This window comes from Sorex araneus, chromosome 4 (assembly GCF_027595985.1).
Source record: "Sorex araneus isolate mSorAra2 chromosome 4, mSorAra2.pri, whole genome shotgun sequence".
In the NCBI taxonomy this organism is placed as follows: Eukaryota; Metazoa; Chordata; class Mammalia; order Eulipotyphla; family Soricidae; genus Sorex; species Sorex araneus.
In genome coordinates, this window is record NC_073305.1 from 165,407,113 (window position 1) to 165,551,291 (window position 144,179).

At 44.7% G+C, this 144,179-nt stretch overlaps 1 protein-coding gene and 1 pseudogene across 1 annotated transcript; one reads left to right on the plus strand and one right to left on the minus strand.

The window, feature by feature from the left end:
* Positions 1–3,018: 3,018 nt before the first annotated feature.
* LOC101546717 (60S ribosomal protein L6-like) lies at positions 3,019–43,607 on the minus strand (annotated as a pseudogene).
* A 3,669-nt stretch (positions 43,608–47,276) lies between these two features.
* On the plus strand, positions 47,277–108,550 carry HECA (hdc homolog, cell cycle regulator). Its single transcript, XM_055136145.1, has 4 exons — positions 47,277–47,700; positions 93,286–94,323; positions 101,446–101,600; positions 105,065–108,550. The coding sequence occupies exons 1-4, from the start codon at positions 47,394–47,396 to the stop codon at positions 105,227–105,229; spliced, it is 1,665 nt and encodes a 554-aa protein (XP_054992120.1). The 5' UTR covers positions 47,277–47,393; the 3' UTR covers positions 105,230–108,550.
* The last annotated feature ends 35,629 nt before the right edge of the window (positions 108,551–144,179 follow it).

Genomic DNA, 144,179 nt, shown 5'->3' on the forward strand with positions numbered 1-144,179 from the left:
TCCCTTAAAAGAAGATACTCAAAGGCATCAAATTTCTAAGTATTTTTAGATTCTATTGGCTACTTTTAAAAGAATGATGCAACAGTGGTAAAAAGTGCATGAATATTTGATGGTCAGAGAAAATGCCATCCTTTGCAATTATTAATACATGATAGTAAGTACTCCTGGAATAAGGCTTAAAGTATATAGCATAAAGCTTACATAGTTTTAGGTCTTTATGTCAACCAATAAGGGGTTTAGAAAATGGAGCAAAATGTAGTCTGATGATCTTTAGTATATACTGTTGTCCTCCAGACTCTCTGGGGCCAAACTTTGGCTGGCCTTTGCCCAGCTTGTCCAGCACCTCCCCCAACTCCCCACCTACAGAGCAAGGTTACTGCTCAGGTACTACTCTTTGCCTAACAGGGGTTGAGAAAATCTCCTGGGATCCTTTGAGAAGCTCAAAGACTTTCTGAGGTCATGAGGGTTAGAGCTGATAAAGAGGGTATGTAGATAGGGCCAGCGAGATGGTACAGTGGTTAAGGTGGTTGTCTTGCACCCAGCTGATCTGGGTTCGATCCTGGCACCACTGGCTGTGATCCCTTGAGCACAGAGCCAGAGTGTGGACTAAGTATCTGAGCTGGGTGTGACCGCTGCTCCTCCCCCACCCCATTGAGCCCCGAAGAAGAAAAAGTATGTGGACAGAAGAATTCAGGAGCTTCCTGTAAACCACCTGGCCATGGGGTCTGAGTTCTGGAGAAACAAGCTCTGTGGGTGCCACGGAAGAATCAGAGAGCTGGGGGAGGAAGGGATGTATAGAGCCGCATGGAAGAAAGTCAGCAGCTCGGAAATGGAATTCCGAAGGTTCCCCTTGGTACTTGGACACCTGAATAAGCAAAACAATATTGACAGGGCGACTTGGAATGAAGGAAATGTTTTCAGAGAACACTGGAAAGTTCAGGTGCCATTTTCAATCTAATCTCAGTTCCTTGAGATTAGATTGGGCGCCACACACACACACACACACACACACACACACACACACACACACACATATATATTTGTGTAAAATTGGGGCTGGAGTAGCCAATGCAGGAAAACCCATTTACTGTCCACTTAAACTGTACTAGATACTAGGCCTGAGCCAACCAGCCAACATTCCAAGAAGCCAACAAGAACCAGAATAACCTGTTTGAAAGGTCCATGGAGCAAACTTTCCTCTGCTTCCTTTGTCACCTCTCCACCTAACCATCTTTACCTCGTGATTCTTTCACCTGGTTGCTGCTATGACCTCATCCTCCATGACCTTGTCTTTTATTTTTCTCACCTCTCTAAAAACAGTATTTTTAAATTTTCGCTTTGAATTCTCCTCAGAATCTGTTTTAGGTTTCTACCTGAATCTTGGTAACCCTGAATTGTATTCTTCAGTCCCAAATAAGCATGTTTTCCCTTTTTAATGACTTTCTGAGTTTTCATGTTTTAATTTAACTTTAATACTTTGGATTTGGCTAGACCCGGTGGTGCTTAGGAGCTACTCCTTGTCTGGTGCTCAGGGGTCAGTCACTCCTGGTGGTGAACAGAAAAAGCATGTACTCCAGCCTACTGAGCTTCCAGTCCTGTGAGTTTTTATGCTAATAAAATTATTTTTGTAATGATCAAATATTATCTAAAAATTAATCGAATTAAATATGTAATAAAGTGTATTTGATTTATAAGCCATTAAGGGCAATGATTATAATAATGATCTAAAATGATAATACTTATAATTTAAATGCTTAATATAGCTAAGGCACTCTGGAAAATTTATTATTTCACTTAATTTTCAGAAGCTATTGATTGCTTTTTAGCTAACCAAATCTCTTGAACTGATTAAGAACCTGAGAAAAGAAAAGATTTCTTCTTTTTTGGGGGTGAGGGGGAGGAGTACTCAGGACTTACTCCTGACTGTATTCAGGGATCACTCTTGGCAGCCTTAGAGAACACTATGGAGTGCTGGGGATTGAACCCAGGTACAAGGCAAACACTCTATCTGCTGTACTGTTTCTCCGGCCCCCTCTTGTTACAGATTTCATAAGGTATGGAGCAATACTACAAAGTACACTTGAGTGCTACACAGCCTATGGCTGTTACACCACGTAACAGTGACACTAAAAAAAATATATGGGGGCTAGAGCGATAGCACAGCGGGTAGGGCATTTGTTCTGCACTCGGCCGACCTGGGTTCGATTCCCAGCATCCCATATGGTTTCCTGAGCACCGCCAGGAGTAATTTCTGAGTGCAAAGCCAGGAGTAACCCCTGTGCATCGCCGGGTGTGATCTAAAAGCCTATACACACACACACACACACACACACACACACACATATATATATAAACTTATATATGTAAGTTTGATACCAAGTGGTAGGACACTAACACTATTTTTGCCAGGTCAAATAGGTAAAAACAATTAAAAGCACAGATAAATTCTATTGTGAAATAGTAGTGTGAAAATCACAGCAACTATACCAAAATTACTCCAGTACAGGTCAACTCTGTGTCCATCAATATTTTACTCTGCGAAATTTTGTTTTCCTTTTGTAGGAGGAATGTAGATTTGACCGGCTGAAAGTGTTATACTATTTCTATTTTTCATCGGATATAATAGTTGACAACAGTATTGAAATCATTGTTCTGTTGTTCTGTTTCATTTTGTTTTGGGGTCTCACCAGTGGTACTCAGGGCTTATTTTTGACTCTGCTCAGGGATCATACTTGGCTGGACTCAATGGACCATCAGCAGTGTCAGGGATTGGACCAGGATTGGCCACATGCAAGGCAAGTGCCCACTTTCTTTCATCCCTGAAGTCATTACGTTTTAGTTACGGTGCTACTATACCAATACTCCACCCGTGTCCCATGGTCCTCCTCACCCAACCCCCTCAGTTCCAATTCTTAACAATAAAGATAAAGAATAAGAAATAGAGAACATTCATGTAACTTTTATTTATTTATTTATTTGAAAATGGATCCGTGATTCAATGAGGTGCTTATAAGAAAGCTAGGACACCAATCTGTGAGGAGAGACTCCGATGGAGAGTGCAAACACAGAGCGCAGGTAGCCCTGGAGTTGAGGAACAGCTTTGACCTTGGGCAGAATTTGTGAGCCCACTGTCTTCTGATCAGCCTTGCGCTGCTCTGTGAGCTCGTATTTCTCTTTCTGTGTCGAAGGTCTCACCTTCCTGGTGCTGGGCTTCGCAGCTTCTTGTTTTTGAAGTAAGCATCAGTGAGATGTTTTGGAATTTTTTCACACCACTGAGATCAACTTGGGTGGAGGTGGCGATGACGAATGTCTGGTGTGCTCCACGCAGGGGGACGCAATTGAGGCCCAGAGGCCCAGTGACAAGTAGTAAGCCACTGACCAGCTGCTTCAGGAAAACCACCCTCTGGCCTCTGTTGGCGCCCGGTGAGGATGATCAGGACCGTTCCCGGAGTGATGCAGGCGCGCAGTCTCCGCACGTGCTGATTGCAGGGCTTCTTGCCCATGCTCCCCAGCTTCTGGGGCACGTCCTCGGTAAGGTAGTGCCTAGGCATCTTGCACGGCAAGATGTTCTTTATTGTTCTTGTTCTTTATTGTTAAGAACCCTTGCTACAGTGGACTTGGCAGTGGAGTACTTCCTCTTGTACAGGGCCTTCCTGGAGTACATAGCAGTCCGGGAGTATCGGCCAATCCCTCGGACAAGGACCGGGTTGTGGCTGCAGTGGGGGCTTCCCCTTCTTCGTCATCTTAGCCTTGGGGTTACGGTTCTTCTTAACCTTGCCATCTGGACCAACAGTCTTTTTATTTTATTTTATTTTTAAAATTATTTATTTATTTTTGCTTTTTGGGTCACACCCAGCGATGCACAGGGGTTACCTCCTGGCTCATGCACTCAGGAATCACTCCTGGTGGTGCTTGGGGGACCATATGGGATGCTGGGAATTGAACCCAGGTTGGGTTGGCCGCGTGCAAGGCAAACACCCTACCTGCTGTGCTATCACTCCAGATTCAGATCACTAGAGAGGTGACAGGACTGGACTGATAGCACAGTGGGTAGGGCGTTTGCCTTGCACATAGCCGACCTAGGTTCGATTTCTCCGTGCCTCTCAGAGAGCCCAGCAAACTACTGAGAGTATCCCGCCCACGCGGCAGAGCCTGGCAAGCTACCCATGGCATATTTGAAATGCCAAAAACAGTAACAACAAGTCTCACAATGGAGACGTTATTGGTGCCTGCTCTAGCAAATCGATGAGCAACAGGACGACAGTGCTACAGTGCTACCCAGAGGTGCTCAGTACCACTATTCCTGACTCAATTGATCCCTGGAGATGCTTTGGGGACCATATACGATGGCAGAGGTTCAATTTGGGGTCTGTACATGCAAGGCAAATGCCTTTATCCCTGTACTATCTCTCTGGCCCTCAATGAAATTAATTAAGGAAATCCTGGCGCACAGTAAAAAGGCTTTAAACCTATAACTTCGGGGAGAGGGGGTATTTGGGAAATTCCAGAAAGCCCTAATGTTATCAAAGAAAAGTTTTGTGAATGTAGTGTGCAGTGCTAAGTGCTCCCCAAACCGCACCAAGGGCAGACAATACAGACTATAGGTCACAGTTTTCAGGACAATAGTGAACTGGTAGTCTAGGAAAGGGATGAAAGAGACTCCATCAGTTTAGGAACAATGAGGCTTTCTGGCCCTCCTCTGCATTTACTTCTCTCCCAAAAACTGGCTGAGTGGTGAAATGAATGTGCTGGGTTCTGGCTTTGTAGGCTTAATAGCACCATTTCCTTGTAATAAATATAGTACATCTGAAATTAAAATAAACATAGTTGCCATATGGCTGTGATTGGTTGCTCTTACCACTACAGTGACTCACCCCAGGTCGGTCACTAATGCTGCATATAATTCTTTACAGTGAAATCTTTAGTGGTTTGCCTTATACCACTCTGAGAAGGTCAGACACCAAATACTAATTTTTCAAAATATTTTTTATTTTATACATTAGTTCACAATATATGATTACATTTAATATTCAAAAACCAATCTCATCACCATTACACCTTCCCACCACCAAATCCAGGATGTTTCCATCCCAAGCCCCAATCCCTGTCCCAAAACACAACTGAAATAATATATTTTGTATTGTCTGATATGAAGAACTGCGGAACATGCTTACAAAAAAGTTTTCATAGAGGAAACAGTGTGAAGATTGTTCTATTTTGGCAGGAGCCATTAAGACATTCTATAGGATATCATTAACATGTTGTTAAAGTTTGGGTGATGTGAGCTTTGGTATATATCTGAAATTATGTATATATGCATATATATACATATTTCCCTCTATGATTTGTTGCCTGCTATCTGAACCCCAACAAATGTGGTGTGGTAATTATGGAGAATGGGTAGGGAGCATCTTATGGTGTGTTGTGTGGCCGCAAATGCGGCCGCGTGGCCCAGAAGTATGTTTACTCATATGTGAGGCTCAGCCTGAGCATGTGGGGGTTGGTCTTGAGCATGGTGGAAGTTGGGTTCTAGAGGTCTAGAGGTGTTTGGCTCCCAGAGCTGAGTCCCTTGGGGTGGAAAGGGCTCTCACCTGTCCCCCCTAGGGGCGTCTCGTGTGGAACAGCTTGGCGTGGAGTCCAGTGGCATGGCTATGGGACTAATTTTTTTTAAACTAGAAGATGGAAAAACGTAATTCATTTTCCTGGACACCAGACCAGAAACACAGCATTTGGATTTAATTCTTCTTTTTTTGGGGGGGTGTGGTGGGGGGTGGTCACATCCGACAATGCACAGGGGTTACTCCTGGCTTTGCACTCAGGAATTACTTCTGGCGGTGCAAGGGCCATACGGGGTGCAAGGGGAACCATATGGGATGCTGGGAATTGAAACTGGGTCAGCCACATGCAAGGCAAATGCCCTCCCCACTGTACTGTCGCTCCAACCCCTGGATTTAATTCTAACTCATTTGTTGTTTTTTTCTCACGGGCCACATTTTTGTAGTCAAAATTATGAAAGATCTGATAATTAGTACAACGTCTCGAGAAAAATATTTTGTGACCTGGTAAACCTATGAATGTGAGCTGCATTATCACAACAAGAAAAACCCAACACACTGTGTTTATTTGTTTGGGTGCCACTCCTGGTGATCTTCAGAGGTGACTACTGGCGTGGTGCTTGGAGGTTGTCTCTGGTAGTGCTGAAGGAATCTGGGGTTTGAACCAATATTTCTTGTACGCAAGGCAGAACTCTAACCTGTTAAGACATCTTGTGGCCTCTGCCTACCTATTTTTCATTCCTGCAACGTCACAGCCAAAAAATAGCACAGTAGAAAACTGCCACACTTTTCATCTATTAAAGATTGCCTATACCTTTCTATCTGAGTATATTTTTGGTCTGAAGTCCCAGGGCACAAATAAAGGAAGTTATTTCAGGAAAGAATAAAAGACATGACCTTTCTAGAATACATAAAAGAGGGTGAGAATGTATCCCTTCTATTTTCAAATAAATGGAGCGTTCTGAGTCCCTTGCAATCATGGCATTTTATTTGTAGTGAAGTCTCTATATGGAGGGGTCTGATTGGGTCAGAGGTACTGAGAGTGAAAAGAACTTTACACAAGATATATTTTTTCTCTCTCTCCCTCTTTTCTCTCATCAATTTTGAAACTACATCCAATGATGCTCAAGAGTTACTCCTGACTCGGGGGCTGAAGCAATAGCACAGCGGGTAGAGCGTTTGCCTTGTACGCGGCTGACCCGGGTTTGATCCCCAGCGTCCCATATAGTCCCCTGAGCACTTCCAGGAGTAATTCCTGAGCACAGATCCAGGAGTAACTCCTGTGCATTGCCAGGTGTGAGCCAAAAAGGAAAAAATAAATAAGAGTTACTCCTGACTCATTGCTGGAGGTGCTTTGTGGACCATGAAGTGCTAGGGATCAAACTCCGGGCCTCCAATATGCAAAGCAAAACTTTCTAGCCTTTTAAACTACATCTCTCTCTCTCTCTCTCTCTCTCTCTCTCTCTCTCTCTCTCTCTCATCTTTCGCTCATTTGGGGCACTAATGTAACTTTAGAGTTAAGGTCTGATCTTAGGAGACAAACTCCACTGTGACTTAACTCTGGACTCTTATCAAATTATTTGCCCCCTTGAGCTTCAATTCGTACATGGAAATTATCACTATCACACCAGCCTCTTAGAGCTGTTTGTTGAAGGAATGAATGAACCAATGTCTATAATATGCTTAGCCTAGATCATGGTATGTAGTAAATTCTCATTAAATAGAAGCTATTTCTTTAATTCTCATAGAATGATTATATACCACATTGTGAAATTGCTATGAACTAGAATTGTGTTTAAAGGATTCCTTTTGGGAGGAAACAACATTATGGGTAAACATATACTGATATTATTATCAGAGCACTTATGAATATCTCATGTGAAAATCACAAGGAAATGAGTTTCTCTCAGTCCCAAACTTCGTCTATATTTAATGTCAGCTGGGATGCTTACAGAGCCATATCAGTTCTGTTAATACACTGTAATTATATCAAGTATATTAAAAATAAATGAAACAATTTTTAACAGTATGATAAAAAAAGTACAGCCTGTGTTGTGTTGGAGCTTGAAAAAGTAAAAGAACTTTCAAACCTAGAAGAGGAAGGCTGACAGCAGGGGCTGCATATTAACGAGAGACCTTTTTGCCCCTTTTCCTGAAGCTGTAGAAGAAGAGACATCTTTCCAATGGAAGTCCTAGGAGCAACTGCAGAGAACAGAGTCACCTATTCCTAAGAACTGAATTCTTCCCCCCCTATAATACCCAGAGAGGGATTAATCTCTTTATCGTGTAGTGGGGACAGATCCAGAATTCTGGAAGGCACCAGAAGCACCGAGAGCTACAAGGTCATACAAATTATGGTGCCACCCAGAAAATGATGAACATCCACCAAACTGAGGCTCAAGATTAGAAGGGAGGAGAAGGTGGAGAGGACCAGAGAAGAGGGTGACCCTGTTCGCTGAGCCCAGGAGCCTTGCCTAGAGAGATTGCCTTTGGACCTGGGAAGAAGAACAGAAGCGGAGGGTTTTTTTGTTTTGTTTTTTAATTTCTTGGGTAACTTTATTTATTTATTTTTAACGAATCACCTTGAGGTACAGTTACAGACTTACAAACTTTCGTGCTTATGTTTAAGTCATACAATGATCAAGTACCCAACCCTCCACCAGTGCCCATTCTCCACTACCGATGATCCCAGTATCCCTCCCACCCTCCCACCCCCACTCCACCCCGCCTCTGTGGCAGGTGCATTCCCTTTTACTCTCTCTCTCCTTTTGGGTGTTGTGGTTTGCAATAGAGGTATTGAGTGGCCATCATTCGGTTTATAGTTTACTTTCAGCACTACAAAAGCAGAGTTTTAACAAGGCATTAAAAAGAACAAAACATCTCAAATCAAATCTGGAGTCCTGTCTTGAGCCCAAGGCAGACAGGGCTTTGCCCAGAGGGCAGGGTCTATTGGTCAGAGGAGTGGGTTGGTTATACGAGTGGGCCTAACATCAACAGTGCTGGGAGGTGCAGAACCACGGCATTGAAGCGGGCAAAGGATGTGGTTCAAGTGGTGAAGCATATGCCTTGCATGTGTATGGACCTGGGCTTATTTGCTGTAAGGTACTTGGAGTATCTTGTCCTTTCTCCAGGGCTAGAAGAAAATCCGGGTAAGGGAATTCTGGGAACCATTAATCTAGTGAATTCAGCTAGTTTCTGAGTGAGTCCTTCAGAAAACTTTGTAGAAAATTAGTGCCCATTCCCAGGATATTTTGGTATTATAGTTTGGGGGCATGGTTGCCATTTTTTGGGGGGGTCACACCCAGCAGTGTTCAGGCTTTCTGCTCAGAGATTACTCCCAACAGTGCTCAGGGAACCAACTGTGGTTTTGGGGATCCAACGAAGGTTGACCAAATACAAGGCAAGCGCCTTTCCTTTCCCCTTGTACTGTCTAGCCAGCCCAATTATAGTTTTTAATTTTACAGCGTGAGTTGGTAGTTTGGGGTCCCTCATTGCCTCAGGTCCAGAATCTAGGTACCTCTACTTCCCCCTAAATGATGTCTCATGTCCTGCCCCCTGTGGGTTATCCTACAGCAATCTCACTGGTCTGGTTCTATACTGTCCAGTGTTTTGGTGGCCGCTGGTCTGTTGTTGGCATTTTGTGGCCTCGCTTTCCTTGTTCTCACTTTCTGTTGTTTGTCTTGCTGGTTCTCCTTTGTCCTTTGTCCATGCACATGTGTGTGAGAACTGCTGCTTTTCTTATTGTTTGTCCAGGGCACAGGCATGGGAGTAAAGAGGAAGTTATCTGCCCCATGCTTCCTTATATGTCTGATTACTTCCCTACCCAGAGCCTGAATAGATCCCCCCACCCTCTCCTGCCACCTCCACCTTGCATGATTTAAAGTGACAGATTAGATCAACTAGATTACCCGGCATCTATAGCAAGCAATCTGCTAGATGCAGGTTTCTACATGATTACAACATACCTTTCAATAGGGCTTATTGTATCATACCATAGAATCAATCCATACAAGATCTAATTCATCTTACAAGGTATATCATGCAGGATCTGATTCACAGAGCTTCCAAGTCAGAGTCAGTCTATACTTAGTGTCAAAGTGCAAATGACCCAAAGGTCAATTAAGGAGCAAACAGAGCTTCTAAGCTCAGAAGACTGGAGACTTGGGTTGGAGGGGAGAGAGGATCAAACTTCACACTGGAATGGTCCTTGGATGTTAGAGTCCATTGCCTGTGAGCAAGGATACATTGAAGAGGAGAGCAGAGATGCCAATAGTCTGACTCCTCCTGCTGGATTCCAAGTCTGCTGAACTCTTCGTTTTTATCAGGGGTTTCAGAACTGTCATCAGCTGACCCAGATACTTTATTTGAGGTGCCAGAGTCTTCTCTGGATTGGCTGGCTTCCAGTAGTGGCCATGCCTTGTTTTCATTGACTAAACCCCAGTCCAGCTATCCTCCTGACTTTGGTTTGCTGGATGGATGTCCATCAGGCATTGAGTCCCTTCATTTTATCATATATGCTCTCATTAGCATCTTTCCGCTCCCCATAATACCATGACTGCATTCCCTCCAACTCCTGTAGCTGGAAATTTTTACCAGTTCTTAAAGAGAGTCTGGGGGCCGAAGTGATAGTACAGTGGGAAGGGCATTTGCCTTGCACATGGCTGATCTGAGTTTGATCCCTGGCATCCCATATGATTCCCTGAGCACTTCCAGGAGTAATATTTGAGTACAGAGTCAAGAATAACCCCTAAGCATCACCAGATGTGACCCAAAAAGTTAAAAAAAAAGGAGAGAGAGAGAGAGAGAAAGAGAGAGAGGACCTGTGTTTGCCAACAATTATTGTCCTGAGGACCTTCAAATCAGAATTTGTTGTAGTTTTGGGGACCACACCTGGTGGTGTTGAGGATTTACTCCTATTAACTTGTGGCTGTTTTCAGGGGACCATATATGATGCCAGAAGTTGAATCAGAATCTGTCACATGCAACACAAGTGTCTTGTGTCCAGTATGAGCCCTCCAACCCCTCCAACCAGGACTTTGATGTGTTTTCTAACTTCTGGGACTGGGGTGATAGCACAGTGGATAGGGCACTTTCTTTGTATGCAGCCAATCTGGGTTCAATTCCCAGCACCCCACATGGTCCCCAGAGTCCTGCCAGGAGTGATTCCTGAGCCCAAAGCAGGAAATACACCCTGAACACTGCCACATGTTGTCCAAAAACCAAGAAAAAAAAAAAAGAAAAAATACTGCATGATCTCCCCTACTTGAAGAATCTAACAAACAAACAAACAAAAAAAATAGAAACATCCAAATTATGGAGAACAGATGGTGATTGCTTAGGCTGGGAAATGAGGAAGTGGGGAAAATAGTTGAAGGGAGTTCATGGATACAAATGTACAAGTTATAAAATAAATTGGTCATGGGGATACAATGGTCTTGGTAATGTTAATCAAATCATGCTAGATACTTGAAAAAATTTTCTCTAGTTCTTGCTGTTCTTTGTAAACATTTAAAATCATTTACTAGAATATATTTTATATATACATCCATTTTATTGAAACTTTCTTCATAATTGGATATCTTAGCTATTTCCAATTTTGTTATGCTTATAAATGAAATTTCAATTTGTGGTGGACACCCAAGCAATGTAGAGACCCCCCCTTGGTGATTTTTTAGTAGCCAGGCCAGCCATTCAAAGCAAAAATCCAAGGATATAGCTCTGGGGATTCCTGAGGCTACCCCAGTGGGGAGCGGGGTCCTCCAGAACTACACCATAGAGGTAGCTGGACTGGGGGACTACTTGGTTCCAGAGGCTCAGTCACACACAAGGCAGGAACCCTAACTCCTGTATCATTTTTGCCCTTCAATCAATTTTTTATGCATATGTATATTTTCATTTCAAATTATTTCTTAGTGGAGTTGGCATGATATACAGCAGGTTGGATGCTTGCCTCCCATGCAGTTGACCTGGGTTTGGTCCCCAGGACCACATATGAGCCCCCAGACCCCACCAGGAGTGACCTTGAGAGCAAAGCTAGAAGTTAGCCCTGAGCACTATGGGGTGTAGCCCCCAAACAAGCAAGCACATAGATAAAGTAAACAAAGAGGAGGTACAAAAAAAGAGGATATAGCCAATATATAGTAGATATTTAAAAAATTATAAAAGGGTCTTAAGAAAGTATATGCTGGTATTACTAAAAACAGATGAATGGTCAGTTACATTGAATAAAAAAAAAATCTTCAAAATCCTGTAACTGAGTCCCTATAATAGGCCCCTATGCCTATTATTATGACCTGGGGCACCTTCCTGGCAGGGGTGACGTCTTCAGGCTTAATCCTGGTGCTGTTGCATCTGTTCCCTTGCTCCTGACAGCCCTGCTCTTTGAGTCTGGCAGTTCTGCATCTGTGATAACCTGGCTACAAGCCATCTCTGACCATTAAGAGTGTGGATTATGTGCGAGCACCAGAAGCTGATGTGCAACCCCCAGTGAGCATGTCAAGGAAGTGTGTGAGTGTCACAGCCAGGCACACATGCACCACAGTCAGAGCAACAGTGAAGGAAAGACAAGGGGGTAAATCTGCCTACAGGCAAAACTCAACACCACAAGACCCAAATGATTTCATAGATTCCGCTAAAAAAGAACAAGATAGATCATTTCCGTCTTACCCATATTATTCCAGAGACCTATTTGGTAAGGACAGAATCCTCCAACATGAAAAGAATATGACTTTGGGGCTGGAGCAATAGCACAACGGGTAGGGCGTTTGCCTTGCACACAGCTGACCAGGGTTCGATTCCCAGCATCCCATATGGTACCCCGTGCACCGGCAGGAGTAATTCCTGAGTTCATGAGCCAGGAGTAACCCCTGAGCATCTTTGGGCGTTATCCAAAAAAAAGGCAGAGAGAGAGAGAGAGAGAGAGAGAGAGAGAGAGAGAGAGAGAGAGAGAGAGAGAGAGAGAGAGAGAGAGAGAGAGAGAGAGAGAGAAGAATATGACTTTAATTCTAAGAACTGAGCAAGAAAGGACGCGTTGGCTGGTAATACTTTAGAGACACCAGGAGGAATGAGCAGTTTAAGTGCCTTATTGACTCGTCCAGCAGGGGGAGCCCACTGACAGTATCCGTGCAAGTTGAACAGCTTGGCCTGCAGGGTCAGTAGGAGCTGAGAATCTTACTGGTAACTTCTGGCCTCCCGGTTGGCAGAACCAGGTCGTTTACTGTAACATGTTCAATTGTGTACACACACTGCAGCCATCTCCTCACATGTGTTGACATCCTGAATGGCATAATTTGTGAATATTATATTATTTGGAAGAAAGACTATTTGCAGAAGATCAAGTTTAGATGAGGTGTTTTAGGGCATGGCTTTTGCAGATAGGACAGAGATTCTTATTAACCAGGAAATTTCTGGATATGGGCATAGTAACATGGGGAAATGCCGAATGAGAAGAGAGTCGGGACATTGTATTTATTGGATACATTTCAGACATCTAGAAAGAAGGAAGAGGTGTGGACAGATTCTCCACCCCCCCACCCCCCCACCCTAAGCCTCCCAATAAATACTTCAAAAGAAGCAACTCTAAGAATACATTGATTTTGGACTTTTAGATGTCCCACACTTAGAACTGTGAGATATTTCTGTTTTCAGTCACTTAATTTGTTGCAGTAGCCCTCGGTCACAGTACAGTAATTAAACAATTTTAGTTCCAAGGCAAGTAGTATTTATCCCAAGGATACAAGGATGGTTCAGTACATACAAGTCAACTGATGTGGTCCAATGCATCAATACAAGAAAAAAAGTATCTTATGATCATATCAATAGATGCAGAGAAAGTATTTGATAGATTGAATATCCGCTTATGACAAAAACTCTCAATAAAACTGGGATAATAGGAGTTTTCCTTTTTAAAAAATTTTATTGAATCACTATGAGACAGTTACAAGCTTTCATGTTTGGGTTACAATCACACAATGATCAAACACCGATCCCCCCACCAGTGGACATTCTCACCCACCAATATCCCCGGTATACCCCCCCTTTCCCACCCTCCCCCTGCCTCCATGGCAGATAATGTTCCCCATACTCTCTCTCTCTCTACTTTTGGGCATTATGGCTTGCAACACAAACAACTGAGAGGTCATCATGCTTAGTCCATTATCTACTTTCGGCACACGTGTCCCATCCCGACTGATTCCTCCAGCCATCATTTTCTTAGTGATCCCTTCTCTATTCCATCGGCCTTCATAGGAGCTTTCCTTAATATAGTAAAGACCTCATAGAACCAACACACAACTAACATTTTACCCCACAGTGAAAAACCAAAAACTTTTCCTTTAAGATCAGAAATAAGACAGGGATGTCAATTCTCATCACAACAGTATTATTCAATGTAGTATTGGGTACTTGCCCTAACAGACACACAAGAAAGAGAGATTAGAGGAATTCAAAGTGGTAAAGAAGTCTAACTATCACTAGTCACAGATGACAGAACGTGACATGAAAAACACTGAAAAGGCCACAAAACATTACTAGAAACAGTAAACCTATAGAGTAAGGTGCAGGCTACAAGGTAAATACGCAGAAATCCTGTGCATTTCTTTTTTTTTGGTGTGTGTGGGGCCAACAGCTGGTGGTGCTCAGGGTCTGTTGCTGGCTCTGTGCTCAGGAGTGACCCCTGGCGGATTGGGGGAACTGAATGTGGGATGTGAACTGGGGTCGTCAAAGCAAAGCAAGCACCTTAACCCTGTGTTATCTCCCTGTGCACCCATCACATTTCTATACGCAAATGATGAGGTAGAAGAGAAAGAAAATGATTTTTAATCTTATTTACAACCTCACTTCCCACAGTCAAATACCTAGGGATCAACTTAATCAAAGAGGTGAAAGATGTATACAAAGAAAACAATAAATCGCTGTTAAAAGAAAAATTTGGAGCGGGGGATTTGGGGCATATCTGGAGGTATCAGGACTTACTCCCTGCTTGTGCTCTCAGTGCTCAAAGAGCCATATGTGAGGCTGGGAATTTAATCATGGTCAGCTGCATGCAAAGCAAGTGCCCTATCAACTGTTCTATCTCTCTAGCCCCCCAAATAAATAGAAGAATAAATGGGAATTTGGTTTTTTTTTCATGAATTGAAAAAAATTGACATTGTTTAAATGACCTTTCCTATACAGATTCAATGCAGTCCCCATAAAAATTATCATGACTGTTTTTAGGGATATAAAACAAATACTCTTTTTTTTTTTTAACAAATCACTTATGTCCACATTTAATTGATCGAAGTAAATCATTTGACAATGCCTATATGCAAATGAAGGAATAGGTGCATTGCTATTATCTGTTCAGAGCCAGAGAATGTAATTTTGGCTACAACTATAATAACATTATAGGTTTAGAGAATATTGACTTGTTAAGACAAATACTCTTAATTTTATATGCAGCAATAAAACTCTCCAAATATCCCAAACAATTTTGAATTAATAAAAAAGCATGAGAAACATTTCTTCCCCTGCCCTTAAATTAGACTGTAAATTAATAGTAATTAAAGACTGGAGAGGGAGTGCAGTGGGTAGGTTGCTTACCTTGTATGTAGCCAACCCAGGTTTGGAGCGTGGTACCCCAGAAGAGCCCCCGGGTCATGCCAGATATGATCCTTGAGTGCAGAGCAGGAAGAAAGCCCTTAGAACATCCGGATGTGGCAGAAACGATTATAATACTTAGGGGCCAGAGTGATAGTACAGCAGGTAGGGTGTTTGCCTTGTATGTGACTGACCCGGGTTTGATCCTCGGCTTTCCATATGGTCCCCTGAGTACCATCAGGAGTAATTCCCAAGTGTAGAGACAGAAGTAAACCCTGAGCATTGCTGGCTATGATCCAAACCCAAAAACAATTATAGTAGTTATAACCATATGGTACGGAAATAAAAGCAGACTCTCAGACCAATGGAATAAAACTGAAAGTCAGGGATTAAACAAGATATTGGGACAGTTGATCTATGACAAAGGATCTAGAGCAAGAACAGCCTCTTCAACAAATGGTATTGGGAAAACTGGTCAGCTACATGTGGAAAAATAAATCTTGACCTTTACCTCAAACTAGACAGAAAAGTCTACTCAGTGTAAATTTAAAACCTCAATAGTAAACCTAAATCCATAAAATACATGTAGGAAAACAAAAGTCGAACTCTCCAAGTGATAATTTCTGAGACGTCTTTGATGATTATGCCATTGGCTAAGAAAAGAAAAGAAAAATAAACAAATGGAACATATCCAACTAAAACATCTTCTTCACTGTAAAAGAAACAATGACTAAAATAAAAGTGGAAGAAAATATTCACTCACAACACCCCTGACAAAAGGTTCATAGCCAAGATATACAGCGTTAGCAAACCTGAACAATAACATGTAAAAACTGGGGAGACTCTAAGTAGACAATTCCTCAAAGAAGATGTACAGAGGACCAATGTTTAGGAAAAAGTGTTGTTTATCTTTTACTGTCAGGGGAAGGATAAATAGAAAATAAAAATGCCACTAAGATATTACCTCACACCAGTAAACTGGTCCACATCTGAAAGGCCAGAAACAACCAGTGCTGGTGGGCATGCGGTGAAAAAGGAACCCTCGGGGCTGGAGTGATAGCACAGTGGGTAGGCCATTTGCCTTGCATGCGGCCAACCCGGGTTCGATTCCCTGCATCCCATATGGTCCTCTGAGCACCGCCAGAAGTTAATTCCTGAGTGTAGAGCCAGGAGTAACCCCTGTGCATCGCCAGGTGTGACCCAAAAAGAAAAAAAAAGAGAAAGAAAAAGGAAGCCACATCCACTACTGGGGATGTTTTTTGCTTCAGCCTTTATGGAGAACAGTATGGAGACCAATTGGGTGGGATGATTAGGAATAAAACCTGTGTACAATTCCACCTCCTGGCATCTATTGCAAGAGCACAAAAATATTAATTTGTAAATACTAATTTGAAATTTCATTCCTATGTTTATGACAGGCTGGAATGATAGCACAGTGGGTAGAGCGTTTGCCTTGCACACAGCCTCCCCAGGTTCAATTCTTCTGCCCCTCTCGGAGAGCCCGGCAAGCTATCGAGAGTAACCTGCCCGGGGTGATGGCAGAGCCTGGCAAGCTACCCGTGGCATATTCGATATGCCAAAAACAGTAACAAGTCTCACAATGGAGATGTTACTGGTGCTGGCTTGAGCAAATCGATGAGCAAAGGGATGGCAATGCTACAGTGATACAGTGACAGTGATATTTATGACAGCACTATTCACAAAAGCCACTAGCCATACAATTATGGAAGAGTGGATAAGCTGGTATATCTTCACAATGGAATACCACTCAACTAAAGGAAAAAATAAAATCTTGATGTTTGCTTCAACTTGGATGGAACTGGAGGGTGAATTGAGTTAAAGGGAGAAGAGCAAGTACTGACTATCTCAGTCAAATGCGGGAGATAAAGAAATACAGTGAGGAAATAAATGATGGCGAACAATAACAGACCCTGCGAGTCTGTCTATGGATATGAGTTTGCACAGATGGAAGGCGTGGGGAGCACAGGAGGGGGCTAAGAGGGGTGGAGGGATGTTGACGGTCTGATGGTGGGTGTGGTTTAGTATTCTTGAACCATTAATGTTAACACTATCGTAAATGACAGTGACCAAATAAGAATCATGAAAGGGACAACACAGAAAGCTAACATTCATAGAAAATTGCTGTTCCCTTTATTTTGAAATTTCACAGTCTAGTAGGTGTGTGTTTTAGTTTGCTAGGGCTTCCATAAGGTAATGGAAACGGGGTGACATCATATTATCTGCATCATTTGGCATCTCTGGACACTAGAAATACAAGGTGAAGTTAGCAGGAAGGTCAGCCCCTTTTGATGCAGAACCTTTTCCATACCTTTTATCTACTTTCTACTGGCTTTCTGGTAATTCTGGTAATCCATGACCCCAATTTCTGCCATCATTTTTCCCTGGCTGATTATATCTCTGTCTAGAGTCTCATTTTGTAGGCACAATCATAGTGGATTAGGATCTAGGTGCTCATTGGTCTTGCCTTATGTGAGAGCAATGCCTGTCCTGCTCAGGGTGTAGCAGAGAGTGAAGCCTCAAACTGTGCTGAAAGAATTAATGGTTGAATGAGCAAACTTATGACTGAGAGACGGTCACACCAGAAACCAACTCTGACTTTTTAAATATTTTCCAAGTTCAGATATCACACTCTTCTCGCAGATCCAGCAAATGAGCCCAGCACATTTTATGTTTTCACTTAAGGATGATGAGGGCACTGTTTAATTCTGCCCTGTCTTGCTTCATCTTGCAGATGAAAGCTGCTGAAAAAACACATTTGGGCTGGAGCTGCTATTGCTGACGTTCAATTGTTGACTGCACTGTCCCCAAGGAAAGATATTACAAGAAGGCCATGTTTGACTTTTTTTTAAAGCAAGTCTCATTCAAATTTCACTTTCAATTAATTAGCCAGAGAACAGTTTCTGTATTTATCTCACCAACTCTTCAATTTGATTCAGTTCTCTATTAAAAGCAAAAGTAATATTTTGTTTGCATCTTTTGGGGTGGGAAGTTCCTTTCCAAATCACACTCAGGGCCTTGGGGCACCATGGATTGCTTGGAAGAGAACTCTGGAGTTTAGTTGATATATTTTTATTAAAGTACAATATTCCTGGACCCAGACTCTCCTACCCCTGCACCAGGCTGTCTTCACAGGGGCCCCTCGATGGGGGATGGGTTGAGTTTCCCCTCCCCGCCCCAAGCAGAACCTGGGCACCCAAAAACCTCCAGAACCCAGCCACAGCCATGCTCAAGGCCATTCTACACATGCTTAGACGAGCCTCATGCATGAAGGAAATGGCAGAGAACCCAGGTGTGTAGGACCCAGGGCTGAGATCTCCAAGCCTGCTCAGATCAGGAGTGGGACTCCTCCACTCAGATCCCCCATTTTCCAGTAGCTTGACAGCCACACCCACAAACTGTCCCTGGCGCCATGTAATCCCATCAACGGCCAAGCTCCAGAGACTATAAAACAAAGATCTGGAAGCATTCGGCTGCATTTGTGGCTGCGTGACCTCTTATACTCTAGCCTACTGATGTGCCTAAAGCAGCACTCATGTATTTGGTTTTAACATATTTGCTTGTATTCTCGTCTATACATTCTTCGTCCCTCTCAGAGAGCCTGGCAAGCTACTGAGAGTACCCTGCCTGCATGGCAGAACCTGACAAGCTCCCCATGGCATATTCAATATGCCAAAAACAGTAACAATAATGGGTCTCATTCCCCTGACCCTGAAAGAGCCTCCAATGGGGCACAATTGGGAAGGACAAGTAAGGAGAGGCTGCTAAAATCTCAGGTCTGGGACGAATGGAGACGTTACTGGCGCCCACTTGAGTAAATCTATGAACAATGGGATGACAGTGATACAGTGTGATGCAGTGATAATATTCCTCACTCCCCATTATAGTCATGAAACCATTGTCATAGAATCTTTAAGTATTATTTACAATATTTGTGAATATTGGAATGTTTTATGTGATCTCAAAGTTATTCTTGCATTGAAGGAGACTAGGATAACATTTAGTTTCCTGAAAATAAATAGTGGAAGTTTTCAGATAGTACGTATTTTCATTTGTGCTCGTGGAAATACATAGAATGGGAAGAGAGGAAACAGTATGATCATTTCATATTTCTAATTTTTTGAAAGCTGATTAATAGGTATAGTGACAAGAACAGAACTTAATCAGTGCTACTTAGTGGATTTTCATTAAGATTATTTTCATTCAATTATAGTGGAACTTAATTATTATTTATTGAGGAGTGCCTAGAGGAAATACAGTCTTGATCACAAGTTTCTTAATATTTCAGTTAAAAATCTTGTGCCATTTCTGAACACATGTCACTCATATTTCTAAGGCCTAATTTTGAGTATTATCTAATATTACAATAAAATGGGGGCTGGAGCAATAGCACAGCGGGTAGGGCGTTTGCCTTGCATGCGGCTGACCCGGGTTCAATTCCCAGCATCCCATATGGTCCCCTTAGCACCGCCAGGGGTGATTCCTGAGTGCAGAGCCAGGAGTTACCCTTGTGCATCGCCAGGTGTGACCCAAAAAGCAAAAAAAGAAAAAGATAGTTTCTTCTCTTTCAAGGCTCTCCTTCAAACACCTTTCCAGACCAATACCCATGGACACTTCTCAGTATTTATACAACAACAACCTTGAGATGAGAAATGCCCATTCTCAAGAAAAGAAAGCTATGAAAATATCCTCTGTGAGGCTTTTGTAAAATATTTCTAGAGTCCCCACTGCATCCCCTTTCTCTCCCCAGTATACCCAGGTCAGAGATACTCCTTGTTACAAATCAGGAAAATTACCAGAAATCTTTTTTTAAGGAGAGGGGAAGGGTGCACCCTATGGTGCTCCAGGCTTATTCCTGACTCTCTGCTCAGAGGACCATACTAGGGTGTCAGGTATTCGACTTGGGGCCTTTTCGCATGCAAGGCAAGCACCTTATCTGCTATACTGTGGTCCCCCATATCCAGGAATCTCTAAAGAAGCTCTTTTTAAAAAGGATTATTTATTTATTCATTTATTTATTTTTAATTTTTTATTGAATCACCATGTGAAAAGTTACAAAGTTTCCAGGCTTAAGTCTCAGTCATACAATGCTCAAACACCCATCCCTTCACCAGTGCACGTGTTCCACCACCAAGAATCCCAATATACCTCCCCTCCCAGTGCCACCCCCCCACCTGTGTGACTGATGATTTTCACTTTACTTTCCCTTTAGTATGATTACATTCAATATTTCAACAGAAAACTCACTATTATTATTTGGAATTTTCCCCCCAACAGTCAGACCTGCTGGAAAGGCATCATTTGATAATTTGTTTTCCATTGCTGAGAATGAAAAGTATATGAGGTTTTGGATTTATGATATTTTAGTAATTAAGTTCAGAGAAATTTCTGCCAGAAGTTGCATCATTGCAAGCTTGTACCTCTGTTTAGTGGGCCTTGTAAGATGGTGGTTGCCACGCCTTCGGGAAAAGTAAAGGGCAAGAGAGCAAAACCTTTCCCTCCCGGGATGGCATGGGGCTGTAGCTTAGTTCAGAGTCTAGAGGCATTTCTGCAAGAAGCCGCTGGGTGCTGAAAGTAGTTCGTTGGCCCCCAGGATCATGGGCGTTTGGGAACGGAAGATCTGTTCATGAGCAGCCACTTGGGGTCACATCTGGGTGGAGAATGGCCTAAGGAAACTCTTTTTAAGCAGTTTAAGAACTTTAAATTTGAGAACTCTTTTCTAACCAAACCAAACATAATTTCTGAGAGTGAGGCTATCATTGCTTTACTTTGCTTGATAAATTTCCAGTTCATTTTAACATTGGCCCAAAGGAGAGTGGTTTATTTCACATAAGGTAGGACTCTTACCTACCCTAGTAGGTCTCTATTTAATGATTATTTTTATTTCTCTTTTTAGTTATCAGCTCATAAAGTTCACAGAATCATGAATTTTAGAGTCAAAACGTGTCTCAGAGGTCATCCCTTCCAATTTGGCTTTCGAAATCTCCTGCAAAGGGCCTCGCTTACTAAATCCACACTCAGAGAAACATTTGAAAATGCTGAAGCTCTTTGGAAAGTAACTATTATGGTTTTGGTTGGTTGGCTGGGTTATTTTGGTGTGGCCATTTGGTTTTTGGGCCACACTCAGTGGCACTTAGAGCTTACTCCTTTCTCTGTTCCTTGATCAGTCCCTGGAGGTGCTGGGTGCTGGGGAGTAACAGGGGTGGGCTGCAGTTCAAAACAAGCTTCTTACCTGCTGTACTATTTCTCAGGTGGCGGAAGGTAACTGTTTTGAAAGAAAGTGAAAGGGTCTTTGGAAAAGCAAAACTGTGTGAGGCCTTGGAGCAACCTCATTGTAGAGCAGGCATGCTTGGGCCCTGAGGTCATTCAAATTCAGTTCCTGAGATGTTGGACTTGTCTCAGCTCTTTCTCTTTAAGCCAGTTTCCTTATTTGCAAAAATGTGGAAAATAATGCCTTTGGACTTGCTTTGAGGATTAAGCTGAACAAATATTTATGAAAGCTTCGATACATAAATTAGTTCAAGTTTTTTATTTTTTTTTTAAAAAAGTAAAATTGTGAGAATCTTCTTTCACTGCTCTTCAAGGTAAAGAGAAAAATCCCTCTTTTGCATATGAATGGTATTTCTTCATCCTGTCCATTTAATACTTTAAAAATTATCTCCAAGGTTCCCAGACTAGTTTAAGATGAATGTTTGGATTCAAAATATGTATTTGGAGTGCTTCCTAGCGCTCATTTTGCTAGATTCTTTGAAGTATGTGAAAGAAACGCAAACTCCCTTGTTACAGAAAAGGAATTTAGCTTATTAGTAATCTAGGAGCGAACTAATCCATAATGTTTAAAACAGATCCATTTCAAAATGTTTTTAGAGAAAGGGAATGAAGGGACTAATTACATGATGTGAAGCAATCTCTTTTATGAAGGTACTGCTTTTAAAACCCATCACAGATGGGGAAGGAGAATAGGAGAATGAGAAAGGCGGCAGCAGCAAAGGAAGATCAATGGTGTGTGTATGTATGTGTACATGTATGTGATTACATGTTCCTGTATTTCAGTTTGAATCTGGAGGAACACATATTTCAAAGCACTTCTCTGTTCTTCTGTTCTGCCCAGGATGAGAGTAACCTATCAGAGGAAGGGAAACAAGAGATTAGATCTTAACTACAGTAAGGAGGGCAAGCATTTGCTTTTAAACTCAGGAAAGGAAACGGTTGTGTTTCAGTGCTAATTGCAAAGTCTAAAGTTTCTGTCTGAGGCTAGACCAACGTACATGTCTCCCCAAATCTCTGATTATATGCAGATTTCAACATCAAGTCTAACTGGTCAAAGAAAAAAAATCAGAAAGAAATGCCATGCTTTAATAGGCTCAAGGAAAATGTTCTTGGATTATTATTTCTTGTGTCTTATTCCCCAACTTTTATCCTGCTTGTTTTAAGGCCCAAAGAGTTAACTCTGTGGACGGAGTGCATGCCTTGCTTGTTCTAATCAGCTCCACAGGGGATAATCCTCCCACAGAGCACAAGGAACTACCTCTAAGTACAGTACGGGGCTGGGAGCAGCCCCCGAAGACCACATTGTGGCCTCGAAACCAAAAAAGCAAAAAGCTGATTAACCCGCTTGGTTTCAGTTTGCAGGATATGAGAGAAATTAGAATAATAATTTTAAAAAATCAATGGTGACAGTTGAGTCTAGTTAGAGAATGTATCACATTATACTGAAGGATGATATTTCCTTAAATCTTCTATTTTTTTTTAAGTAGAGAAGTTTCTTGGAAAGCAGACAAGAGAGGAAAAAGTAACTCCACATGTGGGAAGAAACTTAGTATATAGGACCAAGTTTAACATTCCCTTAAATAGTATATTAATAATGAAGGAATAAACAAATCTAATTTTTTCATTATACCTTTCAGCTATGACTGTAGCGACAGCACAGCGGGTAGGGCATTTGCCTTGCACATGGCCGACCCAGGTTTGATTCCTCTGTCCCTCTCGGAGAGTTCGGCAAGCTACCGAGAGTATCTCGCCTGCACAGCAGAGTCTGGAAAGCTACCCATGGCGTATTCGATATGCCAAAAACAGTAACAACAAGTCTCACAATGGAGACGTTACTGGTGCCCGCTTGAGCAAATCAATGAACAACGGGATGATAGTGCTACAGTGCTACCTTTTACATGTTAGACTAACAGATTTTGCTATTTGCTTTGATCCCCAAGTACTGTTATATATACAAACACTGTAGCTCTGTAACACTGTCGTCCAGTTGTTCATCCATATATATGTCTCTTGGAGATCCCGGCAAGCTACCAAGAGTATCCCACCTGCATGGCAGAGCCTGGCAAGCTCCCTGTAGCGTATTTGGTATGCCCAAAACACTAACAATAACATGTCTCATTCCCCTTACCCTGAAAGAGCCTCCAATCGTTGGGAAAGACGAGTAAGGAGAGGCTGCTAAAATCTCAGGGCTGGGATGAATGGAGACGTTACTGGTGCCCACTTGAGTAAATTGATGAACAACAGGATGACATTGTTACAGTGATACAGTAATCTTAAATATATTTCGTTAACTTTGATTTTGGATCTCATGGTAATAGTCCTGTTCCCTATCATCACTAAAAGCATCTTTTAATTCTTTGCTAATATAGTTTATAGTTTACATGAAACAGGTAAAGACTACAACTGGAAAATTGTTCCTTTCTCCCCACAACACTGCCAACACTGGTTGATTCCAGACTTTTTGGCATGTGCTATTTTTATGGGTGTGAGATGATATCTCAATACTATTTTGATTTTAATTTCCCTGATCTTTAGTTATGATAAGCACTTTTTTCAGATACCTGTTGCTTGTTTGTGTGTCTTCTTCAGGAAAATGTCTATTCATCTCATCTCCTGTTGTTTGAATGGGGTCGTTGGTATTTTGTTGTTGAACTTTTTGAGTGCTTTATAGATCTTGGACATCAGCCCATTATCTAATGTAATTTCTGCAAATATTTTCACCTGTTCAGTAGGGTATCTCTTTTTCTCTAGCTTGAGCTTCTTTTGCTGTATAGAAGCTTTTTAATTTGCTATAGTTTTATTTGTTTATTTTTATTGTCTTTGCCTCTGTGGTAATCTCATTGATGACCCTTTTGCAGTCAGTTTCCTGAACAGCCATGCCAATGTTTTCTTCAATGTATTTTTTAGATTTTGGTTCTAATCTCAGTGCTTTTATTAGTCATCCAAATTCACCTTTATTAGTGTTTGAGATATCTTTTTAATTTCATTTTTTAACATGTGGCTATTCAGTTTTCTCGACACCAGCTGTTGAAGAGTCTTTCTCTGCTCCACTTCTTATAGTAAGTTCCTTTGTTGTAGATTCACTGAACATAAGCATGAGGCTTAACTATGGACTTTCAATTCTGTTCCGTTGGTCAGCGAGTCTATCTTTATGCCATGTAGTTTTGATTATTATATCTTTGTGGTTTATTTCAAAGTTGACAAATGCATTCCTCTAATTTTTCCCCCCTTCTTCTCTAGGATTGAACAAGAAATTCTTGAGCTGACTGAGACAAAATGATCATCTGATAGGTTGTTGGAGAAAAAATTCCAGGGCTCCAACAGAGGTCGGATTATAAGGCCTCTTCCCATGATCCGATTTTATGTCTCTAAATCTGACCCAGAATAATTTGGTTTCTGCCACCTTCCTGAGTTTGGATAGTAGTTAAATTCAACAAGTATTTCTGCATAAAAACCAACTTAAAAATAAGAAAACAGGAGCGTGAGACCTAGTATAGAGGTTAAGGTCCTCGGGCTGACCCTGCTTCAATCCTTGACATTTTATATGGTCTCCTGAACACAGGATAAAACATATATTGCTTTACAAAAAAATATTTATTTTCAATTTAATAAAAAACTTTAGGGAGTCTCCCAAAGGTTGCTTGTGGTGGTGGTGGTGGTGGTGGTGTGTGTGTGGGGGGTGTTTCAGGGGCCACTCTTGGCTATACCTGGCCAGTGTTGCTCAGATGTAATAGTCCTGGTGGCCCCGAGGGCCATCTCAACAGTGCTCAGAGAACCACACAGTGTCAAGAATTGGTAGTATGAGCTACATCAGTGTTCTCTTTCCTGATAAGACAAGAAGGATTGTGAGCCAGCATTCCATACTCTGGGCTTGCCGGCATTCCAACGCTGGGTGCAGAATCCCGTTTTTTTCTTTCTAGCACCCACCAGGGGCTTGTCTGTGTTCTTCAGGTCATGAATTTCTTTTCCCTTTCAACCTTTTGTTTTTCTCTCTTTCTCTCTCTCTTTCTCTTTGGAGGTCATATCTTCTACTTAGAATTAGCATCATTGCTGAATAAGACAATTTTTCTCCCAAAAGAAAACAGAGCAGGCCATAATCCATGTGGTTAACCTACAGATCAGAAGGCAGAAGATGTTCCTATGTGAGATGGTACTTTGTATGAGACATTCCCCCTCCCCCATCTCCAAATTACTGTCCTCCCTCCCTCCCCCACCCATGAATCTTACTTTACTTACATATCCCTTCCTCTCTCCCTTTAATAAGCCTCCCCTCTTGCTTCCCTTTCCACCTACCTCTCTAGTCTTTCATGCATAGAAATGTATCTCACCCCCAACTCCTCCTCACCCATCATTTAATCCTGTCTTTGATGTCTGTAATAGTGCCAGTGACTTCATTTGTGCTCAGCAAACAAAAGATCCTTCATCTGAAAGATCCACCCTCTTTACAGGCTGTGATGGATTTTAAAAACCTGGTTTTTGTTTCTGTCACACACAGAAATGTTGTCCCCTGTGGTATCTAAAGCACCTCTGGGCAGGTTTGTTTTTTTTTTCTCTTTGGGTCACACCCAGCGATGCACAGGGGTTACTCCTGGCTCATGCACTCAGAAATTAACTCCTGGCGGTGCTCAGGGGACCATATGGGATGCTGGGAATCGAACCTGGGTTGGCTGTGTGTAAGGCAAACACTCTACCAGCTGTGCTATCCCCCAAGGACAGGGATTTTTTAAACATTTTATCATTTTGGCAAGTAATTGTATGCACTTGGGGTGGGGAAGTCTACACAAATGTCTCCAAGTGACGTCTGAGGGCGATCAAGGATGCTCATCTCTAGTGGCTCACCCGTGCCAATCATTTCTGTTTTGCGAATCTTTGTCTCTTGAGATTTAACCTTATTACCGGCTGTCTGGTGTCAGTTTCAGTCTGGGTGCTAGGAAGGTGCTTCAGCCACTCCTCGGCACCTCGGCCTGAGCCTATGTTCTATCTGTTGATAAGGAAGCTGGAAAACACTACCCCGTTTACACACCTAGACGTGAGGAAAATACTATCCACATACAACCAATTACCGAAATATACTGCATTGTTTTTGCTTTTCTTTCTCCTCATCATTGCTTTGGATGGAATGGGTTAGAACTCTTAAGACTGCCATAGAAGATTATTGTGTGGGTTATCTTATGCTGAGCACTTTCTTTAATGTGTCTCTATTTCTCTTTCTATGATTAGGAAAGATAGAACTTTTAATATGTTTGTTTGTTTTTTAAATACAGGTCGGGGAATCAGGAGATAGTACAGCCGGGTAAGGCTCTTATCTTGCACTCAGCCAACTCAGTTTTTATCCCTGGCAACACATATGGTGCCCAGAATGCCTGCGCACAGAGCCAGGGTTATGCCCTGAGCAAAGCCAGGTATGGTCCCCAAATAAAGAAATAAACACGTAGCTCAACATGGAATTAGGACCTATCCCCCAAGGAATTGCCGTTCTATGGTTTTGGATTTTTGCAGGCACCTATTTTCATTCTTTCTGATGCTTGGGGGTCTTGGACAGTGCACGTGGGCGTGAAACCCAGGGTCCTACATGCAAACTCTATGTTCTCCCTCTGGAGGCACATAGCTGGCCCTAGAGGAACCTATTTTAAATTTCTTGTGACTCTAAGCCTCTTTGATCCTTTGGGGCCCCATGTTTGGTAGGCAGACTTGATTTTCTAACATTATTATGTGTTACATTTCATGTGAAGGATGAGCATCACTATGTAAACTACAGAAAGACATTTTTGTACGCTATTAAGACTTCAACATTTCTTTGGTTTGCTTGGGGGCCACAGCTGCGGAGTTCAGGAGAACATGCGTGTAAGGACCTAGTCCAGTGCTCCCTCATGCAAAGCATGCGCTCGCAGCCTTTCCAGTCATTTCCCCGGGACCAAGGCTTTTGTTTTGTTATGATTTGTCTCATTTTCATTTGGTTTGATTTTGTGCCCACAGGGCTTGGGGACTACTCCTGCCTCTGTGCTCAGGGATCACTCCCAGTAGTGCTCCAGGGAACTCTGCAATGCCAGGGACTGAACTCAGATCTCATCATGCAAAGCCTGTGTGCAGCCATCAGAGCCCTCTGTCAACCTCCCAGCCCCAGGGCCTTAACATTTTATTTAAATCCCCCCCCCACACCCCGCCCCGTTTTTGCTCATCAATCACAGTTCCATTGGGCTGGTTGCATTCTCTCTCCCTGCTTTCTATCTTTCTTTCTTTTTTATTTTTTGGGGAGGGAGTGGTGTTTTCCAAGCAGTGTGTAGGAAGCGCAGGGGCCATAACCAGCAATATTTACAGTCAGGATGAGAACTGTCAGTACTTGGGAGTGCATGAGGTACCAGAGACTGAACTTAGGGTTTCCACATGTCAGACAGGTACTCCAGTCCTTACAGCTGTCTCCCTGACCCTTAAAATGTTTTTTAATTGAAGTAATAAACAAATATGCCCACATAAATTTGGGGGTTAACTTTCATGTCTCTTCAAAGCTGGTTGCCATGAGAAAGAATTTAACTGAGGGAATACATGCATCTTTAATTCACCAGTGTGCTGTCTTCTGTCCATCCCCTTTGTGGTGGTGGTTTTTGCAGTGACTGGACTTCACACATTTGGTTAAGGGCCTCCCTCAGGTCACACAAGCTAGTGGTGGTGCTCGGATCACAAGCAGTGGTGTTGTTAAGATCACGCATGGCAAGTGGAATCCTACTGCTCGATCCCTGGCAGGAAGGAAACAAGGTCAAAGGGTAATACGTTGAAGAAAGGCTGAGAGCCTGTTCTGGATGATTCTGTGTCCCAAGCAATATCCAAAAATAGAGGGTTGATTCTCTAAAGAACGTTATTTACTTAATATCGATGATGGTAAAAGACTGTGATAGATGAGAGCAAGCTCCTTTCATGTTCCCTGGATTATATTCCCACAAAATTATGGCTGTCAACAGGTTAAAAAGAAAGAACTTTGGGTTTAATTGATTGGTCTATTCATCTTTGATTTACAAAAAGAACTATCTTTCATCTTTGTAGGTTTATATCTTTCACCTTTGTAGATTTGCCCTGCCTCCTTGGTCGCTGGGAGCTTGTGTTTGTGGATTATCCCCCCAACCTGTCAATTATCTTGGTCTACTGATCAGACTCTGACTTGTAAATATTGTCTTTCTTTCCTCCCTAGTGTCCTTTGCACGGTTAGTTATTCCAGAGCAATTGCTTTTTGTATGGATACAGGAAGAAGCAGCTCGAGAGCACTGAACGCAAACAGCAAGAGAGAGAGAGAGAGAGAGAGAGAGAGAGAGAGAGAGAGAGAGAGAGAGAGAGAGAGAGAGAGAAACTCTCGGAGAACCCACGAACACCCTTTCACATGTGATCCCTGCGCACGTGAAGGGTCTTCCACAGCTCCTCATTTGAGAGGGATTTACACACACCTTTTGTTTTTAGATAACATTTAGTCCCACGATTTGTCTTTATTTCATGATGATGGAAAAAATTAGCATGGCTCAAATTCTAGATGATTCTTTTTTTTTTAACAGCAACTTCATTTGGGTTTGTTTAAAAAATGGGAGAGAGAGAAAATGAATAGTTACTTCTCTGAATAAGATAGACTAATGAGAATATAGGACCAAATACTTAAGGATTCTGCAAATGCAGGACTCTGTAGCTTCAAGATGCTCTTAACATTACCTTTATTTGTTTGGGGGACCACACCTGGTGATATTCAGAGCTTATATATGGCTCTGTGTCCAGAGATCACTCCTGGCAGTGCTAGGGAAATAAATCTGGTACACATGCAAGGCAAGTGCTTTAACCCCTGTACTAACTCTTTGGCCCCAATAAAACTTAAAAGCAAATGGTGTGGGATGAGTTCTATAGTACATCTCACTATGGGCTGATGATGCATCATCAAAGTCCAGTAAAAGCAATTTTACAAAGGCTCACTTAAGTTGAAAGTGTCAGTTTTCATGCGTGAGTGCAGTGAGAAAAATATGCACGAAGTGCTACTTAAAAGAGAACAAAGGGAACAAAACTGCAAAATATTTTTCAAGGTAGGAAGCAGACACATCAGAAGAGGAGATTCTGGTAACTTTCCAAAGGAAATATGCAGATTTTGTTGACGAACTTTCTTAGAACTGAAATCATATTTATGTATGAAATATTATTTGGGATTTCTCATCACAGAAAAATTTACACTAAAACAATGGGCCTGGGAATAGCTCATAGGACAGTGCCCTATTTGCAGGCGTGAGACTGTGAGTTAGATCCCTGTCATGAAAGCATAAACAATGTTTTTCAACCTTTTTTTCTGACCAAAGCCGCCTTCCCACCTGTGTCTGTCTAAAACATAAAAACATCTCATGAAACCATAGGTCCCAGGACTGCCTACTTAGTCCAGAGTTGGTACAAAAGACATTAGTCACACAGGGAAACACTTAAAAGAATTTTCTTTTCTTTTCTTTTTTATTTATTTATTTTTTTGCTTTTTGGGTCACACCCGAGATGCACAGGGGTTATTCCTGGATCTGCGCTCAGGAATTACCCCTGGCAGTGCTTAAGGGACCATATGGGATGCTGGGAATCGAATCCAGGTCAGCCTCCTGCAAGACAAACGCCCTACCCGCTGTGCTATTGCTCTAACCCCAGAATTTTATTTTATATTAGAGACCATGGTTTAGAATACTGTCAAGGTAGGATTTCTAGCATAAATCATTCTAGCACCACATGCTCCACCAGGACCCCTCCCTCCATTCCCTCCCGGCCGCTATGATGCGCTTCCTACAGATGATCATGCCTCCATTTCTGTTGTGCGTGGGCCTTTGTTACGCCCCGACTGTGTTTCTTTATATCTCACATATGAGGAGACCATTCTGCGTCTGTCTTCTCCTTCATGAGACCCTGCAGGTCTATCCTTGTGGCACCACATTACATGATTTCATCTTTTCGTACAGCCGAGCGGTATCCCACTGTGTATATGTACCATAGTTTCTTTACCCAGTCATGTGCTCTTGAACACTTTGGTTGTTTCTAAATTCTGGCTCTTGTGAAAAGTGATGCAAAGAGCAGAGGGGCACATCTCTTTTATTTACAAAATGCCCAACATGACCTAAAACTTTCCAGTCTTGGCTACTTGTAACTTCATTTTGTTTATGAAGTAGTGAAGCTGTTTGTGGTGGGACTGTGTCAAGAATCAAATCTTCAATGACAGGGATCAAACTCAGGCCTCAGAGAGGGACATCTTACCTCCTCAGTCACTAGTGCCACACCCCTGGGCCCAATTCTTCTCTTTCATTTTTGTATTTTAACTTAGGGACCTCCTTTCCTGTAATGGTCGGACTGGGGCTGGCCAGAAAATTCAAAGCTTCGCTGCAGCATGGTGGTAGGGAATGCCAGGGCCAGGCCTGCGGCTCTAGGAAAGAAATTCAGGGTCTCACACAAGTACTTTATCCCTTTGTGCCAGCTTCCTAGATCACCAATTTTCTTGTTTCAAAGTAATCAAATCAGGGGCTGGAGCGATAGCACAGTGGGTAGGGCGTTTGCCTTGCATGCGGCCGACCCGGGTTCGAATCCCAGCATCCCATATGGTCCCCTGAGCACCACCAGGGGTAATTCCTGAGCGCATGAGCCAGGAATGACCCCTGTGCATTGCCAGGTGTGACCCAAAAAGCAAAAAAAAAAAAAAAAAAAAGTAATCAAATCAATGTAAAAAGTACTGGATCGTGTAACAAATTATTGTGAACAACTTTATAAAAATTAAATTAAATTTTAAAAAAAGTACTGGGTTACTACTCATGCCCCCCCTTTTTTTTTAAACCTTTTCGGCTTTTCCTGTAAAGATGATGCTGCTAATTTATTTGTGGGTATTGAAACCATTGGTGCCTCTCTAAATAAATATGATGGTGAAATTGTCTGTCTTTAAGGTCAGAGGTTTTTTTTGTTTGTTGGTTCATTTTTTTTTTGTTTGGGTTTTTTTTTTTTCTTTTTGGTTCATACCCAGTGCTGCTCAGGGGTTACTCCTGGCTCTGTGCTCAGGAATTACTCCTGGCGGTATTCAGGAGACCATATGAGATGCCAGGGATTGAACCTGGGTCAGCCACATGCAAGGCAAACACCCTACCCGCTGTACTATTGCTCCTGTCCCATGCAGTCAGATTTTTAAGCCCACTGGTTTCTTCCTGCTGTCATGAGAGAAGAGACAGTACAGGGGTTAAGGCACATGCCTGCACAATGCCCTGGTTTGAATTCTAGAACCCCATCTGGTCCCCTCAGGACCATCAGGGGTTTGCTTCTGAGCACGGAGCCAGGTAAAGCTCCTGAGCGGCTCTGGGTGCTGTCCCAAAATAAGAACGCTTGTGATCATAACTTTTGATCTCTTGTTGGCCTCCTAATCCCAAACTCTCATCATCTCAATTCAGCAACGATAAGAAAATTTCACCCCCAGATTTTTCTACTATCAAATCAATCCTGGATGTTACTCTTGAACTAGTCCTCAAAAAAAAAAAAATACTCTTTTCATTTAACAATCCAGGTTCCGTGAGATAGTACAGTAGGTAAGGAACTTGCCTTGCACGCAGCTGACCTGGTTTCGATCCTTGGCTCCCCATAGGGTTCCCGGAGCCCTGACAGAAGTGACCCCTCAGCACAGAACCAGGAGTCAACCCTGACACCAGCAGGGTGTGACTCAAAACCCTAAGAAAATAAAACCCAGTTCCTTGCCATGACTTCATAGACCCACTCACGGCAATTTCAAGCTCTTGAGCAAGGCGTTGCTTCTCCTGAGCCCTTCCCAGCCTGGTTTCCAGCTGTGTGTACCAGAGAGCGCTTTGTGTCAAGCTGGCATCCTGCATGTTTAGGGGCGGTGGTGGTGGTGGTGGTGGTGCCTCCACTGTCTCTTTAAGGCCCCCTCATTTTCGTGCAGCAGGAAGTAGGGTGTGGTTTGTTCTCGAGGAGACTGGAGTAGTGTGCTGAAAATAGTTTATCCCTGAGCTGGAACTAGGCACTGTCTTTAGAAGGGAAAAAAAAAAATCTTGTTTGCGTTCCCAAGAGTAAAATGTTGCATAGTATTTTTAGTGAGGAAGGGGAACATTAAGTAGCAGCGGTGACTATAAACTCAGAGTGCTCCTCTGGACGATTGCACTGCCGGGTACACAGCGTCCGACCTCGGAAACACACACCGTTATTATCCCCATCTCACGAATGCCTTGCCCCAGGTCCGGGAGCTGGGAAGCCAAAAGTGAAACCTAGCAAATTTGGCCCCGTGCACAGTCTCCTAACCACAGAACTAGAATAACTGAAAGAAAACCTACATCCGCGTCCGCCCTGAAACCTGAGGACTAGCTGTTCTAGGAAAGAGCAAAGAATGTTTGCGGCGCCCATGGTCTACAAGAAATTCTACTTTGAGGGACTAATGTACTTTGTTTCGGCTTGTTGGGGTTGTTGCTGCTGTTTGGGGGGTTGGAGGCACAGGGGGCGGAGCTTAAGGACCATATGCGATGCCAGAGACAGAACTGGGGTCAGCCTCCTGCCAGGCAAGAGCCTTAACCCCTGCTCTCCAGTCTGCCTTTTGTGGTCTGAATGAGAGCCCTGAGAGCCCGCCCCAGCAGGGCTTGCTCTGGGGGAAGGTATTTCTCCAATCTCCTTGCATCTGCTTTTGCCCACCTCCTTCAGGTGCTGCTTAAAAGTTTCATTTCACAAAGGGAACCTACTGTTTAATAAGGACATGCTTTCCCCCAAGGCAGACCATTTGCTGCAATACAACACCTTTTTTTTTTTTTTTGCTTTTGGGTCACACCCGGCTATGCTCAGGGGTTACTCCTGGCTTTTGCATTCAGGAATTACTCCTGGCGGTGCTTAGGGGACCATATGGGATACTGGGAATGGAACCCAGGTCGCCGCTTGCAAGGCAAACGCCCTACCTGCTGTGCTACCACTCCAGCCCCTGCAATACAACACATTTGAAGGTGGTTTGGGGTTATTTCCAGGAGAGTTCATGCTGCGAGCCCCTTCATGGGAGTTTCTCCACCCAACCTAACTTGACCACATTAATGGTGGAAAAAAAGAAAGGAAAATAAAAGAAAGAAAAAAGAAAATGGTGCAAGTGAGAAAAACAGCAGAATCAAAGAAAGCCTTCCCACTTTTATCTTCGCTTCCCTTTCCCTCCCTCCCTCCCTCCCTCCCTCCCTCCCTCCCTCCCTCCCTCCCTCCTTCCCTTCCTTCCTTCCTTCCTTCCTTCCTTCCTTCCTTCCTTCCTTCCTTCCTTCCTTCCTTCCTTCCTTCCTTCCCCTCTTCCCCCTCTTCCCTCCCTCCCTACCTCCCTCCCTCTCTCCCTCCCTCCCTCCCTCCCTCCCTCCCTCCCTCCCTCCCTCCCTCCCTCCCTCCCTCCCTCCCCTCCCCCTTATGGTTAAGGTAATGTGTTTACAATGAGAATCAATGTCTTCAAAAATTTTTTTCCAAGACCATGATGCCTGCCTTGTAAGTGCTGGTTTGCAGGTTCAATGCCTGTGCCACCTGATGTTCTCTCTGAGTATAGTGCTGGCATCTCTGCTGTCTGTCATCCCCCCACGTACAGCCCGATTGTGGCCAAGTGTGTACAAGCACTGTAACTGAAATGTGCAATCTCAAGGAGCACCACAACCAAGAAGAGGTAGAAGAGCACCACAACCCAATGTGTGATACCTTGTGAGCATATGGCCAATGGGATGTTCCCCAGTTTGCACTACAGTCAGAGCAGGAGTAAGCCCCTAACTGAAGAGTGCAACTTCTGTGTGTAAGCACTATGGCTCAGCAATGTAACCCTCAGGAAGCACCGCCTCATGTATGATCCCCATTGAGCACCACGGGTGTGTGTGACCTCGAGTCACTGCAATGATAGCATCAACAAACACTAAGAAAAGAGGCAACAAGAAGGAATATATGTTTGAATGAAGGCGTTACCAGGGACATAAGAGACATGCAGCCAACCCGGGTTTGATTCCTGGCATCATGTATATTGCCCCAAGCACCACCAAGAATGGTCCTTGAGCACAGAGCTGGAAGTACGCACTGAGCACCACTAGGTATGCTTCTGTATTCTCTCCCCTCCAAAAAAAAAAAAGAGAGAAATGTGGCTAATAGAAATGCCACTGCAATATACATATATATATGTACATATATATGTGTAGAGAATAGTAATTAGGCTGTGTACAAGAAATACCTCTACTTAGAATGCAGGCATAAAAAGAAATGGTCCATGGCTCATTGCCTTGGTTGCCTGTTGCAGAAATAGTCCAGTCCTACTGGCTCCAAGAGCTGGTGGACACAGCTCTTTCCTGCCTTGCCTGGCGTGACTCAGGTTGGTTGCCTGCAATTGGCTGCACCATGGGCAAATACAGACACTGCAGTCAGGGCTCTCTCCTTCCTCCTCCGTGATTTAGCAGGAGGAGGATGGAAACACAGGATGGAAACAACCTCACAGTTGTTTAAAACAGGAACTCTGTATTATTTCTCAGAATTTTGTAGATACACCGAATGCATCTCGGCAGTCTACTCCATGCAGCAAAGGAACAGTGCTTCAAATGCTGCCTTCAGTTTGGAGAATGGATCGTTGTGAGGACTCGTCCATGCCTTGTAGAACACTTAGCAGCAACCTTAGCTGGTCCCCACTGGATGTTGGACGTGTCAGACACAAATGCCCTTTGGAGACCGAATTGGCTGAGGTGAGAACGATGAGGCTAGGAGGCTGGCTGAGTCTGGGTCATTAGAAAGGGTTTCTAGCATTCCAGATTTCTGGGATTCTTTTGTTTCTGATGTTTTCAGTGCTAGGGATTGAACCTAGGGCCTCACATGTGCAAGGCAAGTCAGCTACTTCCGAGCTCTGTCAAGGATTGTTTTTTTTTGCTAGTCACTTTCAGAAGTGCTCAGGGGTTATTCCTGTCTCTATACCAGAAGTGACCCTTGTCTGTGTCCAGGCAACGATATATACTGGTGATTGGCCTGAGATTAACTGTATGCAAGGAAATAAATGCTTACATCCTATATACTATGTCCCTGTCCCCAGAATTCTTTGTTCGGGAAAAACATGTACTCGTCACATGTTTAAAATGGTAAGGAAGACTTTATTTCTGGTAAACTGACCCAGCAGAATTCTTGCCAAAATGGAGCAAATGTGCCAAGGATAGAGATCAAAACCAGAGCCTAGCCAAGGAGAGAAGGCACAGAAGCTTTCTCTTCCATTGTAAGGAGAGAGTCCTTCCTCCTCTCTTTGTATGAAGTACAGCCTTTCATCATTCTAAAGTTAAATGGAAATTCCTTCACGGCGTAATGGCCGCTTTACATGAATAAAACCCAAAGTTAGGATTTGGACCGGAGTGATATCACTTTCGCTTCGTTTCTAATTTGTAAAACGAATCCTCTAGGCCATGTTGGATTCAAAGAGAAGAGAGCCACTCTCCATCTCCTGAAGAGAACATTAGCGAATGTGTGACCATTTTTAAACCAGCCAATACCATAGCTGCATTCAAAGACTCAAAATGGATATTTTTCAGAAGGAAAGGAGATTTTCAGAAAGAATTCTACTTAAGATCTATCAAAAGGAACTTTTTTATTATTATTAGTGAATTACTGTGAGGGTACAGTTAAGATTTACATATTTGCGTGCTTGTGTTTCGGGCATGCAATGGTCCCATCCCTCCACCAGTGCCCATTCTCCACCACTGATGATCCCAGTATCCCTCCCCTCCCGATCCCATCCCCTCACCCCACCCCACCTCTGTGGCAGGGCATTCCCTTTTGTTTCTTCTCTCCTTTTGGGTGTTGTGGTTTGCAACAGGGTATTGAGTGCCCATTGTGTTCAATCTATAGTCTACTTTTGGCACCCATCTAACACCCAAGAATAGTAGAAATAAGTACTGGAACATCAAAATGAACTCTTAAAGCAACAGAATAGCCTTAGTTTTGGACCGGAGGGGAAACTGACTTTTTACTGATGGTGAAATAGCAGGAGTTGAAGGACGTGTGGAGCGTCAGGTCACTTTAAACTTCCACCCGTGAAACAGGTAGCCATTCAGAATAGAGAACGGGTCGACTGGGGGTGGAATTTGGCAGTAGATGAAAGGAAGTCCCCTAACTTTTCCTTCTCTGTCTGTCTGTCTCTGTCTCTGTCTGTCTGTCTGTCTCTCTCTCTGTGAGCAGCATCCTCAGGACTCTCTCTTCTCTCAGGCAGGCTGTATATCCTGGAGACCCAAACAGGGGCAGCATACACGCAGGACTCAGTCCCCCAGGGAAGCTCAGGTTCAGGAAAGGCTCAGAAACCCTTGCAGTGATAAGGTGCCAGGACACGTGTGCATGGCTGTGGCGGGAGATGAGGAAAAGCCAGGACAGGATGACAGGAACTGCTGGGGTAGAGTTGGGAGACCCAGGGCCGAATACAGAGCACAGGGATCTCGCCCACACACAGGAGACCGTGGCCGGAGACCGAGGCCAGAGACCGAAGAGAGCATACATGGGATAGAAAGCTGCGCAGGGACAGGATGTGGCCACTGTTCGCCGGAGGCGAGTGGACTGCATAGGATGAGACAGGGAAGTCGTTCACTGGTAAAGGAGAGGCCTGGACATCTAGGGAGGGACCCGGACCCATGTACTTCATCTGTGCAATAATTAACTTTTAATCTTCTGAGTTTGTTTGTTTTTTTGCTTTTTTGGGTCATACCTGGCGCTGCACAGGGGTTACTCCTGGCTCATGCACTCAGGAATCACTCCTGGCGGTGCTCAGAGGACCATATGGGATGCTGGGAATCAAACCCAGTTCAGCCGCGTGCAAGGCAAACGCCCTACTGCTGTGCTATGGCCCCAGCCCCCAAATCTTCCGAGTTTTGTATGCAAATCTTTCATAGAATTCTCAAGAATCCACCAGTACAGGAAAATCTGCTTTTTTTTTTTTTTTTTTTTGCTAACAGTGATAAAGAACCATATCATATTCAGAGGTGACAAAGGCCATCTGTCTCTAGATTGTCTCTAGATGGCATGGTGGTTATTACATTAAAGGTTCTGAACAAAAATCAGAAGTTGCTTTTGCTTGCATTATGATATAGATATCTTCCCATTGGATAAACCGGCTTTATTTGCTTAATTTTTATGCTATTTTTTTGTTGTTGTGGTTTATTTTTGTGTGTTAGGGATTGAACCGACGCCCTTGATCATGCAAGGCAAGTGCTCTATCATTGAACTACATCCCTGGCTCTGATGCTCACTTCTTTTCTTCAACACAACTATAACAGCATGGTTGATGTTTCCAAAAATGAAAACAGGTTGTGAACATTCAAAAGTATTACTTCATTTAGTCAGCACTAAATGCACATATATAAACTTAACAGTTAGAATTTATAGTTCAAATTATATTGCCAAAGTTGTTTTCCAAAGAAAATTGTTTGCAAGACAGATCCAACATCTACATTTTCACTTGAGTCTTTTTGTTTGTTTGTTTGTTTTGTTTTATTGGGCAACATGCAGCGGTGCTCAGGGCTTATTCCTGACTCTGCACCCAGAGATCACTCCTGGCGGTGCTTGGGATCCTGTGATTGAACCCAGTCTGACCACATGCAAGGCATATGCCTTACCCACTGTACTATTGTTCCAGCCCCTTCACTTGAATCTTTACCCTTCCATCATCTCATTCAGGTACTATTTCTGGAAGCATTTTCGACTGTAAGACACCATTTCCCTCCACCTCCCTACACCCCCAAAAAAACATTTAGCAAAGCTATAGTTGTTTCATAGGATATTGATAGGTATTACATTTAAGAACTGGAGCGATAGCACAGCTGGTAGGACGTTTGTCATGCACGCGGCCGACCCGGGTTCAATTCCTCCATCCTTCTCAGAGAGCCCGGCAAGCTACAGAGAGTATCCTGCCCGCATGGCAGAGCCTGGCAAGCTACCCGTGGCATATTCGATATGCCAAAAACAGTAACAACAAGACTCACAATGGAGGCATTACTGGTGCCCGCTCGCGCAAATTGATGAACAACAGGACGACAGTGCTCCAGTGCTATTACATTAAAAAAAGGTAAGATTGTATAAACTTGGGAAATTATAAGTTGAGAATAACCAGGCTTCTTTGTGTGTGTGTGTGTGTGTGTGTGTGTGTGTGTGTGTGTGTGTGTGTGTGTGTGTGTGTGTGTATGTTGGGGTGAGCAGTTGAACTTTCTCCTGGTTCTCTGTGCTCAGGGATCATTCCTGGCGGTGCTAGGGGGATTTAACATAGTGTTTTGCATTAAATTAAGGTGCTCTGTGTGCAAGGTAAGTGTCTCACCCCCCTGTACTATCTCTCTGACCCCTAAGCATACTTTCTTTACTTCTAAACTTCTTAGGATCTTTACTATACTAATGTTTGTTCTATTTCATAAAATTTACAATGTTACCAAGATATATTTACTCACATAAAGAGGTATGTCTTATACAACTACTGTTCCCCAGGCTACTCATGGTAGAAGTTGTTCTAAGTGCACATGGAGGGGAAGGAATGCTGAGAGAAAATTCCCTTCAAGGGCAATTAAAATTATCTTCAGAAACAGGCTTAGCTATAGCATAAGTACTCATAAACACTGGTGATCTTCATATCTAATTATGCATTATGTGATTGTGCTTGTTCTGAAAATTGATGGTGGTATGAATACAGGGAATTGCAACAGTTTATCGAAAGATCATTTTTTCCAAAGTTAATTTAAATTCATCAAATTTAATCATTATTATCAAAGATTCCTTGGAGTAGTTGTTTAAGAGGAAGAATTAGAATTAAGTCTGTATTTTTTCCCACTCTTTTGTATTTTTTCACAAAATACAAAAGCTTTATTGAGGCAAAATTGGCAAGTAAAAATTGTGAAGTGCAAAGACCAATGTTCTAATATATGTATGCATTGTGAAATATTCTCCACTTAAAAAAATTTTTTTTGGGTTAATGAGAACAATAGAATCTACTGATGCCTAAAATTCTGCAGGAACAGGGTGAATGACATACACAGTTTTCCAGGGAACCCAATAGTTTTTTTTTTTTTGGTTGTTTGTTTTGGTGCCATACCTGGTGGTGCTCAGGGATTATTTCTTTACTTCTGCCTCTTTTCTCAGGGATAACTCCAGCTGGTGCTGGGGGACCAACCAAATGTGGCAGCGATTGGACCAGAGTGCAAGGCAAGTGCTTTAATCCTGTGCTCTCTCTAGCCCGAGTCCAATATTTTTTTTTATCCATGCCCCTACACTATGATCATAAGCAATTACTATGAGCCAGAGCATCATGTGGGGTCCTCAGGGTCATTGGGGAAAGGCCAGTCCCTTATTCCTTTGTGGGGATGACATGGTTAGAATACCCACATGAAAGAACAATGACCCACATGAAAGAACAGGGAAGGGTTACACGGAGTCCCCAAAGGCTGGCAATTGAAAGCAAGGTTGGAACCTGGTGCAGGGAGCGGAGAAGGGTTTTAGAGAGGGTCAGTCGTGTAAGGGTCAGGGAAGCTAAGATGCCCTGGGATCAGAGTTTTGGGTTTGGACTGTAAGGACCCACCGACACTAGTGTCTTGTGTCCCCTCCTTGGTGTTCATGCCTTTGCATTTGTCCCCACGACTGGAGCATAGGCTGGACCCGGAAGTTTGCTAGGAAAGCAAAGAGTTGAGCAGAGACCTGGGCGGTAGCTTCTGAGACTGGGATACGAAACAGACTGGCTTCTGTTTGGCTTACCCGCTCCTGCTTCCACCCCCCCCCCCCGGGTTCACTACTCAGCTGCCCAGTGCTCTGGAAGGCTCAAGGCAAAGTGCCAGTCTCAGTCAAGCAGCCCCTAGGAACTGAATCCTGCTAACAAGCTCAGGAGGGAGAAAGTAAGTGGAGCCTCTTCCTTCCAGCACAGCCGTTACACAGCTTCTCTCTTGCCCTGCCCCTTGCCCACAGCCCTGGGGAAGATCCTGAGGCTAAGCCATACCTAGATCCTCAGCTCACAGAAACTGAGATAATAAAATAATTTGAGGGGTGGAGGGTGAGCTCCCAAGTGAAATGCAGGAGGCTAGCGGCTAATTGGGCAGGCAGATGTGTCTTTGCCCAGGCCCTGCACCGCTGGGCGAAAGTGGGAGGTGCTGGGGGTCTCCAGGGCTGTACCCAGCACCGCTCAGGGCACGATATGGTGCTGTGAACCACATCCGGGGTGGGTGCCCTGTGCTGTCTCCCAGCCCCAGGAGACTTTTGCTGCAAGCCAATAAATTGTACAGTAGGCATTTCCATCAGGACTGCTACATCTCAACCCGGGATGTGTAACTCATTTTTTTTTTTTTACTTTATGAGTGCCCTCAGCTCTTGGTGCCCCGCTTCCATACACAACACAGAGAAATCCGTGCTTTCTCTTGAAAATGTCTGTCTGTCTCTTTTCTTCTCTCTCTCTCCCTCCTCATATTCCCTAAATAAAACTACTTGACTTAAAAAAAAATTGCGAGTAATCTGGTAGGTAGAAGATTGTTTTGGGGCCACACCTGGCTGTGCCCAAGGCATACTCCTGGCTTTGTGTTCAGGGATCACTCCTGACTGCTCGAGGACCATAAGTGATAGAGGTAGGCTGTGTGCAAGGCAAGCGCCCTACCTACTGTGCTATCTCTCCCTTTGTTAGTTTTGGTTTCTATTACATACTATTAAATGTGTTTGTTGTGTTCTAAGCCCTGTTAGAATTTATATATGTTTATATGTATATTATACACATAATATATGTATATATTATATGCCTCTTAATTATATAATTATATATATATTATATGCCTCTCGGAGAGCCTGGCAAGCTACTGAGAGTATCCTGCCCACACAGCAGAGCCTGGCAAGCTCCCTGTGGCGTATTCAATATGACAAAAACAGTAACAACAAGTCTCACAATGGAGACGTTACTGGTGCCTGCTTGAGCAAATCGATGAACAATGGGATGACAGTGCTACAGTGCTATATATATTAGCAAATGTATACAAGGGGCAAGTGAAGCATTTTTTAATGTTTGGCTTATAAGATGAAATATAAATGAAGAAAAGTATGTAAGTATATACAGCAATCCTTACTTTTAGAGAATGGAAAATGCTCTTTGTGAGGTGAGAAGACAGTAGGCATGCCTTCATACTAAGAAATGAACTTTATATCATGACGAAGACCATATGCAAGTGTAAACTAAGTTTGTAAATGTGCATGGTTTACAGAAGCAGCTTTCTTTCGGTGGCTTCTTACTTTCTGTGGGCAGTGTGTTCTGCTATTTGCAATTCTGTTCTAGTTCTTGACCAAAATAAGTTCACTCAGAGCCCCCCTGCATTGATTTCACAGCTGCCCAGAGGCATATGCCCGACAGTTTGAACCACACTAAGGTAGTCCAATGGTGGAGGCCCCGGGGAAGAGGGAGAGAGGAGTGTGAAGGCACGGGGCAAGAGGGAATGCTATAATTCCTGGGAAGCCTGTCTTGGAAGAGATTAAACTTGGTTTCCCTTGTATTCTTTTTTTTTTAATTTTTTGGGTCACACCTGGCGATGCACAGGGGTTACTCCTGGCTTTGCACTCAGGAATTACCCGTCGGTGCTCAGGGGACCATATGGGATGCTGGGAATCGAACCTGGGTCAGCCATGTGCAAGGCAAACGCCCTACCCGCTGTGCTATCGCTCCAGCCTCTTGGTTTTCCTTTTGAAAGGAACGTCCTATTTTGATTCTGTGGCCCAGAACAGCGCTGGTGCCTGTGGGACAGCAGTGCCAACCGAGAATGCGCAGAGGCTGGTGGAGCCGAGTTCAGAGCTCATTGGAGCTTAATTTAAAGTGGTTTCTTTGCTTTGGGGGCTGCAAGCAGCAGTGCTCAGAGCTTATTCCTGGCTCTGCTCAGAGATCACTCCTTGTGGTGCTGGAGTGTTGGGGATCAAACTTGGGTTAGCTGCGTGCAAGGCGTGCAAGGCAAAGTGCCCTTACGCGCTGTTCTATCCCTCCGAATCCAGAATCTTTAATTTTTATATGTCTGATTTTGTAGATTATAAAAATAATGAGTTACAGGAGATTTCAAAAAAGATATTTGAGAAAATAATATTGGCAATTGGGATGTTAATATGAAAGCAGATCTATGGCATTTAATAAGTTAGATGAGTATTTGTACCAATTCTATTTTTGTCCAAGTTCTTTGGGAAGTTACAATGATCATTATCTGAGGGAAACCTGTGGGCATAGCACAGGAAGGACTATTTCTAGATGGAAAAACCAATGCATAAAATAATATAAATTATTCAAGGTACATTTTCTCTGAGTGACTATAGGAAATCAGGGAAGTTAGCCCAAATGACTTAGTGGATTTTAAGAATTCAGCAGTTCGGTAATGAAAGAAGAAGGAGAAGGAGGAAAAGGAGGAGAAGAAGGAGAAGGAGAAGAAGAAGAAGAGAAGAAGGGGTGGGGGTGGAGGAGGAGAATCAGGAAGAGGAAGAAGAATGTTGAAATTAAAACCACGATAGCACAGTGGGTAGGGCATTTGCCTTGTACTTGGCCAACCCGGGTTCGATTCCTTCTTCCCTCTCGGAGAGCCTGGCAAGCTACCAAGAGTATCCCACCCACACAGCAGAGCCTGGCAAGCTCCCCGTGGCATATTTGATATGCTAAAAACAGTAGCAGCAAGTCTCACAATGGAGACGTTACTGGTGCCTGCTCGAGCAATTCGATGAACAAAGGGGCGACAGTGCTACAGTGCTATTTTTTACCTAGGCATTTTTTTTGGGTGGGATGGGGGGCTGTCACACCTAGTGGTGCCCAGGGATTACTCTTGACTGTGATCAGGAATCACTTCTGACAGTGATAGGGGACACTACGTGTACCAGGGATGGAGCACAGGTTGGCAGTATGTTGCCTACTGCGCTATCTCTCCAGCCCATTTCCACCTCGCTTTAAGATTAGCCTGTCCTTCCCCCCAGGTGTACACACTGTTTACCTCTGACGACTCTGAAGTGTTGCTGTATATTGTTTGCAAAGATCTAGGGGATGAACCGCGTGGCGAAATTTGGGAGAAAGAAACTTTGGTGTACACATTTTGAAATTTATTTCAGAGCACAAGTTTATCAAGGAAATAGAAAAAAGAATCCAAGTGTGGGTATACAAGGCACACCGGCATGTTTCTTTGTCCCCACATCTCCTTCTGGAAGCATCTGAGGAGAGGGCTTTATGTCACCACTCACCATCTTGCGTTCTTTAGATAGATTCGCTCTCTCTCGCTCTCCCTCCTTCCCTCTCCCTCTCTCCCCTCCTCTCAGATATGGCAGAAGAAAGGGAACAATAAAAGGGCTAGAATAAAAAGATTCCCGAGAAATTTCCTATGTTTTATGGAAGTAGGAAATAGAAGTCTTTCACCTCACCTACATTTTGTTTCTGACATCTTGATTTTAGTACATCTTTTTTTTTCTTTTGTAGCAATAAAAGCAGAACTATCGCCTCTGCATCAAATTTGAATAAGACTAAAAATAGACGATCAAAGTTGAGCATGGAAGAAGTGGGCCAGCTTCTCCTTCCTCCTTTTCATTTGGTTTCAGCTTGAATGAGAAGGAGGTAGCTCGCACAATTAACAAGAACAGCAACTGGCTGGATGTCCGTGTGCTCGGAGCCAATTATGGTATTTTTGTGGGAAAGTTTCCAATTTTTATATCTCAGTTATGGAGAGGTGGGAGGCAGCTGGTGTGAATGTCTGTCTCCAGGGTACATGCATACTTATTCTGATCCAAGATGGCATGGCAGCAATATGTTTTTTCAAGGAAATAATTATCTCAATTTTCTTACATTCTAACCTAAAGTTTAGTTTCTGCATCCTCATCACTTGAGAAATAAAAATGAAAGAAGAGAAACCAGAAAGGCCAATGCCAAGGTCACCAACATATTGTGAGATCTCGTACCACCTCCAGCCAGGGATATCAGTGATGAAATTAAGCTGTCTGAATGGGCCACATGAACTCATTATCTTTCTCCACTGTGACTCAGCTCTCCCCGTAATTAACCACCATTTCTTTCAGTTTTCACAATTTTTGACTTCACAATCTTCTTCGTGCCCCCCTTTCAAATACTCCCCAAATCCAAGTATATCTACCTTCAAAGCACTTATCCATTCATTTATTCATGTATTTCTCATGCATTTATAGCTACTGTATACTGTATGCTGTGCATGGTACCAAGGATACAACGATGACTGAGAAAGACAGTGTTTACTGAGACTTGAGCTTATATTCGAGCAGAAGCCCAGGAAAAATACAAGTAAAAAAAGCACAATTCTAATTCCTGAATGCAAGCTGTCATGGAGAAGATGCGGGAACACACGGGGACGGGTCGAGCTTTGCACTGTCAGAGCAGGCTTCAGAGAAAACAAATCATTTAGCGGAGATTTTAAGGGGCAGAAAAATATAGAAGACATGTGCTTTACGCATCCTCCATCCAACAAATTTTTCCTGAACACTAATTGTGGGCCAGGCTTTATGCTACACTTGTAGAGACAGAAATATAGATACAGTCCTTCCTCTCTTGGGCTCGGAGAATGTTGGCATAGGAAAGAAACAGAAATAAAAACATTGGTATGAAATGTCTCCCCACCCCAGGGGACCCAGCCCTGGCAGCCGAACTTCACTACCCAATCAGCTCCACGCTCCAGGCCGCTTTCCGGACCAACACATTATAAGACACTTCCTACCCATTTTCCATAATTACCACACCATATTTGATGGAGTTCAGACAGTAGGCAACAAATCATAGAGTACTATATATGTATATATATTATATATATGTACATATATATATAATATATATATCTCAGAGAGTCCGGCCAGCTACTGAGAGTTGAGAGTATCCCACCTGCATGGGCAGAGCCTGACAAGCTACCTGTGGCGTATTCGATATGCCAAAAACAGTAACGATAGGTCTCATTCTCTGACCCTGAAAGAGCCTCCAATTGTTGGGAATGATAAGTAGAGAGAGGCTGCTAAAAAGTCAGGGCTGGGAGGAATAGAGACGTTACTGGTGCCCACTCGAGTAAACTGACAAACAACAGGATGACAGTGATACAGTGATACACGTGTGAAATGATCCACGCATCCATCCAGCATCTCTCTAGCCATTGCCTGTTATGATTAGAGGCCTCTGGAGGGTTACATTGCTCCCAGCTATAGGCCTGATTTAAAAAGTTCCTTAGGAACAACTGCTCCCAAGCACCCAGCATTCTGCCCTGCTGCAGCAGCCTCTGCTCCAGACTGGACCTGAACGCCCCTCAGAACAGAATCAGATGGGGATTCTCTGAGTCTTCATCCTCCCTTAGGTGACCCCGGGTAGGATGCACTATTCCGCGCTTCTGCGGAGCCTTTACCGAAGAGTTGGGTTCCCTAAACCCGATTACACTACCGGAGAGGGAAATGGCCTCTCCGGTAGTGTAATCGGGTAAGAGGGAAAAGAGAGCAATAGAGATTTCGCTCTCTACTTAACGGGAGATGAATCTAATTTAGACATCCAACAACTATGTGACCAGACCGCTGAGCTCTTCGACCCATGGAGCTTCCCTTTGAGTGAGAAAATGGACAAGAAATGGGTGAGCGTTTACACCGACGGCACCAGGAGACCAGGAGGAGAATTAACTGGTCCATACTGCTGCTACCTTCGGGAAGGTGTCAGCAACAGGTTTAGGTTGGGAGGCAAGGAGCTGATGTGTGGATAAAAGCACAACAGTTGTGAAAAAAGTGATGGTGTTCAGCTTTTTCCCCAGAGACCTAGCGTGTCCTCCCAGGGGTCGCCTGTCCACAGCAGGGGCATCAGGAGAAATCAGCTTTATTCCCAGGGAGGAATTCCAGGGCTGCGTTACTATAGCTTAGCCGCTGACTGGGGTGGGGGTGGGAGGGGTCCTGCTTGCAGGAACTATTCCTCTAACTAGACGGTGCGGGCTTCCCATTCAGGAACCAGGATGCTCCTTCCCATCGTCTGGGAAGTCAGTCCTAGTCTGCCGGGACGGGAGTTTTCCTGGTTCCAAGGGCTAAACTTCCTTTGTTTTTCCTCTCCATAATGGTCACGCGGCTGTTTTTTTTTTTTAATTTGGTTTTTGCTCCAGCCCTGGAGCACAGCGGGTAGGGCGTTTGCTTTGCACGCGGCCGACCTGGGTTCGATTCCCAGCATCCCATATGGTTTCCAGAGCACTGCCAGGGGTAATTCCTGAGTGCAGAGCCAGGAATAACCCATGTGTGTTGCCGGGTGTGACCCCAAAAAGCAAAAAGCAAAAAAAAAACCCCACCCCCCCCCAAAAAAACCTTGGTTTTTGGTGCCACACCCGATGATGCTCAAGGATCACGCGAGGTGATGATGCCCAGGGGAACTTGGTCAGCCTCGTGCAAGGGGCACGCCCTAACCCGACGTACCATCGCTCCACCCCCCTACCCGGGCACTTTTCTAAAGGAGCCTAAGGTTGGCCGCCTCCAGGACACAGATTAAGGTCAGGAGGTCACAGAACCACGGCATAGCTGCCACGGGATCAGGGCAGGAGAAAGGTTGTAGGTTGTGGGGGGGGGGGGGTCGGGTGACAGCAGAAAGGCCGGCGTCGGGGCCAGCGGGGGAGGGGTTGGAGGGGCGAATGACGTCACCGAGCGGGGAGGCCTGCGGCACGTGACGTCACGCGGGCCGGCGGGCCGCCCGTGAGGTCACCTGGTGGGCGTGGCCAGCCCGACTCCCCCGTGGCGTCACGCGCGGGGGGCGGGGCCGGAGCGTGTCAGCGCCGCCGAATCAAAACAAGCCGGAGACGCGCCTTTTCGCTCCGGCCCCGAGCGAGCCCCGGGCGGCCGGGGAGGGCGCGGCGGCGGCGGCGGCGGCGGCGGCGGCGGCGGCGGCGGCGGCGGCCGGGATGGCGCGGCGCGGGCGGCGCGGCTAGACGGGACCCGAGCGGCCGCGCGCCCCGGCCCGGGGGAGGCGGTGCGGGGGAGCCTCGCGTCGCCTCGCCCGCCGCGGCTCGCGCCATGCCCAACCCCAAGAGCTGTAAAGGCGGCCGCAAGAACAAACGCGCCAACAGCAGCGGGGACGAGCAGGAAAATGGAGCCGGCGCGCTGGCGGCGGCGGGTGGCGCGGCGGGCGCGGCGGCCGGGGGCGCCCAGGCGGCGGCGGCGGGCGGCGGCGGCAGCGGCGGCGGCGGCGGCGGCGGAGCGGCCACGGCGGGCGCGGCGGGCAGCCCCGGGGGCGCGGCGGGCGGCGGAGGCGCGGGCGCCGCCCACGCCGCCCACGCGAGCAACTCGGCCGGGGCGGCCGCGCCGGGCGACGCCAAGAACGGTAAGACGCGGGGCGCGCTCCACTCCCTCCCTCCCCCCGACGGGCCCGGCGCGGGCCGCGCGTGGACAATGCGAGTCGGGACGCGCCCGCCCCGCCCCGCCCCTCCGCCCCGCCGCGGACGCCCGCGCCGGCCCCGGGGGTGGCCCCCGCGCCCCCCGACCCGCGCCGGGCGCCGGGCGCGGAAACTTCCCGACCCCTCCTCCCCCCCTGCACCCCCCGCGCGGCCCCCCGCCCCGCGCACCCCTAGGGGAAGAGGCGCCCGGCGGGCAGCGAGCCCGGGCTTGCCCTGTGTGTGCTTGTCACAGGTAAAGAGGCCCCGGACACGTCTGGACCGCGTGCATGTGTGTGCGTGTGTGCATGTGCGGGCGTGTGGGTGTGTGCGTGTGCATGTGTGGGTGTGTGTGTGTGTTGCGGGGCCGGGGTGGGGTTGGTTCTCGAAATTCTCTTGCTCGCTAGAGGAAGGAAGAGAATTGGAACTCGCCTTCCGTTCCCAGCTCGGAGTTTAAATTAAAAAAAAAAAAAGCAACTAACCAAATAAAAATCCTCCCCTCTGTATTTCTGCCTCACGTGTTTGGAAGAATCTAGTAATTGTGGGTCGTGACTGAGTACTGCTGCTGCCCTTTTTTTTTTTTTTGCTTTTTTTTTTTTTTTTTGGACCACACCCGGTGGGGTGGCCCCAGGCTTCCTCCTGCTGCTGTGCTCAGCAGGGATCACTTCTTGTCGGGGCAGGGGTGCCGTCGTGGGGGGTGGGGGATCGCTCAGAGGTGCCGAGGGTGGGACCCAGGCGGGCCTCCTGCAGAGCAAGGCTCCTGAATGCTGCGCTTTTGAGGGGGCATCCAGGGCATGGTGCAGAGGTGAGGGCGCTGCCATTGTCACCACAGTGACACGGCTTTTCCTGCTAGGCTGCTGGGCAGCCACTTTTTAGACATACCGGGGCAGGTCTTCGGATTCCTCCAGGCAGCAGTTTCTGCTGGGGGGCTGGGGGGGAAAGAAAGGAATATTTTAATGAAGGAAGGTTAGGACTTGCTGTAGCTGCCTTCCGCTTTGCAGTGTGCACCCTGTGAAGCCCTTGTTGATGCAGTTCACTCCCCCTTTTCAAGTTGGGCACCTGCTTTAGAAAAGCAGGTGGAAGAAGGCCCCATGGTGCTGTGAACATTACAGCAGGACTGGTGAGAGACATCCTGGCTGTGTGTCGCTGCAGTTTAGAAATAGGAAGTTTGCTTTTGTTTTTATTTTATTTTTTTTTCCAGGGAGAAATGGAACCCGTTTGTGGCTGACGGTCCAACTTTTGGCCAGACTGGCTTCTCCCATGATCTTTTGTTTTCCTGGCTTAAACTTCCTCCGGGCATGGACATAGCAGAGGGGGAGGAAGACAGGCAGGGTCCTCTGGCTCAGCCTTTGAGAGCTTTGTCATCTTGGGAAGGTCAGTGTCCCTGCCTCAGTTTCCTCTCCTGCTCCTGTGCAACTTTGAGCAAGACTCGCACTGATTGTGTGGCTCTTTCTGAGGTTCCTGGGAGGCCTGACTTGCTCAGTTCCAACTTCTGGTTGTCTTAAGGACCTGTTACGTTTGTCAGTAAACTCAAGAAAAAGTACATGGTCAGGGCTGGAGCTGTAATCCAGCTGGGAGGGCATCTGCCTTGCACAATGCTGACCCCATTCAACCCTCAGTATCCCTGGGGTCCCCTGAGCACCACCAGGAGCACCACCAGGAGCAGAGCCAGGAGTAACCATTGTGCATTGCTGGGTGTGACTCAAAAAAGCACAAAATAAATAAATAAAAGGAAAAGTACATGATCAGTTATAGCTGCCCCCCAGTTCATTCAGAAAATATTAATCACGGATGTTACAAGCACTATGTTGTGTTCAAAGACCATAAATGATAACCAGGAGAGGGTATTCCTGCCTCTGCTCTCCTGTGGTGATTTTTCTCCACTTCAGTCTATACGTACACTTCACGTTGGTTTATCACGTTTTCTCTTTCTTTGAAAGGTTAAACTACTTTGGTGTGAGGAAATTTTCGTTGACTGGTGATACCCCCTAAAATGTAAAATTAAGCTGGTCACGGTGTTACTATCACTCCCCACCAAAGAAAATTTGGTTGTATTCGGCAGTTCCGTGTATGTCTCTGTGGAGAGATGTAGTTCAGATTTGGAACTTGTTTCACTTGATGAATGGCGGGAGCGAAGAGAAATTGCCAAACGTTGTTATCATGAGATTTAAGGTACCAACCACCTGGTTTTAGAGCAGGGACCTGAAATTTGTGATGCTAGTCAACTTCTTGGTTCTGACATGGTGTGAAGTCTCACTGAATGATTTGCCTTAGTTTGATGTACCTCTCGCTGCTGTTGGTGATCCCGGAACTTGGATGCCTTTGTGCACAAAACTGATAAATAAGGAAATCGCACACATATAAAGCCGTGCTTTATTTTTGATGGTGCTAGAATTGAATCCAGTACCTCACACACCAAGGCAGGTGCTCTCTTGCTGGCTGACATCCCAGCTTAAAGCTGTGCTTTGAAGAGAATTTTGGTGAGTTTTTGAAAGAAGGAACAAAAAATGTACAAACTCAGAATCAACTGATAAAGCCTACATGTATTCAAATTTTAAAATGACATTAACTGGAACATTTTAGTATTTCTAAGTATGTTTCCATCTTTTTTTCTTAACTGTCTTTAGATTTTGCAGTTATGAATGTTGCAAATCACACAATTATTCCAAAATGTGGGACATCAACATTCTGTTAAACTTTAAACTGGTTCTCAATGTTCAAGTAAGTCGTGATCTACCTCTGCAACTGTGCCAACTAAATGACGTCACCTCACGTCATTAGTATTTGTGGTTGTTGAGTTTCTAGAATACCTCTGTTCCCCTTCCCCACAACACCCAAGTGTTCTGAGGGATTGGACGCAGGGCCTCTTGTATGCAGGGCAGTTGCTGTACCTCTGAGCTGCGCCCCAGGCCTTAGAGTTTACAGACTGGTTTATGTCTTACAGTTGTTAGACAGTGTGGTGAACTAGTATCAGCTCTTGGTTCACTGTGTGGCGTTGGGTCTGAGTAACTCCTTACTCAGATGTCTGGCTAGGGAGAGCCTGGAGAAGCCCTTTGTGGTCACGGTTGAACTTGAACTGATTATAGCTGTGAGTCTTGGGTAGTTCAATACTGATTATAAGAACTGTACTTGAGAAATGTTTTTGTCCAGTTTCAGATTCTTGGTTTATGAGGCTTTTTTCAGGAATTGGAGTAAAAGGAGGAAGCATAAGGAAGCGCCATCTTCTTCCTACATAGTAAACATCTGTTTGCACATATTGTAGCATTTGACTGTAGGTGGGCAAGATTTGCCAATCATTATTTTTAGGATCTAGTAATTATGCAGTATATTATCACTGTGTATTTCATTCTGGAATTCTGGTTCCATTAGGCCTCCATTTTTGTGCTGCAGGCTTAAAAATAGGAGCTCTTGATTATAGTTGCTTGTTTTTTTAGTGGTCTGGCTACCAAGTCCTTTTATAATAAATTCCCTTTAGACGGATGGCCGGAGCTCACCAATCTTTTTATTTCTCACTACCGACCAAACCCCAGATCAGCCTTAAGGACTGAATAGCTCTTGCTAGTAGATGGAGTTTACGTAGTTTACGGTGATTGGCTTTGCATGGGATAGGCCTACATTCACAGCCCAGCTCTCAAATTACGTATGATCTTGGGCAAGTCATTCGACTTCCCTGGGATTGTTTCTACATATTTAGAATTATAGTATCTACCTGTCTATCTCTAGGGAGATACTCATATCTCTCCAATATGAGTGGGGCTTGGTGGAGAATTTGAAGTTACTACATGTTCGATGTTTGTGTCAGGCCCTGCAAGCGGCCGCGGAGCTGGAGGTTTCCTCCCGGCAGGCTTACAGAGGGTACTTTGGGCACACTAGGGAGGGAGCGAGCGAGACGGGATTGGGCAGAGGAAGGAGTTGAACTGTGCTGCTGTGAGAAGGGAGCCAGGAGCCCGCGTGGCTCTCGGGAACTGTCTCCCCTGCCTCTGCCTCGTGGGGACAGGGCCTTTGGTCCTCCCTCCCCACCACTGCCATTTGGAAGTCGTTTGGAAGTTGGCTGCCTCAGGGAAAGGGTGTGGTTGGGCTGGGGTCTCAGCAGGACCTCTGCGCCCCCTGAGGAAGAGCTGTCTTTATTGCCTTGGCTTACCTTCACTTAGGTCAGAGGCCCCCTTAACTTAGTGGGATACCTCTCTCTTTTTTGGGGGAAAAAACACAAAGCCACTCAGCTGCCCTCTGGAAATCCGGCTTCTTTAAGTGAACAAATAGTGCCCTGCAATTGCCCCCCGCCGAGTACACCCCCCCCGCCCCACCCCCTTGTGGCATAGCCATTTTGGGAAACCCTTAGATCACCAGTACCAGTTACGTAAAACACTGGTGGGATAAATAATTCTCACTGACTCGCTGGAGGCCACTGGGCATCGCTGCCATTCCAACGTTATTTTGGTGGCTGTGTTCTGGGTTCCGTACTCATGGTTTGGGAGCACCACTTCTTCACTGTGAGCAAGATGGGTGCCTTTGGGCATACGTGGGTCACAAACTTCTTATGACCCCAACTTTGTACTATGTTGTAAATGATTTTTCTTTGTAGGGGCTTAATTTCATGGTTTAAAATTACACCCATTAGAGGGGCTGGAGCGATAGCATAGTGGGTAGGGTGTTTGCTTTGCATGTGGCCGACCCGGGTTCGATTCCCAGCATCCTATGTGGTCCCCTGAGCACCGCAAGGAGTAATTCCCAAGTGTAGAGCCAGAAGTAACCCCTGTGCATTGCCAGGTGTGACTCCCCCCCCCCCCGAAAATGATATCTATTAAAAGGAATATGAAGAATATTTGCTGGCCGTTTATTTTGAAATCCAGGTGAGAGCCAAGAGAGCACTGTTGTCTTGGAAAACACCCTTCCCTGGCACTTCACTTTTGTCAGATCTTTAATATCTATCTGCTACTTTTGGATGTTGTCATTTTGAAATCTACTTTTGTAATGGGAATTGGTAGAAATTCATCTTGTGCACTTTGCACATTACAAGAAGTATTCTGTGCCCTGCAAATTCTATTTCATACAGTTCTATTCCTTCTCTTTTTCCTGTAGAGAATCTGAGCTTACATTCTAGGAATGAAACTTACAGTATTTAGGTAAACCTATTCTTTCCTATGCCAAGAGTGTCCATCACTCATTAGAGAATTGAAATAAGAGATAAAACAAAGGTTAATCCTCCGTGAATTTACTTTGGGTTTTTAATAGTGAGCAATTTGCAAAACTTAAGTTGTCAAAAGGGAGAATTTCAGGGTCTGGAGAGATTGTAAAGCCGGGAGGGCACTTGCCTTGCGTGCCCACCGATGTGGTTTGATCCCTAGCATCTCATACGGTGCCCCAAGCACTGCCAGGAATGCAGAGCCAGGAGTAACCCCTGAGTATCATTGTGGCCTCAATACAATTGCGACAACAAGGGAAGGCTTTTGGGAAAATTTAGTCCTGATTTTGACACCATCTCCTAAGGCATTTAAAAGGTATTGACATGATTAAAATAGCTTATTTCCTTATTTTTACCAGTACAGATGGGCATTTTTAAAAATCTAAAAAATAAATAAAATAATAAAGAAGATAGAAAAATCTGACATTCAAGTTAAATGTATAATCCACCGGGATTTAGTATTTTAATATATATCCTTGCAGTTATTTAAAACTTTATTACATATCTTTAAAAGTGTATGTCGTTTTTTTAGAAAAAAGATAATATATCTTATATACCTTATTTTTTTTTTTTTTTTTTTTTTTTTTTTTTTTTTTTTTGCTTTTTGGGTCACACCTGGCGATGCACAGGGGATACTCCTGGCTCTGCACTCAGGAATCACCCCAGCCATGCTCAGGGGACCATATGGGATGCTGGGATCTGAACCCGGGTCGGCCGCGTGCAAGGCAATCGCCCTACCCGCTGTGCTATCTCTCCAGCCCCATATACCTTATTTTTATATAACAGCAGTTTATAAACATTTGAGTAGAGCAGAAATAGATCAGTTTACTACCATTTTGGGGTAGTAAACGGGATGACAGTGCGACAGTGCTACCAGCATAGCATCATGGATAATTTGATTATTCTGCTGTTGCATGACCTTTTAATCTTATTCATATACCTCTGGCCAGTATTCAGTTACTTGTTTAAATGCTTGCCTGTGAAACTTGTCATGTTAGAGGATATACATATTTTTTATGATGCTTAATACATGTTGATAAATTGCTGTGTAGAAAGGCTGTGCCTCTCTGACCCATTGTGGTCAGAGTGCTCTTTTCACATTGATATCTCTGGGTTTCGAGTTCTTTTTCTTAAAGCCTGTTGAATTGCTGCTCCCCCAGAGTTGTTTTAGCCACAGAAGAGCCAGCACTTTGTGGTAAAGATCTGGTACAGATACTGCCACTCTTAGTATCTGGAGGGGACTTTTAAGGCTGCATTTATTTTCACTGGGGTCTTTTAAAAGCACTTGAGTGATTTTTCTGACAACAAACTGTCTGTCAATTACCTGCTATTAGTAAATGATAGTTTAGCAACTGTTGATAGTGAAGATGAAAGCATGGACCTTTGAAATTCTGTCTGTTCAGATTTTAATAAGTAACACTGTTGTACCGTTGTTCATCGATTTGCTTGAGCGGGCACCAGTAACGTCTCCATTGTGAGACTTGTTGTTACTGTTTTTGGCATATCGAATACGCCACGGGGAGCTTGCAAGCTATCCTAAAAAGTAAGAGCTAGAATTTTTAAAGTTTGAAAAACAAATTTGGGTATAAACCAAGCTGTTACAAATTACTGCTAAAGTGACTGTGGGGCAAGTTATTTAACATTTCTCAACTTGCAGTTTCTAAATCCATTGGAGTGTTGTTGAAAATGAAGAAAATAGAGGTGAAAGATTTTGGCATAGGGTCTGGCAGATATGGGCTCTCTCAGCAAAAGTCTCATATTTATGGTTTGGTCAATCTTAGACAGAACTTTCAAATTCTTACACTGTTGAAAACAGACATTGAGGGATAACCAGATGTAGGTGAAAGTCTGTAGATATTAATATACAAATGACTGATATCATACAGATTTTTTTCTTACTGAGGTAACAACACTGGTTGATCACGTGAGTTTCAGGTGTGCAGTATTCTCATTTAACGTCTTTCTACACTCCATTACCACTGCCATCAAAAACCTAGTTGCCGTTATCAGTGTACAATTGTCTGCCTTTACCTACTATATCCCCACGTAGCCCCTTTTTCTTGTGAACTCCACTTGTTTTCTGTATATCTAAGCATTTGCTTTGTTCATTCGTTTACTGTTTAGAAAAATACTCCACATATGAATAAAATTATCTGGGTGTTTGCCTTCCTTTCATCCACTTATTTCATTTAGCCTTCAGGGTCCACTCATGTCACAGATGACAAGATTTCATTCTGTGTGTGTCTGGGGGGTGGTGGGGGACGGTGTCAGAGAACTGCTTCTGTTGATGGATTAGTTGTTTCCGTATCTTGGCTACTGTACACAATTTCAGACATTGATGAGATGGTCTTCTATTTTTTTAATTCATGGTTTCTTTTTTTACCATAATTTAGTTAAAATAGAAAATGCAGCAAAAAACTGTAAAAAGCAAAGTGTAAAAACTTACATCCTTTTCTTTTATAATTAAAATCTTTCTCTTTTTTGTATGCAACAAGGTAGGTTTTATTTCAACTTATTTAGAAAGGTGTGGGGACGAGAAAGGGAGAAGTACATGTTTTAGAGAGAACACAGGCTTCTCTGGAGTGGAAATAGGCAAGCAGAGAAACATCTAGAGAAGCAAATGAGGTCTGTGTTCAAGGAAGAACTTGGTATTGAAGAGAAAGCCTGAAATCTTACTGCTGACAAAGTATTTGCTATAGTAAATCAAGAAAATAGATCTAAGTAAAAATCTGGGGCAGGGGTTGGTGTTTTTGAACACTTGAAAAAGATAAGGGCCGGGGCGATAGCACAGCGGTTGGACGTTCGCCTTTCACACGGCTGACCCGAGTTCAATTCCTCCGCCCCTCTGGGAGAGCCCGGCAAGCTACCGAGAATATGGAGCCCGCGAACAGAGCCTGGCAAGCTACCCGTGGCGTATCGGATATGCCAAAAACAGTAACAATAAAGTCTCTCAATGAGAGACGTTACTGGTGCCCGCTTGAACAAATCGATGAGCAACGGGATGACAGTGTGACAGTATATAAAAAAGATAACAAAAGCTTTTTTTTGGTTTTAATGTGTGACACAAGCACCTTCTGCCCTGAAGTGTTTTTTTTAAAAGGAACAGCCTGAAGCCACCAGCATTTCATCATTTGGACATTTCACCTCTTTTCCCAGTTGCAGTTCTGCCCTGTCTCCTTACTTCAGACCCAGCCTTTTGAAGTGAAGGTCTTCCTTGTCTGTTCATGACATAGGTCTCCATGTTGGGACTGCTGTTTCGTCAGACAGTGTGGGAGGCCCTGGGAGTAGGATGAAAGAACTGGTCCAAGGTGCTTTAGTTGGGAGCTTTTGTAACCTACAGTTGCAAGTAGGCTATTTTATGCACTGGACAAGTGCAGCTAAAGGATAGAGCAGCAGGAATGGGTGGTGGTAAACTATGGGGATTGTACTTGAAAATACGGAGGAGTGAAGTGACCATGTGGCGTTGCTGCAAGTAGGTGAGGGACTTGATGTTTCTGGAGGATTAGCCAGGAACTACTGTTATTGAGAATTAAACTGAAAACCACCCTCTTTTCTCTCCAGGCAACAAGTAGAAAGTTTGTTCATTAGTTGCTGTGGTCACTTGTTTGCTGCTGTTTTGTTCATGTATGCATGCATCCGTTTCTCTTGTGCCTACTTCTGGCTGTGACTGGGTGTATCAGGTTGAAATACTGGAGGCATCCCAGCCTCCATGCCTGTGTGCTCGTGGTGAAGCCGGGACCCAGACACCCAGACACCAGGAGCCGTGAGAATGTGCCCTGGCTGCTCAGTGGGGAAAGGGTTTATTTCCTGGAGCAGGGTACATTGGAGTGGAATCTTACGGAAAGGGAAGCAGTTGGCTTTGAATGTGGAGGAAGGATGTTTCGAGCAGAGGGAGGGGTACCCGGGACCTTTGGTTCTCCTTGCTGCCTGGAGATTGTGCCTGGCGTGTGGTGCAGTAGGAGGGTGAGAGGCTGGGGAGGGAGTTGGGTCAGATCTGAAGCTGATGAGAACCGTTTCTCAAGTTTGTAGGCAGAGACCACGGCCAACTGGACCCGCCAAAGGGGATCATCACTGGCAGCTTTTAAGGTTACTTTTTTTTTTTTTTGCTTTTTTTTTGGGTCACACCTGGCAATGCACAGGGATTACTCCTGGCTTTACACTCAGGAATTACTCCTGGCGGTGCTCAGAGGACCATATGGGATGCTGGGAATTGAACCTGGGTCGGCCGCGTGTAAGGCAAATGCCCTACCCACTGTGCTATTGCTCCAGCCCCAATAAGGTTACTTTTTATTTGAACTGAACGAGTACCTTTTGGCAGGTTTTCTCCTGCAGCTGATCAAGGATTGGGAATTCATGAGACCTTCCACTGACCAACGATTGTGACTTTCACTTAGAGGCTGCCCCTGGGTTGATCTGTGATGGGGGTCCTTGTACGAGCTTTGCAGTGCCAGATAGGGTGCTAGCGGAGCTGCAGTTTGGGTTTTGGACTTAACTGTGAGCACTAGTATCCTTGTGCGGTCCATGTCCTGGGCTAGGGGAGGGGTTGCTAGTGGGGGTTGGTTCGCTTCATGAGCCAAATGCCTTAGGTTGAGGCCTTCTGAGCAGACAGGCCTTTCTCTGGAGGGAGGGGGGTTTGCCTTTTTAGTTTTATTTTTCAAACCTTGGTAGGAAGTGCAAGGTTCGAATACTTACCTTGATTTATCATTTCCTATTTGTCCTCATCAAATCAGTTTTCAAACAAATTGCATTGTGTGGGATGTCATTGATTTGTGCAGCGTGATTATGTGCTTCTTAATTCCTGTATTTCAGAAAACTTCAAATTCTCAGTAGTTGGCGAAGTAACAGCTTTATTTAATCAATAGGATGTTTTAGATTGATTATAATTGAAGTTTTTAATACTGGCAAAAGTAAGTGCTTCTTACTCTTTTTAAAAAAAATTTTAAAAATTGAATCACAATGAGATATATACAGTTTAGATTATTCATGATTGGGTTTAAGTCATATAATTTTTTTTTTCTTTTTGGCTTTTTGGGTCACACCCAGCGATGCTCAGGGCTTACTCTTGGCCCTGCACTCAGGAATGACTCCTGGCAGCCCTCAGGGGACCATATGGGATGCTGGGGATCGAACCCAGGTTGGCTTCATGCAAGGCAAACATCCTCTCCACTGTGCTAATGCTCCAGCCCCCTCATATAATGTTTCAACACCCATCCCTTCACCAGTGTACATTTCCCACCACCAGCGTCCCCAGTTTTCCCTTCTGCCTTCCCTCTCCCTCTCCCTCTCCCTCTCCCTCTCCCTCTCCCTCTCCCTCTCCCTCTCCCTCTCCCTCTCCCTCTCCCTCTCCCTCTCCCTCTCCCTCTCCCTCTCCCTCTCCCTCTCCCTCTCCCTCTCCGTCTCCGTCTCCCTCTCCCTCTCCCTCTCCTCCCTTTCGGGCATTATGGTTTTCTTTACAGATACTGAAAGGTTATCATGTATATCCCTTTACCTACTTGTAGCATTTCTTATTCTTAGATGTTCTGGTTTATTAGAAGGAGATTAGGAAAATTCTTGCTAAATTCCACACACACGGATACTCTTGAGAATAATCTAAGTAGAAGTTAGAAACAAATATACTAAGGAAAGAATGATTTAAAGAGGAAGTGATAAGTGTTGATCATGTGATTGCTTAGAAGGTGATTAATAAGGTAGTTTGTTCTCTTATACACTTCTAAGACGTATATTTTGTAGATTTAAATTGTCGGGGAGGAAAAAAAATACTGTTGAGTTTGTAAGTGGGGCCTGAGATGAGACTAGCAAGACAGGTTAGCAAGAGAAAAAGATTGAGTTGCAGAAAAAGGTATTAAATCAGTGCTATTTTCTTTATTGATAGGAAACTTACTGAGAAAAAGTTTTTGTCACCCCCAGGTCTATGCACATAAAGAAGGAATACAAATAAAACTGTCACTGTCACTGTCATCCCGCTGCTCATCGATTTGCTTGGGCAGGCACCAGTAACGTCTCCATTGTGGGACTTGTTACTGTTTTTGGCAAATCGAATATGCCACGGGGAGCTTGCCAGGCTCTGCCGTGAGGGCGGGATACTCTCAGTAGCTTGCTGGGCTCTTCAAGAGGGACAGAGGAATCGAACCCGGGTCAGCCGCATGCAAGGCAAATGCCCTACTTACTGTGCTATCGCTCCAGTTCAGGTATAGAATACAGATAATTTTTGGTAAGAGAGATCAACCCTTTCATACTCCAGATGGAAGAGTTGATAGTTTTGTGACCCTGGTTGGGCTCGGTGTGGAGACTGGTGAGGAGCACCAGTTCTTTTTTTTTTTCTTTTTTTTTTTTTTAATTTTTTTATTTTAATTTTTTTTTATTTAAATTTATTTATTTTTAATTAGAGAATCACCGTGAGGGTACAGTTACAGATTTATACACTTTTGTGCTTATACTTCCCTCATACAAAGTTTGGAACCCATCCCTTCACCAGTGCCCATTCTCCACCACCCGTAAACCCAGTGTCCCTCCCACCCTCCCCAATCCCATCCCCCCCCCACCCCACCCTGCCACTGTAGCAAGGCATTCCCTTCTGTTTTCTCTCTCTAATTAGCTGTTGTGGTTTGCAATAAAGGTGTTGAGTGGCCGCTGTGCTCAGTCTCTAGCCGTCATTCAGCCCGCAACTCCCTTCCCCCACATGGCCTTCGACTACAATGTAGTTGGTGATCGCTTCTCTGAGTTGACCTTTCCCCGGAACGTGAGGCCAGCCTCGAAGCCATGGAGTCAACCTCGTGGTACTTATTTCTACAGTTCTTGGGTGTTAGTCTCCCACTCTGTTATTCTATATACCATAGATGAGTGCAATCTTTCTATGTCTGTCTCTCTCTTTCTGACTCATTTCACTCAGCATGAAACTTTTCATGCCCATCCACTTGACTACAAAATTCTTGACCTCCTTTTTTCTAACAGCTGCATAGTATTCCATTGTATAGATGTACCAAAGTTTCCTCAACCAGTCATCCGTTCTAGGGCATTCGGGTTTTTTCCAGATTCTGGCTATTGTAAACAGGGAGCACCAGTTCTTCATTGCACCTGCGGAGGACATTTATGTCAGTTGAGTTCTTTAGGCCGCTCTGCTTCTTAGCAGATACGAGGTTTCAGCAACAAAGATACCTTCCAGTATAACTTTTGGGCAACAGTGGTGTACTCTGGATTTCTTCAGAATAAATTTCAATTTAGTAATACTCCCATAAAAACAGTTATAAGTAACCAGAATGCAGAAGATAGTGACAAATTTTGGGCTTTCCATTTTTAATTTTACTGTACTTTTAATAGAGGTAGATAATCTTAAGGCATGTGCGGTAATAAAGATGATCAGAGCGTGAATTTCAGTAAAAGTGAAATATCAGATTGTTCATATAAGGTAACTACTTGCCAAATTTTAAAAATATTTTTCCCTGTCACTGTCGTCCCATTGTTCATCGATTTGCTCAAGCAGGCACCAGTAACGTCTCCATTGTGAGACTTGTTGTTACGGTTTTTGGCATATCGAATACGCCACGGGTAGCTTGCCAGGCTCTTCCATGTGGGCGGGATACTCTCGGTAGCTTGCCGGTCTCTCCAAGATGGGCGGAGGAATTGAACCCGGGTCGGCCATGTGCAAGGCAAATGCCCTACCCGCTGTGCTATTGCTCCACTCCCTAGGGAGCAATAACTTTTATTACACTTAGGTCCAGCCCTTTAAGTTACAAAAGCATCTCAGGATATCCTTTAAATATTACTATTGAAACTTAATTATAAACTCTGTTTTGAATTTCTAAGTGGGCACTCCTGAATGGGGTGATAATTTCAGTATAACATGTAGCAGAACTGCATCTGATTATAGCTTATTAAAATATCACACCGTTGTTCTGCCCAATAAAGCCAAGTATCTCCCCAGAAAGGAAAAATGGCAAAAGTTGCAGACTCAAGTTCTGGCTATTTTTGATTGGCAGCAGGTGCAGCCTGTAATTTGAGAGGCTGAGCCTGGGATGATGGGTGATGGGGTAATGAACAGACACAGAAGTTGCCAGAAGCCTGGGAAAGTCCTGGAATTTTGAATTAGAGGGTATTTGGGCCAGAGAGGTAATACAGTGGGTAGGGCATTTGCCTTGCATGCAGCTGACTCGGGTTGCGTCTCTGGCACCTCATATGGCCCCCAACCCCACCGGAAGTAATCCCTGAGCTCAGAGACAGGAGTTATCCCTGAGCACTGCTGGGTGTGACCCCAAACAAAACCATGTGTCCATCATTGGTAGAAACAGAAACGTGTATATCCAGTACATGGGTAGCTCCAAGAATTCCTTTCCCCCCCTTTTTTTGGAAGGTAGAAAAGTTTGTTGGAAAGTAGAAGAGAAAAGGAGCCCCCCAAGGGGAGGGGAACTTGTATAGGACTAACTTTGCTCCAAGAATTCTTCCAGTAGGTGTCCGGCCCGTCAGCAGCAATTACTACAAATTGTGGTACTGTTAACCCAGTACTGACTGTTTTCTATGAGAGTAAGCATTTAATTTTAGAAGGGCAGACGATCTTTCCCAATAAAGCAGCAAATTAGATCAGATTTTTGGGTGGCAGGTGGGTAGGGCCTGCAGAGCCCAGAGAATCCACAGGTAGGAAAAGCAGCCGTTATCAGTGATGGGAACAAGGATGATGATGCTATCACTACTGCCCGTTTTGGAGAACGTTCTAGGGCCCGGCTGCAGCCTACTTTTGAGGACTGAGGATACTGCGTAACCTCCAAAGACAGCCTCCTTCTCTGTTTTGCAGGAAAGGCAAGCTTGGGTTAGGGAGGGGCCGACCCACCTGCCCAGTTAGATCCTGTGTCTCGGTGGATCAGTCCAGACTGTTGGGCCCGGGCGTGAATAATGAACACATGTTGGTCTTAATTTCTGTGGGAATGCTTCAGGAAAGTGAAGCCATTTTAAGTTAGTTTTGGGGACACACCCAGTGGCGATTAGGTGGGTAGGGGTGTGTGTATGCATTCTGGGCTGGGTCACCCACATAAAAAACCATGTGCTCCAAACTGCAGGTTATCTTCCTGGCCCCCTTACAAATCACGTTCAAGGGAGTGTTATCATCTGATATTAGGATGCAATAAAATGAATGAAACCAGAACAGCGCTGACCAAGGAAACACTCTCTGTTTGACCGGACTCTTCCTGTTGCTCAGGGCCGGGAGTTCTTATGAGGACTCCCTGAAGTCTTAGGAGTGGTCACAAGGCCGAGGATTCTTCAGGTATTGACAGATCGCCATGCTTCGCTCGAAAGGGTTTATCAAATCCTTTTACACCGACACGGTCCCTGCGTGGAGTGCTCTTTTTGTCACTCTTCTTTAGCGGGATTTTGACAACCGTGTCATCTTTGCGAAGATAGACACTGCTCATTGTTTGTTCGTTGACTTGTCAGTATGTCTTTTTAGTTATTTCCCTTATTGATGGTGCTGCTGGGATCGGGGTTTCCCCGCACCCTTGGTTGTGGGGCTTGCACCTTTGGCAGGGGTGCTCCTCGGGGCCTGCAGTGCCGCCTGTGTTTCCTGGAGGCCCCACGCGTCAGTCAGTTGTGACGTGTGCACACATGCCCTCAGAGTTGCTCTCTGGCCCTGCTGCTCACACAGCTACTTGGCTTGCAGCCCGGGTGCTGGGGGCTACTTCCCCTAGTTTCCGTGCTGGCTCGTACCTGGCTGTAGCGTGGCTGGAAATCACTTGCAGTAGCAGAGGTCACACGCTAGCAGAGCTGCCAGGATGGCATTCCGTGTGCACGGATAGCTCTGGGGTCGAGTGTTATGTCTCACACTTGCAAGGCAGGCGTTTTAGCACTGAACTGATTCCAGGCCTTGTATTGACCCGTTCAGGTTTTTTGTTATTTTTTTTTAAATTTCCTTTTAATGCCTTCTGTCTATTTTACTAATGTAGTGTTTGTGTTTGGACTCATTTGCAGTCTTTTCTTTTTTGTCTGGGACCATGCTTAGCAGGGCTTGGTGCTTGGGGGTTGCTCCTGGCAGTGCTGGGACATCATGGAGTTCCCGGGATCCAATATCCCACATGCAAAGCATGCACTGCAGCCCTTCGCGTTATTTCCCTGGCCCTCAGGAGACTTACTGACATATGTATTTGTTCCCCAGTTTATTCTTTTCACCTTCTTTAAGGTTTTTGGTCGCTTAGTAATGTTGTAGTTTTGTATGGCCGAAGAACATCTAAGTAGAGATAGAAGCTTAAGAGGAAGAGTGAAGAAGTTGCCGGTGAAATTAACTTGGATGAGTCACTGAAGTTGGTGATTGAGTTCATTTTGATTGAGTTACCAGGCTTTACTTCTTTTATATTGTTTACAACTCCTACTACTTGCCCCAACTCTTGACTTTTTTGCTCACTGCTCGTAGTCCACTGCTAAGTTACTGTCCAACACCTGTCACCTCTTGTACATTACTAAAATCCCCTGAAGTTTTAATTTTAGCTAGTAGAACCATGAAAGTTAGAGATAAGCGTCCATTATTTACCTACTGCTTTTTCTCAAGGACCAAACTGCAAACGGTGACTGGTGACTCTTAAGGCTCAATTGCCCATAACTTCCGTGTGATAATAGCTCGTATATGCTGAGTCATACCATAGTCCTTGTCCTCCCCCCCTCACCCCTCCCCCCACCGACCTCTGGCACTTGAAATAACATTTGAATGAGAATCAAGTGAGAACAGAGCGCTTCAATAAACCAAGAGTTTGTTCACATGCTGTAGATCATGCCAACCCAGCCATGCCAAATTCATGTACTTCTCAAATCTCTGATTTGGAGGAGCCTCCTAAACTCGTTGCTTGTTCTAACGTGTGTGTTTGTAGAGACACAGATCATAGCTCAAGGTCTTCCATTCTTTTTGCACGAACCAGAAACCCTTTTCTGAGCCCAGATTTTCCTACCGTACAGAGTGAGCATAACATGTTCATGAACTATTTTTTTTTTTCTGACAAACCATTGAAGAGAGCAGTTTGGGGTGTATTAGTGTATTCTCTTTGGGGTTTTTGTTCGCAGTGGGCTAGTGCGACTGCTTCCCACTTACTGATGAGTGCATGCTCCACTTGAAGGACTGGGTAGAGCAGAGCTTTCTCTGAGTTGGCCATAAATCTGGCTCTTCTCAAATCCTTAGTCTGCTCTCTGGGGCCAAATGTTGAGTCTCCTGACGAGTTTAGATCTGGGAGCTCATGTCACAGGGGATTTCCTAGAGAACTGCACTATTGCCTCCTGGGCTCAGAGCAAGCCTGGCCCCTGAGGAAGCTCCACTGGGGTGTGTGCAGATGCCCTTCCTGACCTCCCGGTGGGAAGAACAGTGGTGACAGTCCTGGAGGGGGGCCCTTTCGCCTGGAGAGAAGCGGGAGTAGCTGGCTTGGGACTTGTTCTCCCGTCTGTGAATCATCCTGGCTCCAGGTTCCTTTATTAGAGGAGCTTTTTTTTGCCATCATTTTAACCATTTGGTCGACAGAGGCTTGTTTTTGGCTTCTGGCACTGCAAGGTTTATAGCTCTGCATGTGTCTGCCTGTATTTGAAATCATACCTCACGGAGTTGGTATCTTGATTCACTTCAAGCTTTTTCTGGCTTTCTGCTTTTACCTACCTCTAGAGACTTAGGGCGTGGGAGTTGAAGTATTGCAAAAGCATTTGAAATGCTCACTGTCGACTTTTATTTATCTCTTTACCTTTCTTTTAGGTTTTGTGTTGTAAATTAGGTTAAGGAATTGTGGGTTGGAGTGGGGAGAGCACACTCAGCTGTGCCCTGGGGTCTGCTGATTGCTCAGGGGTTAAACCAAGCATGGAGCTGACACACGCTCTCTGGCCCCCAGTTAAGGAATTGTGAATTACTAAGCTATACTGTGGACTTGGTCAAAGTCATTTCTATACTGATACTTGGATGCATACATGTGTATATATATAATATGTATCAATGCTAATGTGTAAATATAGCAATAATTTTTAATTATTTTTTATTGTGATTGAATTGAAAACAGTTTATAAGTGTCATCCTTGAGCTACTCAGATTTTAAAATTTTTTGACCGAAAGAATCTTATTTCTTGTTTGGGTGGGTCTTCGATGTTGTGTTTAGGGAGCCTAGGGGCCCCCATCTTGATGGAATTCTATTTATTTAGAATTATATTTTATATGACATTCATTATAGCAAAAGAGAAATGCCTAGATTTTCCTTTACAAATTACATTTTTATTCTAGTTTTTTTTAAAATTTTTTTATTCTAGTTTTGAAATGAGTAATTTTGAGTCTTTGATACTGATCAAGCTATAAAACTGAACCTTTGTGCAACAGAAGTTACTAATAGGAAAAGGACTTATTTATAATCACATCAATAGAAGGCTAACCCTTTGAGTTTTAGTGGAAAATTTCGTTTTAGTGGAAAATTTTAAGAAACACTCTCCTGAGAACAAGTCCTATTATATAGGACTTTGTATTGCCAGTGTCAGTGTGGTCAGGACATGGACATCACTGAAGGTTTTTTTTTTTTTTTTTTTTTTTGGCATTGCTCAGGGATCACGCCTGTCTCTGCACTCAGGGCTCACTCATGGCAGTGCTGGGGGGACCGTAAGTGCTGCCAGGGATGGAACCCAGGTTCACTATGTGCAAGGCAAGCTCTGTACCCAGTGTCACCCGCTGTCCTGTTGCTCCCGCCCCATGACACTTGAGTGTAGTGGGGTGTGGGGGACTTCAACATGCCCTTTCCTCTGACAAGTCTTTCCTTGCTGCAACAGATTTCTGTAGCTTGTTGTTTGCTGATGGCAGCATTTCAGAAATAGGCTAAGCAGTGTGGCCCCAGGCAAAATCTTTTGTCTTTTTGTCTCTAGATCCTCAGTGGCTGCCTGCTAGGGTGGGAGGGATCCCTGTGATGCATTTACTCAGCCTTCTTTTGAGGGGGAGGGAGGGGAGCTGGAAAAGTGGACTATAACTGGACAGAAAAGGCATGTGAAAACAGGTGTAGGGATTTATTTTAGCTTGGAGTATGAAGCACAGGGAAGTGAATTTTGCTATATTATGTTGCAACTTGATTCAAATACAGTCATCTTGTCTTCAGATGATCTTGGGAGTTAGAGTATTGAGCCTGTTGAACCAGGGTTCCGACAGCAGCACCAGCTGAATTTCTATTTCTCTGTATCTTTTCTGCTTCCTCTTGCTCGTCTCCATTCCAGTACTGTTTCTTGATGCTCTTTCTAAGGAGAATTGCTTTTTTTCCCCATTAAGTGCCAAGCAGAGATTTCATGTATGATGACTTTTATTTTGAGTTTATCAGTTTCCACAGGTAAAAGTGGCCTCCCTATTCCCTTTTTTTTAAAAAAAAAGATTGCAAGGATTGTGTTCAGAAAACTCCTATTTGGCTTTTTAAACTTTTCCTTAAACTTAAGTTTAGCTTAAACTTACTCTTGCAGTTAGTTTGAGGATTACTATAGGTAGTGAATATTTTCATCTGGGGATCCAAAATTAGGAACTGCTATTAACTGATTGATGGTATATATATTGTATCTTGGACAACCATGACCATGAACTCAGTCTTCAGCACTGAGATATCAAAGATGTCATAGGTGCTAAACATCTCTAATCATAGGTTATATCTGTATGTTTCTGTTCAGCAGAAAGCATGGTCTTCCGGTTCACCACTCAGGCAGAGAAGAGAGAACTTGGAGAGTAAGAGTTATCAGATGAAAAAGAAAATTATGCAAAATTGCCTCAGTTACATAATTTTTCTATTTATTTATGAATATTAGTTAAATACTATATGCTAGACACCGGTCTAAGGATTGAAAGTAAAAACAGTGAGTGAAAGTATAATGATCTGGGGCCGGAGCGATAGCACAGCGGGTAGGGCGTTTGCCTTGCACGCGGCCGACCTGGGTTCGATCCCCGGCATCCCATATGGTCCCCCAAGCACTGCCAGGAGCAATTCCTGAGTGCAAAGCCAGGAGTAACCCCTGAGCATCGCTGGGTGTGACCCAAAAAAAAAAAAGCAAAAAAAAAAAAAAAAGAAAGTATAATGATCTGAATTCAAGACTTATCTAGACAGTACATTTACACTTATATAGCACAGCAGATAGGGCTTTTGCCTTGCACACGGCCAACCCAGGTTCGATTCCTCTGCCCCTCTCCGAGAGCCTGGCAAGCTATCGAGAGTATCCCGCCCACACTACCGAGCCTGGCAAGCTACCCGTGTCGTATTCAATATGCCAAAAACAGTAACAAGTCTCACAGTGGAGACGTTACTGGTGCCCGCTCAAGCCAATCGATGAGCAGAGGGATAACAGTGATGACGGTGGTGATGAGAGTGAACATTTTGTATATGTTTTCATGGGAACAGAACATAGCAAGTTGTTAAATAATTTTGAAGAAGACACAATTCCAAATGTAGGGTTACTGCGATCCAATTGTCCAGGCTCTGCGTGCACTCCAGGTGTAAAGCAAAAAAAAAAAAAAAAAAAAGAAAGAAAGAAAACTTGAAGTCACTTAAAGAGACAGAAGGTAATCTCAGGGAATGGAAAACTGTGACTGAAATGCAAACATGAAAGTTCATAAGTTTGTAACTGTATCTCAAGGTGATTCACTAATAAAAAATTAAAAAAAACAAGAGTGATGGTACAGCAGGTAGGGCATTTGCCTTGCACATGGCCGACCCAGGTTCAGTCCCCAGAATACAGTATGGTCCCTTGAGCACGGCCAGGAATAATGCCTGAATGCAAAGCCAGGAGACACCATAAGCATTGCTGGCTGTAACCCAAAAAACCAAATAAATAAACAAATAAATGTGAAAGCTTAAAAAAAAAGAAAGAAAAACGTTTAGGGAAACCTATGGGGAACCATTTTCTTCATCCTACTATTCAACCTGTTATTTGGATCTTTTTGGACTTGATATGTCCTCAGTCAAGAAAAATGCTAATCTTCCACTCTGTAGACAGTGCTGATGTAGGTTTCTTACTAATGTAGATAGATACTCAGCGTCTTGGAGCCAGAATGGAAATAAAGGTAAAACAAAACCCTGTAGCTTTCTAGTTTAAACTAAAGGCAATGTCAACTTCAGAGATTTGATTGGAAGTAACAAAAGTATAGATCTAGAAGATTAAACAACACAGAGGATGTTAAAAAAAAACCAAGTTGTTAAGTATAGTGGAAGAACTCATAGACCACCCCTGTGAGAGGCTGCAATGTTTATTTGGATGGAATAAGTCCTGTTCTAAGCAGAAAAGCATGTTTAACTGAAGGCAGTTGCTGTGCCCTCATTGTGTTATCCACTTTGGAGCAGACTTTATACTGAGATAACCTAACCAAAGTGAGGATAAAGTAAGATTCAGCGAGCTATGTCTAAGTAAATGTAGAGTAGCTCCTGTGCTAACTAAAACCAGTTGACAACATATTTTTTAGTGTTAGCTCCCTTTATAGATAGCGTTTTCCTGTTTTAATTTTTACTAGAGAAAGACTCTCAGAACCTTAAAATTTTTTAAATTAAGATTTTTTTTTATTTAGGCATCATGATTTGCAAAGTTATTTGTTGAGCTTCATGTGTACAATTTTCCAACACTTGTGCAATCACCACGGTCAACTTCCCTCCACTTTTTCTCTTCTACTCTCCAGCCTGCCTCCTTGACAGGCACAGTTTTGGGTTTGGTGATTGTGATTTGGGTCTCCTGCTTTCAGTTTTGTGGGGTCTATGGTTCAAATATATTGTTACATAATACCTCTTCGATTCCTCCACCCCTCTCGGAGAGCCCGGCAAGCTGCAGAGAGTATCCCACCCACATGGCAGAGCCTGGCAAGCTACCTGTGCATATTGGATATGCCAAAAACAGTAACAATAAGTCTCTCAATGAGAGATGTTACTGGTGCCCGCTCGAACAAATTGCTGAGCAACGGGATGACAGTGCCAGTGCCATACTATAGCTTCAGGAACACCTCTTCCCCACCAGTCTGTCTGGGCTCTTTGCCCATTGCCATCCACTTGTCTCTTCATGCTTCCCCCCTTCAGTTTCTTTCCCTATAGTTAGTCCCATAGTCCAGCTTCCAGGATATTCTAAGAATCCCTGCTTTGATGCCTTGTTTTCCCGTGTTCTGTTACTCTGTATACTACTAAATTCATCTTTTTCTTCTTCTGACTCAGCTCAGTATATTCCAGTTCCATCCAAGTTGCAGCAAATTGCCTGAATTCTTCCTTTCTTGCAGTTGCATAATATTCCATTGCGTATGTGTGCTGCAACATCATATGCACTAATCTGTAGTTGAACACCTGGGTTAATTTCTTATCCTGACTATAGTGCTAAGTGCTGCAATGAATAATGGTATGCTCTGCCCTTTTGAATGAATGTTTTTCTGTCTTGGGGTGGAATTATTGGGTTCTATTTTTTTCTTTTCTGAGGCATCTCTATACTGTTTTTCACAGGGGTTGAACCAGACCTTCCCATCAGTAGTGGGTGAGAGCTCCTTTTCTACCATGTCTTTTCCAACACAGGTTGTTCCCAGTTTTTTGTTTTTTGTTTTATATGTGCCATTCTCACTGGTGTTAGATATCTCACCGTCATCTTTATTTGAATTTCCCTGATAATAAGTGATCATAAGCACTTTTTCCTGTTTGGCCATCCATCTGTCTTCAGAGAAGTGTCTGTTTATTTCCTCTTTCCATTTTATAACAGGGGTTTGAAGTTTCTTTAAAAAAATTCATCTTTGTGAGTTCTTTGTATATCTTGGGTATTGAACCTTTATGTGTCGAGCACAAATATTTTCTCTCATTCAGTTTGGTATATTTTAGTTTTATCCCATTTTTTTTTTCTTTTTGAGTCACACCTGGTGATGCACAGGGGTTATTCCTGGCTTTGACTCAGGAATTACTCCTGGCGGTGCTCAGGGGACTATATGAGATGCTGGGGATCGAACCCTGGTCAGCTGCGTGCAAGGCAAACACCCTACCCGCTGTGCTATCGCTTCAGGCCCGATTTTTTTTTTTTTTTGCCACACAGAAACGCATTAATTTGATGTAGTCTCATTTGTTTACTTCCGCTTCTATCTTCATTGCTAATTGTATCCTGTCAATGAAAACACCTTTGAGATCCAAATCTTGGAGTGTTCTGTCAATGTCTCTTCAGCGTACTTTATGAATTTTGGTCTTATCTCAAGGTCTTTGATCCATTTTGAACTGACTTTTGTATGCACTGTGAGATATGGATCCAGTTTCATTTTCTTACAAGTGGCTATTCAGTTTCCTCAGCATATTTTGTTGAAGTGTCTGTTTCACTCAATTTCATGCACTTGGCTTCCTTGTTGAAAGTTAGTTGACCATTGATATGGGAATTTGTCTTTGGGTACTCAATTTTGAATCCACTCGTCAGAGAATCTTTCCTTGGTCCAGCATCAGGCTGTTTTGATCACTATCACTTTATAGTATAGTTTCAGATTGGTTAGATACAGCCCATTTTCTTGTTTTCAGTATAGTTTTGCCTACTTGAAATGTTTATGTGTTTATACAAACTTTATTAATGGTCTGAGTCCTTGAAGAATGCCATCTGAATTTGGAATGGGCATGGTATTGGATATAATATTCTTCCAGTTTATGAATATGGAATAGTTTTCCATTTCCTGAGATCACCTTCTATCTCTTTCTTAAGTGACTTCAAGTTTTCTTTCTTTTCTTCCCCTCCTTCCCCCCCCCCCCCCCCGCTTTATACCCGGAGATGCTGAGAGGTTATTCCTGGCTCTGCATTCAGGAGTTACCCCTGGCAGTGCTTGGGGGACCATATGGGATGCCGGGGATTGAACCCAGGTCAGCTGCGCGCAAGGCAGACGCTCTCCCCACAGTCCTAGAACTCTGGCCCCTAAAATTTTCAAGGAATAGATTGCCCACATTTTTTTTTAAGTTTATTTCTAAGTACTTGATATTTTATGACACTATTTTGAATGGAGTAGTTTTTCTGATATCTATTCCAATTCTTCTCTTGCATATAAGAATGTGACACTTTTTTGTGTGTTGACTTTGTAACCTACTACTTTGCAGTACAAGTTTAATGTTTCTAGGAGCCTTTTAGTGGACTCTTTGGGGTCTTTTGTGTATATTTTCAAGGTATCTGCAAAGAGTGGTAGGTTTCCTCCACTTCCATTTCTATGCCATTGATTTCTTTACCTTGCCTGATTGCTGATGCTAGCACTTCTAGTATAATATTGAGCAGAAATAGGGACAGTGTGCCTTTTCCCCTTGTACCTGATCTCAGAGGGAATGCTTTTTTCAGTTTTCACCATTAGTAATTATATTGACAGTGAGTTTGTTATAGATGGCTATTAGTATCTTCAGGAAGGTTTTACCACCCCTGTTTTGTTGAGGCTTTTTTTTTTTTTATCGTGAATGAATGTTGGATCTTGTCGAAAGCTTTCTCTGCATCAACTGCATCAACTGATAGAATCTTACGATTTTTACTTTTCCTTGTATTGAGGGGATGTATTTCATTAATTGACTTGTATATGTTAAACCATGCTTGTGTATCCAGGATGAATCTGCTGCCAGTTATTCTTCCCTTTTTTTCTTTTTCCTTTTCTTCCTGTATTCCTATAATTCTGATATTATTCCTTTTCTGTTACCCATTAAGTACCTTATATCATCTCCTTTTTACATCTCTTTTGTCTCTTCCTTAGCAGTGCTGGCTTGTATTTTGCCTTCAAGTTTATGTGGTTCTGTGTATATCAAATTCTGCTATTATGGCTTACTGTTATTGTTGTGTTATTGATTTCTAAGTACTTGATATTTTGTGACACTATTTTGACTGGAGTAGTTTTTCTGATCTCTCTCTATTCCAATTCTTCCCTTGCATTTAAGAATGTGACACATTTTTGTGTGTTGACTTTGTAACCGACTACTTTGCAGTACTAGTTTAATGTCTCTAGGGACCTTTTAGTGGACTCTTCAGGGTCTTCTATGTCTTCTGTGTATATGTTAGCTCCATCAATTTGTATGTATACTCTGAATCAATTATTTGAGTTGGCTGGTTGAAGATTACTCTTCAGGTGATTCTTAATTTCAGTTGCTAGTGCTTGCTTAATTTCTGTTGTCAATGCAGTGAATATTGATTGGGGTCCTCACTGACGAAGTTTTGATGAGCTTGAGGAATTGCCTGGACTATTGTTCCTGTCTCCAGCTTTGTTTCCCTATTGTTTTTGTGTTTTGTGGGTGTTGACGGTAGAGCTTTGGATTCCCAGTTACCTCAGTACTGATCTAAGTAGGTTATACCCCAGTGGGCTCCTGCTTATACCTCTGTTGTTCAGATTATTTACTTTATCACATAGTGGTATTTGAGTACGACAAGGATGTCTTCAGTTACCTGAAATTTATGGAGGTAGTTTGTTCTTGAATTATGAGGGATAGACGCAGTAATACTTCAGTGAGACAGTGTCAGTGTCCCCTTCTGGCTTTGGATTTTGATGTGGGAACTAAGGCTGGGGGGAGGGTTCCCGGGGGAGCTGTCCTCCCAGGCAGCCCAGTTTGGGGGGTGGGGTTGGTCGCAGAGGGGCAAGCGAGGTCCCAGATTCCTGGAGCACACCTGGATTCAGAGTTTGGAGACTGACCTCCGGCAGCATGAATCTGAGCTGGATGGGGAGAGGCAAAGATGGAGATCTGGGAGGGGCCTCCGAGTCCTAGGGGGTCCTACTGGGAAGCTGGCCCACCAGGCAGCCTGGCTGGGGCTTCCTTGTGAGAATACTCACAGGCGATTGTGGTACACCTGGTGTTTGCAGGATGCTGTCAGGCACTGGTGGGCTCTCACTCGTCTCCGTCGTAACTTTCCCCTGTAATCTGCTTCTGGGCCTCAGTTACATGGAGGGATCAGAATTTTGCTTGGGTGTGGTTGTAAGGCAGAAAGAACTTACCTGGGAGTTTGGGAAATGCTTGACTTAGTATACAGAAGTCTGATAGGAAAGTAGTCATCAAACATTTTTGTTTCTGTATCCCTTAAAAAAAAAAAAGCAGAGTTCCTGTTGTACCTTTAAATTGTCACATACAGTTTTAAAATAGTTTTAAGTAGAAAAGATTATAGCTTACATCTCATTGTAAATATTATGATTTATTTTAAGTATACTCCAAATACCACAGTAGCTTATTAACCATTATCACCTATTTAAAAAAGAATAGTCAGAAAATTTACATTTTTCTTTCTCGTGTGTGTGTGTGTGTGTGTGTGTGTGTGTGTGTGTGTGTGTGTGTGTGTGGTGTGTGTATTCCCAAGCTGTTCAGGGGGCCCTAGGCCACTCTTGGGGATCCAGCATATTGATTCCAAGCAGGCGGGACAGTTGGATGAGAGAGGAAAAAGCCCACCAGACAGCTCTTTCCTCTCTCATCAGTTCTTACTGTTGTCGGTGACTGGTAACGTGGGGAGCAGAAGGGGTAGCTTTGGGAATACAGTGTTTCCCCCTCTCTGCTCAGCCCGCCTGGGCCACCCAGGGAAAGGCCTTGCATGAGTCAGGACTGGTCAGGATTGCTTCGACCACCTAACCAGCATGGGTGCTCACGTCACGCTGGCTCCAAGACACATCTGTCAAGCTGGTCCGAAGCCCACTATTCTGCATGGCACAGAAGCTGAATTCTGGGGGAAGTCTGAACTCAAGCAGGAACAATGAATCGCTCGTCGCAGGAAATGAGTATCAGTCTGACCTTGTCACAGGTATTCCAGGTCTGTCACCTTCTCTCGCAGAGCATTATGGGAGGAGACTAAATGGTGAAGCAAAATAATGTTTATAGCACAGCGGGTAGGGCAATTGTCTTGCACGTGGCCGACCCGGGTTCGATTCCTCCTGTTCGTGGCCCGCGTCGCGATTTCCCTTCGCCAGCAAAGAGTGAGACGACACGGGTTGAGGATCCTTCTGCAGCAGTTTTATTCACTTAACTTCACGGGGAGAAAGAACCACAACCTGGGTAATGGCAGTCCTTATATAGCCTGGTTGCCCCGCCTCTAAGGTGGTGCTCATCTTCTATTGGCTCTCGCCCATCACCCCATAGGGTGGCGCTCATTCTATTGGCTCTCGCCAATCACCCCATATGAGGTGGCGCTCTATTGGCTCTCGCCACGCATGCGCAATGTGGTTGTTGCGCATGCGCAATGTGTTTGTCGCGCATGCGCAATGTGGTTGTTGCGCATGCGCGATCATGCGCATGCGCACATGCGCAATGTGCTCTGGCTCCCTACATTTCCCCCTTATGTCTTTGTTTATGGAGCCATCCTGTTGGTAGAAGGGGGTGGCGGTCACCACTGCCTGTATTACAAGGGACTGAGGAGGCCTCTGCACGTCCCCTTCAGTTCGCGCCAAGGCTCCACCTGTCCCGCCGTCCTCACTTCCAGGCAGGGCAAAATCCGACGGCGGCCCTATGCAAGTGGCTCGCCACCCTGAGTCGGGGGCCAACTCAGTGCAGTGCTCTCCGGCCTGACACCCTTCTCAGGAAGAATACTCGGGAGCACCCGTACTCGTGCAATGAGCCCTTGTGGCTCCGAGCGTGCAAGGGCTGCTCCCAGAGCAGGAGCCATGAGCGCAAGATAGAGGGGGATAGCGGGAGCCCAACGGCTGCTCCCAGAGCAGGAGCCATGAGCGCAAGATAGAGGGGGATAGCGGGAGCCCAACGAGTCCGAGCCCCCGCCAGAGGATTGGGGCACCAGGCAGCAGTCAGCTATAACCCAGGTAAAAGCAAATAATCAAAACAACAATCAAAAAATACAACCATCAAAACAAAATCAGAAATGCAATCAACCAACATAGCATCAAGCGGTTTCCACGTAGGACATATGGGGCTTTGCAGTAAAATACCTCTTTCCTCCTAGGGTACATTCAGAATAGCTGGTATAACACATGGCATTCATCTGGTCTACCACTTGACAGTTTTGAGGACAGGGATCCCCCTTATTTATAAAAGTAGGCTTGGGCACGCACTGCCAAAGCTGGGTCAGTCCGCCTCGAGCACTGGGCCGCGTGACGAGATATATAGTCAGAGTCCCACAGTCCACGGTTTTCGTGTAGCTCGTTGGGGTCACCGAAGATTGTCCTCCCTGACAGTTGCACGGGGTCCCATACAGCTGTTGTAGGAGGCGTGTAGGGTCAGCCGGCCGGCCCAATCCGGCCTCCATGGGTTGCACAGTCAGCAGCAGGATCATTGCAAACCCGCAGGGTCGGCACCGGACGACGAGCCGCATGTTCTCTGTAAGAAAAGAGAGAATCCCTCTCAGGGGTTCCCCCTGGAGCATTCTGCGGACTCGGAAATCTTTAAAAACTCTCACTCCTTATGACCCTGAGCTAAGTAGCTTAAAAATTTTTTTTTTTTTTTTGACTATCAAATGTCTACGGAAACACAAGTAACTTTGTTTATTTTGAGGGTTTCTGTACCTGTGTTGTTTGAAAAACAGCTAAATTCCTCATTAAAATTAGCAGAGGCTTATAAGATAAACCTTGCACTCTGAATTCCCAATTCACTTTTAGATTTCTGGCTCTAGTTCTATAGCTGTTTCTAGATAGTACAGATATTGGAATTCAAAAGAATTTCAATTGGTAATAACTATTAATGTTCTTCCAATAAAAAATTTAGACTAAAAATTTCAATTTCGTTGTAGGCGTCATATTCTAATTAGAAATCTTTGTTTAAACCTGGTCTAACAGGTTCCAAAATCACATAGATCCTTTAAATTGCTGAACTGCATATCACCCTGATCTCTCGAGATGATCCTGTTTTCCCCAGGCCTAATTTTTTTACCACTGATTTTCATTCTGGCTCCATCACTCAAGTGTTCCACATAGAGAGACAGACAGACAGACAAACAGACAGACAATAAGTTCACTAAAAAACCACATGTACATGTGCACACATCTGCAGTTGATCTATCGATCTGACCCTTCAGAAATGGCAGGGAAAAAACTGATAGACTGAGAAAGGAAGGAACAAGTCCCCAGGGCAAAGTTAAGCCCTGTCGGCCGATTGGGAACATTGCTCCCTGTTTCTCTGCCTGACCAGCCAGTTTCCTGCTTATTAATATTGGGTCAAGAAAGCGCTTTTGTTGATATAAGCCGGCAAAACAATCCATGACAAAGTTGTTGAAACCTAAGTTGTCAGATGTTACAATTTTAAGATCAAGACTACTTCTGAGGTGGATAGACCACCTTAGCGACACTCTTTTTCATTCCTGATATTATTAAACACTCAACCACATAATCTTGCATTTTCCTGACTTCTCTGCTGATAATAATAAGCATAACTAAGAGAAATATAATGAGACAAATATACACACACACTAAAGGCACTCGCACAAATCACACTCCTGCACTCATTCGGACCAGTCCTCTTTCATTCCGGTGCGCACCCCATTCACACAGAAATTCTTAAACCTGCCCTACGGGCGTCCATATTACCTTTGGTCTTGTCCCCCTGACAATGGGGTTGCTACAATGTACATCGGGCTCTTTCTAATAAGCTAGCAATCTAGAGGCAAATGGGGGTGGGGTGCCGGGCTGTTCCCTGAAGTAACAACTTGGCGGCCTGTAATTTTTCAATGGGAAGGGGGCCCTAGGTGTCAATTAGTAAAAAGCCCATTTGTGAGAGAATATCCCTGCCCCAGAGTTTGACAGGGAGCCCAGGCAGAACATAAGGGCATACAGTCCCGGATTTGCCCTCCTCGGTGCGCCAATCAAGTGGGGACAAACTTAACATAGGGTTTTGGGATTGGCCTGTACCCTGAAGGTGAGTCAGTGAGGGGGTGAGGGGCCACTCTTTTTTGGCAATGATCGTTACATCTGCACCAGTGTCAATCAAACCCGAAAGCACCTTCCCATTGATTTCATCCTTATTTATTTCTAACTTCTTGCCCCCACCGGGCAGTCCTTTTTCCTTATTTATTTCAAACTTCTTGCCCCCACCGGGCAGTCCTTTTTCCTTATTTATTTCTAACTTCTTGCCCCCACCGGGCAGTCCTTTTTCCTTATTTATTTCTAACTTCTTGCCCCCACCGGGCAGTCCTTTTTCCTTATTTATTTCTAACTTCTTGCCCCCACCGGGCAGTCCTTTTTCCTTATTTATTTCTAACTTCTTGCCCCCACCGGGCAGTCCTTTTTCCTTATTTATTTCTAACTTCTTGCCCCCACCGGGCAGTCCTTTTTCCTTATTGCTGGGTATTTTCATACGCGCGCCCAGCCCTTCTGATCGCTCGGTTTCTGACAAACTGTCTTGGACCTTTTCCAACACCTGCCGGCCTTCCCTGACCACTATGGAGCATGCCTCATCCTCCAAACAATTTTGAACCATCTTCCAAGTCGCCTCAGTGCCCATAGTAAAGACACAAGAGCAAAAGAGAAGGCAAATCCAAATAAGGAGGACAAAGAGTGCTCCCCACCACCAGGAAACGGGCATTCTTTTCTTACCAACGCTGGGCAGTGGTCCGCAGCACGCCTCTCCGAGCAATCGTCCTGCAGTTCTGAATCCTCCCTCCAAAAGGAGGGGTTCTTCCTCGCGGTGCAAGATGAAATTCCCGGGTTTCGGCACCAGTTGTTCGTGGCCCGCGTCGCGATTTCCCTTCGCCAGCAAAGAGTGAGACGACACGGGTTGAGGATCCTTCTGCAGCAGTTTTATTCACTTAACTTCACGGGGAGAAAGAACCACAACCTGGGTAATGGCAGTCCTTATATAGCCTGGTTGCCCCGCCTCTAAGGTGGTGCTCATCTTCTATTGGCTCTCGCCCATCACCCCATAGGGTGGCGCTCATTCTATTGGCTCTCGCCAATCACCCCATATGAGGTGGCGCTCTATTGGCTCTCGCCACGCATGCGCAATGTGGTTGTTGCGCATGCGCGATCATGCGCATGCGCACATGCGCAATGTGCTCTGGCTCCCTACACCTCCGCCCCTCTTGGAGAGCCAGGCAAGCTACTGAGAGTATCCCGCCCACATGGCAGAGCCTGGCAAGCTACCCGTGGCGTATTCAATATGCCACAAACCGTAACAACAAGTCTCACAATGGAGATGTTACTGGTGCCCACTTGAGCAAATCGATGAACAACGGAACACAGTGCTACAGTGCTATTTAGAAAACTGAGAGGAAGAGAGAAATACATGTTCAAGAGAGAAGATGGGCTTCCAGAATGGAAAAAAAAAAAACCAGAATGGATTTTGGGAGATTCTATCCGATTTCCCCAAATTGTCTGGGCCTGGAGTTCTCTGCAAAAGTTAATCTGGGTGTTGTCACTGGGAAAGCCTTGCATTTTTGATGGTCCTTTAATATTCTCATCACTATCTTTACATTTTCCTGAAGCTTCTCCTTTTCTGAGGGTTATGACTTTCTTTAGTTGGTGCCTCAGTTTCTCAATTTTCAGAGATTAGGTTTTGCATCTCAATAGGATGTATTTCTCATGCTTTTGGGTTACTTCTTGGCTAGTCAGTTATTTAACTTTTATCATTTTTCAAAAATTTATTACCTGGGCCCCCTATTTTTCTGCTTTTAATATTACCCAGAATTTTATCCTAAGACAGAGGATAAAATTTCCTGCTTGAGAGTTTTAGGGTTATATATCCAATCACGTCTACACACTTGAATTTCTGTTGACACACTTCAGATGGGAGAACAGGGACCTCCAGATATCTGTTTCTCCTGAGACCAGTGAGCAAACGCAGACATCATTAAAAATTGATCTGGATTTCAGAACTCTGGAAGTTAACCAAAGGCTTGCAATTACCCTAAAAATTGTGAAATGACTGAATCACGCTAAGCACGGTGAATTATATTGTTTTTACTTGTTTTATTCCTCCTCCTCCCCAGCTTCCTGGTGGCTTTCAAAGCCAACGGCCTCAGGATCACGGGAGGGGGAAGGAGCTGGTTGGCATTCCCTGGCGACGCTGCGCCCCAGAGACCTGTCACTCACTCGCTGGAGCATCATGGCAAACTGCCTCCATCAAGCTTGTTTCCACACGCTCTGACTCAGACGGCCCGGTGTGAAAGCCATGTTTTGAGGGGCTGTTGGAAACAGTCGGCAGCAGCTGTTTAGCACTGCCGCTGCCTACGACACTGTGATACCAGTTGGGGCAAACAAGGAGGTGGACCTGGAGACTTCAAGACAGAGTGCGGGGGGCCCTCTTCCGCCCTGGGTCACCCACATCCCAACTCGGGGGGGGGGGGCATCGTTTCTTTCTTTTACTCTCTGGGCTTCCCCTTCTCCTTTTTCTCCCCAAGTTCCTAAACAAAGATTTGCTTCACTTCAAAAAAGAAGCATATCCTGCGAATGTGCTTTCTGTGGGGCCTTTGAAAAGCCGTGCTAGAGGGGCCTGAGAGCCAGTGCAGTGGACTGGGCACTTGCCTTGCACGGCTGACCTGGGTTTGATCTCTGGCTCCCCTTGTGGTCCCCTGAACACTGCCAGGAGTAATTCCTGAGTGCAGAGCCAGGAGTAAACCCTGAGCACTGCCAGGTGTGACCAACCCCAGAGAATTTTTTTTTTTTAATAAAAGCTGTCATAGTGCTCAAGAACAGGGTTTGTAAACTTTTTCCATCCTTTTTTTTTTTTAAACCTGAGAAAAAGGTTTTGTCATCCCAGGTCTATGCACATAAAGAAGGGATACAAATAAAACTGTCACTGTCACTGTTACTGTCATCCCATTGCTCATTGATACGCTTGAGCGGGCACCAGTAATGCCTCCATTGTGAGACCTGTTACTGTTTTTGGCATATAAAATACCCGACGGGTAGCTTGCCAGGCTCTGTCGTGCGGACGGGATACTCTCGGTAGCTTGCTGGGCTCTCCGAGAGGGATGAAGGAATCAAACCCGGGTCGGCTGTGTGCCAGGTGAATGCCCTACCCACTGTACTATCACTCCAGCCCACAAAGAAAACATTTAGCAGTAAGGGGGCTGAAGTGATAGCACGGCGGGTAGGGCATTTACCTTACATGCGGCCAACCCGGGTTCGATTCCCAGCATCCCATATGGTCCCCTGAACACTGCCAGGGGTGATTCCTGAGGTGCAGAGCCAGGAGTAACCCCTGTGCATTGCCAGGTGTGACCCCCCCCAAAAAAAGCCAAAAAAAAACCCATTTAGCAATCAGTCATAGAGATCATGAATATGAAAACCCAAGTTTTATTTTGGGGGCTTCCCAAGCGGTGCCCAGGAAATTTGAGTCTCAACCAACCGACCAGATTGGTACTCCGCTCTTGGGTGCCAGGGCTCCCGGAGCGTCCCCAGCAGTGCTCTGGGGCCTCCGGGACTGTGCCGTACGGTGCTCAGGAGCCATGAGGGGCTGGAATCAACTCGAGCCGGCTGCCACAAGGCACATGCCTTCACCTTGTACTCTCCCCAGCACCTACATTCTTTTTTAATTTAAAAACAAACTTTTAAAAAGTGTCTCTATGGGGTTGCACCCCACAGCTTCGGAAGCTAGGGTAGAGAATTGAGGTTTGGCCCTGAGGACTGGCAGCTGGCCGAGCAGCGTCCTTGCTGGCAGTCAGTCACCTCTTACATCACTGCAGTCCATTGCACCCTTTTCGTGCGTGTGGGCCACATTGGACTGTGAACCAGCAGCTGAAGACCACGGTTCTAGAGACCAGATTTAGAAGACCAGGTTGTGTGTGTGACCAGGAAGGACGGGAAGAGGCCCCTGTCCTTAGCTCTGTCTTACCTCGAGGGTCTGCGTGAGCGGGAGGGAAAGGACCGGCACAGTGCTCAGCAGCTGAGGTGCTGAAGATGTGCCCTCCCCCCCGCCCCCAAACCTTTGGTGACGTGTAGGGCACTTTTTGGTTCAAGGCATTCGAGGATGTCTCTGTCTAGTTATTAGCTGACCACTAAGCTAACTGAACCGAGACTTCAGTGGCTAAACATAACCAGAAAATAAACGTTTCCAGGAATTACAATAAACAGCGGTGACGGCTCTGACATATTCTGCAAGGGGAGGCCTCTGATGTTTAGAGTTGCCACTGTGCATTTGAGTGTCCAGTTTTCAACAGCAAAGAGACGGGAACATGGGGTTGAGGTTTTGATTTTGGGGGAGGGGTGGGTGGGCACACCTCATGGCATGGTGCTCAGGGCTTACTCCTGTGTCTGCTCAGGGATCACTCCTGGCATTGCTTGTGGGGAGACCATATTTGGTAGCAGGGATCAAACTGGGGTTGGCTGTGTGCAAGGCACGCTCTTTAACCCTTGTAGTATCTCTCCAAGCAAGCTTCAGTTCTTAACAGCTTTCGTAACTTCTGCTAAATTTTGCACACAGGTGTTCAGAAACTTGAATGGACTTGCACTGATTAGCAACTGGTCATACTTAGCTGTTTTTCAGAGACCACCATGCGTTGCCTTCTGTGGTGTTTAATGAGACAAACCCTGGTGTTTTTATTATGTCTAAAACAGGATTTTTACTAAGTGAAAATTGTTGAGAAAAACCATACATTGGTCCAAAGGAGTGTTTGTTACTATTTTTGGGACATTTGAAGTTTCTTTCTATAGGCATTTTACAGCGTGCCTATTAAAATGAATTTATTCAAAGACCAGCTCTCTTTTAAATGTTTTCTAAGTGAGTCCACCTTTGTAGTTTGAATTTTTGAAGCATTTTGTTTTGCTGATGACTATTTTGTAATTACCTTTAGTCAGGTACTCTGTATTTCTTTATATTTCACTGTTTTATAGTAATGGTTGGAATGTCAGATGTTATAAATTGGTGTTAAGTCAGCTAATCAGCTAATTAAATACCTGGTTGACTCGAGAAAAGGCCTCAGTTCCGTAATATATTCAGATGACAAATTTTTTTAACTTTTGATGAGCATCTGTGTTGATAGAAGAAATCCAGGGTTGTCATTACTAAATTGATGTTTCCTGATTCACTAGAAAAGGGAAAACTTGGAAAGCTAATGTTGCCACTTAGTGCGGTGTTATCAGTATTTTCTGTTTCCATCTACTTGTTTTATGTATCTTTCTTACCGTTTTCCTTTTCTCCCAGTATCTGGAGGGGAAAAAAGCCCAGCCACATTGGCAAGACCCAAAATTGTGCGTCCTGCCAGCAGAATATGCTCATTGAATGTGGGTTGAAGCCACGAGGGAGAGTGTGATTGCATCCTGAAGGGAGGTGACAGATTGCAGTAGCCGGTCAGTACTCAGGGTAGGGCAGCCCATCAACTAGGCAACAGTTGTTCACTAAGCAGGGCCAGCACCGACCGGGGATCCTAATGGACCACGAGGGTAAAAATAGCTCAGGATGTGCCAGGGGAATTGCTCAATAGTAGAGCATCTTCCATGCATGTGTGAGACCCTGAGTTCATTCCTGCCACTGCCAAGTGTGATTTTCCTGTACCCCAACACGAAGAACAAAGTAGCTTGTTAAAGAACTTGGTTAGCAAAACCATAATCCCTTTTGAGGGGGAATTTGGGCGTATAATTATTTGAAATCCCTTGTCTTTTTTTTTTAATTAATTTATTTTTTCTTTTTGGGTCACACCCAGCGATGCTCAGGGGTTACTCCAGCTCTGCACTTAGGAATTACTCCTGACGGTGCACAGAGGGACCATATGGGATGCTGGGGATTGAACCCAGGTCTGCCACGTGCAAGACAAACGCCTTTCCCACTGTACTATCACTCTGGCCTCAGCGCTCGTCTTTTATGCTTTTTATCCGGTGTTTAGGTCCACATCTGGTGGTTCCCAGGGGATCATTATGATCATTGAGTTGTCTTTCAAGCCCTTTTCTGCTCCCCCCCCCCCCGAAGTTATGTTTACACAGACTATAGGAACATGTAGGCAGTTATTCTGTGGAAGTGAAAATAAAATGCAAGAGTATTTTGTGAAACTAGTATTGCATGCATAGTAGACCTGTATATAAAATTTACATGGGCATGGTTATATCCAGTTTGAGATATGCACATACACATATGAGTGTGTGTCTTATTTCGACTGGTGCTTGTTACAGACTTACTTTTTATTTTATTTTTTTTTTCTTTTTGGGTCACACCCTGCGATGCTCAGGGTTACTCTTGGCTCTGCACTCAAGAATTACTCCTAGCGGTGCTTGGGGGACCATATGGGATGTTGGGAATCAAACCCGGGTCGGCTGCAAGCAAGGCAAATGCCCTACCCACTGTACTATCATTCCAGCACTCTAATTCTTTAAATTATTTGAATACACATGACTTTTCCCTATAACTTAACACAAGTTAACCTCACAGTTGGTGTTGCCATTGATAAGGGCAGAAAGAACCTGCATGATCATAAGTAATGAAAAAAAGTCCGATTATTAGAGACAGTGCTGTCAGGAAAGACAGTGGCTGGGCCTCTGTCATACTAAGAGTTAGACACCACTGTGGCTTTCAGATTCCCAGCACACCACACAAGAAGGAGGAGGCTAGTGGAAATAGTGTGACACATGTTGGTCCTGCTGCATACCACCAGTGGCTCACACTTGAACATGTTGGATTGATTAACTTGAATTAATTAACAACACAAATACCATGCTTTAAAAGCCAAAACATCAGACCAGCCATGCTGCCATTTATCAGACATTGAAAAGTACTGAACAATACCCACAACAATATCCTTTCAGAAATAAACTCACTCTGGCCTGCTCACGCGTGCGTTAAGGGGGCCAGGGCTGGTTGGAGAGATAGCTTACCAGGCCAGAGTGTGAGCTTTGCTCTCAGGGGAGCTGCATTTCAACCTGTGGTCCCCTGAGCATTGCTAGCAACCCCCGAGCACCATTCTTGGAGTAGGTCTTGAGCATCACCAGGTGTAGCCTGAAAACAAAAGCAACAAAAAGCGGTTAAGGTGACTTCCCCACGTCATGTTCATTTGGGTTATATAGAACGATGCTCTTCACCCTTTGCAGCCCCTTGGACCAGCACTGGTTGGAGCTGCAGTTCTGACCAAGGTGATAGACCGGTGGCCCTGTGAGATCTAGTTTAAGAGGATTTATCTTGTTCAGGAGCTACAAACCAGGCGTCAAAGGGTCCTGGCATATGAGTATGTACGGCAGCTCCCTGAGCACTTCAGGGGGTTACCCCCAAACACCCAGTTATTTTGAGCATAATGCTATATTCACATAACTTTCATTGCATATATTGTTAAAATTACTCTGTTTTATTAAAGTTTATCATAGGTATATACACAAAGGAAAAAGCATACAGGGTGAGTGTTATGCTCAGTTTCAGGTAACCACTGGGATTATCCCGCTCTGTGTCCGTGGATAAGGGGGCCGCTTCATCTGAGTGGGGCTGCAGAATAGTGTCCCTGGTGCACCTAAAAGGCGTTCAGGTTTACATTGCAGAACAAAAAGCGCTGCACAGGTTTGATAGAATACATTCAAAGCAAGCTCTCTCACTGGAGCGCTCATCTAGAAGATCGTGTGGATATCACCTGTAAAGTATTAGAAAGTTTCTCTCATGCCGGAGTTGCATGGGACTGACCCTGCTTTGCTCCCCCAGGCCTCACAGTCTTCTGAGCATCGCCAGGTACCTCGTTCTCAGGTGATCCCTATTGCCAGTTATTCGTGTAGCTCTGTGCTTTATGTTCTCTGGCTCAAGGATAAGTAAGGAAAGTCTTGTCTCATTGTAACTGAGGCCAGTGGAAATCCAGAGGTAAGGTGAGGCGGCTGGTTCTGCTGGGACCTTTGGCCTCCAGGCACCATTGGGGCCCTCCAGGAGAGAGAAGCAAACCAGCGTTTTGGCAATGTTATGTTAGATAGAAGTCACATGTAAACCATGTGATTTAGAAACTGGACCGTTTTGCTTCACTTAGATATCTGTACACGTCCATGCTTGCATCCACATATATATGTAATACACATACACTTTTTTTTTTTTAAATAAAAATTTTATTAAATCACCGTGTGGAAGATTACAATGCTTTCGGGCTTAGGTCTCAGTTATACAATGCTGAAACAACCATCCCTTCACCAGTGCCCATATACCACCACCAAAAAAAAAAAAAAACAACCCACACAGTACACCTCCCATCCCGTCCCCCCCTACCTTGTAACTGATAAGTTTCATTTTACATTCTGCTTACTTTCGTTACATTCAATATTTCAACAGAAACCTCACTATTGTTGTTAGGAGTACCCCACTAGATTCAGACCTACTGTGAAGACAAATAAGGATATTGGGTATTGGATCATTGCAGGCTTGAAAACACAATCTGTGGTCGTCTTAATATGGCGGACACCGCGCCCTTCATCCCCGGAGAGAAAGAGGTGAGAGAGAGAAATACCTTCCCCCTCCTGGGCGGGCACGGAGCCGAGGCTTAGTTCTCAGGCTGGAGACATTCTGCGAGGAGTTGCCCATGCCGAAAGAGGTTTTGCTGGGTCTGGATTCACGCTTGTGCAGCTGCAGAGAGGCCGCACATGCGTGCGGCCCCCGGGATCCAATACACATACACTCTTAACCTGCAGTTTGTGTTCCTCTCTTCAGGGGGTGTGTGTATAGTAGCACTTGTGTCACTCGCATGCTCAGTGATGTAGTACCTTCAACATCCAAATCTCTAAGCAAGAGAAGGTCCCTGCTGATTAATTTTCTTGTGCAGTGTGAACTTATTATATCCAAATTTAATCATGCCAGTTTTAAGTAAAGACACATGATTCACAGTATGTGCAAAATTTCAGTGGTTACATGCCCTCCAATCATGTTTTCAAAGCTAGCAGGCCAACTGAATGATGAAAATGCTTTGTTTCCCAATGACACCATCAATGCCTACATGTACAGGATGGTAGCGTTATGTGAAAAGATATTTATAGAACTTCTTCAAGGATTTGATGGCATTTATTGCTAGTCATTAACTATTTTAATTTAAATATTTAGCTTTTGGGACCAGAGAAATTGGGGTAAAGTGCTTGCTTTGCATGTGGCCAACCCAACTTCGATCCCTGGCACACATCCCAAATGATATTCTGAGCATCACCAGGAGTGATGCCTGAGTGCCGAGCCAGTAATACCCCCTGAGCATTACTGGGTATGGCTCCAGGAAAAAAAAAACAAAAAACTTTGGCTTTAAAAATTTCTTCTAAGTGTGCTAATACTGGTGTTGAAAAATTCTAAGAATCTGTAAATTTGGAGCATAAATGTGATAAAATATACCAGATTGTGCCATGTGGTCAACTTATGAAATATGACTAAGAGTTATTAAAGATAATGCTGACATTAAGAAGTATTAGTAAAGCAACAATATAGCAAAAGATTATGGATTTAGGTCTTCTGAGGATGCTTTTTCCCCACATCCTGGGATAAACATTCTTGAATTATGGTTTATTTTTCTTTTTGGGCCACACCCAGCGATACTCAGGGGTTACTCCTGGCTCTGCACTCAAGAATTATTCCTGGCAGTGCTTGGGGGACCATATGGGATGCCAGGAATTGAACCCAGGTCGGCTGCGTGCAAGACAAACACCCTACCCTCTGTACTATCGCTCCGGCCCCTTGAATTATGTATTTTAAGAACACAGTCTGTGGATCAAGCTCCATGCCTTCTGAATTCCTTTTTCTAGTCTTAGAGAAGTTCATCTAGGTTGAAAAACACAAGTAATAAGGCATTTATCTGACAGGAGAACATTTTAAGAAGTTAGCAGTAAAAAAATTTGGAAGGTTTTATCTATTTCTCTAATAAAGTTTGTTAGCAAATATTTAGTGGATTATTTTTTGCATGTGACCCTGCTTAATTTGTTGTGGAGCTAAAATGCATTGCTTGCCACTTGTTGCCTGTGGAGAAACGAGGATGACCATTGCCTCCTAGCTTGGCTCCAAATGCATGTGAACGCCTTTGTTTTTCAACCAAGTAGTATGAAATGGTAGGGCTTTTAATCATAACTGTTACATTGAAGTGGTATTTACTATGTGGTGGGCACTGTTTAACCTGCCTCAGTGGCACCTGTAATTCTCATGGTAACTCTTTGAGGCAGGTACAATAACGTTTGCCATTTTCCAGGTACAAGACTAGAAGCACAGTCAATTTAAGTAATTTGCTGAGTCTTAAAGACCAGTAAGTAGCAGAGTTGAAACTGGAAATGATTCTTTGGTTAGAAACCTTGAGCCTTCTTGTACTTCAAAAAAATAGAGATCCGTGATCCCGTGTAGAAGGAAGTACCATATAGAAGAGATCCTTCTAATAAAATTGTTGCGAATAACCTGAAATAAGTATCTGGTGACTGGAAGGAGGAGAGATCCGACTCTGCTAAGTTTGAGGAAGTGCAGGGCGTTGCCTCACCCTCCCTTCCGCAGACTGAGTGAGCCTGATCGAGTCTCTTCTCCTTCCTGTAAAGAAGTGCTGCTGAAGGGCTCTTCTGCATTTCTCAGAACAGTGCTGACGGGAAGGAGCAGTTTCGTGCTTCTTACCTCTGTTCAGATGAGAACTCTGAGGGAGCCTGTGCCACAGGCTCACGCTATAGTGTGGGCTCCCCTTCGCCCCTCTCCCGTTACATAATTGCATCTGCTCAATATGGAATTTAATGTTTTTTTTTAACCTGCGACCTGCTTAATTTGCTGTGGGGATAAAATGTGTTTCTTGCCACTTGTTACCTGTGGAGAGACGAGGCTGGTCACTGCTTTGTAGCTTTGCTGCAAATGCTTGTGACCGCCTTTGTTTTTCAGTCAAGTACCATAAAGTAGTAGGGCTTTTAATAATAACGATTATAACCTGAAACAGCATTTATTATGTGGTGGGCACTGTTTAACTTGCCCCAGTGGCACCTGTAATTCTTATGGTAACTCTTTGAGGCAGGTACAATAACGTTTGCCATTTTCCAGGTAAAATACTAGAAGACTGCCTCATTGGTACCTTAATTCTAGCTTTTTACAAAAGTTTTAAACTTTATTTTCATGAGGTTGTTCAAGTTAGTTGATTACATTCAATATTTCAACACCAGTCCCACCACCATTACACCCACCTTCCCACCACCATTATTTCAATTTCGAATTTTCCCACTACTGTTGAAGCCTGCCTGCACAGGCAGATGGTAGCACTGGCGCACTGTAGCATTGTCGTCCTGTTGTTCATTGATTTGCTCAAGTGGGCACCAGTAATGTCTCCATTGTGAGACTTGTTACTGTTTTTGGCATATCAAATATGCCATGGGTAGTTTGCCAGGCTCTGTCATGCGGGCAAGATACTCTTGATAGCTTGCCGGGCTGGCTCTCCTAGAGGGATGGAGGAATCGAACGCAGTCGGCCGCATGCAAGACAAATGCCCTACCCGTCTTGCTATCATCACTCAGTGCAGGCAGATTGTAGGTAATTTATTTTCTGTTGCTTATTATGAATATTGCTAGAGGTGGTGCTGCCGCTTTTGGAGCCACGCGCTCCTGGAATTCTAAATACGTAAAGGGATGCAGAGACATCTCTGTAGGGAACTAATCCATTGTGAGATTCATTTGTGGGTCTCTGAATCAAGTCATGGCAGCTCTTTGAGGCAAGTATCATGGTTGTATATAATTGTATCTGCTCAATGTGTATTCTGAGCTTTTATGGGACTGTTCTACTTTCATTCCCTTTCCCTCTCACACCCCACCTCCCCAGCCCCTTCCTTCACCGAGTTGTTACTGCAGCGATCAGAGGTTGCACATACCTGGCTGGGTCATGGTACTGCTGGGGCACGTATGTGGTTTTCGGACTTGCAGGTAGTCCGGGTGCTTGCATCCACTGGCTTGTGATACACGACCGAGCCTCCAGAATGCACTCAGCTCTATGGGGGCGGGGGTGCTGGGGTCTGCCACCCCACCTCACCCGCTTCATGCCTGCAGGGCACGTGCTCCACTGTTAAGCTGTCCCCCCGGCCCTGTGGAGCTGCTTCTGACTTTCACAGGGCCTTCATAAATTTAGGAAACCGCTTTCAGGAAGCAGCCAAGGATGTTTCTGTAATACTGCTCATTTGTTCTGAGTGTGAGTCTGAGTGCCACCAGTGCTGTGTCTTGTAGTGTAAAAAGCTTCCTGACCTTTTGTTTTAATTGTGTTGCTGTCCTGGGGTGAACAGCTGGGGGATACCTGAGGAGAGAGAGAGAGAGAGAGGAGCTGCACCAGACCTTGGAAGCAAGCCTGTGCGTGTCTCAGGGCTCAGCTCCCGCAGCCTCCAGAGAAGACTGCACCAGAGGAGAGCCGCAGACTCTCGCCGGGACCCACCCGGCTCCTCCACTCTCCGGTGGAGGCGTGGAAGCGGGTGAGGTGTCTGCTGCCCGGGATTGGGTATTTGGCTGGGTCTCGACCTCCTGTTTGCTTTTGAGGCCTCAAGAGCCACTGCAGAGGGCCGGAGTTGCTCAGCAGGACTGCTGGTCAGGGGGAGAGCAGAGCAAGGAGACTCCCTGATGCTTCTGGGCGCGGATGGGGCTGGGGTGACCCCTGAGTCCCCGTCTCAGCCTCTCAGAGCCCTCAGTGCAGCCCGCCCGCTTCCTGCTCCGAAGGCCTGGGGTGTAGGAAGTGCTCAGAATGGGTGAATTGACACATCTGCGGTTTGGCGCAAAAGATAATGAGGATTTCCCCTCTCCTTGTGTGCCTCTCTTCCATACGAAAGTGTTTGGTAAAGACCACGTCAGTAACAGCACTTAAGTGTAAAATTTTGCGTAGTATGAATTCAAAGGTAGAGTTAGGCCGTTCTTGACCTTGATTTCATTATGCCTGCATTAATACCAAGTGGGTTACTGTCATCTCTTCAGTCATTGCCTTCAAGTCTGTTTCCTCTGATGGTTTGGAGATCAAAGCAACTGTATGTTAATTGAGCGAGTAGCACTTTCAAAGACACTAAAAGGTCACTACCTTGGTGACTGCAGTTAATTTACTCAGCCTTTACAAACCACTTCCACTTCCTTGCATTGAGCGAGCCTCAGTAAATGTAGCACGATTTCTTTTTTTCTCTCCCCTCCCCCCACCCCAGGTCTTTCTTCCTTCTGTTCTGCTGTCGTGCAGTTTCATGTGCCATTTCTATCATTTCTTGTTAATGTAACTTTATTCGGCACTCGATTTGTGCATAACCTGGGCCCAGTGGTGCCAGGAACATAATGATGAGTAAAAGTCACCCTCCTCTGAGTCACCAGCTGGTGGGGCTGATCACAATACACTTAAATAAGGTTTAGGGCTGGCCATTTTGGGGGACTTGAGGGTTTAGAGAGGGGGTGCTGGTGAAACTGGTGTCCGTTGTAGTGGACCTGAAGGAAAGGGCTCTGAGGCACTCAGGTATCAGTATTTTTCCTCCCTGTCACGGCCATATAAGGCACACTGGGTTATTTCACACAGAGGACACTGACGCAAAGAGAAGTTCCATAGCTTGTCCAAGAGCGCCCAGCTCAGTGGCACTGCTGGGATTCCAGCCAGGCACTCACTCTCTCACAGTCCCCTACCGTGGATAGCTGCTTTTTTTTTTTTGCTTGCTTTTTGGGTCTCACCCAGCGATGCACAGGGGTTACTCCTGGCTCTGCGCTCAGGAATTACTCCTGGCGGTGTTCAGGGGACCATATGGGATGCTGGAAATCGAACCCGGGTCAGTCGCGTGCAAGGCAAATGCCCTACCCGCTGTGCTATCGCTCCAGCCCCAAGGTGGATAGCTTTGTGGGCTGACGAGTCTGTAGCTAAATGAAGATTAAGGCTGTGGTTAGAGACGCTGGGCTGGGAGCTTGGTGGAGGTGACACTGGTAGAAGCCCCGAAACACCTCCCACTGGAGGGCGCGATATTAGCAGGAGAGGGATAGAGTTGCGCTCCAGTCTCTGCACTCTTCCCCTGGGTGGGAAGATGCGTTTAATCCGGCGGGCAGAGCTGGGGTTTCCTAGATAGAAGAACCAGCCCCTGTTCTCTCTCCCTTCAGCCCGGACCCGGCCTGAGCTTCTGACTTTGCTTCCAGGGTTGATGAATGTGTTTAGCTTTCAGCTCTTGTCCTCTGCCGTTCGCTGTCCTTCCTTCGTCAGTCATATTGCTGGAAAGAGTTTCCTGGACAGTCATCTGCACTACTTTTATCTCACCTTGACGTCCGTTCCTCATGGGAGTCTCCATGCCATCTCCCCAGGGGCGGCGTCCTCACCAAGGTGTCGGGACTGGCCTGCCGCTGTTCCAGGGGCATTGCTCAGTCCTGCCAGAGGTTGTGCTCCCTGGCCCCGGGACATCTGGTACTATCTGGAGAGAGTTAGAGGTGTCACGGTTGGAGGGGGTGATGGGACTGGCGTTCGGCAGGGCTGCAGTTGGCTGTCTTGGAGCACTCAGAACAGATTGCACAACAAAGAATCATCCCGCCCAGAGTCAGGAGAAATACCTGTGTCACCTGGTGGCGCTTTCTCAGCCCTCCTTTCTTACAGCCGTCCCGCCACTGCCTTGGTACTATTCCCTCCCGAGGTGGGGAGAAGGACAGTGGCGACCCGGAGAAGGGAACCTGTTGCTTTTCTCTACCCTTGTCAGCCGCTTGGGGAAGCGCCTGGGGACATTGAGGGCTGATGGAGTGAGTCTGTGATAAGCCCCCATGTGGCACCAGCCCCACGAGATGCCATCAAGCCGCACCTGGGTTCCCCTGGTTCTGCCTGGTTTGGGGGGCCATGGGACCCAGTCTGGAGCGAGGAATTGCTCTTTGCAGGAAAGGAAAGTTTGCCCTAAATTTTTTTCCCCGGCTTTCCAGGTCCATTCTTTTGCCTCACAGAAAAGAATTTCAGGAGAGAAACAGTAAAGTCAAAAGCGTATTCTTTAGAGGTTATGAGGAAGGAAAGAGCTTGGAAGTCCACGGTAGGTGGGGACACTCCGCCCTGGCGGGGAGGTTTGCTGCTTGCCTTTGCGAGTTGTTTTTCTATATTTTCTCCAAACTGCCCCCTCCACTCCACTGGGGCTTTCTATGCACGAAAGAATCCCTTGCTAGGGTACCGCCGAGGGGAAGAGCTTGACCTTTTTGGTGTCCCACCTTTACATCCTTAGCAGAGCTCTCTGTTCCTGCCGGGGCTTCTCTCCAGCTGGGTGGGGGTCCAGCCCTCTCTGGGCTGTGCTGGTGCCAGTTGGAGTCTTACCTGGCCTCAGTTCCCAGGGCTGCAAAGGGGGTCCTGCCATAATGTGTTCGGCTCCATGAGGGCGAGTGACTGAGCAGCTTCTGTCAATTCCATCTGGGTTTTATTCCTTCCCATGAGCTCAATGCCAGGGCGGCCCCCATCTTCCTGCTTGGCTGAGGGATTGACTCCGACCAGTGCACGGTTACGGCCCTGGGTCCTGCGCCCCTTCCCAAGTGACTCAGAAGCAGGCACCCTGCTCGGGGCCCTCGCCCGGCCTCTGCTCGGGGCCCTCGCCTAGCCTCCCTGCTCAGGGTCTCACCCAGCCTCTCTGCTGCAGTGCCTCAAGTCTAACCTGGGCCTGGCACGAGGAACCTTCATGCTTCAGCCTGGTGGTTCTCAGGGGGAAGGAGCCCTGCCCTCCGCGGGCCTTTGAAAACGGTAGGATGACGAAGTAACAGAATCCACGGGCGCACCAGTCTCCATGCAGCCCCGTGACTTCTCCAGAGCTGTGTTCCACATCGGGTCACCTGCCATTTGCTCTCAGGCCATTCTTTTTCGTTTGCTTTGTGGCCACACCCAGCAGTGTTCAGGGCTTCCTCCTGTCTCAGGAGGCAATATGGATCGAACCCTGGCCGGCTGCATGAAAGGCAGGAGCCCTCACTCGCTGTACTGTTGCTCCAGCCCCTGTCAGACTTTTCTTGAAGAGGACGGGGTGCAGCAGTCTGTTTCTTACTCTACATAGTTTCAGGCTAGCATTATTGGTGTGACATCATTTTGTAATGTGCAGGATAACTTAAGCCTCCTGAGAAAGGGCTGTGAGGGCCCCATGGGGGTTACCCCCTTCTGTGGTTCATGGCTTCTTTCTACTTCCTAGTTCACTGGCTTGATGATTTCTAAGGGAACCTAGACCCACCTGCCATTCTAACACCCTCCCCCCATACTACACTGTCACAGGTGCTGACACAGAGCAAAGTGCACCCCAAACGGTTTGGACTTCTTGTTTTTTTTTTTTTAATTTTTTTGGGTCACACCCAGCCATGCTTAGGGGTTGCTCCTGTCTCTGCACATAGGAATTACTCCTGGCAGTGCTTGGGGGACCATATGGGAATGCCAGGGATTGAACCCAGATTGGTGGCATGCAAGGCAAATGCCCTGCCAGCTGTAATATCACCCTGGCCAGGGTTTGGACTTCCTAAGCTTACCTGTGTATATCCATCCACAGATACGGAACACTCCCAGTTTCCTTGGCGCAGCATCCCGGAGGAAAAGGGTTCCAGGGAGGGCCGTCTTCGCAGCAGAGCTTGCATTTTGTGCCTCTGGCACGACAAGCAGGCTCTGGGGGATGATGGTCCTGCTCTGCCCAGTCGCTTCCGGCCGCGGGGCCACCAGCGCACGGCTCACTCTCTTCCCCTTTGTGTCCCCCGCAGAGGCCCCGTGCGCCACGCCCCTGATCTGCAGCTTCGGGAGGCCGGTGGACCTGGAGAAGGACGACTACCAGAAGGTGGTGTGCAACAACGAGCACTGCCCGTGCAGCCCCTGGATGCACCTGCAGTGCTTCTACGAGTGGGAGAGCAGCATCCTGGTCCAGTTCAACTGCATCGGCCGCGCGCGGAGCTGGAACGAGAAGCAGTGCCGCCAGAACATGTGGACCAAGAAGGGCTACGACCTGGCCTTCCGCTTCTGCTCCTGCCGCTGCGGCCAGGGCCACCTGAAGAAGGACACCGACTGGTACCAGGTGAAGCGGATGCAGGAGGAGAAGAAGAAGAAGGCGGGCGCCGAGAAGAGTGCCGGCAGGCCGCCGGGGGACGCTGCGGGCGGGGAGGAGGCCAAGAAGTGCCGGGCGCCGGCCAAGCCCCCCAAAGGGCTGAGCCATGAGGGACCGCGGCGGCACTCCATGGACCGGCAGAACTCCCAGGAGAAGGGCTATGGGACCCGCTCGCCCTGCGGCTCCCCGGGCCAGTCCCCGCCCGCCGGCTACTCCATCCTGTCCCCCGCCCACTTCGGCGGGCCCCGCGCCTCCCGCTACCTCGGCGAGTTCCTCAAGAACGCCATCCACCTGGAGCCGCACAAAAAGGCCCTGGGTGCGGGCCATGTGTTCCGCAGCACCCACTTTGACTACAGCCCCGCCGCAGGCGGCTTATCGGGGCACCGGGGAGCCCACTTCGACGCGCCCATCCAGTTCCTGCGGCGCCTGGACCTGTCGGAGCTGCTCACGCACATCCCCCGGCACAAGCTGAACACTTTCCACGTGCGCATGGAGGACGATGCCCAAGTGGGCCAGGGCGAGGAGCTGCGCAAGTTCATCCTGGCGGCGCTCAGCGCCAGCCACCGGAACGTGGTGAACTGCGCCCTGTGCCACCGGGCGCTGCCCGTGTTCGAGCAGTTCCCGCTGGTGGACGGGACTCTGTTCTTGAGCCCGTCGCGGCACGACGAGATCGAATACGATGTTCCTTGTCACCTCCAAGGTACAGAGGTGTTAGAGCACCCACTCTCCCCTCTGTTCCTGGAGGGACCGAAAGTATGTCAGGCTCGCCCCGGGCCTTTTGGGGCCTTTGGTGCTACTGACCTGATGTGTGGCTCTGTCCTGGGAGGGGATGGGAGTGGAGGAGGGTGGCACGTACCACCCCCTGCACCCCCCCCCCCCAAAGTGCAGCTGTGATGCCATTATGATTCCGTTCTGTACAAACTCCAAGAAGCAGTTGCTGATGTTCAGTCTTCCTAACCAGGAGGACATTCAGAGAGGGAAATGTGCGGTTCTGCCAGTTGTGCATTTCTCTCTGATCCTTGTAAACCTCAGTGTGCTGTTGGGGGTGAGCGAGCCGGGTGTTTTCAGAGGAGTGAGCCTTGACATTTTGAAAGATGCTCAATACAAGCAGAAGGAAGGAAAAGGAGGCTTTACCGGAGTGCCGGGAAGACCTACAGCACATAGGGGATGGGGACAGGGATAGCCACCAGGAATCGAGTCACTGGGCGGGGTGGGTAGGTGAGAAATCTCAATTCCTATGCAGCTGTTGACTTGATTTGCAGAGAGCAGTCGTGACACACACTGTTCATAACTTGAACGCGGGGCTCGTGTCTAAGATGGCCCGACAACACTTACATTCCGTTCCCCAGCCACTGCTGACTCAGTTTCCAGACACACTTCCAAGTCCTAAGTGATTCCTCAGGTTTTTGCTATCATTATTTAAAAACTATGATATTTTTTCCTCCAAATTTAGGTATTACCCTTAGGCTTGCTAGTCAAATAGTTGAGTGCTTTCATGCGTCCCCCTGTTTTTCTCAGGGTAACATATCACAGTCCTTGATTACATTTTTTTTTCCTTTTTAATGTGGACCACACCTGGCAGAGGCCACAGGGAGCCTGGGATCCAGCTTGGACCTCGAAAAGCAGGTGCTTCAGCCCTTTAAGCTCTCCCTTGGGTCCTGGATCAAATCTTCCATGGTTTTTACTACTGTGTAAACATTTACTGCTGTGTCAAGAACAAGTTTGCTCTTTCCAATACAGAGGGCTATAGAAACATACATACGCATATATATATATATGTATATATATGTGTGTGTGTGTGTTTAACATTGATAATTGCTTCACATTTTTGTTTCATAAGCATTTTTTTAAATGTTGATTGTTCTCACTCTCTACCAGGTACAAACCACTTGTTGAAAACATTTCTACTCCCTCGCCTCCTTTTTGTTTGTTTGTTTTTGGGTCACTCACAGCAGTGCTCAGGGCTTCCTCCTGGCTCTGTGCTCAAGAACCACTCCTGGGAGTGCTTGTGGGGGAACCATACGTGGTGCCAGGGGTTAATCCAGAGTTGGCTCAGTGTAAGGCGAGCGCCGTAACCTCTGTACTGTCTCTTTGTACCTCCTTTCGACTCTGATGAGACAGTCTCTGACTTTTTTTCTAAATATTTACCTTCGGGAGCCTTTCATCTCACTGCCCCTGGCCCAGGGCATTCGGGACCTGCTGGAATGCAGCCCTTTGACATGCTCGCATTTCTTTCCTGTCTTTTTATCCTCTCTTTACGAGGTCCTATATTTTCTTTTTCTTGATATATTCCCTCATTTTGTTAGGAAATCTGCCCAGGAGCTTTCTGAGAAAAGAGTTCCTGGGAATAGGTGTTTTGAGACTTTGAAAGTCTGATAGTATCTTGACCCTGAGCTTTTTACACAGGATTGCGTTTGGCCCGGTGTCGTCTCCCCACTGTGAAGGCTTTTCTTCTCTTTCAGTGTTGCTGTTCTTACCCTGTGCTCTTACTCCTCTTCTCTACCCTGGTGGATTTTAGGTCTTCATCCTTCGGATCCCAAAGCTTCATCATGGTAGGGGTTGTCTCTACCCCGTTTTCAGTGAAGAGAGTTTCCTTGCTTTTTTCAACTTTGAACTCACCGTTTTTGGTTGGGGGAAATTTCCTTTGATCATTTTTCTTTAATAATTTCCTTGTATTTTCATTTTTAAAAACATAAACAACTATCAATCTGATACTGGGCCTCTTAGGTTGAGCCTCTTTTTTTTTGTTTTGTTTTGTTTAAGGAATTCTTTGTTTTTTTTTATGTTTGTTATTTGTGTTTTGGGTTTGGGGCCACACCCAGTGGTGTTCAGGACTTACTCCTGGCTGGTTCTGTACCGAGGGAATCACTAGTGGTGGGGCTCCGGCGACCACATGTGGTGCCTGGAATGGAATCTGGGTCAGCAGTGACTTTGATCACACCTTCCTGTCGAGGAGGTTTGAGCATCTTCCCAGACAGGGCTTGAGTCAGTAGCATCACTTCTGTTCCCTTCAGATCCCCAGAGTCGGGGGCCAGGCCCAGACTCAGGTGAGATAGACTCTGCTTCTGATGGGAAGCCTAGTTGCTTGTCCGTCCCTCTCCTCCTCCCTTTAGCTCTCCTTGCCCGCCCCTAAGCTTGCTGTCCAGCCATAAGTCCACTTGCTGCCTCACATTTTGGTGAAGAGTGCTGGTACTTCAGTTTTTGTTTTTGTTTTTTTTTTGTTTTCTTTTCTCCCTGAGTGGGATAGTTGTAGAGTGTGTAATCACAGGATGACTAAGAAACCCTCGGCTCTCTGGCCACCTGAGTTTGGTGGTCTCGGGCGGCTTCCCCACCTGGGACGGCCAGTGCCATGGGTGGGCGAAGGAGGAAACGAGGGCCAGGCTGGTTGGTGATCAGTTGCCATTTATTCCATTCTCTCCGCGCGCCTGTTCCAGTCTATTCCAGTTTCCTCCTGTGCCCCCCTTGCTAGTCTGTCCGCACTCGACTCCCTGCTTTGGTCTCTCTCTAGTCTCTCTCCTTCTACCCGCATTGGGGGGAGCCACCAGACCTAGGTCCCAGGCCTGAGGAGGATAGTTGGAGAGAGAAGTGGGGAGCAGTGCCTTCATTTTATATGGCCGTCTTCTCTTCTAAGACTGGAAATCATCTTCGCAGTGTCTTCGTCAGAGTAGTTTTGTCCTTGTTCTGTTCTGGTGGACAGCTTCTTATTGAGTCTCACCAACTTAATAATTCCATGCCTGTCCCGGTTATTATCCTACCTTTCATCAACTTGTAATCTGTTGTAAAAATGTCACAGGCTTTGCTAGGCCGGAGACACTCGTATGACCAGTGGAGTTAGTTAACACCTAGATATTCCAGACCAGAGCAGCCCAGGATTTCTGAGGAGGTAGAGGCATGCGCCTGCCTGGCCAGTCAGGAAGTGAGAGGAGGCATGTCGGAAGGTCGGCTGGGTTAGGGCGAGCAGAAGGGCTAGCCGCATATCCTGTCAGAAGGAAAGGGAACAAAGGCATGTGATGAAAGAAGCTGGGAGACGGGCAAAGTAGAAGAGAGACTTTGGCTAGAGCAGAGGTTCTAGAGAGGAAGACCAGGAGGGCAGATGGGGACCAGATTGTGGGGGACATTTTAGGCTCCAGTAGAGAACTTGATTATATTTATGAATTGAAAGGCTTGAAAAAATGAAGCACATGATCAATAACTTTGTGGGAAAGTTGTTTGAATGCGTGGAGCCTCAAAAGTGTTAAAACCTATTTTTTTTAGTCTACTTGGAAGTGAGAGAGTAATGGGTGTGACCAGAGGAAACCAGAAGTGGCATTATCTAGAAGAAATTGGGAATGGGGAAGCTTACAAGGATGATGAGCACCATCCCGGGGTGGGGGGGGCAAGTTCAGTGTCAGACCTCTTAGTGGGCCAGTGAGTCACACTGCTGGCATTCCATGTGCAGTAGTGAATGAGTGAAGGACTATCAGTAATAATACTCACTACTTGCAATTGTTTTGTTTTAATATTCAACTATAGTAGTGTTTTAAAAGTTAAGTGAAGAATAAACTCAAATATGAAAGCTCAAAAAAAAAATTGGGAATGGGGGAGGTATTATCTGAAAGACACAGTCCAGGGCACACCTGGCAGTGCTCACCTGGGTTACTCCTGGCTCTGCACTCTGGGGTCACTCCTGGGGGGGCTCAGGAGACCATAGAGGCTGCCGGGGATTAGGCGTGGGTTGGCTGCATGCAGGGAACGTGCGTGCCTGCCGCAGGACAGCTCCAGCCCCTCGAAGATGTTATTTGGGGACCGAGGCTTCCCAGGCTTCCCGTGCTACTCGCCCTGGCCGTGCGGGCCGGATGGCCCAGTGCTTGGGCCGCCCACACACTGCCGCTCACCTGCAGCAGTGCCAGGGAGTGAACTGCGGGCCTCTGCAGGCACATCCTGTGCCCAGCCCGTAGGGCTCTTTCCTTTTCCCTGAAGTTATTTTAAAGGAAAAAAAAAAATTTAGCTGGGGTGGGAGGTTGTGACTGAAAAATGGTTTAGAAGGGAAGATGAGTTCTTGTGGCGCACTGTGGTCTGGGACCCTATAAATGCTGTGAGAGCGGTGGGGAAGGGGCCCTGGGCTTAGGGGAAAGGCACTGAGGAACTGGCGTAGGGCGTGGGTTTGAAGGGAAGCTGGGATTTTGTGTGTGTGTGGGAATGTCTAGCAAGTGCTGTTACAAATTAGCATCGGAGGGACTGGAGCTATAGCACTGCACTTGCCTTGCGCGTGGCCAACCCAGGCTCAATCCCAGCACCCTAGATGGTTCCTCAAGCACTGCCAGGAGTGACCCCCGAGCACAGAACCAGGCAGAAGCACTGCCAGGGGTTGCCCCCAGCCCCAAAAGAAACCGATAGTTAAATCAAAACAAATTAACACCGGAGATGAACACCAGGGGGCTTATTTTAGGATCTAGGATGGTGGTGGAGCATCTTCCACTTTCTAAAGAGTGTTTGGGGGAGGAAAGAGAAGTGAAAGGAAAAGCATGTGGCACAGCCCAAGGTGGAAACCTGAGGGAGAACAAAAGCCCTGGGCACTCGTGCACGTGTGCACCCGCTCCCCCTCACAGGCATAGGCCGCCGAGAGAGACCTCGGGTGCTCAGCGGCCACAGCTCAGCTCAGACGAGGCTGTGCGTCAGTGCCTGGCGAGACAGTGCCACACGTGTCTGCTTTAATCGCCACATTTCTTTCAGCCGAGTCCCGACAGTGAAGTGAAAGAAAACACTTAAAACCATAAAGCTTTCGAACTGCAGTGGGAAGGCCACTGCTTGCCACAGGACTCCAGGCTCGGTGAACTCCGTGCCACCAAAGTAGTTTGTTTCCAGTGATTGGACTGTGGGTCTGTCATTTCTTTGCCCTTTCCCCTCACTGCCCTCCCCGGCCTCTGGCACCAGAGACTTCCCGGTCACCTCCTCTGACGAGTAAAACTTGTGTTTAGTTTTAGTAGATCATTAAGATTCGTCTCATTATTTTATTGTGCTATTTTATAGTCTTTTTTTTTTTTTAAAGCTCTGTCGGGGATTGGACCCAGTTCTTGCACAGGCCAGGCGTGTACCCAGTCACCGAACACTCGCCTGGACATATGCATTTTGTGTGTGGTCTCACATGCTAGAGTTTAGAAGTGTGATGTTCTTTACATTTCTGTATATGCTGCCGTGCGGGGTCGTCTGGGTAAGGAAGTTCCCATGAGTTTGTCTGGATGTTAAGATTCAAACACGTGGGGCCGGAGGTCCGTGGGCCCCCGTGTTTCAGCCTCGGGCTCAGCTGCTTCCTTTCTGTGTGTACTTGGGTAACCCTCTGAGCTGCCCTTCTGACCACGGGGAGTGGAAGTAACAGTGTGAGGGCTACACGGGGCGACTGACGTCGCCTCACAGTGTAGCACCAGCCCTTGGGTAAGCACGTGGCCCACCCTCTCTGTCTCCATCAGCACGGTTGTTGCTGCAAATAACACCGGAACTTCTTGTCTGTCTCCGCCCCACCCTTCCTGGCAGTCACCCCAGGCATCTTTGTATGTTTGAGAAACTGCAGTGAGTAAGTCTGGGAGGGAGACTGGCAGCAAATGCTCCCTGGCTGCCCCGAGTCAGGGTGACAGTGCCCTCGAGCAGAGGTTGGCAGTATTGCCAGGAGCTCTTGTCGCCAAGGTTAGATATAAATTCTTTGGCTTTCCATAGGCCCTGGCCACTCACACAGTTACAGCACAGCTGCATTGCCAATGCCGTGCCAGGCTCTTAGGCCCCCAGCTCCTGCCCTCCAGGCGGGACACACGGAGCCATGTAATAAGCCGAGGCAATGGGCCGTCCCCCCCCCCCCCCCCGCAGGACCTGACCCTTCTCTGCAGTGGGAGGACAGGCCCATCTCTCCCCTGTAGGGTGCATCCACAGGGACTGGTGGGCAGTGCATCCTCAACAAGACGCCACGCAGGAGCCTGTTCTCCCCGGGAAGTGTTAGCACACTGGAGATCTCGATCCCTTCCCCGTTGCCCAGACATGTTCTGGACAGCCCGACTCTTTCCTCGTGATTTGACCCTTTGGCGTAAACTAAAGGACACCCTAGCTGTGGATGAATAGCGAAGGGGTGGGTTGTGACTTTAAAGAGACGAGCAGGGTAATGGGAAGGCACTTGCTTCGCATGTGGCCAGCCCTGGTTCAATTCCCAGCACCACATATGGCCCCCGGAGCACCACTAGGGGTCAGTGCTGAGCCTCTGAGCATTGTGAGGTGGGACTGGACCCCCCCCTCCATCTTAATCAGCCCTTTTCAAGTCAAGGGTATAATTCTGGTTCTAAAGTTAGATGCGGCCATGATGGAACAAGTTTGGAAATAAGGAGGTAACAGTAAGCTTGGCCATAGTATTGCTTCAAGGCTTCTAATACTCTGACTTCCGGCTGGTCTGTGATGGGACTTGCCCATGGCTGAGAGCCCGTGGCTAAAACCTTACAGGTGGGTTCAGTGTCCGAATGTCATGCACAGACTTCTGAGGTGGACGTCCTGTGTGATCACAGGCTGGTGGCAAGCATCTGCGGCTTAGCCATTCGAATGTCTGTGTTGTGAATCTGGAAGCACCAGTGAACTGCGCTAGTATGAGTATTTGAACTTCAAATGCAGTTCACTATTCTGAAGAGGGGTACAATTTGACTGTAGCCAACAGCTATCACCTATTTTGCTTTTTATTTTTTTTAACATGGATTCAAATGACCAAGTGTTTGTTTCTAATTGCCAGAGGAGCCATTTGTTTTAATCCTCTCTGGAGACCCAAGGTGAGTTCCCCGCCGGCCGCTCTCAGCCTCCTGTCTTCTGTGCACAGGGAGGCTCATGCACCTGTACGCCGTGTGCGTGGACTGCTTGGAAGGGGTGCACAAGATCATCTGCATCAAGTGTAAGTCGCGCTGGGACGGCAGCTGGCACCAGCTGGGCACCATGTACACCTACGACATCCTGGCCGCCTCTCCTTGCTGTCAGGTGGGTACTGCCCCCACCCCGCAAAGCCCACCGTGTGTGATGGCCAGCTTCCGGCCCCAGCAGAGCCCTTCGAGGCAGCCCTGCAGTTCCTTGGGAGGGGGATGTCTTGAGTAGATGCTTCAGGGGCCCTGGAGAAGGGCTGTGGGCGTGCCCGGGCAGCCCTCTGGGAGACTGCACTGCCGGTAGAAGGGGTGGTGTAGGCCAGGGAGTGGATAGTTACCTGGGAAGTGTTTCTGTTGTGTCAGATCCCAAGAGCAGGAAGGCCTGCTTTGTGCCCACTTGCGAAGCTGGAGCTGCCACTTCCCGTGTCCCGTGGTGGACTGGTGCCTGCAGTTTCCTTTTTCTTCGTTTTTTTCTAACCTTTTTTTTTTTTTTAATATTAAAGTAAATTGTTTCTCGTAAGATGATGCTGCTGTTGAAAGGAAGAAGCAAGTTTTGCTTTCTTTAGCAGACAGGATGTTCTTTTTCTTTTTTTCCCCCTGTGGTGTGGCACAGCTGCCCTGGCCCACCTGCTGGCTGAGGTTAGCACAGCTGATTTGTGACACTTAAAGCCCTGCTAAGAGGGATTTCCTGTTGCTCTCAGAAGCATCGTGATGGCTCTGTCATTAAGAAAAGGGCACGTATTAACAAACATGGAATTGCCTTAAGTAAGTGACATGTAAAGGAAACAAAGGCAAATGCTTGGAAATAGAGTGTTTGGTGTATTTCTGAGAACCACTTGGTACCTAATTCCTTAATACTCACAGTGGGAGAGAATTTTTGTTGTTGTTGTTCTGTGGCCAAGCCTGGCTTTTAACAAATAAATATCTGATAAGCATTTTATTAGTTACCACAGTTTTATATGCTTAATAGTGTGGTTTGTTTGTATGTGCGTGTATGTATGTGTGTGTGTCTGTGTGTCTGTGCTGGGGATCAAACCCAAGACCTAATATAGTTAAGTCATGAGTGGTACCATCGAACTACATCCCTGGCCCCATGTTTTCACTTTTGTTAAGGGACTATTCTTGCTCTTAGTAGTTTATTCAGACATTGGACTTTGATATTAGGATCAAAAGATTGGCAGGATAGCTGTTTCAGCTGTCTTAATACTGAGGAGAGAAATGCGGTTGTAAAAGACCTAAATGACCATCCATAGCCAATTGTTGAATTCCAGCAAGGACTTTTAATGTTTCTAAGGAATCAATTGCTTTTCATTTAAAATTTTACTCTTGGAAATAAGATATCTTTTAGCTCTTCACTGAGCTTTTTTTTAGGCCACTTAAAAGGGCATTTAGCTCAGTTATGGGTTGTTGGTCATGTAGTGGCTGATGATAGTGCATGATCTGGAGGATGCAACCGCCAGTCAAATCCTTTTATGTCATTATCTTGTGCTTCTATTACCTCATTTGAAATTTGTAGATGAGTACCTACCTCAGGAGTGTGAGGGCAAACTGAGATTATACTTTTCTATTACATCTTAACATGAACTTAAATGGAAGGTCGGTTGTATTTATAATTGCTGGCTATTCACCTAGGCCTTGCACCCCTTACTGAAAGCCTCCTCTCCTGGGGTACTGCCCGAGAGACCTGCATGGGAGAGATGGAGTGAGTGTTCTGATGGGCTCCAAGGCCTCGGAACACGCCTCTTCTTCCCCTGTGTCAGTTGAATTCTTACGGGGACATTTCAGAAAATGTGTTACTGTTAATGATTCATCATTGATCAGTACTATAGAATTTCAGGGTATATAGCGCTCTCTCTCTCTCTGTCTCTCTCTCTCGGGCACACCATATCAACCCCCAAAGTTCCACCACCGTCCTACCAAAAGACCCCTCTATCCAGTGCCCCATCTCCTATCCCCTCCCCTTTCTGTCTGCTCACCACCAGTGTTCTCACTGACTAGGGTCATTTATTTATTTGTTTGTATTTTCGCTTCATACCCGGTAATGCTCAGGAGTTAACTTCTGGCTCTGCACCCAAGAATCACCCCTGGTGGTGCTCATTAGGGGGACCTAATGGGATGCTGGGGATCGAACCCCGGTCAGCCGCATGCAAGACAGATGCCCTATGCACTATACTATCACTCGAGGCCTGACTAAGGTTTTTTTTTTTTTCTAATTGCCCCTCCGATGCCCAGTTATTAGTGTTCCACAGATGAGTAAAACCGTGTAGTAATTATCTTTCACTTTCTTATTTTATTTAGAATTATCACCTCGTTTCCTCCATTTTGTTCCAAAAGGCAAGGTGTCGTCTTTTCTAGCTTCAGAGGAGTATTCCTCTGTCTTTATCAGAGCTTCTCACTCAGTGGGTCAGGATCCTACAAGGGGTCATGTAACTGAGTGTGAGGATTGCAAAAAAAAAAAAAATCTAAAAGAATTTTTATAATTTATCAGTAATGTTTGATTTGTATAACTTTTATATAGCTATGCACTTGGGATTGCATAAAAAAATTTAGGAGAAAAGGGGTTGCAAGTGAAAAAAGTTAAATAAGTTTTGAACTCTACTGCAGCTGCTTTATATATTTAGCTATTGGTGGATTTACATTAAATCCAGGCTTGAGGGGTGCAAATATCAAATTAGTGTTTTTATATCCTTTGAGCGAATGCCTACGTGTGGTATCACTCAATCATATGGTAGGGAAATTTGGTTTTTTACATTGGAGAAAATGGAAGTAATTAGGACTAGAATGAAAAAGAGTCTGAATTAAAAAAAAAAATGAGGTCAGAATGCGGCTGACCCGGCTTTGATTCCCAGCATCCTGTATGGTCCCCTGAGCACTGCCAGGAGTAATTTCTGAGTGCAGAGCCAGGAGTAACCCCTGTGCATTGCCGGGTGTGACGCAGAAAGCAATAAATAAATAAAGTCAGTATTTACAGTGAAGATTAATAGAGGTGGGGTGAGAGAAATGGGCTTCATCGATGCTCTCTCAAATCCCGTAGAGTTAGGGATTCCATTTAGAAGAGAAGCTTGGTTGGTCCTTCTGCCAGGCAGGTGGAACTGCCAGCAGCTGTGATACACATCAGGTGAGCAGTCAGGAGTCCTTCATCTCTCTGACTGGTGATGGACACTTACAGACAGTATCCTAGAGGGAGGCTAGCACAGGGCCAGGGCATGGGCATAGGTGAGCCTCCCAGAGGATCCGCATGGCCTCCAGGACACCAGTGGGACGGCCGACGAGGCCCTGGTGGTCCCCGATACGCCCAAAGCAACACCATGGCCGCAGACCCCCGCATTGAGAACAACACAGCCTGGTTGGTCAAGCACGACAGGGAGTGATCTCAAGACCCCCTTATCCCAGCCCCTGCGCTCTCCCACAAATGTATTGATTCTGATGCTTCTCTCCCACGGTGCCTTCCGTTCTCGGTGATGAAAGTGAGGCTTCTCTGAGCTGATGAGTTCCCCCAGTCTAACAGTCTTCCCCGGGGGGGGGCGGGGCGTGGGTGCCACCGCCTGGATGCGGGGCTGACTGTGTGTGCTTCCTCTCTAGGCCCGGCTGAACTGCAAGCACTGCGGAAAGCCCGTGATCGACGTGCGAATCGGGATGCAATACTTCTCTGAGTACAGCAACGTCCAGCAGTGTCCGCACTGCGGCAACCTGGACTACCATTTTGTGAAGCCATTTTCCTCCTTCAAAGTCCTCGAAGCTTATTGATGAAAGCTTTGCTTTTAGTAATAGCTATTTTATTGACATTACTTTGTTACCTATCTTTTATAGGGAAACATCCTGTGACGCTACTTTCTTTTCTAATTTAAAGGAGAACCCCTTTGTGTACAGGTGCCACTGAAACGGGGGCCACCTGCTGCCCTCTTGCCTCCCGAGTGTTAGTCTGTGGTCATGGCCAGGGTCCGAATGGGTAATGCTGAGTTGTGGGGTGGTGGTTCACTGTCACAATGGGTCTCTCGAGCAGCTTTTGAGGTGGGGGGCGGGGGAGAGGAGGGGTGCAGTTAGCAGAGGGAGGAGGTGGCTGTAAACTAAGCACAGTAGGACTTGGGAAGAAACTCTTAACTGAAAACACAAACTGTCTCAAGATCCACGTTGAGACCTCTGGGGCTTGGAAAAAAAAACGGTGACAAGTGAATGTAAGTCTGTGCCTGGAGAACTGACGAGGTCCGAGTCTGCTCTGGCTTAGTGTTGTGTGTTGTGTGTGCATACACACCTGCAGTGTCCCCCACGCCCCAGATATACTACTCGGAAGTGAACACAGTGCTCTTCCTGTCACAGTTATAATCTAACAGTTGGTTTTCATACTAAAACTAATACCCAGATTGCCAGGCAGGAAATCTACGATGCTGCAAATATTCTTAGGTATGACCTACAACAGAATTAATACTACGTGAATTTGGCAAGGAGACCCACTGGGCTCAAGAGTTTCGTAGCAAAAGAAAAAAAGTCAGAACCCTGTTGTTTGAATTGCTCATGTGAACCTCTAAGGAGAACTCATGAATATCACTATTTGATGATTTTCTGTTACCGTTATTCATAAAACCAGTTGGTAAAGTAACTGATTTCAGTAGGTGGTACTGATTTGAAAAGTAATCATTTCCACACTTAACTTCCCTCACTTAATTCATTACTTGCAGTCATGTTCTGTGCATTTTTATACTGTGCTTCCAAAATTAAAAAACTTACCCTAGGAAGAAAAGGAAAATTTTGTTTAGAAAGATAGTACAGAGTAATTTCTAAATTTCTTATTTTTTTCAGTAAGTTGTCTCATTTTAGAAAACCACTGATCAGTGTATAACAGTATATTTGGGAATAGATTATTCTATAGATCCACATGACACCTTACTGTTAGCAGAAAAACTTGGTCACTTAAAATAACGATCAGCCTGAGCTTTGGTTTTTCTGAAATAACCTGTGTCTACTAGATTTTAGACATTTAAATAGAGGGACCTTATGGAATTGGTATATGTGTTCTCAGAAAGAATCTGATAATTCCAAATATGCTGTGTGAATTTGTGAAAAGAATAATCACTTTATTGATAACCAAATTTGGGGTTATATTAGCATTTTTGATGCACATTGATTTATGCCTTTTTTTTGCACAAACAGTTGGTTTTCTTGCAAGTAAATTTTAGTTCCACTAAATGAAATATTTGATACTTTGTTTGAAAGACTGCTTCATTTAAAGGAACAGTTTATCAAATATTATACCTCATTTTCCAGCTTAGGTGATTATCATTTGGTTTAATGCATCTAGTTTGGTGGTGTCTGATGACCTGAAAAAAAAAATTACAGTGGGGGAAAAACACTCAGTTCCTATAAAGCAGCAGAAATTATTTGCCTGACCATAGACCATAGGTCTATTAGATATAATTCTCTCAGATTAGTCCTAACTCACAAAATTATAATTTTGAATTAGCTACTTTCCTGTTGATTCTCTCATACACCCAAGTACTAGATTTTGACCATAAAAATTAGTAATTTCCCCTTGTCTTCAGAGTGCCATTTGGATTTTATTTCTGGATTTAAATTTGTCATGCTGTTTTTTAAACTTCGGTTTGTATCTGCTTATCTTGGTGTTCTGAGGCTTAAGTTTACATAAAGATGCACCCTGCAATATCCTCAGCCTGCATTGCAGTATTGTGTCTTACCTGGTCTGTCTTTTCTGCTCGTCTGCTTTCTTCTCCCTGAACAAGAAGTGTGAGTGTGGTTCACTGTCATTGAGGGCTAGAATTTGCTTTGAACCTTCACACTGATGGCACAGTTATAAGTGGGTAGATGCTGCACATATATAAGGCCTAGATGTAATATCTGGGATTTTCTTGTTTGGCGTGGGGCAGGGGGCTTTCAGGGTATTTCATTTTTGTTTAAAAGAGAAAATATGGCTGATTTGAGAATAAAATACAATTGCTATGCAACAGGTGAAATATAACTCTTATTTTAGAAATATGCTAATCTCATCATTTTCTCCATGTTTTCTCAGAATACTTTTTCTGACTATTTTGATGCAGATTGGAGTATATCAGAAAGATAGTTTTTGTTGTGGTTTAGATATTAAAAATACTCACTTGGTTTATGCTATTTTTTTTCTACAGAGACTCATTTTCTGTTTCCCTGATGGATTTCTTTAAATAACATGAGCCACTCATAAATGATAATTTCAAAGTGATTTTTCATCTATTCTAACTTCTTATCACTATTATTTAAGTTTCGACTTTGAACAAATTTTTTGCTTTAGTTTATGGAGAAGCCTTTATTAATCTCAGTGTGTAATTTCAGTCAGAAAACTTTCATTAATCTCATCGTTCCCATTCAGGCCAACCCTTCTGCCTGCATCTGAAGTAGCTGATATGCTGAATTCATACCTTAAAAAGATGACACGGGCCATGATACTGGAATGATTTCATTATAGTAAGAAAGCATCTGATAAAAGACCCTTCATGTTCACCTTTTGTAAAGGAAGTTCATTTTTTGAGAGTAAAAATTATTTTCATACATGTTTGAGGGAAACTAAATGATCAGGAAAGAATATTACCAGATGTCTAAACCTTAAAACTAACAGCTGTTTGATTAAACTTACCAGACCACCCATCCTAACATACACTCGTCAGTTCTCCTGTGCCCTGCTCAGTGACTCCAGTTTGCTTTCCTCTCTCGCCTCATGGTAGCAGCTGTTGAGTGGTTTCAGCTGGGGCTGAGGAGAAAGTCCTCTTGTTCAGTGTTTCGGTTCCTGAAAGAGGGTGCCGCCTAACCCAGCTCATCTGTGTTCTGTTGAGTTTATTATTATCCCAGGTAAAAGAAAGAAAATACAATGATGGGCTTCATTAAAACCAGCTCGAAAATATATTCTCGCTAGTAAAGATTTCTTGTTAAGATGTCTTGGATTGCACTTTTGTTAAGGGAAGATACTGTAAATAGTTAAAGAATGTTGATGAAAATGAAGCATTTGGTTTTGGAATTGTGTGTGATGTTAGAAGGTTTCTGTTTGTGAAATGTATGTATTAAAAATAATAAAATTTCAAAAACTAATACTATTGTGTCACTTTTATTTGTTAGAATTCAGGTGTTTTTGAATTTGGGTTTGTTTGAGCAAAAGAGATCATAGAGAACACAGATTTTGATAATTATTCAGGTAGTCATTTCAAAGTCACTGCAGTTAATAAGAACTGCAAACTGTGTTGTTTGGAAGTAGCATGTTACATATGTGTACCTTTTGTAGCAAAATTCACATTCTGTAGAATAGGTTGCTTCCATACAAATTGCCCAAAATTGTTGTTGTCTTTTTAGGGGGTGCTATTGAATAATCTTCAACACATGCCTTTTGATTTTTAGGCTTATGCCTTCTTTGTAATGAAAAGATTTTATTTTAGGCTTCTTCATTATAGGAAAATGAAAACTGAGCCTCAATAAAACTTCCTGCTGACTTTATGCACTGTGATCAGTAATGGTTTATCTTTTAGATTTCTTGTCCCCTTATTTCATTTTCCCATACCAAGTTGAAATCCATAAAAATATTAGGATGCAAGAAATGGATACAGGTAAGGAAAGAGTCCTTGGTCTGCCCACTTAGTCAAAAGACTGTTCTTCCACTTATTTATGATAGACATCTGAAGCACGAATTTTAATTTTACTTAAAGGCTGAAGGACTCAGGATATTGTGATTTCTACTAGAGTAATTTGTTTCAACAAAATTTCCTTGCAGTTGTAAGAAAAGTACAGTTTTGACTGTAGAAGAAAACAGTTATGGTGATTGATAAAGAATTAAGCCGGATAAAATTATTTTATTGATTTCTATTTAAATATTGTTATATTGCTTTGACTTAATATTTTTAGCAATTAGACTGCTAAATGGTTTTGTTGGGAGTTTCTGGAGCAAAGAGTTAAATTTTGGAAGAAAAAAAAGCATGTCTTAATCTCTTGTCTCTTCCATGTTTTCTAAATTCTCTATACTGAGGTAAAGTGCTGCATAATTATGCTAAGTGAAGTGTATTTTTAAGTATATTTTTCTTCTTAATGACAGCCTTTAGCATTGTAGTAATTACATAAGACTAGTCTGGTTTTGTTAAGCCTTAGGAGCCACAAAAACAAAAAAACAGAGCGCCTTGTCATATGGAATTCAGTAGAACAACCCTGATTGCATTTGTCATTATTCATTTTTTAAAAAAATTTGTCATTATTCTAATGGAATGGGCCACACAGCACTATTTCCGGTGATAGACACAGTGATCGGTTCTCATATACTTGATTGTATTTAGATTGTATCGTAAAATCAATTTCAGGATGCTCTGATAATCATACTTTATAAGGAAGGCTAAAAGCCAGAAAAGTCTTCCCCAGGCAGAATTTAGAGATGCCAGAATTTAGAGCAAGGCTGTTTTTGTTTGTTTGTCTTTAAATTTATGAAATACACTCTTGCTAGATTGCACTGACGGCTGTACTTACTTTAGAGGTAAGGAGCCCCAGAGAACTTACATCTTAATAAATTCACAGTGGCTAACTGGGAGCTCAGTCTTAAAATGAGACTTTGAAGTGGATGCTTGTTTCCGGTTGAGCGGTAACTTGGAGCTTGTTTTGCCAAGGCAGTAGGTTTAAATGATATGTCAGCCCTTGCCTCAGCAACACAGGATCAAAAATAGAAGTAATTCATTCCATAAAGTGAAAGCACATGTGAGAGCAACCCCTATTCTTAGGAAAAATAAAACAAGACTTATTTTTATTCAAAGTGCCTAAATTAATGTTTTTATTTTTTAAAATTTTATAAAGTAGTTCACAATATTTGATTACATTTAATATTCGAACACCAATCTCACCACCATTATACCTTCCCACCACCATACTTCGAATGTTTCCATCCTGAACCCCAACTCTGCCCCAAAGCAGAACCGAAATAATTTATTTTGTATAGAACAAGACTTTTCAAAGGGAAGATAATGATGAAAGTCAGTATTGCCTATTGCCTCTATTTTTGTGCATTAACTTGATGACATCTGTTCCACTTTGTCATGACTTTTGAGGAGAACTGTGAGTGTGAGACGGTATTTTAACATTTATCCTGAGGATCCCTCGTACATTCACTGGGGGATCTGACTTTGAGATGTTCGTAGATCCAGAAGAGTCAGCTTAGGCCACAGAGAAAGTATAGTGGGTAAGCAGCTTGCCTTGTACACGGCTGAGCCAGGTTTTATCCCTGGCACCACATTTGGTCCCCTGAGCACCACCAGGAGTGATCCCTGAGCACCACCAGGTGTGGTCCCCAACCAACTGACTGAACAAAAGGATCAGCTGCTGAGTTCAGTAAGCTCTGATCTAACTGGCCAAGTTTTTATTTTCAACTAACTTCTCTTGATCTTTCACTTTCAGTTTCTTGCTATCTTGTCCAAAGTTGAATTATCTTTTTTTTTTTTTGAGTTGCTAAATCTTATTACTGTTTACTTGAATCTCACACAGCCTTGGCAGCAAAGTGCTGGTTCTCTGTTTATTTTAGATAATTTGGGAAGGGGGTGGTGTTTTACACCATCCTTGAAGTAATTAGTGATATTCCAAGTCATTGTGAAACTATGTGTTAGCAGTAAATGTCTTACACTTTGTTGTTCGTTCACCGGAAGCTCTAGCTGCAAGGACCCAGTGATGGTGAATGTGAACCAAGGAGGTAAATTCAGGCGCAGGTCCTGGGGGAGTGTTTACTGAAGCTTCCAAACTTCCTGGGTCTAGAGAGAATGGTTTAGTCTGGGAGGAACAAGGGTAGTGGGAGTCCCTTAGAGGTCTTGTGAATGTTTCAGAATGCTTAATGAGACCATAACAATGCCTATGACAGGACTGCACAGGATATCTGAAAGGGTCGATTTATTTTTGGCAAGTTAACATAATCTTGATTATCTTGCACTGCTCAGAAACACAGTAGCACATGCCTTTGATCAATAATACACAAGAATGCAAATGAATAATTGCATAACACTGCTAATTTTTCAGACAGAAACTTTGTAAATATAGACAGGGTCATATTAGATGGGCAGTGGTTTTGATAGTGGCAGAATTCAGAAAATGTCATTTTTAAATTTTTTTTTTTATTGAATCACCATGTGGAAAATTACAATGCTTTCAGGTTTAAGTCTCAGTTATACATGCTAAAACAACCATCCCTTTGGTAGTGCCCATATTCCACTACCAAAAAAACCCCCCAAAAACACCAAAAACTCAGTATACCTCCCAATCAGCCCCCCCACACCCCAAATTGATAACTGATAAATTTCACTTTACTTTCTCTTTGGTTACATTCAATATTTCAACAAAAACCTCACTATTACTGTTAGGAGTTCTCCACTAGAGTCAGACCTGCTGTGAAGAGAAATGAGGTTTTGGATTTCTATATTTTAGCAACTAAGTCCAGGGAGATTTCTTCCAGATATTGGATCATTGCAAGCTTGTAACTCTCATCTGTGGTCCTTATAATATGGCGGTCGCCACGCCCTTCACTCCCGACAAGGAAAAAGGCGTGCGAGAGAAGTACCTTTCCCCTCCTGGGCAGGCATGGGACCGAGGCTTAGTTCTCAGTCTGGAGACATTCTGCAAGGAGCTGCCCATACCAAAAGTAATTTAGCTGGCCTCTGGAGTCATGCTCATGCAGCTGTGGAGAGGCCGCACATGTGCGGCCCTTGGGCTGGTGCTGCCCCGAGAAAATGTCATTTTTGAAAGTCCACTTTTCCTTTTAAGCATTTCTTAACCACTGAAACATGATCAAGTGTATTTGATATACCCAAACCTCAGTCAGTAAGTAAATATGTTCACTAAAATATAAATTACCTACATCCTAGCATAGAGATAGACAAGTTAATGGAAGGTTAGAATCAGAAACACACCTACATTCAAATATGTGAGCAACTATATTTGTAAAAAGTGTAAAGAAATTCAGTGAAGGAGGGACAGTATAATAGTTGGGTCTGGAATAATTTCATAAATGTGTACAAAAAACTATATCCACCACATTAAAAAAAACAAAGTGGGCCAGAGTTCTAACTGTAAGTTTTTTAAATGGATAAATTGATCTTAATAAAATTAAGAATTCCTAAAAAGATATTTTGAGAATAATACCAAGATACTCCTGTAATCCTGCCAAAGAGGAATAAAGGGGACTGTATTCAAAATCTATGAAAAACTTTGTAATAATATAAGCCAGTTGGGAAAAATATTTTCAAACACTCAAAAATTTTAAGTGAACACAAAAAACCCCTCAGTATTGCTAATTTTTCTTGTGTGTCACACCCAGCGATGCTCAGGGGTTACTTTTGGCTCATGCACTCAGGAATTACTCCTGGCGGTGCTCTGGGGACCATATGGGATGCTGGGTTGGCCATGTGCAAGGCAAATGGCCTGCCCGTTGTGCTATCGCTCCAGCCCCAATATTGCTAATTCTTAAAGAAGAGTAAAGTAAGATTACAGTGAAATTCTCCACACATACTGGAACAACTTAATTAAAAAAAGACCTTATACCAATTGCTCACCAAGTAATGTAGTGTCGTACACTATTGATGAGAAAGATGTGACAATTTCTTAGAATGGGTGTTTGATCATTGTATGATTGTAACTCAAACATGAAGGCTTGTAACTATCTCATAATGACTCAATAAAAAAAAAGTTACACGACTTTCCTATGTCTTAACTATTCTACGGAAAAAACTCATGACCACACACAGACTTGTTTGTGAATGTTCACATCATCTTTTTTTTTGGCAGTTAATGGTGCTTCTTTTATTTATTATCCATATGTCTTAATGTTCTTCATGAATTCTGGGTGGTTCTTTATCTAAGACTGATTTATAGGATATGATGGAAATCTATTAAAAGTGCTACAGTAAAGATGGGACTGTCTCTACAGATCTGAGACATAAATTGCAAAAGATCAGAGACAAATGATTTCTGTCTTGTGGGGAGGGAAGAGTTCTTGCCATTCACATGCTGTCTGAATGTCATCAGACTTTTTAAAAAACTAAATCATCACGAGACAGACCATCTCAAAGCACGATTGGGTTTCAGTCATACAATATTCCATCACCATCTATCCACCAATTTACCACCCATGTCCCCAGTTTCGTCCGACCCACCCTCTAACTCCTACCCCACCCTGCTCCCTGCTTCCCTCTATGGTAGGCACCTTTTTCTTTCCTTTTGTGCATTATTATTTTCAATACAGGTACTAAGCTCAGAACTGTTTGTTCTGACTGTTCAGTATTTTTATGGGGAAGGCACAGCTGGGCTAGCTTTTTTAAAAAAAATGGGTGGCAACTTTGGGGTGTGAACATGATTGCCAGGGCTTCCAGAGGTACAGGGAGGTGGGGGGAGGTAGCCCATCCTGAACCCAAGAAAGCCTGAAGATTGCGGTCCCCAAACCCATATGCCTGAATTTTCAGCAGATTATAGTGAGGTACGTCACAAGAAGGTGGAATCAGGCTGGGGGCATGGTGGTGATTTTGGATTGTGGGAGCAAGTATCTGCCAGGGGCTCTGTTTAGGCGGGCAATGAGGCTGACCTAACTCTCTCTCCTATCTACCCCTGTCCGTTCAGCCTTGCACAGAGATTAACTTCAGCTTCTGATCTCTTTAAAAGACTTATTTATGGGTCTCTGTGGCAAGGCTGATAAATGAGCTTGTATGGCTGAGATAAATGAGCTTGTATGGCTGTGCTGGAGGTGGTTTCTGGGCTTGGCTCTACATGCCTAACTCTTGGCAGCTTAATTTCTCAGGAAACTTGGTCATGAGTTGTTGGGGTCTGGCTAGAGGCACAGTGGTGATTTGGGGGTATCAGGAACTCTGAAGGCACCATTCAGGTGGTGATGCACTTGCCCTGTGGGAACCAGGTTGACCTGCTGGTGACATAGCGCCCCATGGCCCCAGTGGCCATGGCAGCAGTGACCCTGGCAGGGACCAGGACCTGGGCCAGGGCTGACCATTCATGGTCTGGGCATTCTGAGTGGGCTGCAGAACCTGACGGGGCAGAAGCTTCTATCCTGGCTCTCCAAACAGTTGACGCTCAGAAAGGTTTTCCTTCACAATATATTTTGGGCGGCATGTGCTGGTCAGGGGAAGAAACTGTGGCACAGCTGCCCCGCCAGCATCTGAGCCACGGGAGCCACAGCGTTTTCAGTCTTAGCTGCAGCTTCTAGGCCCCAGAGAGGGTGCCTGGCCAGCCACGAGTTTCTGACCTTGAAAAGTGCCTTTTCAAAGAATTGACCTTTAGATTTAAGTTTAAATAGAACTTTTTTTTTTAACAGCTTTGTTTGCAATAACATCAAATAGAGCAACCCACATCCCTGTTAACGGGACACTGGAAGAACCAAATGTGGAATATTTGTAGATACTGCTGAGATTACTCAAAAAACCAAAGGGACTAATTAAGCAGAAAACATGAATGAATTTCAAGAATATATTACACTGAAGTAAAAGTCACAGAGAAAAACAGTACATATTGTCTGATTCCATCTCTGCACAGCTTTGTGAGCTCGGACGTTAGCTTGTGGTTGCCTGAGGCTCATGCCAAACCACGTTGACGAATGAGCTTGAGAGTTTCCGAAGACAGGCGTCTGTTTGTGGCTTTCTCACTGTCGGCATTCTTCGCACACACATGGAGGTGCTGAACCAGTCGATCATTTTCTTTGTCGATGTTGTCAAGGACAGCATCTTCCCACGTTGCTGCAATAGTGCCAAAGAGCTCCCAGTTGGTGGTCATTCTGGGAGTTGTCTTCTTAAACTTAAATTTTTCAGACTTTTCTCCCCGCTCTGTGAAGTAGAATTTCACACGAAGGAGATGGTGGTCTGATCCCGTTTGGAATTTTGCGATTCCAAACAGTGACATCGGTCAGGCAAAACCTTCGATTGAATATGATGTGGTCAATTTCATTGTGGAACTGTCCACCGGGAGACTCCCATGTCCAGCGTTTAGATTCGGCCTTCTGGAACTGTGAGTTACCATGGATGGTCTTGGTTGACATGATGAATTCAGACAGTCTCTCACCCTGATCGTTCCATTCTAGGCCATGTGTCCCAATGTGGAGTTATTTGGGCGACCTTCTTGGACCTATCTTAGCATTAAAATCACCAACAATGATCTTGTAGAAGGTGTGGTCTTCTTTATAGAACTTCTCCAGTTCCATGTAGAACCTCTCAGTTTCTTCTTCATTGTAGTTGGAAGTTGGTGCATAGACGATGAAGATAGAAACTGCAGGCAGTGAGCCACATCTATTCAAGCGTAATCGTCCAATTCGGGTTGTTAGGCATTCAAATGAATCGATGCTCATGGCCAAGTTCGTGTTGACAAAAACACCAACACCACCAATGCCTCTTTTGTCGCATATTCCAAGGAACAAATCTTCTCCAGTTTTGAAAATGACGTGATGTGATTGATGATGTCTCCTCGTTTCGGTCAGACCAATGATGTCATACTCGATCTTCTGCACTTGCACCATCAGGTCCTCGATGGATGCTTCTGATGCCAGTGTCCGTGCGTTGAAAGTACAGACAATCATTTTAGTCTTTCTTCGTTTTGGCAGTCCAGTTTGTCCCCGAGATTTTTTCAGCCTCTCTTTGCTCATCTTTCTTAACGCTGCTGTATTGGGGGCTCTTTCAGTGACAGGTGAATGAGGCCAATTGTTGTTACTGTTGTTTGCATATCGAATACACGACCGGTAGCTTGCTAGGCTCTGCCGTGCGGGCAAGATACTCTCGGTAGCTTGCCGGGCTCTCCGAGAGGGGTGGAGGCTTTTAGGGCGGCCTCCAATTGCCCTTAGAGGTGTTACCATGGTTCACACCAAATTTGAACCTTATCAAATATGGTGTGGGAATAATAGGTATTAAGTGTTTTATGGTGTGTCACGCGTCCACAAGCTAACGTCTGAGCTCACAAAGCTGTGCAGAAATGCGATAAAGGAAGATCTCAAAGAGAGAAGAGCAGCAGTGTTGGCCAGTGCAGCAGAAGCCAGGAAAAGTATTCGCAATGCTCGCCTGTCCTTCGCCAACTACAAGACCAAGATGACTGCCCTCCGACATCCTGATGGATCTGTCACATCCTCCAGAAAGGCAATGGAGAAAATTATTCATGATTTCTACTCGGATCTATTTGACAGCCATGTCCACCTGCCCAAATACCAAATTCTGCAGGATGGATATGTTGTTCCCAATGTTCTCCCTTCTGAAATCGGACATGCCATTTTGCTAGTAAAGAGGCGAACAGCACCTAGTCTGGACAAGGTCAGACCCGAACACCTGAAGAATCTGCCACCAGTACTCATCAATACACTGGCCCGACTCTTCACACGCTACCTGTCTGAATGCAAGGTTCTGTCCCAGTGGAAAACCAGTAGGACCATTCTGTTGTACAAGAAGGGAGACATCCACAACATTGGCAACTATCATCCAATCTGCCTGCTGTCTGTCGTCTACAAGTTGTTCACTCGTGTCATCCTGAATAGAATAGACAGAACACTAGACGAAGGACAGCCATGTGAGCAAGCTGGGTTCCGAAGGGGATTCAGCAGGAGAGACCATATCCACACAGTGACCAAACTCATTGAAGTTTCGCAAGAGTTCAAGATGCCGCTCTGACGTGCATCGACTTAAAGAAAGCCTTCGATTCTGTTGAGACTGAGGCGGTCATCAAAGCCCTGGCCAAGCAGGGTGTTCAAACTCAGTATATCGAAATCCTCCATGAGCTGTATTATGGATTCACCACCAGGATCTCACCATTCTACAAGGAAGTGATCATTGATGTAAAGAGAGGGCTGCGGCAGGGTGATACCATTTCACCGAAACTCTTCAGTGCCGCCCTTGAGAACATCATGCGAGGACTGGAATGGGAAGGAATGGAGTGAAGATAGATGGTCGGCAATTACACCACCTCTGCTTCGCTGATGACATCGTTCTCATAACACCAAACATTAGCCAAGAGGCACAAATGCTGACCAAATTCGACCACGAGTGTGGAAAGGTCGGTTTGCAGTTGAATCTCAACAAGACGATGTTCATGAAAAACGAACTGGTCCCTGAAGCTCCATTTGCTCTCAAAGGAACGAGCATCTCGGAATGTAGCAGCTATGTGCACCTGGGTCAAGAAATCAACATGAGGAACTACTTGGTGCCAGAACTGCGCAGGAGGAAGAGAGCAGCGTGGAATGCATTCAGGAGTGTCAAAGAGGTGGTTAAGAGAACGAAGAAACTCTGACTCTGGGCACATCTTTTTGATTCCACCGTTCTTCCTGCACTAACATATGCCTCAGAGACCTGGGCCCTACGCAAACAGGATGAGAATGCTATTAGGGTATCCCAAAGAGGAATGGAAAGAGCTATGCTGGGAATATCATGTCTCACTCAGGTGAGAGAAGGAATCTGGAGTTCTGACCTCCGTCGACGGTCAAAAATCAGGGATGCTGTCTCGTTTGCCAAGGCATCAAAAATCAGATGGGCTGGTCATGTAATGAGATTCAGAGATGACCGCTGGACTAGAGCTGTTACTGACTGGATTCCACGGGACGTCAGAAGACCTCGTGTCTGCCCACCAACTAGATGGTCAGATTTCTTCATCAAATCTCTGAATGAATGATTTGAGGCTCTTCCTGTTCCTGGAGCGAGCAGATAATTGGGCTGCACTAGCTCTCGACAGGGACAAATGGAGACATTACTGGCACCCGCTTGAGCAAATCGAAGATCAACGGGACTTGATACACAGTGGTACAAGTGATTGTCTGCTTCCATTTATGGAAAATTCAAATGAATATATGGTGGTAGGTTAGTGGTTGGTAGGGGATGGGCTGAGGAATATTACTGGGGACAGTGGGGTCTGTTTGTTTTGGGGACACGTGGTGGTGCTCAGGGCTTACTTCTGGCTCTGCTCAAGGATCACTCCAGTAAGCCTTGGAGGATCATCTGTGGTGTCAGGAGTTGAACTCTGGGGGGCCACAAGCAAGGCAAGTGTCCTACCTGCTGTACTATCTCTCCAGGTCTGGATGGCAGGATCTTGATGTGATAATGATTTCAAAGACAAATGCATTTGTTAAAAGTCACTACATACTTTTTATCATCTAATCTTTGATAAGGTAGCAAGAAATATGAAGTGGATCAAGGAAAAACATCTTTAACAAATAGTGCTGGCATAACTGACAACCACATGCAAAAGAATGGGCTTAGACCTGAACCTGACACCATGCACAAAAGTCAGATCAAAATGCATTAAAGACCTCAATATCAGACCACAATCTATAAGGTACATCGAAGACAAGGTCAGCAAAACCCTCCACGATATTGAAACTAAAGGTATCTTCAAAGATGACATGCCACTGGCCAAGCAAGTGAAAACAGAGATAAACAAATGGGACTACCTTAAACTAGGAAGCAAAAGATACAGTGACCAGAACACAAAGACAATCTACAGAATGGGAAAGGATATTTACCCAATACCCATCTGATAAGGGGCTGATACCAAAGGTATATAAGGCACTGGTTGAACTCTACAAGAAGAAGACTTCCAACCCCATCGGAAAATGGGGCGAAGAAATGAACAGAAACTTTCCCAACGAAGAGACACGAATGGCCAAAAGGCACATGAAAAAATGCTCTGCATCACTAATCATCAGAGAGATGCAGATCAAACCAACCATGAGTTACCACCTCACACCACAGAGACTGGTACACATCCAAAAGAACAAAAGCAACCGCTGTTGGAGAGGATGTGGGGAGAAAGGGACCCTTCTACACTGCTGGTGGGAATGCCGACTGGTTCAGCCCTTTTGGAAAACAATATGGATGCTTCTCAAAAAATTAGAAATTGAGCTTCCATTTGATCTAGCAATACCACTGCTGGAATATATCCCGGAGAAGCAAAAAAGTATAGTCGAAATGACATCTGCACTTATATGTTCATCGCAGCACTGTTTACAATAGCCAGAACCTGGAAAAAACCCGAGTGCCCGAGAACAGATGACTGGTTAAAGAAACTTTGGTACATCTATACAATGAAATACTATGCAGCTGTTGGAAAAGATGAAGTCATGAACTTTGCATATACGTGGTTGAACATGGAAAGTATCGTGCTAAGTGAAATGAGTCAGAAAGAGAGAGACAGACATAGAAAGATTGTACTCATCTGTGGAATATAAAATAACAGAGTAAGAGACTAACACCCAAAAATAGTAGAAATAAGTACCAGGAGGTTGGCTCCATGGCTTGGAAGCTGGCCTCACGTGCTGGGGGAAAAGGCAGCTCAGATAGAGAAGGGAACACCAAGCAAAATGTGGTTGGAGACCACACCACAGGAAGGGAGATGTGTGCTGAAAGTAGAATAGAGACTGAACATGATGGCCACTCAATACCCCTGTTGCAAACCACAACACCCAAAAAGAGAGAGAGAACAAAAGGGAATACACTGCCACAGAGACGGGGTGAGGGGAGATGGGATTGGGGGGTGAAAGGGATACTGGGTTCATTGGTGGTGGAGAATGGACACTGGTGGAGGGATGGGTTCACGAACATTGTATGAGGGAAATACAAGCACGAAAACATGTAAATCTGTAATTGTACTCTCATGGTGATTCACTAATTTAAAAAATAAGTTAAAAAACACTATATTTTAGACATGATTTCTTACATAGTATGTCTTTCCGTGGCAGATAAAATACTCCTAGGAGTAATCTCTAGAGCATAAAAGTTTTATTTAAGCTTAAAGCAGGAATAGCCCTGTCAGAGAGCCCGGCAAGCTACCGAGAGTATCTCAGTCCGCATGGCAGAGCCTGGCAAGCTACCCGTGGAATATTCGATATGCCAAAAACAGTAACAAGTCTCACAATGGAGACATTACTGGTGTCCACTCGAAATCTATGAGCAACGGGATGACAGTGATACAGTGAAAGCAGGAATATACATTCATTTGACAGAGTGAGTTCTCTTAAAAATGAAATAAGAATTTAGAGACACGTGAAACAGCACAAATATAGAATTTCTTCAGACTTTTGTTACTTCTGCTATTTTATCCTGTTTAACAATGTTTTTGTGTAGATATGTTTTGTCTTTCCAAAGCTGAGTTTTTGAAGCCATACTTTTTCAATGCCTTTAATTTATATGCTGGAGCAATAGCACAGTGGGTAGGGCATTTGCCTTGCACTCGGCTGACCTGAGTTCAGTTCCTCCATTTCTCTCAGAGAGCCCTGCAAGCTACCGAGAGTATCCCGTCCACATGGCAGTGCCTGGCAAGCTACCCATGGCGTATTCAATATGCCAAAAACAGTAACAAGTCTCACAATGGAGTCCCACTTGACTGTTGCCTGCTCGAGCAAATCAATGAACAACAGGACGACAGTGCTGCAGTGCTACACAACCTAGTTGAAGGAAAATGTCTAGATCCTGCCTATAAGAGTGAGGTTCCTAGCCTCCAGTCATCGTAGCGCAGATTTCTGGAAGCCATTTCTCAACTGGTGGGTAAAGGTCAGTTAAAGATGATCTGACCATTGTCTCTCATGTCCACTTTTATTTTGTGTCCATGTCAAAGACTTAGCCCTCCCCAGATGTTCAGACCTGCCCAAGACAGTCTTGGGAGAAACCTTTTGCCACTCCATTAACTATTTGGACATAGGAGGATTGTTTTTTTGTTGTTGTTTTTGTCTTTTCTCAGATTTACCATTATCTTTAGAAATAGCCATTCTCTCAGAGAAACCTATCTATTTGCCAGGGCGAATGGTTAAGAGAGCTTCTAGTCTCCCTCGTGTGAAACTCCCCCTTTTCCCTGACTACTCACACCTCTATCCCTTCCTTTCTTTCCTCCCCTGTTGGCTGAAATAAAATGTCTCAATAAAAATTGGACTAAAATTTATTAGCTAATCAGTGTGAAGACGAGTTCGTCAACAGTCCTGATAGATTTTACTCAGAGCTGCTCTGCCCATTACGAGCTTGACATGGAGGATAACCAATCACATGAAACTGGAGTGATCACGGGCAGTGCGCTAAATTTGAGCAGATTCTGAGTTTTGTTGGCAGGGTTGGACGTGCCGGAACTGTTCAGGTTACTGATTTAAGTCTTGTTGTTATCTATGAAGCAAGGAAGGCAAAACCTCAGGAAGTTAAACTCGATTCTTGGTGGGTGCTCAATAACTGATGTCAGTAACCACCCTTCTGATTAGCAGCTCAGGTAAAGAAATTGGCTTTAATTCCTCATGGGCACCTGGATTTTTTTCTGTGCAGCTTGCCTAATATTGCCTCTTGTATATGCTCCTTAGGTGTCTTCTGTCTATCAGACCTCGGAGAGAAATCCCCAAATGACATTTCAGAGGCAGAGTGAGAGTACAGGAGCTAAGGCTCTTGCCTTGCACGCAACCAACTCTAATTCAATTCTCAGCACTCACTAGGGTTCTTTGCACTCCTCCAGGAGTGATCTTTGAGCCCATGGCCAGGAGCAAGCCCTCCAGCACTATCAGATGAAATCCAAACACTTAAAATGCTTAAAAAACAGCATTTTTTAATCCAAATGCTTTAAAAACAGCATTTCAGTCCTCGTGTGGAGTCGGCATTCATGTACCATCTCTAAAATGCCTGTGATTAACTCTGTTCACTTATCCTATATGCCTGCCCCTCATTTGATAATTCAAACGGTCTGAGAACAATCTCAAAAGGAACAGGGGAATTTCCTCCTCCCCCATCCCAATATTGAGAGTTCCAGCCTGCGGGAAGGGGTTCTGTTAGAGGTAACTTGAAAATGAATAGCAAGCCTAGTGCTTCCATGGCATGTAGTAAATGCTAAAAACAACAACAAAAAGTATCACTGTATCACTGTCATCCCATTGTTCATCGATTTACTCAAGTGGGCACCAGTAACGTCTCTATTACACTCAGCCCAGAGATTTTAGCAGCCTCTCTTTACTCGTCTTTCCCAACAATTGGCAGTTCTTTCAGCGTCAAGGGAATGAGACCTATTGTTACTGTTTTTGGCATATCGAATACGCCACGGGTAGCTTGCCAGGCTCTACCGTGTGGGCCGGAGACTCTCGGTAGCTTGCTGGGCTCTCCAAGAGGTATGTATATATCTTTTACTGTATTTGGGATATGAATATGCCATGGGGAGTTTGCAAGGCTCTCCCGTGTGGGCAATAGACTCTTGGTAGCTTTTCAGGTTCTCCAAGAAGGAGAACAAAAAGTGCCTCCTTATAATCATTAATGTTAAGGCAGAAGTTAAAATTATCACTATGGGACCAGAGGGTTCAGGGTTAAGGCATTTGTCCTGCATGCAGCGATCCTGGTTCAATCCCAGGTACCTCACAGGTGCCAGGAGTGACCCCTGAGCACAGTTGGTTGTGACCCTTCATCCCAACCCCGGGGCAAAACAATTTTACTGATGAAGACACTGGTTACATGACACATCATAAGAGAGGGTTGAATTGGCTGGTTCCCAACGTGGCTGCACTGCAGGGGACTATTTGTGCCCTGACTCTAGCAAGTCGAGAGGGCCTACTAACAATAGGGGGAGAATGTACAGGCCCCATTCATGTCCAGCTCCTGAAAGAACTGCTTTTGAGAGCAGGTGTACTAGTTCAGAGGGCTGATCATCTCTGAAGGCTGTCAACAGCTTTTAAAAGCAGTTGTGCAGCTCTGCTTTGGAGGTGCTGGTTTCCTGCTCACATCTCCAACCCCAGGGTGTGAAGGGAGGCAAAAACCAAAGTCGGGGGTGCTGAGTCCAAGAGGCTGGATGGGAGTCAGAAAGCTGTCAGCTGAGTAAACAAGGGAATTACAACTCAGTAAGATGCTTAGACATTTTGCTAAAGCCACATTTGATTTTTACCACTTTATGAAGACCTATACTCAGGAACCTGTTTTTCTTTCTTTTTTGGGGGAACCACACCCAGTGGTGCTTATGGCTTACTCATGGCTCTGCCTTCAGGGCTTTGGAGGACCAAATGGAGTTTCGGGATCAAGCCCAGGTCAGCTGTGCAAAGTGAGTAAGTACCCCACCTGCTGTACTATCTCTCTGGTTCCAGGAAGCTGTTTTTCTTTAGGGGTTGCAAAGGATTTCTTTCCCAGGGTGGTGAAAACTGCTCCCCAACAGCTGAGTTCTAATGTTGGTTTGTTGTTTTACTTCAAGTGTGCCCAGAAAGCCTGTCCCCTATCATCCTGACTTAGTCCAGAGCTGTCCCTCACAGCTGTCCTTTGGGAAGCGATCTGTGATCTCTGCCAGCCAGGAGGGCTCCCTCAAGGGTTGGGGTTTGCCTCTACTGGGATGTAGGTTGGCAGGTACCTGCTAAAATGCTGGGCCTCTGACATGCACCCAAATTCATGCCCAACCAAAGCTATTGCCTGAGGACAGTGCTGGTCTCGGAGGCCTGTGACACACCGGCAAATCATGCAGCCTTTCATCACAGACACAAATACCAGTGTCAACTTTCTAGTCTTCTTAGAGTGAAAGTTAGTGGAATGATCAGATGAATTTATGAAATCACCAATAAAAAGTTAGCATGGAGGTCATGGGGGCTATGGAAAGACCTTGCTCAGGCTCTCTCTGCCCGGGTCATGTTCAGAGATTTCCTTTATGGCCCATATTGTCTCTGCTCTCAGGGATCATTCCTGGAGAGGCTCAGACTGAACCCGTGTCAGCTGAGTGCAAGGCAAGTGTCTTACCAGCTGTACTCTCCAGGTCTGGTTATGCTACTTTCTTCCGTAAAAGGGCCAGAGACTCTAGGGAAAAAGGCATACTATGAGATGAATGCATGGGCAGTGAAAACAAGGGCCAGGAGGACTGGCTCCCTAATGGAAACTTGCCACAGATGGAAGGGCTGGGGTGGGGGCAGGGGGGGTTAGGATAGAGAGGGACCAGTAAGACAATGACCGTTGGAAAGAATCACTCTGGACAAGAACTGAGAGCTCAAAGTAGGGAAAGGGATATACACGATAACCTTTCAGTACCTGTATTGCAAACCATAATGCCCAGAAAGAAAGAGAGAGCAAGAGAAACATCATGACTGAAACCCCATCATGAACAACCTTATGGCTGTGTTTCTCATGTAATTCAACAAAATAAATAAAAGGGCCAGAGACCTAGTACAGGAATTAAGGCACCTACCTTACATGCGGCTGACCATGTTGCTTATCTGCCACCACATGGTCTTGTATGCACTGCCGGGAGTGACCCTTGGAGTAGCCCCAGCACTGCTGCGTGTGGCCCAAGCTGTCCCCACCTCAAAGAAATGACTTGTTCAGCAGGTTGATTGTCTTCCATAGCTCTGACATTTAGAGAAAACTGCCAGATTCTACTGTGGAAGCCTTAATGATCCCCAAGAAGTGACAAGACTCCTTGAGGTATTTTCACTTAAAAAAGTTCTTGCTGAGAATTCCTGGGTTCATCTGTAACCTTATACTCTCACAGAGAGGCAAATTCGCTCGAAGAGCCTTCTAAAAAGTACAAATTGAAATTCTAATAAAGCACTTGATTTATAAGGCTTGTATTCTTTCCTACTAAAAAAATTCTGAAAGAGAAAAATTATCCTTGCCTGCTTATTTACATTTTGTCGGGTCTATTGACGCATACGGAGCACGTTGTGTGAAGGAAACAAGAGCATTTTGGAAAATAGTCTTGGAATATCCATCCTTCCTGGACATTTTGGTGTCTTTTCTAGCAGGCTTGGGGACTTCATGCTTATGCTTTTGAAATTTTTTCCCCCATGGTGATGTATTTATATGCTACTTAATGTAAGAAGCACCAATGTTTTATTACAGTTCTGCTGTTGCATACACCTTGAGTGGGGATTGGATTATTTTTGTCTGTTATTAAAATGCTATTATTTTGGGGGCTGGAGTGATAGTACAGTGGGTAAGGCATTTGCCTTGCATGAGGCCAACCATGGCTCAATCCTTGGCCTCTCATGGTACACAGAGCACTGGCAGGAGTAATTTCTGAGCACAGAGCCAGGAGTCACCCTTGAGCATCGCTGGGTGTGACCCTAAAAGCAAATATTGCCCGCACGCCTGGTTGTCTTCCCCAGGGCCCCTCGGAGGGGATGGGCTCCAGCTTCCCTCCCCACCCCAAGGAGAGCTCCTGGTGGCCAAAGACCACCGGAACCTAGCTACAGCCATGCTGGAGGCTCCTCTCTACACGTCCGGACAGGCCTCATGCATGAAGGTACCGGCAGAGGAACCCAGGTGTGTGTAATCCCATCAACGTTCAACATCCAGAGACTTAAAAGCAAGCTCTCAGAAGCAATATCTTTAGCCTGCTTCTCCCTTTGGGAGAAACTGGCAGTCTTCTGAGAGTTTCCTGCCCACATGGGACAGCCTTGCAAGCTTCCCATGGTGTATTCATATGCAGAATCCAGTAACAAGCTGGATCTCATTCCGGTGACCCTGAAGAGCCCCCAGTGCAACATCTTTGGGAGGGCCAAGTCCAGATGGACTTCTAAGATCTCAGGGAAAGGACAAAATAAGATGTTACTGGGCCCGCCCGAGAAATCGGTGTTTAATGTGCTATCGTGAGATATATATATATATATATATATATATATATATATATATATACACATATATACATGTATATATATATGATTTCTCTTAAAACTGCAGTGCATATTTAGTTAAAAGATTTAACATTCATTTTATTGTTATTGTGATAACGTGGTTACATAGTGGTAACTGTTTTAGGTGTTCAAGGTCACAGCATGTCTTCTGTTGCCAAAATGCCAGTTTCCACCAACAATGAAGGAGAGTACTTTTCTCCCTGCATCTGCGCCAGCACTGGTTGTTCTAATTCTTGTTGATGTCTTCCAGTCTCTGTGGTGTGAGGTGATATCGAGTTGTTGTTTTGATTTGCATTTCCCTGATGATTATCGATGTAGAGCATTTTCCTCATGTGCCTTTTGGCCTTTTGTATTTCTTCTTTGAGGAAGTTTCTGTTCATTTCTTCTCCCCACTTTCTGATGGGGTTGGAGGTTTTGTTTTTTTTTCTTATAAAGTTCTACCAGTGCCTTATATATCTTGGATATTAACCCTTATCTGATGAACAAAAAAAAAATGCCAATGTTGGTTCAAAGGAGTTTTTGTTGTTGGCGGGGGCAGACACCCCTAGCTAGTGCTGGATTGGACAGGCTTGGGGGGCCACGTCCAGTGCTGACAGGCCGACTTAGTCTGATGATTTAATGCCTGGTCTGTGTATATGGTGCTGCACAGCCCTGCAGTGCCTTGGGGTGGGGGGGTACCAAAACTACTCCAGGTGGTGCTAGTGGGGTCCTGTGGGGTCAGGGGTCAGACTCCGGCCCAGGCATATGCAAAGCTTGCACCTCTGATCCCTGAACTATCTCTTTACCCCCAAAAGTTTTTTAAAAAGCATCCAGTAAATTTTCTATACTCTCCTTGAGAACGTTTGCTCAAAACTGCTGTTTTAAAATGGAAAAGAAAAAAAAATCTTTATCTAAGAACAGTGTCAGGCAAAATGATTGCTGTTTTGAGGTTGGATCAAAGTGTCTTGGCTACTTTCCTTTTCTTGGTTTACCTACAGTTTTAACAAAGGAGATGTTAATTATGAGGCTGAAAATGTCAAATTGCGTTACGCCTGCAATAAAAGTAGATCAGAAAGGCCTAGAAATAAACGGAGCTCTCAGCTTGTGCTCATTTTGAAGGCATCCACTTTCTGGGTCATTTTTCCTGTCTGAGCTCAGGATGGAAACTCTCAGCTCCAAGGACTCTGGACTCACTGCTGCTGAGGGTGGAAGGGAAGAGGAGCTGGAGCACTCGAGAGGAAGGTGACATCAGCCTTCGCCGGGGCCGCCCTGTTTGGGCATGAAGTTGCTGAGATGGGGAGTACAGAGATGTTGCTACATTGCTGTGCCCCTGTGATGAGATTCCACTTAGCTCCTCTGCCGCCGTGCTCCCAAGGACAGGGGCTGCTCTTTCTCCCCTCCATTCACATTCACAGTGCTCAGAGAAGCCCTTCCCTTCTGGAACTGAAATCTGCACCCCCACCAAAACCCACTCATCTCATGTGGTTAGAATAAAGGTGATGGTGTTTAAAGTTGCTTCAGTAGTTAAGAGGTTTGTTGTTGTTAGGTCATTCCCACAGTGCTCAGGAGATATTCCCGGCCCTTTGCACACCTGACTGGCTCCTGGCAGTGTCTGAGGTGTCTTGATACCAAAGATTCATACTGGGGTGAGCCACAGGCAAGACAAGTACCTTAACCCCTGCAGAATCTCGGTGGTCCTCAGTAGTTAGGATTGAAACATTTGAAATATTAGAATGAGAGAAGCCTAGAAATTGAGGCACCCTTAAATCTCTCATAAAACAACGGCAAATTCTTGAATTAGAGAACTGAGAATAACAAGCAAGTTGTATGTGGGCTGTGTGTGTGTCGGTGGGGGTGGGGGCAGAGGGTACAATGTACAATGAGGCAGACTGGAGATAATGTAAGGACTTTGGTCAAGGGTCTTGAGCACTTTGGTGGTGGAAAGGTGATATCACTGTGTACTTCAAACCCATAAGCATTAACACTATTGTGAACATGTGACCCAAACAGTAATAGTTAACGAAGTGAAAACTGAGTTGGCTAAGGCGGCAGGAAGGGACCACGAGGCATTGCTCCAGGGATGCCGACACTCGTGGCAGATCTGGTGTTAGAACGTTGTAAATCATGGTGCCTAAAGTAACTAAAAGATTTGTTAGAGATGGGGGAGTGAGGTGGGGGGTGAGGGCGGGATGAGGAAGCCCTCTGTCAATCCTTATGTTTCCCGAAAGAGAAGTATAAATACAAGAATTGCTGAGAATGAAGGCTTTTATAGCTGAGTCAGCCTACAGTAGCCAATTGCTCCATGTGGCCGTTCAAATGAAAACTTTAGATGTAAGTGAAAAATGCACTCCCTTGGTCAGGGATAGAGCTCAGTGGGCAGGGCTCATGCTTTGTTTGTTTGTTTTGCACCACCCCCACAGTGCTCAGGGCTTATTCCTCACTCTCCATTCAGAGATCACTCCTGACGGGTTTAGGGGATCGTATTTGGTGCCAGGGCTCAATCCCAAGTCAGCTGTGTGGAAGGCAACTTCCGGCCTGAGGTACTGTCGCTCTGGCCCCTGGGCACACGCGTTTTAATCTACTAATCAATGTTGGCTGTCCTAGGAGGGCAGAGAGCCCAGGATACTCACTACTATGTGTGGTTCATCCACAGGATCATGGAAAAGGACCTACTTGGCCCCTTGTCGGCTCCAAGTGAATCGCCAAGATTAACATCAGATCTGGGTGAAATGCCCAAAACTTCTTCAAGTGGGTTTTCCCTAGCAGCCTCGTTTGTGTTAGCTCTTCATCAGGCGGCTAAACATACACTTCATTCCACCAACAGCCTGATATCAATGGCTTTTTCTTGAGTTGACAGTGTCTTCAGACCCTTCATTGGACTTCACGATAGGATTTTTCTTTGTTGAGAGAGGTTAACTTGAATCACATTTCCAATTGGATTCATCTAAGGCCGTAGTGAAATAGTGAAGCTGAATATTGGATTTTATTCCTGGTTTATTTATTCAACTCATAACAATGTGGGTAGCTTCTGGAGTCCCAGGTCTTATAGATGCATTTGATTGCTTAATGCCAGCTGAGGGTTGTAAACTGAGGGTATTAACCAAATTAAAATCCTGGTGTACAACCTTGGAACAGAGTCGGCTCTTGGAAACGATTAATCAAATGTCACCATTTTTATGAATTTACCCTGCCCACCCCGTGGAATGTGTTGGTCCACAGGTGTGCCCAATTCCCGTGGCCCCATGTTTTTTAATTGTACTTACCACCTCCAACTCGTTGATTATGCTGGCCATGTATTATATCTCTCTCCACATGAAACTCTGAAGTCCCTAGGGCCCAAGAAATAGCGAATGAATGAAGAGCATGAGTAGAGCGTTGTTTTTATTTGATAACACCATCACAGTTATTTTGAAGTTCACCAGTGACCCTTGTATATTAAAACTTGGGGTCATGTCTCAGTTCTCATTATGCTTGAATTACCTTCAACATTTAACCCCTTGATTAATCCTAGGATACCACAGTATTTCCTCCCACCTCGCTGGCTAGCTCCTTCCCCATCTGTCCTCTGCTGGTTTTCTTTCACCTTCCTTATTTCTAAACAGTGGCACACCTCATCGCTCATTCTTTGTGCTTTTCTCTGTCCTGTCATACTCATTGTCTTAGTGATCCCATCCTGTCTCATGCTTTTAAATGCTAAACATATAGTGAGGGTCCTAAATTTACCTTAATTTATATATCTAGCCTAGTGTCACCCCTGCATTCTAGATGGTGGGAGTTAACAGTCAGATAACTCCCAAATGTCAGTGGCTTTATGCTAACAAATACTGATTTCTTGCCTATGGATGTGCATTTCAGTTGTATACCCAAACTATGGGTTGGATTTAAAAGTTTTTCCATAGAGAGACCTTTTCTGCCTGTCTTCTTATTCCTTAGAATCCAGGTTGGAGGTACTTTCCGTTTTGTGTGTTTCTCTTGTGATGGAAGGCAGAAGGAAACGGCGGCTGAAAATTTTTGATGCCTCTAAACATATATCATAACTGCTCACAATCTATTTGTCAAAGCATATCACACAGCTAAGACCAAACTCAATGGGACAAGGCATACTCCATCAGCTAGAAAAAGGGAGAACAACTTGAGCAAGAATGTCTATCTTGCAGAATATCTATTAGACTTTTTAGCATGCCCAGTGCTAGGTTCCTGATCTTTCCCTCCAATCCTGCTTCTGACAATGGCAACTGCTTAGACCAAAATCCATGTAATTGCCTTGGGCTCTTCTTTTAGAAAATTCTGCTAAGTCAGCCAACAAAATCAGTTGAAATCCAATTACTTCTCACAGTCCTGTGCTACTGCTTCGTATAAGTCATCATCTTTTGCAATCACTTCTAGCTGATCTCACTGTTTTTATCTTAAAGTACTTTCAACGCATCAGCCCTGCTTAAAACTAATGTTGTCTCTTTCTTCTCAAAGTGAACGTCAAAAACATCAACTCCCCTGAAACTCCCCACACACTTTTTTTGGCTTTTTTGCTTTGTGGGTCACATCTGGCAATGCTCAGGGGTTATTCCTGGCTCTGCACTCAGGAATTACTCCTGGCATTGCTCGAGGGACCATATGGGATGGAACCTGGGTCAGCTGGATGCAAGAAAAACACCCTACCTGCTGTACTATTGCTCCAGCCCTGCCCCCACTTCTTTTTAAACTTTCATATTTTGAGCCACATACCTGTCTATGCTCAGACCTTAATCCTGGCTTTGTGCTCTGGGATCACTCCTGGTGATCTTTGGGACCAGGAATTGAACCCAGGTAAACCACTATCAAGGCAAGACCCTTACTTGCTGTACTACCTCTCCAGCCCTTAACATTCCTTAAAATGGCCAAAAAAGAAAACACACAACACCCTCACTCTTCCCTGTGACTTCTCTAAGTGCACATGCTCCTTCTCCGTTCCTTACTCTCCTTTCCTCGCTCTATTTTCCATGCAGCACTGTCTTCTGTCTCTTCCTCTAAGGACCCCATAGTTGTGTTACCCCTTGCATCTTTATTTTTCTATCACTGCTACAGCAAATGTATTATCTTACAGGTGTGTAGACCTGAGGTTTGAGAGAGGTCCTGCTGGGTTAACCAACATGTAGGTTGGGCTATTCCCAGCCAAGGGCTTTAGGGAGATTTTGTTTCTTTGCCTTTCCAGGGGTTATCCACATTCTTTGGCCCGTGGGTGCCTTTCCTCCAACCTCACAGCCGGCAATAGTAAGCTGAATCCTTTATAGCCACACTCTGATGTTATTATTTTTTTTGCCTCTTTTATTTTCAGAGATCTTTGTGAATACATTGGATCTACCCAATAATCCAGAATAATTGCCCTAAAGTCAGCCTGGAATATCCACAACCTTTTTTCTTTCTTTCCTAAGATCCTATTGGTTATTTTGAAGATCAGTGCATAGACATTTAATGTGTACACATATATTTAAAAAATTTATCATAAAGTTTTAAAAATGATAACATTGTGATTTATTAAATTGTTCACAAGACAGTTGTTTCAGGCATTAAATGTCCCAACACCAATCCCGCCACCAGTGTGCCCTTCCTTCCACCGAAGCCCCCGGTTTCCCATCTGCCACCAAAGACTCCCTCCTTGCAGGCACAACCAAATTTACTTCCAATTGTTTGCAACAACACAAAGACAAAGCATAGATCAATAAGTCAGTTTGTGATAATTTTCATAGCTCACGTACGCACAATTCTTAATATACTTCTTAACATACTGCAAATTTAAAAATTCTTAATATACTACAAATATTTAAAAATCATGGAATTGTGATTCCTTCTAGGCAGTTATTCTAGTGAACTTCAAATTTATAATTTGGAAGACTCCCATTGTCTTTTTTTCCTTAGAATTTTTTTTTTGGTGGCTAATTGGGTAATTTTAATGCTACATATAAATTTCAACAGCACTTTGTCTACGTCTTTTGAAAATGTCATGAGTATTTTCCTAGAGATTGCTTGGAATCTGTATAGTCTTTTGGGTAGAATTGTCATTTTGACAATATCAACTCTTCCAATCTATGAGCAGGAATGTACTTTCATATTCTTGTGTATTTTATTTTTTTATAGTGTTATAATTTTCCTTAAGTCTCTACCTCTTTGTTAAGCTCATTCCCAGATACTTAAGTTGTTTTGAGCACAATCATGCTGTGATTATATATTTTAAAAAATTTTTCTCTTCTGTTTCATTGCTTGCATATAGAAATGCCACAGACTTCTGTGATTTTGTAACCTGCCCTGTTACTATATATTTATTGTATATGGAAGGTCTTTTTGTACTCTGGGTTTTGGGAATATACTATCATATCATCTATAAATACTGATTGCTTGACTTCTTTTCCAGTCTGGATGCCCTTAATATAATTTTCTGCCTAATTGCTATGGCATAGACTTTCAATACTATTTTAAATATAGTAGTGAGAGTGGTAAAATTGATCGTGTTACTGATCTTAGAGGGAAGACTTTCCATTTCCCTGTTGAGTAAGATATTAGTTGTAGGTTCATGGTATATGCCTTTAACTTGTGGAAAGTTCAGTGTATTCTCATTTTATTGAGAGTTTTATCATGAATAGATGTTGGATCTTGTCAAAGGCTTTCTCTGCATTTATTTATATGACCATATGGTTTTTATTTTTCCTTGTATTTATATGGTATATTCCATTGATAGACTTGTGTGTATTAAACCATTCTTACATCCCTGGGATAAATTCTACTTGATCATGTTGTATAATCTTTCTGATTATAGTTGGGTTTGGTTTGTTAAAATTTTGTTAAGAATTTTGGCATTTATTTATATTCATTAGGTCTATGGTGTCTTTGTTTGCTTTCAGTATCAGGGTAATGTTGGTCTCAGAACTGGGAGTTCCAGTTTCTTTTATTTTCTGGAATAATCAGAAAAAGATTAGGATTAGGTCTTCTTTAGAAGTTTTAAAGGCATAATAAATCCATCTAGGCCTAGATTTTTATTTTGGGAGACTTTTGATTGGTATTTCAATTTCTTTGGTAGCTATTTGTCTTTTATTCTTGGTTAAGCTTTAGAAGGTTTTAAGACTGCAAGCATCCCTTTTTCTAGGTTCTCCAATTTCTTAGTATAATGATTTTCATAGTAATCCCTGATATCCTTTGAATTTCTGTGGTATCTGTTGTGAAATCTCTGCTTTCACTTCTGATTTGGTTTATTAGGGACTTCTCTGTGAGTCTAGCAAAGTGTTTGCCAATCTTGTTTATTCTTTCAAAGAACCAGCTCTTGTTTTGATTGATCGTCCGTAGTGTTTAGTTTCTACTTCATTGATTTCTTCTGTAAGTTTTATTATTTGTTTTCTTATGTTGTGTTTTCCTTGCTTCTGTTTTTCAAACTGTTTAAACTCTACTCTTAGATGACTTGTTGGGGCCCTCTCTTGCTAATGAATACTTGCATTGCTATGAACTTCCCTCTCAACACTGCTTTTGCTGTGTCCCATATGTTTGATATGAAATCATGCCTTCATTCTAAGGAGTGGTTTTCATTAGGAACCAATTCTGCTGAAACCCAGCACAGAAACAAGTAATTTAATGTTCAAGACCTACTAAATGCATCTGTGACCCCAAATTATTATTTAGCATGTTTACATATACAGAATGAGGAATGATCCTGTATAACGTTCGAGAAGGCATGGAACAATGAGAAGTTATTACGTTTGGCCCTTTATCTACTTTCAGCACATGTCTCCCATCTTGAATGATTCCTGCAACTATCATTGTTCTAGTGATCCCTTCTCTATTCCGGCTGCCTTCTCCCCCAGCTCATGAGAGAGGCTTCCAACTATGGGGCAATATTCCTGGCCCTTCTGTCTTCTGTCCTTGGGTGTCAATCTTATATTACTATATTTTATATTCCACAAATGAGTGCAGTACTTCTCTGTGTGTCCCTCTCTTTCTGACTCATTTCACATAGCATGATACTCTCCATTCCATGTCTATCCACTTACAAACAAATTTCATGACTTTATCTCTTCTAACAGCTGCATAGTATTCCATTATATAGATGTACCAAAGTTTCTTTAACAAGTCTTTAACAAGTTCTTGAACACGATAAGTATTCTTTCAGTTCTTAGCTTGTCTCTTTGTTTTCCCTTGGCCACCCTGCTTTCCCCCTCAACCCCCTCTTCTTTAATTTAGAAATTTTACTTCAGTCAATACCGTTAATAATGGGTTTTGTGCATACAGTGTTCCAGCACCACACACTCCACCAGAGTGTCTGTTTCCCTCCACCATTGTCCCAGTATGGCTCCTCTCAATTCCACCTCCATTATCTCCCTCATGGTAAGCAGAATCTCTTGCCCACACGCCTGGCTGTCTTCCCCGGGGCCCCATGGAGGAGATGGGATCCAGCTTCCCTCCCCACCCCGAACAGAGCTCCTGGCAGCCGAAGACTACCGGAACCTAGCTACAGCCATGCTGGAGGCCCCTCTCCACACGTTGACAGGCCTCATGCATGAAGGTACCGGCAGAGGAACCCAGGTGTGTGTAATCCCATCAATGGCCAACATCCAGAGAGAGACTTAAAAGCAAGCTCTCAGAAGATATATTTAGCCTTCTTCTCCCTCAGGGAGAAACTGGCAATCTTCTAAGAGTTTCCTGCCCACATGGGACAGCCTTGCAAGCTTTCCATGGTGCATTCATATGCAAAATCCAGTAACAAGCTGGATCTCATTCCCCTAACCCTGAAGAGCCCCCAGTGCAACATCGTTAGGAGGGCTGAGTCAAGATAGACTTCTAAGATCTCAGGGAAAGGACAAAATGAGATGTTACTGAGCCCGCCCGAGAAATCGGTGATTTACGGGATTTCGTGATTCATGATTCGTGATGGTAAGCTTAGTTCTGTAGATCAGTTTTCAGATTCTGTTGGCTCTGGCTCTTTGTGATTTCCTATCTACCTTTATATCCCACTTATGAGAGACCTCCTTCTGTACTCTTTTGTCTTTTTCTGACTAACTACACTCAATATGATACTTTCCAGGTCCACACATGACAGCAAATTGCATGACTTCATCATTTTGTATAGCTGAGTTATATTCCATTGTCCATATGTCCCACAGTTTCTTTATCCAGTCATCTGTTCTTGGACACTCTAGTGAGTAGTGCTCCAATGAACTACGGTGCTCCCCTCTTCCCTTTTGCTTCCACATTGTTATTTTAGCCCTTCCTTGTTGCCATTTTGGGCTTTGTCTTTCTTTGTTCAGAGCAAGTTTGACAGTCTTGCTGATCTCCTCCTAGGCTCTTCCTTGGCCGCCCTCTAAACTACAAGCTCATCTTCTTGGACATCCTAGCAAGGGATGGGACGTGCCAAGAGAACCTTTAAGAAGTTAGACTTGCCTGACTGCTTTTGCTACTACTGATCTACTCACTCTGCAGTCTTAATTCCCCCTTGTCATACAACACAGTCACAATTTCAGACGATCCAGACATGGGCATCTTTGGAGGGCAAGGGCGCCTATTTGAATTTAGCCATACTTTTTCAGGATAACCCCTTTGCTACCTTTCGGCCTGAACATCTCTTCTCCTTGGTTACCTGCAGGCCATGTCCTTTTCTAGGGTCTTACTCGAGTGTTTCCTTCTCAGAAAATTTCTGGCTGTTGACAATTACAACTTCTCCCTAATACTCTTTAACTCCTTTCCAATATCAGTTTTCTCTGAGGCATTAATACCAGCTAACACACTAATGTAGTGTTTATCCATTGTATTGAAAGTCGCCTTACCTTCTGTAATATAAACTCCATGAGGACAGATTTTTGTAATATTTCAGCATCTAGACTAGGAACAGAAGACCCCATTGTGGGAAGCAGAGACTTGAGTCTGGTGCCTTAGACCACTTGGCCATCCTGACACACTGGGCTGGAGCCATAGCACAGTGGGTAGGACGTTTGCCTTGCATGTGACCGACCTGGGTTCAATTCCTCCATCCTTCTCGGAGAGCCCGACAAGCATCCTGCTTGCATGGCAGAGCCTGGCAAGCTACCCGTGGCGTATTTGATATGCCCAAAACAGTAACAACAAGTCTCACAATGAAGAAGTTACTGGTGCCTGCTTGAGCAAATCGATGAACAATAGGATGACAGTGCTACAGTGCTACAGACAGACTAGGACATAGCACAGAGAAAATCCTCACAAATACTGTCATTTATCTATGCCTTCTGAGATAGGTGCTGTTAGATTATTTTATCATTGGGCAAATGTCATGGAATACACTTATCAGCAACTGGATGGGATTGCTGACCTCACTCTGAGCTAGATGGAGGAGCCCCTGGGGATTGCCAGTGGCCATTTGTCTATCATTGACCAAAAGGTCATTAAGCAGCCAGGGACTGCCATTGTTGAGTGAATGAATAAAGAGTTTTCATCTTGCATCAGCTGGAAAGGTGATTCATTACAGTCAACTAAGGAAATCAGTCATGACTTGACAAATGTTCCCTCAGCAAAATGAATGATGAAGATATTCTTTGGTTCTCTGTGGTCTAGGAAGTTCTGAATCACAGGAACTTAACACAAGACGTTAGGTTATAAAGTCAGCAGATGAGGCTATGAGGCAAGACTAGTTCCCCTCAGAAAACTCAGACCATCTCTTAGTATGTCCATCCCGACCATCTTTCTTTATATATTGTCTCAGGAAGATCTACTTAATGACAGTTCTACAGCCTGCCCTATAAAAATAGAAACAGCCTAAAACCTCATTTGATTCTAGGAAAGCAGCTGACATAGTATTCTCTTTTTTTTTTTTTGAAAGAAGATAGTGAAGGGAGACAATATCCTCACCTTCATTCAGTGATGGTGGCTGAAGAGATGCGCGTGGAAGTCCTGGACGAGGACCTTCTCAGCTGAGAGGCATTCGGGCCTCCTCACCTATCTCTTCCACTCTCAGAATGGGTGGGAAGTTGGGGTTTATTTCCAGAAGGCACCTGGGACTGTGGCATGGAAGGAAGCCAGTGTTCGAAGGGACAGATGAGAGATGGACACCTCGATTCCTTTTTACTCAGTCCTAGGGGACCTCCGCCCCCACCACCAGGACTTGTTCTAAGGTGAGAGAAGTTAGATGCTGAGGGGCTTGTTTATCTTGTGGACATCCACTCACCTGCTATCGAGTGCCCTGGGGCCTCAGGCAGCTCATTACGTGTGGGCAGCCCTGGGATGGAAACCTCTGCCTCAGCGTGCAAGGACGGTGTTTGCTGCTGTGCCCTTCTGAGGCCCCTTCACTCTCTTCTATGATATTCGGGCCCTGTGTGCCACGCCCCCTGTATCTCTGGCTTCCAGTGGGGTGAGGTGAACCGAGGAGGAGGTCAGTGTGGAACAAGGTAACGATGCTTCCTTTGTTCCTTCCCTGCCTGCGTGGTGTGGGTGGGAGCAGGTGCTCTCGCCGTCCTGGATACCCTGTCTCTGATGGCCATGTAGTAGCTGAAATCACATAGCTTGATTTCCCTCGAGCGCTTTATACTGCCCATTTTATTTTATTTTATTTTATTTTATTTTTAGGGTAAATTCTATTTTATTTTTCTGTAACACCTATGGAAACATTACTGGTGCCCACTCAAGCAAATTGATGAACAATGGGATGACAGTGACAGTGACAGTAACATCTATAATTTCCCTAGGACATTCTAAAAAGTGTACCTTCAAGGACTGATGGTTTCCTTTTCTCATTCTCTTTTGTTCTGTCGCAGGTTTTCACCGGGATCTTTTTGGCAGAAATGTGCCTAAAAATTATTGCGCTTGATCCCTACCACTACTTTAGTCGAGGCTGGAATGTTTTTGACAGGATTGTTGCTCTTCTGAGTTTTGCTGATGTGATGCGCACTCGGATTTCGGAGAATATACTGCCCATTTTAAATCTTAAGCGTCTTCCCTGGAATTTACATTTATCTTCAGTTAGCAGTCTTTCTTCTTTCACAGCCAGTGTCATAGAAAGGTCTAGATGTTGTGTTGTTCGCGTCCACCTAGCGCAGACCTCCTTCGTTTCCAGCCCCCCCGCCCAGCAGTCAGAGGAAATTGCTCCATCAAGGACGCGAATGTTCCACTATTGCTAAGTACAATAAATGCTTTCATTCCTTAGCTTAACCTCTCCGCAGCACTTGACTGCCTACATCCCCCACTCCTTCTTTCTGGAAACACTCTGTCCCCCTGGTTTCCATGACGATGCACTCCTGATTTTCTTTCTACCTCTTTGGATGCTTTGCAGCCTTTCTCTACCCATCTCTTAATTCCCCTGCATGCCCTTGTGCAGAGAGGAAACATACTGCACGGCAGATTGACAGCTCTCTACACAGACATCCTCCTGCCCCCTGGTGCTTCCTCTCTTCATCATTTAAATTTCCTAAATAGAGGTTAAAGACGGTCGACAGACTTCCCATGGTGGTTGAAATAGATGGTGGATTTGTTACTGCCAAAGTAGATTTTCCTGCACTGGTGGGTTTTTGAGAATTGTATAAAAGATTTGCATACAAAATTTAGAAGGTTAAGAAACTAGAGTGGGGGCTGAGTGATAGTACAGTGGGTAGAGCTTACATACAGTCAACCTGGGTTCAGTTCCGGGCATCTATATGGTCCCCTGAGCACTGCCAGGAATAATTCCTGAGTCCAGAGCCAGGGGTAAACCCCTGAGCACAACCAGATGTAACCCACAACCCAAAAAAGCCAAAAAAAAAAAAGCTAAAAGTTTATTATAGATTAAAAAAAATTTTTTTTATTAGTGAATCACCGTGGGGTACAGCTACATACTTAACAAACTTTCATGCTTGCATTTCAGTCATACAATGATTGAGTACTCATCCCTCTACCAGTGCCCATTCTCCACCACCAATGATCCCAGTATCCCTCCCAGCACCCACTACCCTCCCCCTCCACCCCACCCGCCTCTGTGGCAGGGCGTTCCCTTTTGTTCTCTCTCTCCTTTCGGGTGTTGTGGTTTGCACTAGAAGCAGTGAGTGGCCATTGTGTTCAATCTGTAGTCTACATTCAGCTCGCATCTCTCAAAACCCGAGTTGGTCCTCCAAATACCCTTTATTTGGTGTTTCCTTCTCTATCTGAGCTGCTTTTCCCCCAAACATTTGAGGCCAGCTTCCAAGCCATGCAGTAGACCTTCTGGTCCTTATCTCTACTATTCTTGGGTGTTAGTCTCCCATTCTATTCCACAGATGAGTGCAATCTTTCTATGTCTCTCCCTCTCTTTCTGACTCATTTCACTTAACATGATACTTTTCATGTTGATCCATTTATATGCAAATTTCATGACTTCATCTTTTCTAACAGCTGCATAGTATTCCATTGTGTAGATGTACCAAAGTTTCTTTAACCAGTCATCTGTTCTTGGGCTCTCGGGTTTCTTCCAGATTCTGGCTATTGTAAACAGTGCAGCAATGAGCATACAAGTGCAGATGTCATTTCTACTATACTCTTTTGCCTCTCCACGATATATTCCCAAAAGTGGTATAGTTGGGTTAAATGGGAGTTCAATTTCTAATTTTTTGAGGATCATCCATATTATTTTCCAAAAGGGCTGTACCAGTTGGCCTTCCCACCAGAAGTGAGGGAGAGTCCCTTTGATTTTAAGTAGGTGGGTCTAGATTCTTCCTCAAAAGTCCAGGTCTTTCTTTTATCCATGAGTGTCCCTTGCTTTGTCCCTGGTGATACCCCCAAGCAGAGTTTACTCATCTCCTGAGTACTGAGACCAGGTCCCAGCCTCTGTCTCTTCCTGTCCCTTGGACGCTATCCTAGTCTGAATTCATGTCCCCGGGCCTTTCCCAGACTATACTGCAATGATTCCCTGATATCTTGTCCTGGTTTTCCTTCGTCTCCAGCCCACCACCACTTACTTATGGGTGAGACCTTTGCTCTGTCACTGGGCCTCTCTGAACCTGTAGCCCTGCAGTTCCCGTCATCCTCTTCCCATTTTCCTCCAGCCCCATGCACATGAGTGAGACTCCTGTGCTCAGTACTCAGTACCTCTTCCTGCCTGGGCTTCTGAGCATCCATCCGAGCCCTGCCCGAATCTGAACTTCCCTGGGCATCTGAGCCCTAGGCCCAAAAAGTCTGCCTGTACTCGGTCATCCAACTGTCCAGGCATGATGAGCCCTATCAGAGCTAACACAAAAAATATATATGCATATGTATGCAAATATGTGGTATATGTACGCATATGCATATATATTCATATATATACACATATATGAAAAAGATACATATATATGAAATTCTCTATATATATTTGGAAATTCAATTCAGGAAGAGAGAGAGAGAGAGAGAGAAAGAGAGAGAGAGAGATAGAGAGAAGTACCTACCATAGAGGTTGAGTTGTATGAACAACTTTGTAGTTGTGTATCTCACTGTAATTCAATTTAAAAAACTCACCCGTCACCCTTCCACTGGCACTGTATCAGCTGTATCAGACTGATGTTTCCTCTTAAGAAAGTTCTGCAAAGAGAATCTAGTTCCATACCCTTGAACACAAAGATGGAAGTGTTTTATCACTTACTTTATCCCTGAGTGGGGATTTTCTTTGAAATCGGGGCAACAGGGCAAGACTTCTCATTTAACATTCTGTTCAACACAGGTATCTTTGAGACAATGTTCTCATTTGAATTCTTGCTTTTAAAAAAAATTCCCAGTGGTTCTTTGTGCTAAACTTAAAATGCACCTCTCCACCCTGTTTTACAAGCTAGCAGCTTGCTGAAACAAAATTTTAATTAATGTCTCTTTTTCACATTCTTCCTAATAGACATGCAAAAGTGTTGACCAAGTGTATTTCCAAATGAGGAGCGAGTGTTTCCAAGCCACAGGATGAGTTAGTTCAAGAACAACCTGAAGTCAATGAATCTCACTATAGTTCTGAAAAGGTTGCTAGTGGCGATGTGTATAAACATGGCGAAGGTAGGTCGTGGCAGTGTGTGCATACGTGGCGAATGTGTGTTTGAAGGAGAGATTTGACAAGAACTTTGTTATTCTTATGATTTCAAAAAAATAGTCTTTGAAAACCATTGGTATGTCCCCATGCAAGGGCAATGGTGGCTGTAGGGTGGCTGTAGGCTGTAGGGTGCAAAACAGACATAAGTGGAAGAAGGTGCCTGGTGCTATTCTGCATGCATGCATGCATCCATGCATGTGTGTGTTCGTGTTTGTGGTGTGCTTTCAGCTCTAAGGTGGCCAAGCTGGTAGATGGCTCTGGGCTGTGAAACCATCCAGCGAAGTCTCGGTGTACAGGAGATGCGTGTAGAAAACTGGGGTTCCTGGCATCATCAGGTGGCATTCAGTAAGGCCTTGATAAGTTATTACTTTTTTAAAAATTTTAGTGAATCACCATGAGATACAGTTACAGACTTGCAAATGTTCATGATTATGTTTCAATCAAACGATGCTCTAGTACCCATCCCTCTACCAGTGCCCTTTTACCACCACCAATGTCCCCAGTGCCCCTCCCCCCTGCCACCTCCATTTCTTCCCTCCCCCTGCCTCTGTGGCAGACACATTCCCTCTTACTCTCTCTCTCCTTTTGGGTGTTATGGTCTAAGCAGCCATCATGCTTGTTCCATAATCTTTCAGCATGCATCGACCATCCCGAGCGATCCCTCCAACCATTATTTACTTGGTGGTCTCTTCTCCCTCCCACCTGTCTTTTCCCCCAGCACATGAGCTCAGCTTCCAAGCTGTGGGTTGATCCTCCTGGTCCGGTAAGTTATTACTTTTATGTTCTTGACCTTACTATTCCACAGAGATATAGCAGGTTAGCTTAGCCAGCTTGTAAGTGATGCGGAAAATGTGAGAGATCCTGAATACTTTGGATAAATCAGCTTTGGGAAACATTTTGATAGACTAGAATGATCATGAGGTGACATTTGACAAACATCAATGTCAAATCTACTCAGAGGTCCCAAATGCCAACTACTGATTCTTATTGGACAGGGATCACATACTTACTCAGGACATTCAATTCACCATGGATCAAGCTGTGATGAAGAACCAGAGTCTAAAGTTTCTGCCCTCTATTCAAGTAAACAGGTGGCAAATTAAAAAAAAGGAAAGGTTAAACAAAAAGCTTATTTCCTCAGTTTTAGCAGTCACCTTTTCTAGTGTTTACTAACCAAAAGTGCTTAATGACTGCTGAGTAGGACAGAGTAAATGTGAAACACTTCCTCCATCCGAGAGCAGACTCCTCTGGAATGGGCACAGTGAGCCATATATTTTTGACAGTGTACTGATGGTACCATATCAAGGGTACGGTGTAGTAGGATCCATTTTATGCATTTCACAGGACATAGATCAAATGAGTATATGAAATTAGGGGACCTGGAGAATTAAACAAATAAAATACCATGTAATGTGAAGTATGTTGAAGGACTATATGGTTCCCTGGGAGAAGAGGCTGTATTTTCTGTCTACAAAGGATCCAGATTGTGGTGTTTAAGAGGATCCAGGACCAAGGGTTAATGAGCAGAAAGTAGAGCTTAAAAAGGAATGATGGTGTTACCCAAACCGAATAGTTTAGAGGGGGCCTGGGGAAACTCAGATTCCCACACTTTTTTTCTTTTTCTTGAATGACCCTGCACAAATAACTCCACTTCCCCAAACCCCATTTCTCTATTCTGCAGAGCAGAATAGTGTTAATATCTGGCTCACGGTGTAACTGAGAAAAATATAGGAACAAAAATGAAACATCAAACAAATCTATCATTATATACTCTGATACGAAGAAGAATCCTGAAACACGGAATGGGCTATTTGGGACTTGTAGTTTCCCTCTCTAGGGGTATTTACGGTACTGATAACTTTTTGACAGTGTTGAGACCACTGAAGTTCTGATGGTTGATCTGGAGTTTTAAGTTTCCTTTCATAAGCATCAGTGGTTATTTAGCTTTATTTCATGTTCTATTTTTAAACCTTAGCACGTTTTACTTTGTCAGCTGATAGCTAATGATTCCTTACTGACTTTAAGGGATGGGACAGGAGGGAGAAGGATGGAGGAAAAGAGAGATGAATAAACTTGGGACCCAGCTTCTATGTCCAGAATTTGCCCACCTATATACATTGAAAATGGACTAGATGAGCTCAAAGTCTGTCCTCAGGACACCATGGATATTTTGTAAGATATTCAGTAATATCACAGCACTACATTGGCCCCAGAGTTCTATGGAGGTGAGTCCAGGTTGGAATGTGTCTGTAATCCCAGCAGCTCACCTAATGGCCAACTGTGCATTTGATGCAGCAGACACCAGTGCCCCATCCCCTCCTTGACCTGAATGAGGAGAACTAAGAAATAGACTCATAGAAAATCTATCAGGCCTACAGGAGGTCAGCAGTTGAACAACCGGAAGTTGGAAAAAGCACAGAATCTTGCAAAAAGGAAGGGTCAAAATGGGTGGGAAATGTAATGACTAAATATGTGAAAATATGAGTATCAATATTTAAAATATATGTAGTATAAGCCTATTCAAAAGTAAAATCACAGTAAAAACTCAAATATAATTTACCAGTTTCAAGTACAATTTTTAAAATAATAGGTTAAGAAATTTTAGTATTGGGGACTGGAAAGATGCCTCTCAGTGGCTTAGGTGCCTTTTATGCAGATTCAACCTGGGTTTGATCCCTGTTACAATAATGGCCCCCTAAGTCTCGCCAGGAGTGACCACTGAGCACAGAGCCAGGAGTAGGCCTTGAGCATAGCCTAGTTAGGTCCCCAAACTCCTCCCTCCCTACCAAAAAAAAATAATTTGTTTTTTTGGTGCAGCTTGTGAATGCTGCATGCCTTGAACCATGACTCTGATAGTCCTCATGACACTTCGTTATTGTGTCATTGTTGTGTCACTGTAGGATAACATGGGGTTTGTCCTTTTAGCCTTGCCGCAGGGAACTTAGTTTACCTTAGAGCAATGGCCTTTCTGTATGGACACAGGAAGACAGTTAATATTATGCTTTGTAACTTGGGAGCTGATTGACTCCAATAATATTTACTCTTGGGCATCTGCTTTCTCAACTCAGTTGCCCTTAGTTCCTAACACCCCAAAAGCAGGGTCCGGACGAGGGACGGAATGGACCCAGGGCAAGCTGTGAGCTATCCTGGTATCGAAATGGGCCAGGCCAAAGTACCACAATACT

Excerpts from the sequence above, each read along its gene's own strand:
- HECA (XM_055136145.1), top strand. The coding sequence starts at position 47,394 with ATGCCCAACCCCAAGAGCTGTAAAGGCGGCCGCAAGAACAAACGCGCC. Across the intron at positions 47,701-93,285 it reads GCCGGGCGACGCCAAGAACG|AGGCCCCGTGCGCCACGCCC; the intron begins GTAAGACGCGGG and ends TGTCCCCCGCAG. Across the intron at positions 101,601-105,064 it reads CCGCCTCTCCTTGCTGTCAG|GCCCGGCTGAACTGCAAGCA; the intron begins GTGGGTACTGCC and ends CTTCCTCTCTAG.